The sequence below is a fragment of the Diadema setosum genome, chromosome 1, assembly GCF_964275005.1.
Source record: "Diadema setosum chromosome 1, eeDiaSeto1, whole genome shotgun sequence".
Classification (NCBI taxonomy): domain Eukaryota; kingdom Metazoa; phylum Echinodermata; class Echinoidea; order Diadematoida; family Diadematidae; genus Diadema; species Diadema setosum.
In genome coordinates, this window is record NC_092685.1 from 7686430 (window position 1) to 7827768 (window position 141339).

Below are 141339 nucleotides of genomic sequence, written 5' to 3' on the forward strand. Positions count from 1 at the left end.
AGGCAGACTTAATCAGAAGAAGAAGAAGAAGAAGAAGAAGATCTAAACTGCAACCAGCCTAGCTGCTAGCCCCGGCCTAACCCCGGGACGCTCCGTGTTCACAGTTACACACTGTGGGAGCGTCCTGAGTCAATAGAGTGCTATATCGGTAAGCTTGAAAAACATACACAGTCTGTCACAGATTTTCGCGCCTCCGTAAGTTTCGAATTTTACTAGAAAAAAAACTTACTTTTATAGTATACATAAGATTCTTATCTAATTCCTACCATACGTTCACCTTGTTCTTGTTCACACTGGTCCAATGATCTTGAAAAAACGTTTTTTTTTACAGGTCCATCTCCTAGCTCCCCATCCCATTCACCATTTTCGAAATCAGTATGCAGTACACTGCGCACGTAAATATTCATGTGCTGGGCGGAGTCGCAATGCTTTTTAGCCCTCTGACAAGGCCTGCGCGCGCGTACCCACCCAGAAAGCAACGCAATATACAGCGAGAGGGTTTGCCACAACAGTATGATACGGCCTTGCCATAAAGCTACAGCTGTACAGATGAATTGACGGCCAGCGCATGCGCACAAGTTTCAAATCCATTGACTGTATAAGATATCGTTCTCCCAAGTTCCTTTCGACCGAGTCGTATTTAACTCATCAATTCGAGCAGAAATGGAATATTGGCAGGACCAAAAGTTGAACGCAGTCAGTCTTCAACATTATAACTTCACCTGTAAGTCTTCATATTACAGAATTTTTGCTCTTTCATACTGATATTTAGGCGCTATACTTCGCCTGTCATGATCATATCTGCTACAATGCGCAGCCCCAACGCTGAGTGTTGGGGCTGGTCGCAGTTACTGAGTTAGCCCCGGCCCAGCCCCAACGCGTACAAGGACTGAAGGAGCGCCCTGGGATTAGCCCAGATCTAGATCTAGACTCTAGATAAGATGAAATCAAGGAGGGTGCGTAATCAAATCGACAAAGAATCTTGTTAGAAAGTGTTGTTACAGTGGACTGATTACATCCCCTATTAACAACGTTTAGATCTAGGTTCCTAGACTAGTTACCTACTCAGGCTCGTACTCTCATCGACAGAACACATTTCTCCACATAAAAATACACGCATGGGACCAAACAAATGCAAATAACGGACACAACATTGAAACAAAACTTAAGATAACGCAGATATGTGTATCTGCAATTTGATGACATTATGCTCACTTACAAGTACGGGAATAGAAGCACTTGTAACAGATTTTCCTCGGAATATCCTAATCAAGAAAATAACCAGTGGCAGTGCATCACTGGCCATCACCTTCACGTCCGACTTCTCGCACAACTCGCGCTCTCTGTGCACCTGCTGTGTACGCACGATCTCTCCGTCGTGGATCATACATCCCAATATCCCAATCCATATTAGCGTTGCGTAATTTTGCACTCACGACGCGCTCTGCGGAGTACATACAGTACAAGAGAATTGAGAGGGAATCGGGCTAGCTCCATCAATGATGCTGGCTCTCATCAGGGAGGTGGTCTCTTTCCACCTTCCTGCTCTCATCACCTACTCTCCCATCCAGCTCATGCACTCCACCGGGCCGGGATCCATCCCATCCATCCTGCAACTTCCCCGAGAAAAGTCCCTTATATACTAATATGTTAATTAAAACACTATTTCTATGATACTATATTCCACAAACGTTTATTACCAAAATACAGGAATCTGTTCCCAAGCGCGCCGGAACACTTGTTTTTGTTTTTGTTTGTTTGTTTTTTGTTTGTTTTGTTTTTGTTTTGTTTTTTGTTTGTTTGTTTGTTTGTTTGTTTGTGTTTTTTTTTTTTTTTTTTTTTTTTTGGGGGGGGGAGGCAAAATCTCGACGGGGGCACGGTTATGTGACGATGGGGGGATGGTGTGGAAGGGGGTACCCCCTTCCCACGGTAGGGACTTTTTGTAAAAACAGAGTACAAAAGTTGCGTTCATAGAGTATTTAAAAGCAAATTCATAGGGAATCAACATATGTAAAAAAATCAGTTGGAAGGACTATATGGTCATAACATACGGAGGGTACATTATGTGACGGTGGAGATCTTCGGCGACGGAGCGAAGCGACCGAGAGGGGGAGGGTGTGGGAGGGGGATACCCCCCTCCCACGGTAGGGACTTTTTGTAAAAACAGATTATAAAAGTCGCGTTTATAGAGCATTTAAAAAGCAAATTTCTGAGGAATTAAACATAATGAAAAAAAATCAATACGGAGGACTATGATTATTACATACGGGGGTATATTGATGTGACGGATACGGGGGTAATTGATGTGACGATGTGAGATCCGCTGCGAGGGAGCGAAGCGACCGAGCGCGGGGAGGGTTTTGGAGGGGGATACCCCTTACCACGGTAGGGACTTTTTGTAAAAACAGATTATAAAAGTCGCGTTTAGAGAGCATTTAAAAGCACATTTCTAGGGAATTATAGGGGGAAAAAAATCAGTGCAAAGGACTATTATTATAACATATACGGGCGTACATTATGTAACCGTGTGAGATCCTCTGCGAGGGAGGGTGTTGAGGGGATGCCCCTCTCCCACGATAGGGAATTTTTTGTAAAAACAGAGTATAAAAGTCGCGTTTACAGAGCATTTTTAATTATTTTTTAGGGAATTAAACATAATAAAAGAAATCATTGCGATGGACCATGATCATAACTTATGAAAACTATTCATTTTACTTTAAGTACGGGCAGAGCGAGCGAGCCACTTTCACTTTGCCATTCGTCTGAAATGTATTCATTAAAAGCTTTTAAAACGTGATCGCGTTGTTCGAGCAATAAAAGATATTCTTACACTTTTAGAAAGCAGAGAAGAAAAGGAAAAATGTAAGGTTTACTGAAGGTATGTTTCATCGGGCACACTCGAGGACGCGAAGGCAGCCCCTGCTATAAGTGGGATGTCCTGAACTAACGATGCAATGAGTGAATTTTTATGTTGAACCATGGTTAGATTTCACTTTTGTGTTCTTTTTTTTTAGGCTCCTAAGGAAGCAGTCAAATGCTTGGACAAGGATAGCATACAAGACACTTTATTGTCTGTTAAAACGAATACAGAAATTCGCACTCCACTGTCATATAACAAAAAACAACAACATACATTGTTCAGTGAATAGCATATATTATATTACAGACTAACAAAAGGATTGCACAGACGGTGTCTTAATTGATCAGTGTAAATGGAAAATACATAATTCATATAAAATATCTACACACACTACACACACACGCACGCTGCGCACACTGCAACACGCACACACGCACTCTCTCTCTCTCTCTCTCACGGAAGCTGTTTAAAAAGCCTTGCGGATATCTCCTCTCCAAAATTCATCTATTTAACCTCGTCCCCCCCCCCCCCCTCCGTCTGGGCCCTGTATAAGTTATGATGAGAAGTAGATGATCAGAAAGGGATAAAAGTGGAGATAGCAAGAGAGGAGTTGGATAGAGAAAGAACGATTGAAAACATTGACTGTGGTGATGGGGGGGGGGGGGGCACAAAAAAAAGCATCTGACCACTTAAAAAAAAGATAATACACAGACATTTATCAAAAATTTAACAATATTGACTTATGACTAATACCTCAAAAAGACCTTTGTACAACACCCATGTTGAAGCATATAATAACAAACAACATCGATAAAAACATGAAAATAAAAAACATATAGAAAACAACCACATGGAAAGTATATTGTTTGGTTGGTTTTTTTAAGTCCCCCTCTCGAAAGGATTAGCAACACTCGGGATAGACTTCTCTCCAAGGAGCAAACCACTTTGATTAGATTACTTTGCTAAAGTGGGAGTCTAATTATTTCATCACTTTTCATTGTTAATTGCACATGGTCTTCATAAAATCTTCCTCACTAGAATATTCGTTTTTGGGTGAAAAGCATCAAATGTGTTATTTTGTATTTCTCAGTATTTCATTTGCATTCCAATATATTCAAACATTATCAAGTTTGGAATAATTATCAACTCATTGCCTGTTTCAAAGACAGTATCAACATTCGATCCCTGCTGTTATCATGATCATTATTATTTACTAAATGTACTATTACTGTTATTTTTTATTTCTTTATTACTTTTTATTATTATTTTCTTTATTATTATTTTTCTTTTTGCGGGGATCCTCACAAAACCGATGATGCGACACGATCGCATGATGGGTGATCAATGCCCCCCCCCCCCCCTACCATACCCGTACCTGCACTACCAGTATACCGCGATATGCACTGTACCAGCAGGGAGGCGGAAAGAGACCCTCCCTGGTACTGCAGTCAGTACCGGCGACAGGCGGAGCATACTAGTACTACACGTAGGGGGTGTTGCAAGAAAGTTGCAATTAATTGCAACTCCCCAAAATCTATTGCAAATCCTGAAATCCATTGCAAATTTGCAATCAATTGCAAGTTGCAATCAATTCTGTTGCAAGAAAGATGCAATTGATTGCAAATCGATTGCATCTCTGCAATCAATTGCTAATCAATTGCAACTTTGCAATAGATTCAGGGGTAGTTGCAAATTTTGCAATCGATTTGCAATAGATTACAAATGTCATAATTGCGGCTGCTTATATAGATGCTGGGGGACAAATCTCCAAACTTGATCATTTCTTTTAAGAAAAAAGAAGAAATTATTCCGTATAAATGACATTTTTATGTAATGTATGATTGTGTAAGATACTTTTTTTTAACATACACAAAGTGTATAAGGGGTTACTCAGTATACTAGTATATGAATCAGCATGTGGTCGGTAGGGCAGTCCGTTGCAAATCTTGCGTCACGAACTCCTTCTACAGTTTTGAAGCAATTTTGATGAAACTTGGGTTACATGATGACATCGAAGTAAAAATGTGCAAGACGTTTTTTTGTCTTTATCGGAGAAAGCGTTGCCATGGTAACCACAATTTCCCAAAAACCTTGTGGAGTAAACTACTGCCACAGTATTTGAGTAATTCATTTCAAATTTCATGTGTATAATGATCTTTAGGTGTAGTTATGTAAGAAACACTTTGTGTTTGTACCCGACAAGGCGTTGCCATGGTAACGGCATATTTTCTTGAAAATCTTGTGGAGTGAACTCCTTCCACAATTTTGAGGCACTTGAACTCAAATTTGGTGTACATAATGACATTGAGGTGTAGATGTGCAAGACACGTTTTTTGTGTTTGTCGGAGAAAGCGTTGCCATGGTAACCACAAATTTCCCAAAACGTTGTGGAGTGAACTACTTTCACAGTATTTAAGCAATTTGTTTCAAATTTGGTATGTATAATGATCTATAAGTGTAGTTATGCAGGACACACTTTGTGTTTGTTCCTGACTGGGCGTTGCGTTGAGAAAGCGTTGCCATGGTAACCACAAATTTCCCAAAACGTTGTGGAGTGAACTACTTTCACAGTATTTAAGCAATTTGTTTCAAATTTGGTATGTATAATGATCTATAAGTGAAGTTATGCAGGACACACTTTGTGTTTGTACCTGACTGGGCGTTGCCATGGTAACGGCAATTTTTTCTTTGAAAATCATGTGGGGTGAAACTATTTCGAGTTTTAAGGCAATGGAACTCAAATTTGGTGTACATGATGTCATTGAGGTGTAGACGTGTAAGACATGTCTTTTGTGTTTGTCAGAGAAAGCGTTGCCATGGTAACCGCAATTTTCCAAAAACCTTGTGAACTACTTTCATAGTATTTAAGCAATTCGTTTCAAATTTGGTATGTATAATGATCTATAGGTGCAATTATGCAAGACACACTTAATTGTGTTTGTACCCGACAAGGCGTTGCCATGGTAACGGCATATTTTCTTGAAAATCTTAAGATTTGAACTTCTTTCACTATTTTGAAGCAACTGAACTCAAATTTGGTGTACATAATGACATTGAGGTGTAGATATGCAACACATGTTTTTGTGTGTCTGTCGGGGAAAGCGTTGCCATGGTAACTACCCAAAACATTGCTGAACGAACTATTAGTTTATTTATTTCAAATTCAGTATGTAGGGCGTGAAATGATCCAAAGGTGTAGTAATATGCAAGACACTCTTTGTGTTTGTATGTGACGTGTTGCCATGGTTACTGCATATTTTCTTCAAATCTTTTTCAGTGAACTACTTCCACAATTGTGAAGTACCTGTAGTCAAATTCACCAGGTACTCACGAGGTACTACACATATGTACACACACACACAGACAGACACACACACAAACACACATAGCAAGGTCAGTGCAAATTTGTGATGGACACATTTAACAAGAGTATAATTGAAATTCTGTTGTCATGGAAACAGTGCATTTTGACCCTAAACACAAGTTTAAAAATGCAGATTTAAATTCACCTGCAGTTTTCAGGAAATTCAGAAGAAATTTTGGCGCATGTCAGGATGGTACTTTAAAGGTGCACTTCAAGTATTTATGAAAGCAGCTGTAAGCACTAGAATGACATTTTTTTAATGACGTAAAGTATGAATATGATGCATTACATGATATACACCATACCACACTAAAATTAACCTACTGTATATGCTCAATATTCTGCAAGGTATATATCTTCATGAATTTCCCAAGACAGCTGCTACATGTATCCATGAATTTGAAGACACACAAAAATATCAACTCTGACACTGACATTAGGGTCCATCTGCAAACATATATTTCTACATTCAGTACTTTGTACCCCACAATCATGAATTGAACTACTTGCACAATTTGTCTCAGTCTTGATAAATACTTGTTAAATATATGGCGCGTACGGTATCGCAAATTAAGCTTGCTCCTCATCCACCCCCCCCCCCCCCCCCCCCATTTGCCCCATATCAGATGATGCTGGGCAATTGATGACAAGACATGATGGAGACAAAAGACACACTGTCTCTCTGAACAAGACAGCATGCACTTTCACAGATATGTAGGACCCCTACATTGTACCTCTTTTTTTGTTGCTCTCATATTGAAAGAAATGTTCATATAATGACTGATAGTACAAAGAAATGTGCAAAAGAAAAGCATACTATTGTACAAGTATGAAAAGGCAGTTAATGAGAATGCACACATTGCTGAGTACAGAAGAGCCAATTACACGTGTACTTAGTATACACTCCTCATTATGAAACACTAGTTACACCCACAAAATGAGAAGGGTTGAGTAAATCAAAGTGTTACATATTATTATGATATATGTAACATTAAACTACTGGAATAATTACTAGGTTCAATAATTCATTACTGCTGATTGTTTGTTTCTTGTATGTTGCTCCATACATAGCTCCCTATTCACTGTGTGATTGACTCCATTAAAACAGTGAACAAAGAGTAATGTTTTCAATAATCCCTTGCTTGTGATTTTTCTATTTGTTTTTATGTTTTTTAAATCAATAATCAGATTCATTTATACCTAAAACTGATAAATTGAATGAACATTCTCTGTAACATGCTTAATTGCAAACTGGTTGACAGTCTGCTGGAAACCCTTCAGTCAACTACCTGTAGCTATCCTCATAAGTAGGATTACTTCACATGCTCTCTTCCGAGGACATGTAGGCCTATCGCTAAATGTGTCAAAGCCTCCACATTGAAATCTGTATTCTATACCTTATGTCTTCTCTGCAGTTCAGCACGACTGAACACATACATATGTAGTGTATGACATGAACATCTTCATGATAACATCATGCACTCACATCTGAATTACACCAAGTTTCTCTTCCCATTGCATAAACCCTATCTATCCCAGATCATACCATCAACTGAACTCAAAATTAACCCACATCTATGGCTGAATACTCATGTGTGTGTTCCCCACTGTCATGCACTCATGCATATCTTTTAAGCATGCATGGTCATAGAGGTACTAATACAGTACTGAATATCAAGACAACCATGCATAAAGTTAGCTTATCTACATGTAACTTATCTGCATTTGTTGAGTTTGAGTTTGAGTTTGAGTTTGAGTTTATTTTATTTCACCACGGGTCACTCACTTCAGCCAATGGCTGTTCTTCTGTGAGTCCGTGAAGTTAAAAATCATACAATTACAAAATACAACATTTTATACATAGTATAGGAAACTAAAAAAAAAAAAAATTGTATACTTGTGCTGTGATCTACTCATACAAACATGTCTTTATTAAGTTTAAGGTAACCAAATGTTACAGCGAAAAATACTTCTGACATGCAGAACTGTTAATTTTTTGCCCAAAAATGTATGCAAATGCCCTAGAAATGTGTTCAATTATGCTACAATATCACGATGTCAATTGGGAAACAACATATTAACCAAAAAAGATCCACCATTGTGTTCACTGTATACTGTACATGTAACTTTGTACAACTGACTAGTACTGTAATCTGCAAATTGGCCCATAGCAGTATCTACTGATCTTTTGTGCTAGTGTGAAACAGATACAGCTTGTTGGAAAATATGGTTTACTACATATCTCGTAACTACCTTCTAGCCTTCTAGTGGGAACTATCCCAGGACCCATGAATGCAATACAAATAAGTGGTTCAATTGCTGAGAAATCAAATTCAGTGCCATCTTGCCACAGCACTGTTCATCTGCCCCCAGGTGGTGCTACACAACTGTAAACAAGATCAAGATCATCATAATTTCAAGCAGTACTTATTAAAGAACTTTTTTTTTTACCACCAAGAAACATGAAATGTCTCACAATATACCTTGGCAGTTTTGAGTTCGATGATGTCCTTTAATACAACTGTTTGTTATTTTGAATGTTCCTTATTCTAAAGGTTTGATAGCCTGAAATGGAATATGGCTGAGACTTACAAGCCTTCAGAGTAACAAACCATATTTTGTGGTATGAATAACAAAACAAGGACCAGTGAACTGTTACCTTGGAGATTATGAATACAGTAGTAGCTGTATTTACGGTGTATAATGGACCAGGGTAAGGAAAAAAATATAATAAAACATGTCCATAGACATGATGTTCATGGCCAGATTACTCTTGTATATTTAAGTTATAATTGTCCTACAGCTCTCTAGAAACTCAAACTGTGGTGCTTTACAGTGTACATACATATACCAGGGAGGTGAGTCACCTCCCTGCATTATATACATACTCACATCATGGACTGAACATTTCTTCCCATGAAAAAGAACAAAACAGGGCTCTGCAATATGTTTTCTGCCAATCTCTACGTGGAGGGTTTTGGATGTTACACGTAACTTCTTGAACACTGGTTCAGTAAAAGGTTGATTATCCCATTATCAGTGCTAATACTGCAGAATAAATGACTCACACAGAATAAGTGACAGGGGCAAAATATCCAAAGGACTCTTCAATATCTTTGAAAAGCACAACGTGCTATTATTGTAGCTAGCACACTTGGATGCATGTGATGCAGCCGAGATTATTACTACCCATGCACTTGTTGCAGCTCTGAAACACTGCTTGCTTCGTGTGTCCCTTGTTTTCTAAGAGTGATGACCTCAGCCTGATGAAATGTGTTTAAAAAATCACTGCCTTGTTTTATTCACACTTTTCCTCATTGTTGACAGCGAGCTGCTCATCCTTTGCAGTGTATACCGTCTCTTGACATCAAGTTTGGCCTGTCTGCCCTCAGCTGCCATTCCCCTTGATTCACAGAAGTTATACCTATACATGATACAAGAAATATTGAAGACATAAGAAATGGGAAATAAAAATGGAAACATTGCACTCACAAAGTCAATTTGTGGACATCCAAAAGGCGTTTTGTGTAAAGGTATGATGGTACCAACATTTTAATTTGAAAATGAGGGAAATTTCAAACAATCAGTAATATACTGAAGAATTCGTATTACATGCAACTTCATGCGCCAAAATAATACAATGTACCTGAATCATGAAGGCCTGAATACTACTGTCAGGATATGTAGAGCATTTTCAGTTTTCAGGGGGCTTGATAAAGAGATTTGAATGTCTTAACTCTTTATTAAACATAATATAAGCCATTGCAGTACAAAACATTCCTTTCATTATGGGTAACTTTGTGTTATGTAAATTTCAATGCATCATTTTTGCTTATAATTTTGTATGAACTGCTGCGAAGTCTTCTTTACTCATTACTATGCCATGCTGTACATTTTCTTGTTCAGTATGATGAAGTCATTGTACAAGTATCCTCAAATGAGACATCACATCAGAATTTATCCTAAAACAATAATGACAGATTCCAACAAATCAATATATTCACAATTCAAGCTGAGAGGTTCTACACATTTCATTCTCTCTCTTAACTGGAAATTATCGTACAATGTACAATGTTCACTTACTGTCTGTGTGCACTGGCTGGAATTCTCATGCTGGTGTGAGTCTCGGTCTTGAAGAAACATGTTTTTTCTCCTCTTTTTCTTCCTTTCCCTGCTGATAGAACAGATAAAATTGTCTCATTGTGCAGAAGTACAAAGGAGCAATGAGAATTTGCAAAATTACAACCAAACAGTGTAGGAACAAAATGGACATTGATGTTTAGAAGCAGGCACTTTTTTCTTGATATTACAATAATGTTGGAACACTCTTTGAACTGCTTTCATATCCTCCCCTCTGTAACAAATTAACCCTCTATACAGTCATTCACCTTGCATATTAAAGTCAAATAATCACCAACGTCTGCAGTCTTTTCACATCCTCTTCTCTTTATATTCTATTAATTTTAATCTTCATAAGCCAAAATTTCTTGAAGCAGAATCTATTTCTTTAGTCCAAATCAAATCGACTTAGGCACGGTTGACTGTTGACTGCCCATCAATCCATCACCCCCACTCATATTCATATGCAGACATGTACAATATTTTTAGTGCTGTACCGTATATATTATACAATGTACATTGCAAATCACACATCCATTAGGCTCTCATGTGTCCTGCCTATTGCAAGCACTCTCAACTATGTTTCCTCATCTCCCAAATCCGGAGGTCACTGTGACGTGGTGCTTGGGTAGGCCTATGGGGTTACATACAACTACACTATAGGGTGGCACACACCTTGTATTAGAGTATGGTACTATGCAAATTCTGGTATCTAATTGGTAAGTGTCCATAAATACCATTTGTTTAAATGCATTCTAACAAGGCCTATTTGTTCTTTCCACAAACAAAAAGAGCATAAAGAATTGTTGTACTCATAGTTATGACTCCATCAAGTAAATCACTTGAATTCCAGGCCTGGGTAGCTTTCATAAGTGTACCCCTTCAACCACTGGCACTTGTTTTCAACAAAAGCACTGACACATGTAAATATTTCTGCTTGGATATCCTACAGTCAGTTTGCTCATCTTATCCGTACGCTTCTTGTCTGAAATGTCAGCCTTGGTGACTATAGACCTATATTTACACACTGTATTACAAAACTTAAAGTTTTACTGGCACTGTTTGATACACTACACTACAGTACTATCATTGCAACTCTGATTATTTGTAGGTACTTGCTATAGAAATGGTTCAATTTCTCCCCCCCCCCCCTCCCCCCAAACAGTAGCCCAACCAGATGCAGTGCGAAGTACAGCGACTGGGACCCTGGGATGCACTTGGCCCTTGTTCGTTTTAAATCCTAGCTTTTTATTGATCCAGCTAGTCAACACTAAATTGCAAGATTTCAATTGATCCGTCCAAATTCTAGAACAGAACAACCTAAAAAAGCAAGGTCTATTCCACCCAAAGAGGTTCTCCAACCTCTTTGATCCCACCTCCCTGCTCAAAGAAGGTTTAAGACTAACCCCGGGGCGCTGTAGGCTCACACCAATATCAATAACGACACGTCTGTGTAGGGGTCACTGATACAGTTGATACGGTTGATTACTGTAGTTCTAACCGTTGGACTAATGTTAAAATAGTGAAATCGTGGAGCACGTACCCTTGGGCCAACTCTTAACTTTCTTTTAAGACCTGCAAAAGTAGAACTTCTACTAGGCCTAGAACCTCTAGGCCCTACCTAGATGTAAACCCCTAGCTAGGTCTAGAAACTAGCCCAAATTACAAATAGGCCTATAGACTATTTTATATACTAATATAGGCCTAACACAGGCCTAGACCACAGAGTCTAATCGAGTGATTAGGCCTATCAAAAATAAATTTACACATCAATTAAAAAATTCAGCAAGCTTTCACGTCACATGGACAGTATCACTGCAAAATAACTAGCCCACATGTACAGGAGGGGAATGAGGCCAAGGGGGTAGGCCTAGGGCTATGTAAAATCTAGATGGTTCTGCTAGACTAGAGTATAGACTGTAGGCTACGTAGGGTGCCTACATTGTGTAAGGCGTAGCGTAAGCCTAGCACCTATTCATCGCCATAGCACTCACCAGCATACACTACTGTAGATAGGTCTCTACCGATAGCTTCTTATCCTGCTTGAAAGTAGCGGATTTGGATAATGAATCGATAATGAATAGCGTCTAGAGTACTTTCAGAAAGTCTAGTTGACATTGATTTTTTTTTTTTTAAGCTAGCCTATAGACATAAGAGCCCTGCCTCTGGCAGCAGAAAAAAAAAAGAAAAGAAAAGAAAAGGAGCTTGCCAATGCAAGAAAAAATGCTAACACAAAAAGCTATGTGTGGGACTATGATTGATGTACTGTGTGCCCAATGAGTGGTCGAGACGGCCACAACTCTGTCAGTTATAGGAAACACATTTTCCCATTTTTCAAGAAAATTCTTATAAGAAGTAAGTCTAAGGAACTAGCTCTTTTAAATACAAGAGACAATGAGTAAATAATGGGATCAAAATCGACAATTTTTGTAACTTATTCTGTTTCGAATCCCCAACGATCGCACAGCAAACCTCCACCACAGGAGAGACACAACACATTGAGGTATATGGAGTATCTCTCATGCATGCAAAATGCATTGAAAAATGGACAAATTGGCTAGGCTTGTCTTGCCAGTCGCTTTTATAAATACAAAATACAGCAAGGGAGCTTGCAATTAATTGCATCTTGCAATTAATTGCAAGCTCCTTTCTTGCAACAGCAACTTGCAATTGATTGCAAGTTGCAATAGATCTATCTATTACAAAGTTGCAATAGATATTTGCAATTAATCGCAACTCGACTTTCTTGCAACACCCCCGTAGTAGTGTGTGTTCATAGCGCGAGCTATAGCGGCGGACAGCGTGCTGAGCATGCGCATTAGTTGTCACAGCAACCCTACAACAATACCTGTTCGGGACTGTAGGAAGACTGATAAAAGGTAATTATTTTGCTATATTAAAAGATCAATGTTGTACCGTATTCACATAGACTCCTTCAAAAAATAGTAGTGTAGGTTTCTATCTCAGAAAGTTGAAGATTCAATGTTGATAAACTGAATATTATGTGGAATGAAGATAGGTTTGTCACCTGCTTCCCACGTCCCCCGAGCGCGAGCTCAAACTCGTCGTACGCGTACCGACACAGGTGCCCGAAGTCCCCCGAGCTTCTGCCCGACAAATGAGCTCCATATCTCGGCAGCGGGGCAGGCGAAGACTCAGCGTCTCAGGCAATATTCTGTTTCTAGCTGTTACTGATACTGTTACGTCAATATCGTGTCAGAATACCGACGACAGTGAAGCATTATTGTGGTTTATGTCTCCTCTCCATTCACTGCCGTTCAATTTGTCACTGAACGACAGTCAGTGCCACTGCACTGGCAGTGCATGCAGGGAGGCTATTTTAAGGGCGGAGCGGAGGTCACCTCCCTACTAACTGGTGCATGCAGTGTGCAAGGGTGGCCGGTGGTAGATCCAATTACCGGACCTTTTTTTCGTGGCTTTGAATTCCGTACTCAGAGGATGAAATTTCGACTAAAAATAACATCACTTATTCACAGACTCCTGGAAATTACAAATTCAGCCAACTTATGTCAATTGTTCGCTCCAGTTTTTAGAAAATATGCTTCAAACATACCCCTCTAAAAAAAGTTGTCTTTTTGCGCGGTGCAAAATCGCATTGTATTACCGGACACGATTTTCGCAATGAAATAATCGACATCTTTCGCACCTCGTCCTTGCACCAGAATCACAATTTATCCCACAAATCGCCGTACACATTTTCACCGAGGGGATGACAAAGAAAAAATGGGCAAATGAGGCTTAAATTTAGTATTTTACAGTAAAATGTCTGTCTTGAACATTTCGAACAGTTCACGCAATTAAAACCTTGTGAGAAATCGACAACTGGTTAGACTCTACTTCTAGTTTACATGCTTTGTCTATGGGAGCTGCACGTGCGGGAGATGAGTTGCGGGCCCCTCAGCGCACAACTTTTCCTCATCGTTTGCGTTTGAGGACAATAGCTACAAATTTCTGATATCGATCAGTGAACTTTTTGGTTCTATTGGAATCTTCAGCATTTTTCCTGTATGTGAGTGAGATTTCATAGAATTTCAGTCGTGAAATGTGATTCAAATATTAACTATGACGAGGTGCGGGTCACTCAACTAGATAAATTTGAGGTAAAATGTCAGTTTCTTCGTGTTTTTACATTTTTATGTCACATTTTTTTGCGATTTCGGTCCACACAAAGTTCTGTGAGGCTAATCTACAAAGTCTCGCGCGTACAGGTACGCAAAAATGTGCGTGTCCGGTGATACTATGGTGTCCGGTAACACCATGCTTGGCCCTACTGAAAGGGTTCAGAATCCACACAGAAAATAACTAGATTTCAAACAGGATATAAATGGGCAACATCCCACAAACAATCCATAAAAACCATCCTTTTCTGGTAACATCTGATCCTGCCGACTACGCCACGTGAAAGGGTTCAGAATCCACACAGAAAATAACTAGATAATTTCAAACAGGATATAAATGGGCAACATCTCACAAATGCAACCTTTATTCAGGGCTCCGATATCAAAACCACAGCTTAAATGCCCAGCCATTCGTGAGACAGTCCTATTCACCTGTGTTGTTTCCTTCCGTACATCAGCCTTCATACATGGGCAGCATACAAACGTGATAGCATAGAGTGATAACAAAGTACCGTACATATTACAAGGTATAGCACTACTGCATATTGTAACCTACATTGTACTACCGTCCTGTCTATACAAGCAAGCCCTTACACTACGCCTTACGTGCTTGGGGACATCCGCATCCCTAGCTCTGCAGACCATAATTCTCTATATTACGCAGTAGAAATACACTCGAACAAAGTAGGTGACACATTTTGTGGCTAAAAATAACGAATGTTAACGAAAGGCAGATAGTGAGCCTACTTAAATTACCAATCAATTCCACAGCGAGGCAAGGTTAACCTAATTTCAAAGTTTGAATTAATATATGAACCATTTATTAGTATCTACAGTACCTAGATTCTAGTAACTTACAGTAGTAGTAAGTTTAGTAAACAAACAATCTAGTAGTACTAGTAGAAAGGTTCTACCAGTACAAGTAGTAATTGTAGTTGTAGCAAGTTGTAGTCTGTAATATGCAAATGTACCTAAATAAAAGCTTATGCAAGAAAGGCAGTCCTTGTTGAAATGTGATTTAGCTATAGATAAATTGCTTTTTGCAAAGCATTATTTCTTTTGGAGCCATATAGATTTATGCTATTAGGAATATAAATGATACTTATGTTGTCTAGTGATACACGTGTATAGTTACCAGTATTTTCCTCTTTTTTTTTTCACAAGCTCTTTGAAGAACTCAAAAGGACTCACAGATGGCTACTACTACGGAACCTCCACTCTCGGAGCAAAATGGTCCTGCCTCAGCAGGTGGAACCAAGGGAGAAACCAACAGTAACAACAATGCAGTCCCAACCAGCGCTAGTAACAACAATGCCAACAGCGCCAAGAGAGGTGGTAGAAGTGCCAAGCGTTCTATCCCGTCTCCCATCACCAGTGCAAAGAGCAATCCAGCAGCCGACAACAGAAATATGAGGCGGATTATAGCAGAGGACCCTGACTGGTCACTAGCCACAGTGCCCCTTCTGACAGAACTTTGTGTCAATCACATTGTCAGCAATTTTGCAGGTGAACATTCATGTTTATAAGTTGTTTTTTTTTTTTTTTTTTTTCAGGAATTGCCTTTATTAGCTGTTCCCAAAATATTCCTTTGAACTCATACATTACTATACTTGTTACCAGTAGTGAAACAGACATTAAAGCTGCTTAAAGATGAAAGCAAAACTGTTTTCATTGTTTCACTTTGTATTTGGTACACAGCTGTTGAGCATATCACTTTGTGACATATTGGAATAGTTATGTACAGATTTCTTCAATGCTTGAAGGTGTGTTTCTGAATGAATAAAATAAATGAATATTCTGGGAGACTTGTGTGTACCACGATAAAAATGAAAACTATTCAGAAATATTCATAAAGTAGTAGTCATAGGTATCTTAATTTAATGAAAGCCAGATTACATGAGATGATGAGCAAACAAGTTGAATCAGCATTGAGTAACCAAATATGTGCATATATTTCATTTCCACAGAACATCCAAAGCTGGACGAATTACTTCCTAAGTACAAAGCTAAGGTCCTTGAAAAGATCTCTGTGGACCTGCCTCTGAAGGTCGTGGCACACTTGGTTTCAGATGAAGGCTACTGGGAGAGGCGTTGCAAGGCAGGGAAGGAGGTGTGTGACGTCTCCAAGTTTGGCAATAGTTGGAAGCGAATGTTCTTTGAAACGCATCTGGAGAATATCATTGAGCACTTTGTGCCCGAGACCTCAGACATGGCAGTACTTGAGAACACTTTGCCATTGTGTGCACCCTATGTGAAGCGACTAATCATCAAGCAGTTGCTACCTCCTGTCAAAGAGGAGCCAACAAAGATCATGGATGATGTTTCTGATGCTGGTAGTGATGCCGGTTTGGATGGACCCATCATGGACCACTTTGAGTTCTCTACCACCCTTGACAAACTGCCCCACTTGGAGGAATTCAGCGTCACGTATGGGGTTCGAGATTGCGGCATGAACTTTGAGTGGAACCTTTTCCAGTTCACTGCCAGGGACTGCATGCTACTGTCCAAGTGTATCAAGAGATGCAGCCACCTGAAGAAATTCCAGCTCCACAGGAGCAAGGTGGACGATGACAAGGCCCGTGTTCTCATCGCCCACATCCTGGATCACCCTGGTCTTGAGGAACTGGACCTTTCACATAACATCATTGGTGACCATGGGGCAAGGGCAATTGGGAAGTTCCTGAATGGACACTGCAAGCTCACACGGTTAGATCTGTCCAATAACCGTGTAAGGTCTGCAGGAGCAGCAGCAATTGGGCATGCCCTAGGGAAGAACAAGACCCTGAAGGAATTGGACTTGAGACTCAACAGGATGGGAGATGAAGGTATGACACAGCGCTTTCTCACAGAGTATGTTATAGGTTATTGAAGCTGCCAAGTTGTTATGCAAGTGAAACTTAGTGAAACACATACACGTGAGAGATACAAATGACTTTCACTCCACTTTGTTGCCTTTCCACTTTTTGTCTTCTTTTTCTTTTTGCTAAAAAGTCAAATAACATACACGTGGATGGGGAATATTGATAGCATCTTGATTTGTCAAACTTATTATGTATTTCAAAGAATTCTCTTGTGGCATGGTATGCCTGTTAAATACCATATTCTGGATCGAATGCTTCTTGGATCATCCTAAAGGGATCAATGTTCTTTTTTTTTCTAAAGTACAATCATTATTCTGTGATATTTTCCTATTCTATACAAATTGCATGTTCCATTATGTGTAAGTCAATGATTCACTTTGGTGTAGGCATTTATGGATACCATGTTTACTTGCAAAATTGGATGAAATCTGTAATCTGAAAGCAGATGTGCCAGTAAAACTAATAGCATCAACTGGTATTTCAAAGATACCAAGTAAATGATCAGTACATGGTTCTTCCTGTGAAGTGCACAACATACAGGAGTATGAATTTTGTGGGGTTTTTTGTTTGTTTGTTTTTTATCCATGTTGTTCCAAAATATGTATCTCAACTCTGAACCATATAAAACGACATCACACAGAAGTAAGATTTATGAATCTCAGGAACTAATCAAAGTGAGAAAGGCACCACTGATAGTACTCAGGATTTTATGTCAATGGTCTTGTTTTAATACTCTGTTCTGCCATCAGGTGGACAGGCACTGTGCAGAGCCCTGATGAAGAATGCGACACTGGAGACCATCAACATGGGAAGTAACGAACTGAGTGAGCCCACAGCAGCTGCACTAGCCCAGGTTCTAATTCACAACAGTACCTTGGTCAACATCAACGTGTCCTGCAATAGACTAGGCCAGGTAGGTTTCACAATAGCAATATCTTTAAGACAGTTACGAAATCACTCATTAAATCAGCTGCCTGTTGACTTAGTTTAAAGGCGATTTTCCTCAAGTTGGGGAACTGAAGAGATTGCTAGAATGATGTACTGTGTATGTCTAAAAGAGTCAGAATGATTGCTTTCCAGTCAACAGTAACCCTTTGTAACATTCCAAGTCTTTTGCAAGTAGATATATGCAAACAGGATGGAAAGTGATGAAGTATAACTGGACATTGTGGTAAATTTTAATCTTGGGCTATTTTTTTTTTTTTTTTTGGTTTGTTTGTTTGCAATTGAATCACAAATGCAAAGGGTTAAACTAGAAATATTTGATACAAAGAAAGAACCAGAAAATATGATTCTTGAATATTTATAGAGGAACTAACAGATTTACAGAGTAAAACAAACTCTCCTAATGCATGTTACACAGTTCTGCAGAAAATATCCAAATAGAGAATGTGGCATTGATAAATTTTCACGAACAAAGCAAGTATCTGGCTTACATCCTCTCATTCAAATGGGACCAGATAAGCAATGTGTAAGAGCTACATCTACTAGGAATTCATTAACCAGATACATCTGAACATAGTGTAGCCTTACTCAGAGAACATGAATATGTCAGTGGGTGTAAACTCTATACAAAGGGTGAAGTCATGCATAGGCTCTGCTGCCATGCTGACAGGATGCTAATTTGTAGTCAAATGACTGTATCAGTTCCAAACACATTTCTGCAGAAGCCCAGACATAGGATATGTGAATTGTGGCATGATGCTTCTTCATTCACTCATTCCTCATTGAAAAAAAAAAAAATGATAATAAAAAATGCACTGTCTAACTCATTTTTAACAGGATGGAGGGAAACAGGTCCAAGAGGGGATGGAGGAGAACCCCATGGTGCGGGAGCTGGACCTTCGGCTGACAGAGGTGGGTCAGGAGAGTGAGTACTGCATCAACCAGATCCTCAAGAAGAACCAAGAGTCCCATCGCACCCAGCAGTTAAAAGAGAAGGAAAAGGAGAAGTCCTCTCTGGACAGATAGAGAGTGCAGCCACCATCTGGTGTGATGATGACCCCCAGATCGACCCTTTTGTGATGTTGATGCTAACCATCTCTGGCTGGAACATTTGATAATGTACCACATGGTTTTCTGGCAAAATGCTTGAAAAAATGCATGTGGTAACCAAACAGTTAACCGATATTTTGATCATCCGTGGGATTTAAAAAGAAAGAAACAACACAGCAGACAGAGAGTGAAATGAAGCAAGAGAACAATAGTTAATTATCGCTGCTCTGTATGCTGCCATGGATTGTGAAGTATATGCTGAAACATAATGTATGACTGATTTTTTTTTCTTCCAATTATGCAAACTTACTCATTCATTTTGTTCTTACTTTTATTGCATCAGAGAAAATGTATTCAAGTTTCAAACATTACAAAAACGGGAATTCCCTTCTGTTTTTAAGGCAAATGGGTTCTTTAATGTTATTTGTACACTGAAGATTAGCGTGAAGGCGCAGATATATACCCGGTAGTACAAAGATGTTTGTGTACTAAATGTCAACCCTAACAATTTGCTCCGTCCTAAACCTATCTGACACATTCTTTCAAGCCCAGTGCCTTGTCGATACTCCTTATTTGTCTATTATGTAAAGAGATATACAGTATAATAAATACTTTGACATACTTGCGAAAAATAGGTCATTTGTTATTGTCTTTCTTTCAGATGAGTGCAATATATCTATGCCAAGAGTTTTCTATGCCAGGCAGTATGAACTAATTATGCTTTTGGTATTGGTAGCAGCCTATAATCTAGGCGGAGGATGCAGCTACTGTCTTTGCCGTTACGCTGAACGTCTGATGCAGCCGGAATATTGTTTTGGCTAAGCGATATACATTGTATATGTTTGATGTGGTGAGACTACAAACATTGGAAGCATCCACTGCCAATATCCACTCATCGCACTTTAGTCATTTTCTTATATCAGAGGCAACGAATAAAGCAAGACGAGTGGATATAGGCGCATCAGGCGTTTAGTGCGACAGTAAAGACCATAACTGCATCTTCTTCCTAGATTACAGGCTACATTGGTACAGTGGACTCCCGTTAAAGCAAAGTCCCTGTGACCAGCAGTTTTCTTTCGTTTTATGGAAATTTTGCTATAACTGAACAAATAAACAATAAAAATACATAGAGTGGATAATGTTGCGGCCTGAATTTTTACTTCGTTGTAACTGGAATTTCGTTAAAACTGTGTTCATTATAACGGGAGTGCACTGTAGCAGTATTTACCCGGTAATCATTTTAACATGGCAAACAGTTTGTGATACTTTCAAGCTGTTTCTATTGGAGCTAATATCTGATTAATCACAACATTCATTGCCAATGTTTCGCTTGTCTCTCTCGCAACACAGGAACTAATGATACACGCAAATCAGTGGCACATTGTACATGTTTAAGCATGATATCAGTTTATTTAAAGAAATGCTGCATGCTTTGGTTTGATGCACAATCCCATTTTAATGGCATATGTAATACTACACATCAATGGAACAAAATTCATTTATGCAACCCTAACTGTTTGAATGTGGCTTTTCACATTTAGTGAATTTAGCCTTGAAGAATACAAACTGTGCATGATCAAACTGACAGCATACTGCGAGTCTTTAACCATTATACTTTTCTGTAAGGCTACACACTACTTAAGGAGTATGCATGTTTGTCTACCAACTTTGTTGCATTATGCTCATTTACTGTTTGAAATACTGAACTTGAGAAAACAGTATCCATCCTTTTAACTCTGCTACAATATATTTTCATTGGACAAATCTAGCGGGTCATATTATTTGATATACACATGAACAAAAGGTGCAGTATTCTGGTCCATCATATTCTTGTTTTTTTGTTTGTTTTTCACATGTACACTTTTGTAAGGGGATAATAGACCCACAAGTAAAATGATGTAGTCCAACACAATTACAGGGCACATAATCAAGCTAGGCAGTAGTGTACATGTACATGGGTGCTTGTGCAATTACCGGGTAACTGCATTCTCTACAATTCTACCATCTTGTACACACTGTTATGTCACATACTTCTCATATTACCGGTAGGCCCCTACCCTATTTACATTGCAAAGACACACATCCAAATGCTCACCAACTATGCCTGGTTTGATACTCACACAGCAGGCCAATATTTAGTCTATATCCTGGTCCCATGGAACCATTGAATTCGGGGGGGGGGGGGGGGGGGGTCACTGTAAAATCTTGGCATTCTTTTGTACTACACTTTAATATGCCTCATGTAATTGCTATTCTTTTGTACTTTCTTTTTCTGGTTGACTCTTTTTTTTTCCTTTTTCTTTTCTTTAATAATTTGCTACCTAGCGCACACATGCCAGAATATAAAATGCCCTAGTGCAAGCATGTGTGTGTGCACAAGATGAAATTTCAAAATGTTTGGCCTTATATAGAATCAAGCCTAACCCTATCCTTTCTACAATGTATTTTTTTCTCTCTGTCTCTACTATAATTCATAATTTGGTTCAACAGCAGCTATCAATGTCTTCAAAGCCACATAACTGCATCACGCAACAAAGTTTGTGAATGATACAAATGCATTTCATACAGGGAGCATCTTATAGGTGTGTCCATGGTGGTAACAGAAGTACCAATACACATGGCATTTTGAAATAACACCAAACCGTAGACACAGTAAATCACCGGCAACACTTTGCACAGTATATTCCATCTTCACCTACTTTGCCATATAACATAGGTTGCTTACCTTACGATTGTTCTTGTTCACAACACAGTTATTACCAAAGAGATTTTTCTCCTCCCCACCACTAGAGGGCAAACTATACAATGGTGTCAGTGATTTCATGGGGGCTGCCATTACCCACTTAGTAATGGCTGACTTTGCGTACTGAAGTAACATTTTTACAGCACGTATTACGTGAACTTTTGAAATTTTATGCAAGTACGCACTTCTAGATTTGGCTGCTCCTTGGTTTCTCGTTTTGAATTTGTTAGCACGATGGGTGAGCCTACTGCCTCGTTGTATTCAAGTGCTCTCCGCGCGCTCACAAAACAATAGTACAGGGCATATGAAGAGTCCGCACTCTAGCAGTTACTGGGGAAAAGCTCTTTGGTTATTACTATTAAATTCTCTGAGAGGAAGGGCAAAAGAAGGGACTGGCTGAGGAAACACTCATTCATCCAAGATATGACTGATCAAAGTGCTCGGCAGAGATGTGAAACTGATTGTCATAAATGATTCTGACTCTGTGGCAAATTTGTGCAGCAGACAGATTCTGCACTCACAACAAAATATTGCTCCCTGGCAAACTGAGGATTGAGGGTTATGAGTATGCTGAGCCGTTTGACAAAAAAAGTTGGCATATCCTTCCAAGTATACAATACCACTCTACATCAACATACAACTTTCTTCTGATGGCTTACCTAAAAGTGAAATAACAGACTTATATTTCTGTGATGAATCTAAGTGACATCACATCAAACCTCATAATTCAAGCTAGCCAGGACCAGTTTGTACAAGTAGCAATTAATTTACAGAGTACTAAAAATTTGGCAACAACATGATAGTCACTGGTTTGATTGTTACTGATTCCTAATTACAACATGAGTACAATAATGTCTTCTTGCCATATAACTTACCAAATTACCCTTTCTAACATCAAATTGCATTGTTTCCCGATGTTGCTTATCATGATTATGTAAGTTACAATGACACATGTCATCAGAATTTTTCTTTAAATTGCAAAATGGGCATATATAGAGCATAAATGTGTAATAAGGATTGCAAAATATACATGCATATCCACTGACCAAAACTGCAGTACAATACTATGATACATATATATGAACAGATACTTAATCAAAATATAAAAGGCAGTACTTTTTTTTTTTTTTGTTGCTAATATACCAAGTCAACCCATATCAACATGTTTGTGAAGTGCAAATGAGATGTATATTTGAGCTTGATACACAAAGCACCAGCTGTTTGCATGCAATGGTAATCGCCAGGATGTTCCTATCATGAAAAGCTTTAATAAACTGTTACATTGACTGAGGATGCAAACTTAAATTTGACTGAAGTGTCTTTTCTTTCAGCATTTGCAGCTTCTAGCTCACTCAGCCTAAAATTCCCAAGTGAACATGGAACTGCTTAATAAAGTCAAATGCCAGTTATCAGAGCAAGCAATGAGCAGGTTCAAAGCACTCTATCTGAAATTTGCATATATGAGGTAAAGGAAGAGTGAAGAATAGTACCTGGAGTAGACAACATTTATGAAGGCAGTGAAATAATTTCACCTGTAAACAAAAGCACTCAACAAACAAACAAACCAGAAAATAAATGATCTTAATACTTACAACATGTCACATATATGTCTTGCACTTATTACACTGAATAATATTCTCACTGGATCACAGTGATAAATTGAAAAAAAGGAAGAGTGCAATATTTATGACAAGACAGCTTTCCTCAATGTTCTTGTAAAACAATCCCTGCAAGTTAGAAATAATCACAAAGACAAAATTCATAAATATATCCTATATGTGTCAAATTGGCAAATTTGTTCCTTCATTTCTTTAAACTGGCCATACACAATTCATACCCCTCATCAACTTTCTCACTCACAAATTTATGTACCGGTTTGTTCTACTCTGTGTAAAAACAAAAATGCTGATAAGACATGTCACAAGGACAGAAATATAATATATTCATGTTAGAAATAAATAAACTTTCATTGATATCTACCTCTCTCTCTCTTTCTCTCTCCCTATCTCACTCTTGGTATTTTCTTTAGCACATCTCAAAACCTTGTCCAAGATGAAAGTTCCGTTATCAACACAAAAACAATAATTTTGCCAGAGATCTCATTACCTCTGTAATGCTGCACACACCCACCCACACCTGCCCCTGATTACTCACAGTTCCTTGTGCCAGGTGCTACACATAAACATAAAACATACAGTAGACTGCTTCCTGCATCAAATGGGACTACCCGAGGCAAAACATTGCCAAGTTTAAAGGTGCACAGACAAAAGTCTGCATACACCCATATCACCTTTCAGTAACAGAAATATGACGTGCTGAATATACAATAACACTATCACTATCAAGCCTAGGACTATTCCTCCTTTAACATGCATTATACATGATAGCACCACTCACAGCCCTTTGATCTCAAGAGGGCAAACATAAGATAAATAAAAGAAATATGCTGATGATGACAGGTAAGAGATCTTTACAGCCATCTATGTAGAGCACAAATTCCACTGAAGAAAGCAATTCACTTGAGATGATTTTTTTTTTCATTGCACTGCTGAATCATGTTATAATGATGGTACAGTCATTAAGCAGGACATCTACCCAAGGAGGTATTAGGCGAGCTCACCTAGTACCTCCTTGATCTACAGGCATGTCACATTTTTTTCAGTTGCGCATTTGCAGTGTCACATTTCAGGGGGCTACAAAATATGGAGAGCATTTACAACATTTATAAGGGAACTTGCCATAGCTGCTCACTCTTACAGAACCATGTCTTTCAGAAAATGATGCATTGTCATTCCACAGAAAAAATAAATAAAACACAAAAGCACTTGATCAAATCACTGCTAAGAACCTCCAACTACCATTTCTTTCTTCAGCTAACACCCTTAATTGAATGCAATCTTTGGCAGCAGTCTACGTGTATGAGACATTTGATTAATGAAGTTTACCTTCCAAATCCACCTCACATCGGGCATATTATTGCCTTTCTTATAATGAATCACATAATTCAATGACAACACACAACTGCATACATTTTATTCTATCGAACAAATGTACTATCAATGTGCTCTGCATATAACTTTAGGCTGAAAGCATTGTACTACATAAAGTGTCATGCATGTTTGATAAGCCACACACAATTGACAATATTGTGAAGTGTTGCAAAGTTTGCAATTGTGTCAGCATAGTGAGTCAAAACAAACATTCACAAGGCGATACAAACCCTAAAATGCTTTATCCAAATCATCTACTTTTTGGCCACATTTCTAATGCCACAGTTCTGACATGCATGCTTGACATAACAGGGTACCTGGTACTCAAGTAGGGACATGATCATGCATCAGCTGATACTGGCTCAAAACACTTCACAATTGACGAAGAGTCTATTCTGCATCAGATGGACACTGATATTTCAAATGGAAGTCGCATAGTACATGATGTAACATTCAGCTTTCCCTTAGCAGGGAATAAGACAAACTACTGATGAAAATACACTGTAGTTGCACAGGACCGTTAGGCTAAAGTGAGATGGACTGGTATTTGGTAGACAGGAGGGATGAGGGGTGTGGGGATGAAGATTAAGCTTGGTTCTGCTGCTCTGCATCATCTTCCACTAGCTCTTTGCGATCTTCGGGATCTCGTGTCGTCTTGCAAGTCTTCGAGATATAGAGGAATCCACTCAGAAACAGCATGATCCCTGCAAAGAAAGCAAATAAAATAGCACAGAACATTTACCCTTACCTGAGATAATGTCGTGTCAAGCATTTTCTGGACATATTTTGAGGAGCAGAGTTTCATCAGGTCTACTATGAGATGACAGATTTTAACACTTGACTATCAAACCTCTTTAAAAAAAAAAGAAGTATGTTTGTTTGTTTGTTTGTTTTTTTTGGGGGGTTTTTTTAGTGTGTGCATGTGTTGGCATGCATGCATGTGTTGGTGGTATCTTAGTGGTGGAAAATACTCAAAAAGAATTCATTTTAAATGACACTCTCATTTTGCTGATGCTCGGTCAGTTTGTACAGTAAATGCTCAAATTTGTTAAAGCACTTTGCCCTTTGATCGGAATTTCCTTCTCCCTTTGACTATGGCTGGCACTGCCAAAACATACTTTGATTGCATTCTGAAGTAAAATTCTGATCTACATTACAGGTGGCACATATGAATAGAAGTGAACAGAAGATTTGCAGAAGTTTCATTTAAATACAGATGTAAAGTGAAGAAAGATAGGGAATTCTTCAGTTCCATCAGTATTATTTATCTACAGTCACATATTATACAAATTAAAAGATGTGACAATGTTATAGCCATGAAGAATCTGTCATTAACCTCTACATAAACCTTCATCAAAATCCCACAAGAAAAATGATGTTCCATGACAAAAAGAATAAACATATAAATTAAAAAAGAATTAAAGAGTTTGTTAAAAAAAAAAAAAATTGAGGGAGAGGGTGATTGTGTTGGTAATTCATTCATACATATGTTTGTTGTAAACATTTTTCATAGTCATGCAAACCAAGGGAAGATTTGTGAAGGAAATATATTGTAGACTCATCTTTGTAATTTGCATAGGTGATTGTGATCAACACACTATTTACTGAAAGTATGTTGAAGTTTAAAATAACATAACTCCTATTTGTTTTGCTTGACTTTGATGAATTTTCCCTGTTGTTTGACCTTTATTCTATCTAGTCTTATGGAGTGAATATGGAGTGTCTGAAAGCTGCTTTCTAGCCGCCTTCCAGGTGGAATGGCTTCTTTATTCTTACATGGACATCATGCAATGTCGATCACATGACTCATGTCTTTCCCTACATTACAAAATCCTTGCCTTGAAGATTAGTAATTGTGTCACAATTGGCTGTATACAATTGATGACTATGGAGATCAGCTCATTACACAGCAAAGACTGAACCACTTCTTTTCTACTGCTGTACAGTAGCCTGCATACCTGCACATTTCCCAATGAAATTTAATACAATTCCTGAAGAAACTATACCTACCACTAGTTAGACACAATATCCTGCCTGCTACAATTTCCATGGAGCATTCTACTACACACAAACAGCTAACAGAGATGCTGGTACAAGAAACTACCGTGTGGTATTTTAACTGTCATCATGTTCTTATCAAGGGGGTCGGCTAACTGTGTGGTAGCACGAATGCATTGATTTACTCAGACTGTATGTTCGGACAGCCCCCTACTAAAGGTTAGAAAAGCATGGTGGTTGCCATTATGCATACATGGCCCTAAGCACATTTGACAGACAGACAAACAGGCATAGTATGCCAGTTTCCTGGCACGTTGTCCTTGTAACATGATATCAGAGCTAAGTTTATCACAAGTTCACATGATGTCATATACATTGTATTCCACTGTTTCCACTAAGATCTGGCTCTCCTTTCACTGGCCACACACACTCTCAGAGCTTCAATATTCCCAACGTATACCCTACATACAATCATATTGTGCATGCAGGTTATTGTACAGTTGTACTACAATATGTCTCTGTGATGTCACAACATTCTGTGCTGTGAGATGAGAAAGGATGTGGAATTAACATAATTAACTCTTTCTAAAATGATTGCTAATTACTTTGATAATTTTGCAATTCACACACTGCCACTGGAAAAAAACAATGAACTATTTTTATATTGAGGCAGCAGTCGGTACGTGATATAATGAAATCGCTGAAGAGCTTTAAATTTGCAAAGAGAAAGCATAGGCATACACCACATGGAACACAGTTGGAACTAATGACATATATCATCACTATGTAGGTCTTCCATTTTACTATAAAGGCTGTTCAAAAACAAATTTACCACTTGCCTAGTTACATCAGCAAGAAATACAATCAAACCTGCCTTAGTGGCCACCTGTCTACAGCAGCCACTGAAAAATCCCCCCCCCCCCTCCAGAGAGAGAAATGCCATGTTAATGACCATGTATATAGTGGCCACCTCTTTAAAGGGAAGATAAACCCCAAGAACAATGTGGATTGAGTGAAAGCAGCAACATTAGTAGAACACATCAGTGAAAGTTTGAAGAAAATCGGACAATCGATGCAAAAGTTATGAATTTTTAAAGTTTTGATGTTGGAACGGCTGGATGAGGAGACTACTAGTGGTTATGACGTATGAGTGGACAACAATACCAAGAAAATATAAAGAAAATTCTGCAAAAATCCATTTTTCATGAAAATTACAAATTCCATCAACTTGATATTGATATATGTTAAGGGTAGCAATTATTCCCCCTGCTTTCTGAAAGCGGTTGGTCCATTGTTTTTTCATAATTCTAGAAAAGTGAATTTTTGTTGAATTTCCTTTATATTTTCTTTGTATTGTTGTCCACTCATACGTCATATCCTCTAGTAGTCTCCTCATCCAGCGGTTCCAACACCAAAACTTTAAAAATTCATAACTTTTGCATCGATTGTCCAATTTTCCTCAAACTTTCACTGATGCGTTCTACTAATGTTGCCGCTTTCACTCAACCCACATTGTTCTTTGGGTTTACCTTCCCTTTAATGTGGCCACAAATTTTGTCTGCCAAGTCACAGAAGACACGATAATTCAGCATGTTTTTCTGCTTGCAGCCACGCTGGTCATGCATGGCAAACAATTCAGTGATTGCTAGTGCAGCATTCACCTGCTATTCAGGCACTGTAATGACTCATGAAAAACTTGCTTGCTGTATGCACACCAGTGTGCAATAACTCAGTCAATAATGCCATTGTTCAATGCAAGGAACACATGCAAGTGTACATGAATGATACTTCTATACAACAATGATACATGTGCATGCATGTGATACACACAAAATATCAGATAACCTGCAACTCTTTTCGTCTACCTTGGGTGGCCACTATGGACAGGTTTGACTGTATATTGGTTGTGAGAAGTGGACTGTCGCCATGGTAATTGTAATTGTCCAAACATATGACATAATCACATTGCACGACACTGTGTCCACATGTAAAGCATTGGGAAGACTATTTTAAAGAATCAAGTAGTAATATAATCAAAGTCTCTTGAAACACTTTCTTTTGGCCATTAAAACCATACTAGAGCACCAAAACAAATAATTCTGCTCAAGAGCGATGGGGGGGGGGGGGGTAACAGAATATAGATGTAACACAGGAAACGATTCAAAGATGAATGGACAGAGGTAAGGGCATGACTAAGGTTCACATGATGTCTGACTGACTTTCACTCTCTGGAATAAAAGAAAGATTTAAGTGCAACTGTATGTAAGCAATACTACAAATGGGCATATCATTTGCGACCAAATTTTGCACATTTCTGCATCAAGATAAGAAATGTAGATCATATCTTATTTACTGCATGTTGTCCCACTTATGTTTCATTTTATGATAGTCATTACGAACAAACATGTCTACAAGTATTTACAATTAAAAACACATAAATTCATCTGACTTGGCAGAGCAGACAAAAGTAATCACTCCAAAATTTCAACCAATAAAGTTTATTGAAAGAAAAACTTTTGTCTACTTACCACATAGTATACGAAGGTCCACACCAAACGGGATGAAGCAGATAATTCCCATGATGATGTACACCAGTCCCCTCTTCCATGTGTCAATGAACCACATTGCCTTGATAGCCTTTGTGCAGCTTTGTCTGAAACAATAAGAACAAAAATGGATTCAAACACGGCTGAAAATGGCAGCGGCATAGATTTTGACAGCATGTCTGTTCATATGGGACATAAATTTTAGAAATGAATGAGAAATTGACAAGAAAATTGAAGTGGCTTTGTGTGTGATTTTTCCTTTCATCAATAGGCCCACTGATAGCAATTTTGTGCTGAAAAAAAAATTGTATCTTTTTCTGCAGGTATTGCAGTGATTTCAAATACGGCAGCATTTTTTTTAAAGGGAAATGAGTAGATGGGAAAACTAATTAAAAGATTTTTGGCGAGGTGCTCCATCTGAGTCCTAATTAACATCCATACAATTAGAAATACATTGTACAAGCACTTTGTATTGTGTTTGCCCCTGACTACACAAACATAAAGTTGTGACATACAATACACTTCACCTGTAATGCAGATAGTAAAGTCATTACAGTTATGACAGAGAAAGCCCCTACAACATACATGGGTTACATCAAACACTAGGCAGCAATTGGATAAACATGTTCACATACATGTACATGTATCAGTGGATCAGTTGTTACATTCTCCCATGGGAAGATCACCCTAGGATGACATCCTATTAAAACACTTTCATGTAAAAAAAAAAATGGCAAATGGTAGAAAAAAGACATTTTCACAGCAATTGACAAATCTACAATACAATTTGCTAATTTTGCAGTTTTAATTATGGATTCACATGTGATTTGTGATGCCTACAAAAATGTTATCTTAGGGTGACGATGTATAATAAACTTGGATACACACTGTTGCAAGAGATGCAAAAGCTGTGATGCATACTGAGGTACTGGCAATGATGCTGCAAAAAAAAAAGTTACCACAATAAACTGAAGTTGAAGGTATGCCTTCTCATACAGTTCTTTGACTATTAAAACCCCAAGTGGAGGAAGACTTTCATTGACCGAAACATGCAGATACAGGTTGTATATTGTCTGGAATACGTAGAATTATCAAACTTCGGGGTTTGATATATGCTATTCTGGAAAGGCTACAAGTCCCTGGGCTTCATCTGCAAATTTAGAACATCCCTCCGGAACATTTACGACTTCTACAATTGTTAACAGGAATAAAACTTAAAACAAGAAGAATATATATTTACCTGCACCAAGCTGTGTATGTGAAGAGTGTCAATATTTCAAGAAGCAGCACAATGCTTCCAGCAACGCTAAATAGTAGAGTGAAATAACAAGAGGGGAAGCAATGATCAATATAAATCTCATTGTGAGAAGGAAGAAGCATGCAGAGGTTTCCAAATAACACATTGTACACTGGATATCATCAAATTGAGATCTAAACACACTGTGCTCCACTATAACAATTCATATTTAGTCTTATATTTGATTGGTATATGATGCATCCAATACATGTTTTGTACTACAGTCTTGTACCCAGTAACAAAACTGACTACACACTATTTCCTATTCCATGCACACTTTAAATAAATAAATAAAATGACTTCAAATTCATGATTTTCTTCCGTCAAGATGTTTTCATTGCAACTGATTGACAAATTGCCCTACATCGACGTAAATAAGCACTGAATTGATCAGCGTTTTAGTAGAAGCCATGATAAAAAAAATTCTGCTAGACTCGAGTATTGTACGCCCATGATTTTTTTTATCATGGCTACTACTAAAACGCTGATCAATTCAGTGCTTATTTACGTCGATGTAGGGCAATTTGTCAATCAGTTGCAAATAAAATGAATGGAAAAAAAAAACACAACTTTTTCTTTACATCAATCATTTGTTTCATTCTTGCCGTATTTCCCACATGATAAAGTATGTGAATCTTCAAATGAAATACAGATATGATCTACTCCAAAAGAGCAGTCCAGGGTTGGCTGGCAATAAGCCTTTTATAGTTATATAATAATATTTTTAACCAAGAATTCCATCAATCATGATCTCATGACATATTGGAAAGCACATTCATTGTTATACAAGTTTCTGAATCGTTCATGTAAAGATAAATTTAGCAATAAATACAAACAAGTTCAGTTGTAGCTGAACTTCTTTGCTGACATAAAACCTTACACACACATGAAAAACAAAACAATAGCTATTGTAAGTTCTTATATTGTTTATGTTCAGTCAAATCTATGGTATCTTGACCCATCAAGATACTCCAAGGGGGGGGGGGGAAGGAAGTATTTACAGCAAAAGAATGCTAGGACTATTTGAAGCCATACTTTAACAAAAAATCTTTTCTGACAGTTAAGAAATATCTGACACTTGCTAACAACTGCAATATCACTCTCCTGATTCAGGAAAATCACACCATCTTTTACAAGAAATTCAATATCATCAGCAACACTGAGTTTGAGCTTTGTAAATTACAAAGTTTCTTCACTCTTTGGGCAAAATCTGGATTTTAATTCACTAAATGTCTTTCAAACAAAATCATACAAAATCATACAAAGATTATCTGCTTATTGCATAGGAACAAGGCCAGCTCCATTGAAGCAACAATGTTGACATAAGTACCATGTGCCATACAATCGTAGTTTTGTTTCTTTTACAGTAAGTAATTCATCATATGCAGCACAGATCAACATATATAATTGTTGATACATGTAGTTAATACAAATGTAGCTACTTACAAGAGATAAACCCAAATCCAGAATTTTGCAGCACTGTCCATCACAAAGTAAACACCAACTCCAATCAAACCTTAAATGAAAATCAAAAGTAAATAATCATATATGAAATGTGGAATTACAAAGAGAGACTGTCATGTATACATACATGTAGCCCGACCTTGTGTACAGCGACAGGGCTGTGTATATTTAACATACATGTACAGTATATACAAGGTTCCACATTTCAAAATGTACATATGATGGCGGAATACTGTTTGTGGAAGAGAGTCACTGATAGATGTGCCGATGGTTATCGAAAGTAACAGGGTGAATTTTCAAACAGTCTTATAAGCATAATTAAAATGCAGTAGATATGTCACAGCAGTATATTCTCAGAAGTGGACCACATGATACCCTAAAATAAACCTTTTTTTTCTTCTTTTTTTCACCCGAGGCCCACTTTGGCTCCTACAATCTTTTTTTTTTTTTGTTTTTGTTTATTTTTTTAAAGACCCAGTTACAATGTAGATGGAATATTATTATTTGTGTTGCTTTGTTTTGTTTTGGTCAAAATTGCACTGCTGCCCATCCATGACCGATTTGCGACCCATCGGCTGAGAAGAACAGCTCTAAAAAACTGTGATTAACAGCCTGCTAAAGAAACATGGATAACAAACTCAAACGACATAGCGATGATTAATACTTGAGACTCCAATGCTCGATCTCTTATTCACAGTGCAGGAATATTCAATCATCAGAGGTTGATATTCTATATTTCATTATCACAATTCTTCTTACTGATGTGTTGAGGATTGCTTTTCTTTCTTTTTATTTTTCTTTTGACATTGAAGTTTGTAGTCCAAAACACACTCAAAACTACACAATAATGATAAAAAAAGCACTTGACAAAAAGTATACAAAAAAAAATAAAACATAAATGCTACATCAGTTCTGATACCTGGCATCAATGACAGAGCTTACAGTGTTCACATTACAATGTAAAATTCAACTCATCAACCTTTAAATACACAATACCATGAACACTACAAATTCTAAAGCATGAAAGAACAGATTAACAATAGAGTTAATGAAACCGAAATCCAACGTGACAAAAAGTGTTTACTTCTTCTTCAGAGCCTCTGTCAGCACTTACCGGGTAATTTTCATAATTAGCATTTCTGAATTCTAAGTCAGAATTTTACGGAGAATAATTAACGTTTAGGCCTACACTACTTGGTATCTCAAACGATATGAGAGGAAAAGCACAAATCCCAGTCAATTAGTATGTGAAAAAGAAAATACTAATAATATTACTATACTCCTCCAACTAGCTAACACTAGCGGTTCTCTGAGATCAAATAGAAATACTAAATAGAAGAGCTACAGTGAAAAAGTATAGATTGTGTACCCCGTACCAGACGCACTGCCACTAGACACCAAAGCCACTATCAACAGAAAAAAAAGGAGGAGGTCCATTGCTATGTCATGAAAAAGTAAATCTATTATGAGACCAAAACACTTACAAATAGATGTCAATAACGCCCAAACATTTGAAGCGCATGATGGATGACATCCAAACAGTTGAGACCGAACCGATCGGCTGGTTCTGACAGTAACTCTATGATCATCCGCCATGTTTTCTCCGAGGTGAATTAGCAACGTCAGACACTCCTAGTCTCTGAGTCAGCGATCGGTTGCAAGTGCGGGTTTCAGCCTGACTGCTGCCGCAGAACTCCGGGGTCACGGTACGAACGAAGAAAGCTTTCAGCAGCGACTGCAAGATGCGTTCAATTTGTACAGCGAGGAATAATGTTTTGAACAACGAGGTAAAATGGCTAATGGCTATACAATCAGGTGATTACAGGATGCTTTTAACGGTTCATACAATCCGATATTGTGGCCTCCGTCCGTCCTTCCTCGGAAACTTGGCGTTGGCACTTGACAATAATGTGACTCAGACGTCACTGTGAACTCACATGTATGTCACGGCCATTCAAATCGGCCAACGCGCTGTTATGTACACATACAGAGGTGCTGTACAGTGAGTGGGTTAAGGGGTACATCGCCACTGTTATGTTTTGGATGGATGATTCGCGTGATTAATTCCACCAAACCAAACAAAAGCTGCAGCTGTGCTATGGATGGTAATGTTATGGTCTACTAGGCATGGGAGCCCACTCGTCTATCGCTGCGTTGCGACGTTACCGACGAAAAAACACTAGAATTCTAGAAATGTTTTTTTTTTGTTATTTTGGTTTTTTTAAAAAGAAATTCAGCAGAGAAAGTAACTACAATTTCACATCAAAACAGATTCTTTGCAAACAAAGCATTTACTTTTTGTAAAAGTTTTGCTGACATTTGTGGATTTTTTTTTCTACAATAATGCAATATATATGATAAAGGTTGAAAGAGAACTTATAACAAAAATAGAATTATGTCTCACAAAAGAGCAAACAAAAATCTATACTATTCTTTTTTTTTACTCATTATGTCAGATTTCTGATAGTTACTGCAATTTTCACCGGCATTTATTGCAAAGTTGACTGCAGTAGACTTTCAGATTTCCCTGTACAGCATGCAGTCTACATGAACATTGCAGGTTTTTTTTTTTTTTTTTTTTTTTTTTTTCCAAGTGAAATAAATCCTCTTCTACCAGAGGACTGAACCCCTGGTCCACTAACTTCAACTTCTCTTTCCCCATCTCAATGTTTCTCTTTCCCTCTCTCTGTTTCTTCAGTTTTTCTTATCAATATCACTTGGGTTCCTCCACCCTGCCCTCGTATCAGGTCAGTTGTTACTGATAATCATATACAACAAACTATTCAACTAACAAAATAACAAACTAACCAACCAAATTTACATTATATATATATATATATATATATATATATATATATATATATATATATATATATATGTATATATGATACACATATATACCATATACATGTGTATATAGATATGTAGATATATATATATATATATATATATTCCTATATACATATGGGCTATATACAGTATGTCCCCCCTAAAAAAAAATGATCGTACAGTGTATTTCGAATTGATAACTTTAAAAATCATCGAACAATCTCTATTTCAGGGTATGAAATTGTAACTTCTTTCCTACCTCTTGCAGAAGACCCCATTCAATTTGGTTTAGTGGTTACAGGGAAGTTTGAATTGTTGTAAAGCATGTAATGGGTCTTGATATATGGATATATATGGATATATATATATATATATATATATATATATATATATATATATATATATGTATATATATGTTGATTAGGTTGTCCACGTGTTGGCAAGATAAAAAGATAAGTAACAAAACTAGAACAAAGCGCATCCTTGGTAACACGGTTGCAATATATTGTTATGGCTTAATTTTGTTATTGTTCTCTCAGCATCAACACTTGAGAAAGGGCAGCGAGACACTCGAAAATTTGTGTGCAGAAATAAACCGTTGGTGAATACAGCATGAACTTTGTTCCAGTTTTGTTTATATATATAATGTTCATCTTGGAATTTTCCACCTGTTGGACTTTGAATGTTATTACATTGTATTAAAGAAGGAGTCTAGAATACGCCATCTGTAGTTCCAACAAGGTTTTTATTCACAGATGGCGTATTCGAGACTCCTTTTATATATATATATATATATATATATATATATATATATATATATATATATATATATATATATATATATATATATATATATATATGCTTCAGTGAGGACCTTTGAAGACTTTGCTAATAACAATAACAACAAAGTAGGAGCAGGTGTACGTTGCGATAGATGCAGCTGATATAGACGGAGTTGACATGACAAACACATAATTGCTCAGAGCTGATTGGTTATGGCTTCTACCATATTAACTGCAGTTCTTGGTACTGTATATGCAATGATATTTCAAAATTCCATATAAACATGTGCCCTACATCCTGGTTAATTACTGTACATGAAGTGAAATGCAGCATCCTCATGATGTAAAAACAGTTTTTCAGTAAATGTGCATTTCATTTAATTTTCTGTTCTTGTTTTGTTTTCTTTAGGACCTGTAGATGAACATCACATAATTTGAGAGTAGAAAGTTTCTTGTTTCGATGTAGATTGGTAATTATTATTGTACATGCCCCCCCCCCCCCCACAAAACAAAACAAATAAAACAAAACTGTAGCACACAACAAAACACTTGTTCACTAGGGCTCTCCAAATACTTTGATTTTAATCAAACACTAGTACATGTACTTGTTTCAGTGATATAATGCATATCTGATCAAGGTGATTGCAAATTTGAACAGTCACAAAAATTTTTCTCCCTACATGCTGGACATTCCACAGTACTTCTCTAACAGACATCAATAAATATTGCACAAAAATGAAAACATACAAGGAACAAATGACACCTAGATGAAGAGATAGCTGATGTTCTTATATCAATTCATCTGTGTGACACCTTATTTCATTATGACAAAATATATCTGGTATAAAATTTGGAGCTGTCAACATCTGGACCAAGTTATAAGGAAAATTCATCAATGCAGAGCACATTGCGGATATCATTTTACAGATCTATCAAACTGGTTTAAAAAAAAATGGAGCATGACTCAGTTGGGCATAACAGAATGGACCATTGGTACATTTCACTCCACTGTGAATATTCAATTAAAAAAAAATTGTCATACCAAAAAGAATTGTACATCAAAAGAATTTAAAAAAAAAAAAAATGAGTTAATCTGGAACATTAACCTGATCCTTTGGGCAGCTGGTTTTGGTAGAAGCATTACAATGAATATGAATTTATGGAAGTGGGGCTAAAGAAAAACATCTTAAAATGAAAACAATAAATGTAAATACCTAATTTTAATAATCTAAGTCACAGAGCCGAGTTCATTTCAAATGGTGCCTCCTGGTTAAACAACAAATTCTTCCAGTAGAACCATCTACACTGTACTAGATTTAAAGTTGTTTATGAAATCATTAACATGATAAATCACTTCATAGAATTAAGCACTGACTTGGTGAAAACAGGTTTGACAGTTCAAAAGCTGGAAATGATATAATTTGTTTGACAGCATATGAGAGGAGTATTTTGAAATGAGGGTGAATCTATTGTCTGTCTTTACCTTTGTGACTCAATATATGCCAAAGAGAGTTTCCAAGAAAATTGTTATCAATGAAATGCAGCTAACTTTAATTTGGTCATTACTGTTACGGGGCATCTTGTTATAAGGAGGCTTGAGGAAATAGTAAGTTTTCTTTCTCACAAACTGTTCCTCACTATAAACAAATACCATTTTCATGTCAGCTTATCAATACACAGGACTACATAGCACTGAAGAAACATGATCCTCACAAAAAATGACAAAGAAATTAAAAAGAAAAAGCTCAAATGCGAAGTGCCTCACAAGGGTGTGCTTATCACATGTCAGCAAGCTGTATTTCGATGCCAGTACCAAACTGAACAGTTCAAAGAAAATAATCTTTGAGAAACCAGCACATGACAGTATGACCACAGGCAAGTAAGGGCAGTCTCACGCCCTGCAAATGCTTGCTCTCCACAACTACACTTGTACAATGTATTACTTAAACATTTGGTATAGTCAATGGGTACAGCTCACAAACCACAATGAAATCCACCCTCAGCCCTCTGACACAAGTGGACTCTCAGAGAAAAGTTCCTATTAGATTATCTAATACCATTTGATATTTTTTTCTACATGTTGTATGTAAGTCAAAATTCTGCATTCCAGATAAAGGGCATGGGATTGCCAATGACAGTGAAAACTCTGTTAAAGAAAACAACCCAAGTCAGATATTCCACAATATCCATCTGGCTGTGTAAGTTTAATTACATTCCAAACCATCATTGTTGTGGAAAACACTACATCTCTGAGCACACTGACACAGACAAGTTCTCAGATAGTCAAGGTGTTGCTGCATGACATTTTGCTGGAATTTAGCTCTCAGTTCTCCTTTCAGCTACAACAATTTTTTCAACCCCTCACATGTGTATCTCTTACTAAGTTACTGCTGTTCTGGTGCCCCCTCCCCCCAATTATTTCTAGACCATGACATTCTTTCAAGCACATTCCACATTCCACTGGAGGGCAAAGGGCACCATAGTAAGCATGGTCTGCTCCAAAGCCTGTCTGTCATGCAAACTCACTTTCAAGGACAGTCTCCCACGCAGTGTCCACTCTCAGAGATTGGACAGGTGTTCCATGCACTGTCTACTCTCAGAGTCTTCATTGGAGCACTGTCCACTTTCAATGACAGTCTCTTGAGTACTGTCCATCCTCGAGTCAAGTCTTACAAACACTGCTCATTTCACAGACATGGATTGTAGACCCTTAAAATAATTCACTCTTCCAAGCTGGAGTCATGCTCCTGCAAATCATCTCAAGGTAGTCCACTGAATACCATTCTCTTCCCAGCACTTGTTTTAAGTTTCACGGGGAGCAGTTTCCCCTAAACTTTTGCTAGATTCCAGCTAGGTCAGTTCTTGGAATGAGTCCAGCAAGTCGTAGGCGACCTCTGACATGTCAAAAGGGGTGTGGTCTCCACCGGGAGACAAGAAGGCAGCCAGGATCCCCTTCTCCTTGTTGGCCTGCAGAAACTCTGAGATTACCTGCCATCTCTCCTGCAGGAGGTATACATACAGAGAGCAACAAAAAGTTAAGTGAGGGAGTCATCCCTCCATCCTTTACTTGTAAGAAATCTGCTCAAAACTAAAAATTTCCCAGGGGTATGAATAATTTTGTTGTTAACTGTATATTCTTTTCATCCAGTCTCCAGTTCTAGAATGCTACAGACTACTGCAAACACACTGATAAACTTGCAAAATTAAAATGCATGCGAACATCCTCATTTTACAGTATTCAAATCAAACAGGCTATACACATTACTCTCATGTCAAATGTTTGCAGGCAATGGATACAGCAAAAGAAGTGCAATCTTTGAAAAATGCATTATGGGATTGATACTTTCTAAGCACCTCACTTGCTTTTGATTCTAATTTGGTGGATATTCCTTTGAAGTAATCAGTAGATGTTGGGTTTTATCTGCCATGATTTATACTCACACTATCTCTGTCTTCATCTGCCCACTTGTAGGGCGGCAGAGACGGTAATTTCAGGATGGGATAGACGGACTCCATGAATACTGATGTGAAGAGAGCTTTCATCTGCTCTGGATCTTTCTGTAATGGTTGACAGTACATCACATTACGGAAGGAAAGACTTTACAATTTAGCACTCAGAATCATTTATCCGCATAAGCATACTTAGAAATTTGTGTTTTCTATTTTTATTGTACGTATGTTTACACAATCTGCTACAAACTGGCACAACTGGTATTTCAAACATTAATACAACTTTCCCTGAAAAGAATGTAGTAGTGATAAAGGGAATGAAATTCAAAAGAGTATGTTTTGAATGAAATTCAAAAGAGTATGTTCGTGGGGCGCTGTGGCATAGTGGATAAGACTCCCGACTCCTAATCGGAGGACCCGAGTTCGATTCCCGCCCAGTGCTTACGTCCTTGGACAAGATGCTTTTACCCACAATGTCCCTCTTGACCCAGGTGTATAAATGGGTACCTGGCAACGCTGGGGTAATAATAATGGCAGGGCCCTCTGGTAGAGCAGTGGCAACACTGAAGAGGCTACCCTGGATAAATAAGACCTTATTATTATTATTATTATTATATTATAAGATATCAGCTTTATTCACTTTCCGTATGTGTAGGAAATGTATGATAGTGAAGAAATTACCTTTTCAAGCTTCTTGACTTTGGCCTTCTTGTCTGCCCAGGAACTCTGAAATAATTGCAAAAACATTTCCCACAATCAAACGTTCATCAAATCAAGATACACATTCGTAGATCTTGCATGGCAAACAAACCCATTCTTCTTGAAGAAAATTCCTCTGTCAAAATCTGATAATCTCAAACCCTCATATCTCTGAAACTTTCTCAATATCTACAGCTTGTTTGTATGCCTTTTCTTTTGTCTTCTATTTTGACACTACAGTCAAATTAGAAAGAAAGAGTAAACTTCACGTGGCATGCAGCATGCAGACAAACACATATAATTCATTCAATTCAATTTATGTACACATATTCACCAACACAGATATACAGAGAGACAAACTGCAAGCCACTCACTTTAATACACTTACATACAACACCAAACTTCCCACCAAATTATGCATAGACACAAGTGGAAAAAAAAAAAAATCTTGCTGTGGGTTCCTCACCCTCAGCGCATCCATCAGGTCGGGGTACTTGGTAGCTTCTGGGAACGTGGCAAGAAGTGGGCAGTGAATCAGGTCTGTATCAAATACAAGACAAATGTCAAAGAATATTTAAGCACATGTAATTTTGTCACAGAACGCAATACTGATGAAATTACACAAACATATGGAATCGACTATGCTAGTCGGAAAAGCAAATAAATTCTCCAAACATCCATGATAATCTATACAAAAAGAAATTGTCTCCTGAACAAATCAAAGCTTGAATGAAAGTGACTCACTCACTTTTATAGATACCAATCTGATAAACTTCATTTGGAATATTTCACGTTAATTCTTTTCAATTCATTAAGTTTTACAATGGGACAGAATGGTTCTGATGTGTAGAAGCACTGGAAAAAGGCTCTGTTCCCACCTCAGCTGCGTATTTTGCTGTTAATTTACTTACACCAACATACCGGGTACTCTAGCATTCAAGTCACAAGACAGTCAGAAAAGATTAATCATTGGTCAAATCCATTCTGAATCTTCTGCCACTGTGTAATTGATGATACACTGCATACATTGTAGCTGTCATGTATACCACAGAGTCTATAATAAAAAATAAACAAACATACATACAAAGACACAGATATGCAACTTAGTGAGATATTTCCATAACGTGGGCACAACTTTGCCAACCTGCATTCTGAAGGTCGATGCGGTCTCTGAGGACTTCATCAGCCTGCAGCTTGCGGAAGAAAGTGAGGAACGGGAGGTAGACGAGGCAGCTGACCAGTGTCTCTGGTAGCAAACTGGTAGTAAGACAAACAATACAGACAGGTGAGATGAAGGAGACATGAGCTGCAATATAACATCAAATCAATTACCCACAGATTGGTTTCTTTAATGAGTACATGTGCAGTTTGGAACAAATTTTCTTGAGGCAGCAGATCACTTCACTGACAATTCTATGAATACATGATAGGTCTGTGAAAACAATACCTCTGCTGAATTGAAACAACCACGCTGTCAGAATGTTAATTTATCATCAAGATTCAACAAAGTTTCACAGGACACAACATACCACAGTCACACTTACGTTATATAAAGCCCATGCCCTCACCAGCGCAAGAGTCAGGGTAAATATAACTTGTAATCTAGTTTAATATTACCCTCATAAGTAACTATTACCTTTGCTGTAAATTTACAATTGTAACAGTTGCCATAGCAGAGGTCATAGATGTATTTATGAAGAATTGTCATATCTTCCACAATCACAACTGATAGAAGAATCATCAACACAATCATCAGCAGAATGTCTGCTAGCACCAGAAATGTGATTTATTACTACCAACAAGCAATAAACTTCCACTGCCACTTCATAACATACCTGGTCATGACACTTGGTAAATCCCTCATACTAGCTTCACTAATGATCAAGATCATAATCATCATTAAAATCATCATCATCATCATCATGCTCATCATGTTATTCATTGCCATCTCACTATCACTGACAAAGTGCAGGTGAACTCACTCGAGCAATGGCTTCTGCTCCTTGGTGGGTGTGAGAAACTTGAGTTGGAGGCGAGGCTGCTTGTTTGCAGACATCATGGCTCGGAACTTACTTGAGCTACCTGGATGTTGACAAACATTTGGAACAGAACAGGTCAAACATCCATGCATTCACTGTCTCTCCAACACAGGCATAAAAATTCAAAGATAAGTGTCCTGAAGGCAGTAGCTCAACACACTCTGGAAGCACAAGCTGAGTGTCTTCTATGGTAGGTCAGTGTTGAATCGACAAATGACATTCCTGCATTTGTAGTTAGATTGAAAACAATCCTATAAACTCAGGAACAAGATGTGTTATCAATGGACTCCTGTTCACACAACTAAGTAGAGTGAGTAAAGATGTATGTGTGGAGCAAAAGATTTCTGCTTTTATGACAAGAAATGGTGAGAATATTCTATTCATACCTGCAGCAAATATCTATAGATCAGTTTCACAACACAAATTAATACTATTTGACTTCATTGTTTAAAATGACCTGCCAACTTCACAAATTTTCATGCAGCTCCAGCCATCACAGATTATTTTTATTATGCATTGACAAAATTATAAACACTGCTTAACACTGTCGCAGCTCAATTTTAAATTTGTTGAACATTGCTGACTGAGCCATATGATGATGTTCAAAATGGATGAATACCACTCAGTCATACAAAAGTTGAAAGATGAGTATTGTGAATCCCATTCCTAACAAAATGTCCCTTTTGGAAGCATTTAAAGGAATCTTTGAAAAGCAAATAACACATAGCATCATTAACACATGATAACAGAGACTATGGTAGCATGTAGGACCATGCAGCTCAGCATCCTTAGTGCTGGACACATTGTCAAACAAAAACTTCAGATAAAAAAGAAACATGAACATTTTAGACAGCACATATCACAGAACAAGACGAGTGCAGGCATTAACTCCATACTGTGTGATGACAACATTATACTTTATCTACATCTCTTAAACCATTTTCCCAAAATGTCATTGCTCCCCTAAGTGCTAAAATACCAGGAGTACCAACAAAAGTTTAGATGTGCAAATAATTAACTTTCATGTTGGAGTTTGCTGAAACGAATGACGACGACATAACTGTACCATAGAGTAAGAAGTAAACTTATCCTGTCAAGAAAAAAAAAATGGTAAGGTGTATATGAATGTACTTTGGAAGAATGAGTGTACATGCAATGGGTAAAAATGACAATTTTGAATTCCATTGTGAAATTAAGATATACTGTTCCGTACCGAGTATGGTGCACATTTCTGATCATCAAATTTATGGCATGAATCAAATGGCATGAGACACGGCAAGACTGAATTCTGTGCAACAAGCTCATAAAGCATGTGCAGCCCCTTCCATGGATACAACAAACACCCTGCACAGATGACACTAACTTGGATGATTAGAAGAACATGTTCATGATCATATAGATCATATTATGTATCTTGTTTGTAAATATTAATTGAAGTTTATTTCATATCAAAGGGAATGGGAAATTTATTAAAAAAAAAGGAAACAATTGTTACTTGTTGTTTGCTTAGGTGCTAAAAAGGTAGAACAAGTGGTAACTGAATATGTTATTGAATCATGAGGTAAAGTAATTTTTTGGTATAACTTATTTTAATTTGTGTTTTTTGTTGTTTTAAATACACTTATGGATATGGTATGTCTTTCAAATCGTATCTGTACACATACTACAATCTCTTCTTTCACCTGATATTGGAATGAAAAAAAAAAAAAAGGAAGAGTATTAGTTATGTTTTGCTTTAGATTTGTAGTTGACGGTTTGCCAAACTTGTCCTCCTGCACCAACACATCAACATTCACTTGTTGGTATTATATGTGTGCCATCATATTTTGTATTATTTCATGGGATAGGTCAAGCGTTTTTCTATGCCATGATCAAATACTTAACCATGATGCTGCATTGCATAAGTGTGCAAGTGTGTGTGTGTGTGTGTGTGTGTGTGTGTGTGTGTGTGGAGGGTGGGGTGGGGGAGGGTAGGGGGATGGAGGATGGGGCCAGAGATTGGGATGGGCGGGCTAGCTGGGGCTGGGTGTTAGGGTTACAGGGTTGTCATGAATACATTTAAGGGTTGAAAGCTCGACAGACAACAGAAGAATGAGTCCAATGGCTTCAGCTTGTCAAAGACAAAGAGTGAACAAATTTGCACTGAACTTACCATCCATTTCTAAATAGTGCATTGCCCAAGAAAAAAAACATAAATACTGGTGTCATATGTGATTAAATGATTCTTTATTGAGTTGTGTTCTAAGAAAAGTGAAGTGGTGCCTCATTAAAACAAGTGAGTAATTATATAGTGATGGCGAAGTGATGATTAGCTTGGGATGTCACAGTCATTGCTTGCAGAAATGAGGGGTGGCAGAGTACATGTACTTGTTAAAAAAAAAAAAAAAAGTCTGAAAAAAAAATCAAACTTATGAAAGAAATGTCTGATGAGCAGTGAACTGAAAATTTCAATGCATTTGAAGTGCCAAAAACTCTATAAAGTAGGTTTTGGGCAGAGAAGAAAAAAAATCTTACATCAGATTAAACTCACATGCGCAAATCAGTGCGCGTTCATAATTCGACATCTGTTGCCGTATATGATCTGTCACACAATTTATACAGTTTGCATAATCCACTGGCTGAATTAAACTGTCTTTTTGAATGCGGGCAATTTAATCCAATGAATATCACATACTTTCACACTTGCAAAAACCAACTAGAAATGTCGCTATGGCGACTGATGCCTCCGCCATAATGCATGATTCTCCCAATAGTTGTATAGTACAATGTCTTCACAATGTGTAATGACAGTTTCACATAACTGGCAAAATATTGATATGACAGGTTTGTCAGAAATGTCTTGAATGTTCACTTTCCTCAAACTGGGTCTGCTATAATTGTCTAAGAGTGCAGGTACACATATTTGGGGAATTGAGGATTTTTACTTGACTTCTGACCGACCCTGTTATATGTTTATGCATTGATTAATTTTCAAGGTATGAAGAAAGAGTGTAATTACAGTACAAAATAGATTTTATTTTTCATTTAAACCTGACCTTTGACCCTTAACCTTTGACCTTTGACCTTCTGGCTGGAAATTTCCCAGAGAATCTCCGTTAGGTAATACATGTATATATTAAGTTTTAAAACTAATAATGCAAGCACTGCATATACTACGGTAGTCTATGAGGGAAACAGTATATTTTTGAGGAGTTGACCTTGACCTTTGACCCCTGACTATTGACCCATGACCCCTAAATTCCCTAGATAATCCCTGCCAGTCAGTACATGCATATGTACCAAGTTCCATGATGGATACATTGAACCATTTGCGAGAAAAGTGAAATTGTTTACATTTTCACCTAACGTTTGACCTTTTGACCTTTGACCTTATGACATGAAACTCTCTCTGGAGAATCTTTACGCAGTAGTACATGTCTACACTAAGTTTCAGTAAAATACCTTTGGGCATTGCATAGATATGGGGGAAATAGCAACATTTTTAGCATTTGACCTTGACCTTTTGACCTTTGACCTCTTGCCAATGTCACTAAAATCTCCTCAACTAATTGCCCCATCATACATCATACTTGGACCAAGTTTGGTGAAAGCTGCTTCATCCAGTTTTGAGTTATCACATAAACAGATAAATTTTAGGATTTGACCTTGATCTTTGACCTTTGACCTCTGTCCGATTTCACTAAAAAACTAATCGTGTAATTGTCCCATCATACATCACCCTCAGACAAAGTTTGGTGAAATTTACTTGATCCAGTCTTGAGTTATCGCGTAAACGGATACAATTTCATGATTTGACCTTGACCTTTGACCTTTGGCCGATTTCACCCAAAATCTAATCAAATAATTGCCCCATCATACTTTATACTTGGACCAAGTTTGGTGAAATTCCAGTCAATACTTCTCAAGTTATCGCGTAAACGAATGCGTACGGACGTACGGACGGACGGACGGACAACCCGAAAACATAATGCCTCCGGCACCACTTCGTGGCGGAGGCATAAAAACAAACTAGAAGGTGATTAATACCCCCACCCCTAGTGTTGCTTTATAGTATGTGATGTCATGAGGGCAATGACGTTAATACCAAGTTTGTGCACTTGTCGAATTGGAAACAGAATAATTTTAGTTTACTGTACAATTACAGAGTTGACACTGAGTATAAAACTTACAGCAAATGGAAACATGCTTTCCTCCAGCATCACTACACTTAAAGACCATCATACACACCAAATTTGACCTTCATAGCTTGAATGGTTTATTTTGATACAAAAATGAGTGGTTACCATGGCAAGACATTTTCCTTAAACTAACATATTGGTGTCTTGCAAAACTATACTTCTAGATCATGATACATACTAAATTTGACTTTAATTGCTTGAATGATGGAAAAGTTATTCGACATGCAAGGTTTTGGTAAAATTGTGGTTATCATGGCAATGGTTTGTGTGACAAACACAAAAATTATGTGTTCCACATCTGTACCTCAGGGCCATAATGCCCACCAAATTTGGTTTCAATTGCTTGAAAACTGTGGAAGAAGTTCACTCTACAGGATTTTTAAAAAAATGTGGTTATCATGGCAACGCTTGTCCGATACAAATACAAAGGACGTTTTGCAAAACTAAACTTAAGAGCATCATTCATACCAAATTTCACCTTCATAGATTAAATGGTTCAATTTGATACAAAAATGAGTGGTTACCATGGCAACGCATTTTTCTTATATTAACACATTGGTGTCTTGCAGAACTACACCTATAGATCATCATAGATACCAGTTTTGAAATTGATTGCTTAAATACTATGGAAGTTATTTAATCCACAAGGTTTTGGTAAAATTATGGTTACCATGGCAACGCATTGTCCGACAAACACAAAAAACATGTCTTGCACATCTATACCTCAATATCATCACTTACCCTAAGTTTCATATAAATTGCTTCAAAACTGTAGGAGGAGTTCGCGACGCAAGATTTTGCAACAGACTGACCGATCGCCCGACCGCCCGACCGCCCGACCAACATCGCGGTGACACACTACGTGTGGCGGGGGTATAAAAAACAAGGTGGCTAAACATACTCTCAGTTTTTAGATATTAGCAATTCTTTCTCTTTGGCTGATTTGATCGCTTGGAGCCATTACTGCAACATATCTTAAACACTTCATAATTTGCATAACAATTGCCACACCCCTACTACACAAGACAGCAACCTACAGACTGCCAACAAAGACAATTACGTGCCAATCTACACATATCACAACCAGTCATGACACAGACTGCCAAGTTTCAGGGTTTATTAGTATTCAATAGCTGCTGAAAATAGGCAGTTGTGTTTGATTTCACATCTAAGTATGTTGACTACATACATGTATATTACAATGCCTGATGCATGATTATGCAGTTTCAGACAGTGTGAACTCTATAATATATCATATTGTGATGTCTGGACTGTAGGAAACTTTTATAATCAAGTGCATGACTAATGGATCCTAGTGGTGTGGCAACCTGGACCAAACCAAGGACACACTGGTATTACTCACTTCTCCTGCTGATGGAAGGGTCAACTTCCACGTCTTGCTCAAAGGGGGTTCCACCGTTGACTGTCAGATCATAGATCCTGGCACAGATGTGATAAATTACAGACAATGTGAAATAAGGCACGGAAGCAGCTCTTGCAGAGTAATAAACAAAATCCATTTAAGAGTACCTAATTCATGCAAAGTACCTCTGTGACCACAATCATGACAATCTGGGTTAGAAACTGATTGATGATCATGGATCAATAGAACATCTACCAGAAAGGGCATTAAAGTCAGCTAAAGCGCATGTATACATTCACAAACCCTCCTCTACCCCTTCCTCTGCCCCTCTCCCCTCACCCCTCCCCTGCCTCCCCCCTCAAAAAAAAAGGAAAGAAAACCAAACAAAAACTAGCTACCACCATAGTGAATTCCTACACAGCCAGTATCTCAGAAATCAAGGACATCCAATTCAGCATATCCTTAATCAAAAACCAATTGTGAGAATGTTACTAGGATTACGAAATTAAAAGGTGAAATATGCATACATGTCATATTCACATTCTTTAGCATCACATTCATTTACAACCAGCACGATCTTCACTTCAACCATTCTCTCCAGTAGCATGGTAACACTTCTTTACCTGAGCCAATTTCAAAAGAAGAGAAAGATTGCTGAACAAATAAACACACATGAATCACGTAATGGCATAGAATGGAGAGCTTATGGCAAAATTTGATGCCATAGTAGGAATTGCTCCAATTCTTGCAGTGTTTTTCCTCATGCTTTAACACTTTACTAGTCCAAAATTAGTGAGAATTATAGACATAAGATCACATCACTGTCAATATGATTAGGGTTTGCTCACTTGTTCATGATGGGGGCACCTGTGGCTGTGTCATAAAGAGGCTGGTACACCCAGCCACAGCTCAGCTCTCCTTTCTCACCAGTTTTCTGTGGAAGACAAATTTGAAGTGTAATACTCACTTACTGGAATAAAACATATTTGGTAAATATATCTACTGCAAGTAAAACATTCAATTGACTATGAATTTGATTTCCCTTCACTCTGAAAGTAAACATATTTACATTAAGAGTGAATTGGGACAGAAAAATAAAATTCTACAATACATGCACATGTACAAAGTAGTTTACATCCCTATTTTAATGATTCTGCTTTATGACAATAAATTACACTGCTGTTGTAAAATCAAATACTGTATACGCTGAATATTTCGCGAGGTTTTTATTTTCGCGAATTTCGCGAGTCAGCTGCTATTCGGGAAATTAAAAACACACAAAAATATTGACTCTAATACCGATATGAATGTGACATACGCGTATACATTTCTCCGTTCAGTACATGACTCCACGATCGCGAATTTAACCACTCGCGAAATTGTCGTGAAGTCCCGATTCGTGAAAATTTAGACTCGCGAAATATATGGCGTATACAGTATATAAAAATTTCACTTACTGGTCTAACATAGGAAAGACACAGCTCATACAGTAATCCTGCAGAAAGTAAAGAGAAAATAAGAGCAAAAGAACAACTGATTTAAGAAAATCAGAGTTACAACAAAGTACAACTGAATGCTGTAATTTACACAAACTGAAATATACTAAAAGCAAAAATATATGTGGCTTTGCCAAATAACTTATCAAGGCGTTTTACTGCACATGCCGTTTCATCAATGAAAAGTGATTACTGGTATGTCAATTTTGCAGTAATGATTGTCTATCCATAAGAAAATAGCAATTTGCATATTTTCAACCCCAATTATTGTAATAAAAAGGTGTTTCAAGTTTCTTTGTCAAAATGACTGTATGTAATGTGCAAGCATTTTAAGAAGACATCCAGCAATAATAGTCACTGTAGACAATTAAGAAATCCTCTAAACATTCACAGGAATAGATGAAAATAACCCAGAGGCTATAAACCACATTTCTACACATCTAAAGTACTGCTTTTTCTTGGGATCTTACAGCCACTTCTAGTCCACTCAAAGGTGGCCAAATAATCCCACTATGTCCCACTATGTTAGACGACTCCATCAAATGATATTCATTTACCTGTGTTTTCCTCTGTATGAGAGGTTCGAATGAATGCATCTCCATCAAGAATACTGGGCAGAAGAGCTGTCACCTACAGAAAGAGGGGGAAAAAATTTCATAGGCTGTCAAAATTGAACGTGATTACATAGAGTATTTGGCATGGCTTAAGTTGGGAATAATGTCCTCATTGTTCATATATCTCAGGGTTTTGCTTTCTACCCCCAGGGGGGTGTTTCATAAAGCTGTTCTTAAAGTTACGAACAACTTAAGAACAACTGGAATACGTTCTGATGTGCTATACTTATCAGAATTTCAGTAATTCAGCACAAGAACTGATCACCAGTCGTTCTTAAAGTCGTTCTTAGCCAAAGAACAGCTTTAAGAAACACCCCCAGGTACATGAATATCTCCTTAGTTCTAGCTAAACAAAGTGATATGGACTCACTTCCGTTTTGATACAGTTTTCCTCAATTCATACCAGCAAATTTTGAGTTGCTCACCAAATGCAAGGGAAGATGAGAATGATGGACATTCTTAATGGAGGACAATCACTTTACTAAAACCAGATACTGCTTATAGGTGGACACAGTGCATTGCTCATATATTGTGCAGAAATATATTCTACTACATGTTTATATGCACTAAAATACTTATATCAGTTACAACTTTAAAATATTCACTACTGGACTACCTGGAAGGTGACAAAAAAGTAGCATCTCAACACACAGACATACATAAATATGTATTACATCATGTACATATTCAGTTGTGAGAGTTGTGAATTTATATGTTCCTCATACAAAGCATAACACTTGTCAGAACACTCTAAATGTGATTCACTTCCAATGCTCTCTGAGCAGTGGCGTATCTAGGGGGGGGGGGCAAGGGGGGCACGTGCCCCGGGCGCCACTCCTTGGGGGCGCAAAAAAACGAAAAAATAAACGAAGAAGAAGAAGAAAAAAAAAAGGAAAAAAAAAAACGAAGAAGAAGAAGAAGAAGAAGAAAAAAAAAAAATCAACTCGCCCGGAAGGGGGGGGGGGGGGGGGGGGTGGGGAGGGTGAATGGTGGGGGGGGCAGAAAACCAAATCAAACAAGATAAAAACAAAACATGATGATGACGCGGACAAAATGACAATGTTTATTGTGTTCACACAAAAATTCCATGTTCTGTGAGCTGAAAAACAAAAATTTTCGGCTCACTCGCTGCGCTCGCTCGCCAAAATTTATATAAGAAAGAAGGCAAGAACAAAACGTGATGATGACAAAATGACAGTGTCTATTGTGTTCACACATGTCATTTTATATTTAGCAGGAAAAATGTTACACGGAGCAGCGACTGCAATTTCATTCGTTCTGAAGGGATCGCCGATTGGATCAAAAGAGGACACCAACGGTTTCGAACATACGGGGGAGGGGGCGCAAAAAAAATCAAAAAAGATAAGAAAAAAACGTAATGATGACACAGAAATATACAAATTTCGGCTCACTCGCTCGTACTAATTTTGAGTATTTTTTCAAGTACTCAGTTTGTTGGTATAAATCGTTATCTATAAGGTCGTCACTATAATTGTGAGATTTAATAAGCAAAAAATGACAAGAATTCCATGTTTTGTAAGCTGAAATACAAAAATTTTCGGCTCGCTCGCTGCGCTCGCTCGTCAAAATTTGTATAAAAAAAGATAAGAACAATACGTGATGATGACGAGGACATATACAAATTTCAGCTCACTCGCGCGCACTAATTTAGAGTATTTTTTAAAGTCCTCAGTTTTTTGGTATAAATCGTTATCTATAAGGTCGTCACTATAATTGTGAGATTTAATAAGCAAAAAATGACAAGAATTCCATGTTTTGTAAGCTGAAATACAAAAATTTTCGGCTCGCTCGCTGCGCTCGCTCGTCAAAATTTGTATAAAAAAAGATAAGAACAATACGTGATGATGACGAGGACATATACAAATTTCAGCTCACTCGCGCGCACTAATTTAGAGTATTTTTTAAAGTCCTCAGTTTTTTTGGTATAAATCGTTATCTATAAGATCGTCACTATAATTGTGAGATTTAATACGCAAAAAATGACAAGAATTCCATGTTTTGTAAGCTGAAATACAAAAATTTTCGGCTCGCTCGCTGCGCTCGCTCGTCAAAATTTGTGTAAAAAAAGATAAGAACAATACGTGATGATGACGAGGACATATACAAATTTCAGCTCACTCGCTCGCACTAATTTAGAATATTTTTTAAAGTCCTCAGTTTTTTGGTATAAATCGTTATCTATAAGGCCGTCACTATATCTTGATTAGAATTGTAAGATTTGGTAAGCAAAAAATGACAAGACTTCCATGTTTTGTAAGCTGAAATACAAAAATTTTCGGCTCGCTCGCTGCGCTCGCTCGTCAAAATTTGTATAAAAAAAGATAAGAACAATACGTGATGATGACGAGGACATATACAAATTTCAGCTCACTCGCGCGCACTAATTTAGAGTATTTTTTAAAGTCCTCAGTTTTTTGGTATAAATCGTTATCTATAAGGTCGTCACTATAATTGTGAGATTTAATAAGCAAAAAATGACAAGAATTCCATGTTTTGTAAGCTGAAATACAAAAATTTTCGGCTCGCTCGCTGCGCTCGCTCGTCAAAATTTGTATAAAAAAAGATAAGAACAATACGTGATGATGACGAGGACATATACAAATTTCAGCTCACTCGCGCGCACTAATTTAGAGTATTTTTTAAAGTCCTCAGTTTTTTTGGTATAAATCGTTATCTATAAGATCGTCACTATAATTGTGAGATTTAATACGCAAAAAATGACAAGAATTCCATGTTTTGTAAGCTGAAATACAAAAATTTTCGGCTCGCTCGCTGCGCTCGCTCGTCAAAATTTGTGTAAAAAAAGATAAGAACAATACGTGATGATGACGAGGACATATACAAATTTCAGCTCACTCGCTCGCACTAATTTAGAATATTTTTTAAAGTCCTCAGTTTTTTGGTATAAATCGTTATCTATAAGGCCGTCACTATATCTTGATTAGAATTGTAAGATTTGGTAAGCAAAAAATGACAAGACTTCCATGTTTTGTAAGCTGAAACACAAAAATTTTCGGCTCGCTCGCTGCGCTCGCTCGCCAAAATCTATCAAAATTCATTACATTTAAATCACCCTCAAAAGATCCCTTTTAAGTGATTGAAAAGCATCATGTGGACTTTGTTTAAAGTCCCTACCGGGATGGGGTTGGGGTTGAACACTTTTTCAGAAATTAGGGGCGCAATTTTCGTGCTTGCCCCGGGCGCCGTTTTCCCTAGATACGCCACTGTCTCTGAGGGTAGAAGAGACAAAGCTACATATATTCTCTCACCTTTGGAGAAAATCTCCATGTCTTGGGGTCATTTTTATTCCATGTTGCCTGCACTGTATGGATGTTACTCAGAATCTTGTGATGGTGAAAAATGTTAGAAGGTCACAGAATTTATCTTTATGATCAAACACAAAGCCATACACAGAGCATACTTCAAATATATCAAAGCATGTCTGACAGTAGTACATTCATTTTTTCCCAAAAAAATATCAATGTACTAGCTTGAATTTTTCAACACAACTTGTAGCACATACAAACTCATTACACTTTAAAAGAAAATACCCCATATGGTCTAGACTATTCTCATCTAAATACAGGTAGAGAAGCAAAATTGAGAAAAATTGAAATGTTTTACAATGATCAACTTCATGATGTACAACAGAGATAGTCTTTCATTCTAACATAAAAAAAAAAGAATCAAAAGTTTTGTTAACACATGTGGCATTCAACGTGGCATATTAATTGCTCTTCGATTGGATTTGTGCTATTTTGAAGTCAATTACTATATGCTGATGCAAACTTGTCACATCTTTATGAGCTATCACCTTTGTAACGAATGAGTCAGATGACAAACAGAGAGCTGCCTTGGCATCCAAATCATACCATAACACACATAATCCCTAAGTTAACGCACGGTGAATTCAAAAGCAGAGAAAAACAGAGAAGAACTGACACTACAAAGGCCACAAAGATATCAATTACCTTGTCTCCGTCGAAGAAACAGATGCGAACATGCCGACTCCTTATCTCTATACCTGTAAGAAGCAAAACCACATTATACAAAACACTACATTTACAAAACTATAAAATGCTATACTTACACTCCATACCTGAAGATCAAGAATGAGCTAAACTTTGATGAATAAAAACCCTAAATATTTGTGCCATATGTCGATCAATACATGGGGCAAAAACTTAAATTGAATTTTTTCATTCCTCTGCTCAATATTATAAAACAGGAACTATCCCTGCAGCATGCCAAAGAAGAAGTCCTTGATAATAACACCATTTCAAATTCACCCATCATGTACATTTATGTTTATTCATTGAGAAAGCTGCATCTATTCAAGGAATAAGATAGGTGCCCACATCATAACAAAAATAAATAAATAAAGCTATATGGCTTACCAACTCCACACGGTGGGACGTTACGGACCATCAGCAGAGTAAGCAGCTTCTGCATCCTGACGGTCTTTGCTCGAATCTGTACAACAAATATGTTAGCCACATAGCACAGTCATCTATCTCAAACGTACTCTTGAAAGAAGAGTGAAAAAGGGAACGAGTTGTCACAGATTCTTCTCCTTTTCTCCTTTCATTCTTCTTCTTCTTAGTGCTACCTCTACAATTACTACTACGACTAGCATCATTGCAACTCTTTGATCATAGCCATCAGCTTTTAACCCCGTCAGTCATTATTCTTGAGTAAATCGTGACCTACTCTCGCTGTCACTGAATAAGGTACTCAGTTACATGCTTCCAAATGTTGAAAGAAACACACCAAAATTGGCCCATAAGACACAAAATCGGATAAAAAAATGAGTAAAATAGATAGAAGTCACGAATGAGTAGGTAGTTTCAAATTCCGTGGAAAAGTTCTCCTACCATGGACACCATGATCTGACTTACTTGGTTTTCATGTGGTGACCAGTTGAGATCCTTAAACCCCAGACAGGACTCCGCAAAGCGAGGCTTGAGGAAATTGCTCAGAGTATAGGCATCTAGAAAGTGAATTCAGGTACACACAAGAACGAGACATGTATTTGTGGAATGAGTTGGATTTAGCATGCTTCCTCCAAGGGAAGGTAAGTTAAAACAATTTGAACAAGTGTTGTTTGTCAGCATACACACACTTATTTAAGTCATGTGGTACATGCTTCAAATTACTTTAAAGGACACCATCAGGAAAAGCCAATACCATGTGACATAAAGGCACTGTGACAATCGACATCTCCATGTCAACTGATATTGATTGAAGTTCAAGAAAATCTCGTCATATATCTCTAACATTACTGTGCATATAATTAAATTGCCATCTTTATCATTAAACACTGGACATTCTCAGTGATATAGTGCATAATAAGGCCTGATGAATTCACAATGGTTTAAAATGTTTATGAAGATTTCTATCCTCATATTTCTGATTTTGATTCAACTCTGCCATAACCCCGTCCTTGTCTCTGCCTTTAAAATATGATGTGAATATCAAACATGTCTGCTATATGAGGCTGCCTGTTGATTACCGGTAACCCCTTAAAGAGAAGGCACTCTGGAGGGGAGGTCAGACTGGTAAAAGATCAAGAAGTTTAAGATCGTGAAGTCTTCGCAATCTTTTGTCGTGCGGTCACACTGGCAGCCAAACTTGGATCAAGAAGTTTGAGTCATTGGTACGCGCATACAAGAAAGAAGAAAGAGCGTGCCGTTTGACGGCTAGTGATTGTGATGTTAACAATGCACTTCTGTACATGACAATGGCCTCGCACATCGGAGACATCGCCTGCAAACAGATCGAGAAGATTGTTGGGGGTTAGGAAAATATCCCTAGTTGGAGAGGGAAGTTTCACGAGAAGTTTGCAGTCACACTGACAAAACTTCGAGATCTTAAAGATCACAAACTTAATCTTCTTGATCTTTTGCCAGTCTGATCACACCTATTGTCACTTTTTGAGGGAGACTCTTTCATTACATCAATGAGTGTTAATTGGCAACCAAATTTACACAATTAGATAGATGAAAAAGAAAATCAGGGACTGAATCTCACCAGACTTCAAGTGGCGGGCAGTTGTGGACGGCCTGAAGCCAGAGGGAATGGCACCCATGGCTGAAAGGACATCGGTCACTCCAGTCTACAAGGCAACAAAAAACATTGTAAAAACATACAAAGATAGAAGAGTCCTGTACAATACAAGAATAGTTGTCATTGTGTGTCATTTTGAGTTGCTCAGTACCATCAAGAGCACTATGTTATGTTGTCTGCAGGTGATAACTTGCACATAAAAAAAAAAGAAGCTCCACAAAGTGAAATGTGACTCCATTTTCAAGTTAACTTTGAAACATGAATCCAACTGTCCCATAGTTTGCATTTTTAAATTCAATTCATGTTTTTGGTTGATATTTCAGCAACTACAGCCTTACCTTCCTTAAAATTCAAGATACTTTATCACCATAATCCCAACTTAAGTGTGATGAGAAGGATAATATCATAATTCATTTTTTCTTATATATTCAATTTTAAACAAAATTGGAAATTTAGTGCTACGATGACTCGTGCACATGTCAATGGGAGCCTTGCAAGGCAGTGATACCATTACTTTACCTAGTCAGCCCTTGTATGGGAAACCATGTGAATATTATACCCTGACACTGTCAAGATACACTTGTATACAGTCAATGGCATCAATGTCATATTAAACCTTTAACAGGCAGACATGCCAAACCACCAAACCATCTCTTGTCTGAACCCTCAAGAGCAAAACATAAATGATTAATCAAGTCTTTAATTCATAGCGAGCCTGACACATCGTCATTAAAATATTCACTCTGCTACTAAACTTCACTTACCTCAGTCACAGCTTTCTTTAGACCTCTCCACAATTCTTTGCTGTGTTAAGAAATATAACGGGAAGGAAATCAGGAGTCAAATCACACTTTCTACACTAACCTAAGTTGATGTCATAATGTCAGATACATGTAGTTAACAGGAAATTATTGTACAATGATGAACCAGTTTCCTAGAACCCTTTGTCAGTGACATTCAACATACTTTACCTCTATTTTTTACTTGCTCTGTCATATATAGGATTTATCACCTTGACATCAAGACACATGGACACATTTCAAAGAACTGAACACTTCCATATTATATATAATATCCTAGTCCATCTTTGAAACAGGTAGCATACACTGTAAGATGTTCCTTTTGTTTATGTGTCATGTCCAAACAAAGAAAGTTCTCCACTTCAAACAAGAAAACATATGACAAAAGCATTTCACTCACACAGCTATAACCATTCGAGATGTTAGTATGAAGCACACAAATGTAATAATTCAAAAAACAATCAAACAAACAAATAAACAAACAGTGATTCATGAATTAGTCGCACAGCAAACATGACATCCAGATGATCTTGTGTAGAAGTGAGGATGTGGTAAAATGTATGTCAAATTATTGGGCAACATCATTACCTCATTCACTTCATTCATATAGTCTTATATAGCATTCATGGTCTTGTCTCTGATATAGCACTCCTTAGATAATCCCAATTAAATTTCCCTTCTAAATATAATTTCTTCAAATATCTCCAATGAATATATCTTCTTGAATTGTATAATCATATTTGTTCACATATTTCTTCATATTGTAGGATACACAGTACTTTGTCAAACATTTTCTCCAAAATTTTATCACAATCATTCCCCTTTACATTATCCAACATCATGATTTTAGAGAATTTACTCCCTCACAGAGTGTTATTAACACTGCAGTGCAGACACACAAATGAGTGAAGTTAAATTTGTTTTTGTCATAATGATAACATTACCTGTTTCTGATTAGCATTGATGGCAAAAAAGAGAATCATAACATGATCATTGAGACACACTGGCACATATAAAACAAGTAGTTTTTACCCAACTAGAGCTGCTCAATGGAAGAACCTCACACACACACACACACACACACACACACACACACACACATACACACACACACACACACAACCCCTCCCCCTCAAAAAAACCCCAATAACAACAACCAAGAAAGATTTCAAATGGGCTAGACTTGACATTGAAGCTCCCATTTCACCCTGGAAGTAACTGACTGATAGCAAATGTTGATCAGACAGTGTCTGTAAACAGTTTAGTAGCACATACGGTAAAAGCAGTAATTTTCACATGGTTGATTTTTCACACTGGGCCATTTCCAGGATACAATGCTTGCTAATAATTTTGATGGTAGAAATAATGATTTTTTGACAGTGTTTCTGCATGTGTTATAATAGCTTTAAAAGATACACAAACTGTGCTCTTATTTTTGCACCATTTTAGTGGAGTGTGAAATAATCCACACTGCTAAAATATTCCACATTTACAGTAGGTGGGCTAATTTTAGTCAGAGTTACACCTCTGCACAGAAGAGGGACCAGCATATTTAGATTACTATATAAGTATCAATATGACATTTGGACTAAATTGAGATTACAAATCTTGACTCAAATCATGGACACTACTAAGTATATCTTAAAAGGTGTTTGAGTGAAAGGATTTTATCAATTTAAGGCGAACAGGTTTTCCATGGATGCCACAGTACATGCAGACTGCGTACAAGCTTTACATGCATTCTGGTGCAATTTTTCTAGCCACAAAAAATAGATAATGATAATACTATCTATAAAACTGAATTCTCCACCTGCGCCCCTGTAGAGTGTCATGATGAATTGTGTATCAAAATTTTGTACACATGAGCCACGCCCATACAAGACAATTCAATGACTTTTTAGCACTGCAAGACCAAGAGCTAAAAAAAAAAAAAGGGGGGGGGGTTTGGTACACTATACCTAAAAGCTTGACTCTACCAAAAATATAAATGCATTCCAAAGGGATCATAAACCGGTATTCCTACGATCTGAGGGGTGTGGGGAGGAATCCATACATGACATTTATGCACCTTAGTGGTAGCTACACAGAAGAAAATGTATTATCTCTCTTCTGTCTTTCTAATGTCACTAGCAATAACTATTCATGAGCCAAAAGGCATTTGATAACCCCACAAGTAATCAGCATCACCTGAATGGATTTCACGAAAGCAATAGTAACAGAATGGGTTAGAACTTATTTGTAGGACATTTATTTTGTCTTGCCATACATGAAGTGGGCAGGGCAAGTCAAAGAAGGATGGACTGATGGAGGGATAGATGGATCGAAGGAGGGAGGAGGGGAAGGGAATGGACATTGGACAATTTAAACAGAATTCAGGGAATCATGTTTGGTTTTCTCAAAGCATTTTGCAAATCTTCAGCAAGCACAATGCACAATGGTCATGCACATGATGCAATGGACATGTAGAAGATGCTGAAAAAACATTGCTGATAAAAATCATAATACCTTTCACCCAATTCATCTTGAGGGCAGTCTTCTGAGAGAGGAGGCGGAGGATAAATACGTAACTCGGTAAGCATATTTTAATTCGTGTACACAGCATCAACCCAGCTCCATGCAGTCTTTCTTGCTTCTGTTTGCTAAAACCTCTTGATTGCTTTCTTGCATCGTTTCTTCCTTCCATTTCATCTTCACATAAAATGAAGAGAATCTATGCCTGTGTGAATGTACAAGGCTTTTCACAGTTTTCACGAAGCACCTGAATGGTATGCTGCACAAATTGTTTTGTTTATTTCTGGTTGGACCAGTTTACAACTGGTTATTTGATCTATTTTGATATGTTTATTTTGATTGGGGTTCTGCCTCCTCTATGTAGTGTTAATTGTTTGGTCAAATTTGATAATTATGTTGAAAATTTCTTAATTAGATCTCACAGATGCAAGATAGACTGCTTGAGAAATAAAAAGAAAAAAAAAATACTTTAATTGTTTTACATTGTTATGGACAAAGGAGACATGATGAGTAAAGTCATCACACCTAGTCTGACAAAGGAGGAAAGAAAACAAGGAGTGTTAATGCAATTATCAACACAACCACGGCAAAATGTACCTTCGGGGTGACAGTGTTGTAGCAGGCTCTGTAAGACCAAGAATAAAGTCCATGTTACATCTGATGACATTAATTTCATAAAATCATCTCATCCAACAGTTTGCGTGACACACTCTGTCGTAAAATCTTGTTAAATCTGCAAGAATATTTGCATTATCATAATTCCTTGATGATGTGAGTGGTCAATATTAGCTGCATAATGTATAATCCCCTACAAAATTCTCTAATATATTGGTACAAGAGCTCGACAGTGCAATGTACATCCATGATACAAAAACATCTACAACATGCAATGACAAGAAATATTACATTGCACAAAATCAATTGATACAACATTACATACAATTGTCTCTGACCCACATATTTCTTGGTGTATAACATATTGACAATCACCACACAAGGTATCCATTCCAAAGTCAGATCACTTTCAAGATGAACTGTTCTGATTTACTTCAGGGATTTTCAGGGCAATCGCTTCAAAAGACAGAGCAAAACAATAACAGACTGTTCAAAAGTGGAAAAACAAAACAAAATGGAAAAAGTCTACATGTTAAGAAGGCTGTATCAAATTTTACAAAACTTTTTTTTTTAAATTTAAAAACAATATTTTTTGTTATTATGGATAAAGGACAGTTCTGCAACTGCATCCTTGTCACTTTGACAGCAAAGTTTCCTTTTGACAATTGCCTTAAAAATCATTTCCCCCTAAATCTAATCAGTAAATTGCCCTACTATGCTACATATAATGCATTAATTTTATTTCACATACCTTCAGCCTCTGGTGACTGTACATCTCTGTAGTCATTGTGTTCTTTCTTGAGCTACAATCATGTATAACATGAAATATGAACAATTGTGATCAAATGCTTCATGTCGACACAGATTACATCAATTCAAGATACTTCATTACGCTCGTCAGGTGACATTTAAGTCCCTGATTTAATTCCAGCTCTCACAAAGACTTACAGCAAGTAAAAGCAAAACAATGCACTCTGAGGGTAGGAACTTTGAGAATCAAACAAGGAACAAGGACCGCATTTCCGTAACACATGAATTTTGTGATGGTATCAGAAAACTATATGTCACAATCCTACATGTGTATAAGATTTCACTGCATAATGTGAAACAGTCAACATTTATAAGCATTTATCAACTATAAATTTGTATCCATAACATCATATCCAATGACACAACGTACAAATTTGTAGAGAATCATTGTCAGTCTAAATCTCACTATTCAGTAAAATTATGGAGCAATACACAAGTGGACTGATAATAGTACTACCTTCCCCTGACTATATTTTTCACACGAAGAATTACATTCTTCTCACATAGCACATAAAAGCAAAGCACATGCACGGGGGCACAAACTAAATTATTTGATTGAAAAGCTCATATTTTCCTGTCTTCTTTTTCGTAGGTGGCATCACATGCTGTGTCAATATCATTTGTTATATACCTCATAAGTGAGATTCTTATCACTGATTGGTCAAAAGTATATCATGTGAAAAGGTGTAGTCCTGTCTATCTTGCCTTAGGGTTTTCAGGTAAATGATAGAAAGGCAAAACCCTCGTGACAGAAAGGCAAAACCCTCGTGATAGAATTCGTAAACCCTCCGCGACTTTCGCACACATAACAAGTACACGTAGACTTCGCGCGCTGTGTCTGCAAACCTACCACTCCAAAGACGTTGCGTTCACTGCTATACGCGCATCGTAACACATGCACAACCAGCTAGTTTAGCGCACAGCGCAGCAGGCATGTTTCAACACGGCATAGCGATCCGCCGAGTGCTCCTCCGTGATTTGAAGTGAGCTGACTCAAAAATCGTACACTTTGTGTTTGGGATTTCTTGACTTAGGATCCCGAAGCAGAGACAAATTTCAACAAGTTGGAAAACATGTTAAAACACGAGCGACGGGAACGTGGATAATAACATACTGTAATCTTCTGCCAAGATTGTATGCAGGAGCTCGCAGAATTAGCAGGCCACGTGAGTACTGGATAGTCTACAAAACATGCAAGCGAGCGTTGTGCCTAACGTTAGAATCTACTTTTGACTAGGTCTAGCCCTAGATCTTGACATTGCTAGTTACTAGTTAGACCTAGTCTTAAACAATGAGGTATATAAAACAAATATCAACTGCTCTTTATTCGGATGGTGGTGGAAATTATCACTCCCTCGGTGCTTTTCATACCGACCCTTCTATCACCCCTCGGCTAACGCCTCGGGGTGATAGAAGGGTCGGTATGAAAAGCACCTTGGGAATGATAATTTCCACCATCATCCTCATGAGCAGTCAATATTTGTATACTAGTCACCTAGGGTGGACCACAAGAAGTCAGCATCTTCCATTCATTTTCCTACGTGTATATGCAGTAGACAACTTTAACCGAGTCTGCACCCTGCTCTTTACAAGGAACATTTTAGGTACATGAGTTGTGAGTCTCTCACACAGGTGACCTCCATCTTGTGTCCTATCCAAGGAATTAAGTGTTTTTCCTGTTACTACAGAGGACGGTATGTCAATGGTATCAACGATAGCTCTTGAATTTGCCATGTTTTTGCTGATGTCTACCTCTTAAACTGAAGGATAAAGTGAATTACAGGATCAAACCTTTTGTAAAGGGAAGCTAAATAGATGTTACTTGTCCCTACGCAAACTTACTATGCAATGGAGCAAGACAAAGCAATGTATTTGATACACCAGCACTGAGAGCAACATGCACACCAGTGAATAAACATGGGTCGTACCTTGAGGTATGTGCTTGGAACAAGTCCCTTGTTTCCTTCCTCATCTTCAGCCATCCACCAGCCGTCTTCCCTGAGGAAAGACAAAAATAACAAGAGCGTTACAATTTTAGCTTGCACTTGAAGAAAATGATGAAAAGGAAATTCAGGGTTTACTCACTGAGACCAGCATAGCCACCCCTGAAGCTGGAATAAGCAACTTTTATCTTTCCGTTCAACACAAGCAGATATCTACACAATACCTCTAAAGTGTACTGCTGAATCTTGAGAAGGTGTTTACAGTATTGGTACTTTGGCCCTTCAGAGTCCAAGTCCATGACTCAAGTGAGTTGAATATGGGACTGGTTACATGAAATGATTTCTGAGTAGAGGGCAATGTCCCATTATCAGGTAATCTTGATGAAATCACACTACATTATATAGTTTAAGTTGTGTGTTAATTTTTTCAAAAGCTGTGAAGAAAAGTGCACTTGAGAAGTCAAACTGCATGCTGCTGGAACTTATCATTTAAATAAATTTACATGTGAAATATATATACAACAAAAAGATGTGATCACTTCTTGAATTGAAACTAAGGCATTTCCTGGAATTGAACCAAAGACATTTATTTGAATTGAATCCAAGTCAATGGATGAAATAAGATGGTTTGTAGGCAAGCCTTGTAGGGATTTTTTTCAATGACAGACCCTTCCCATTATATTTTGCAACAAAGGCCTAATTTCAATAGTGCTTTTGGCTTACACTTTCATAATATCATAAGAAGGATTGCATCTGCTGACGGATGAGATGCTTAACTTTTATTGCTTTCTCTATGGACAACATGAGACATCTGCATATGAAAGAAAGCATTTCTATGCTCCTAGGACCAATCCAAAAGTTTCCAGCTACGGACAGAAGTACCATTAATTCCATCTCACCACCACCACCACCACCACCACCACCACCACCACCACCACCACCACTACTACTACTTCCCCATCGAAACAAGGATCAGTTTGCATGTACATGCTATCCATGCAGCAGAGAGGCACAAGCTTCGGCTGCAATACCAATGCTGTTATGGCTGGAGTTGGATATTCTTGTTTTTGTGCTAGTTATTTTCAAGAGGCTTTGTCGCCTTTTGAACCAAAAGACAGGTGGTGAACTTCATCTCTAGAATTCTCCAGGTTGAATCACTGGTAGGCTAATGGACAAGCCAACTGACCAGATACTAACCTCTCACTGAGGATTGTCAATACAGCTCCCCGACGGAAGCTGAGGTCATCCTCTTCTTCCCCATCAAAGTCACAGACTGCTTCAAACAAGTTTTCCTTTGGAGTGATAAAATATTAAAAATTGATGATGTGATAAATCTACCTCAGTTACTTGGGAATACATACACTTATATAATATTGACTGGCCTTGAGGGAGATACCAGAAAATATTGCCCAAACTGAAAGAATATTTATCTGGTATCTCCCTCAAGGCCAGTCAATATCATAATTATTACCTATCCCCTAGGTAAATTAAGAAAATATGTGAATACGGCTATACACTATAGATCAAGCCACATTTGACTACTTGTAGATCATCAACATGTCGAATAATTGAAAATTGCTCGTCAATGTATATCATTCAACTACATATGTATTTGTAACAGGCGAACTTCAAACATCTGAACGCTTTTACACTTAATTTTTACTTCTGTTTAAATTTGGAGAGTTGTAAAACTAATGGTCACTCTGTAATTATTGAGCACAAGTGGACGCGTAGTGCTGCTGTAAGTGGTCGACCTTGTATGAGTTGATTTATCAGCGTTCTTCTGCGGTGCGTGTAACCGACACCCAGCGACGTCCTGGAATGTTTTCTTTTCGTGGTCAATCGGAATGTTTACAGAGAGATCCCACTCTTTCTCTTCCCACCTCCCTATGTAAAGTGAATGGCGAAAACCGGAAGATTGCACTGTTTGCACACATTGTTTTGTGTACGGTACGGTGTGTGTAACCGACACGCAGCAACGTGGCGAAAACCGGCAGAGGCGAACGAATATTGCCTGCTGACCTTTAACCCTGCAAAATAACAACTGCTGACCTTTAACCCTGCAAAATATCAACTGCAATTGCCTCGCAAAACTACCTCGTATAGGTAATAATCATCTATATTGGCAATACATGTCAATGGACTTTTTTCTTTCCTCAAGACAAAATAACATCTCATTCAGAGGAAGCTTCTACTAAACAATACAGTTAAGTTCTGGTTGCTGTACACAAATTGTTGACCCATTCATTGACATGCAGCATTATCAGGAAAAGTAAGAGGGGCATATGACATCCTGACAGTTAAGCAAACATATCAAGTTCTCCACTCCTGACACATGCATTTACTCTACACTGCTTCATTGCATGTACAATTTGTATAGTGAATACTTTTTCTATTACAGTGAATCAATCCTGTCTAATAAAACTAGTATTGAAACCAAGACAAGGGAGAAAAGGATGAAAAACAGGGAGAAAAACAATGACATGCTAATAGCCATGCTACAAACCCCTTCATTTGGTGGATTGAGAGTTTCAGATTCTTCAGACTCTGCCTCAAATTCTTCCTCTTCCAGCTCCTCCTCCTCCTCCTCCTCTTCCTCCTCCTCATCTTCTTCCTCATCCTCTTCCTCATCTTCATCTTCTTCATCATCCTCATCATCTTCTTCACTCTCTTCTTTATGTGACATCGGCTTCCTCTTTGCCACTGGTACTTCTTCTTCAGACTCTTCCCTAGAATGACAGTAAATGAAATCACATCTAAAATTCTCCATTTTACAATAAGATAGTAATCATCTAATGATAATGCAGCTATCAAAAGTCAAGAAGCCTTCTGTGGTGGACAAATACAAGTGTCTTGTGAAGCATATGTCTAACTCATAATGGGTTACTATTACTGATTGCACAAATGTATTTGGGTGTTCAAGCCCAAAACGTTTTCTCTCACCATGGAGCAATGAACCAAGCACTAGGGTAATACAAACATTAAAAATTTATCAATGTTGTGGATTCATGTTTTTGCATGAAAATGGAGGGGACCTACATTTGTATAGCAATAAGATGTGGTATGAGCATCAGGAGAAATTTCTCTATTGTTTTAACTACCAGGTATTGACAAGCTTTATGAGGTATCATAATTTGATAACAGTGACAGGTTACTGCTGCATATGGCATGTATGTATATTTTGTGAATGTAATACTTCACAAATTGGGGCTGGTATCAGCCCTACTATTTTGCAAGTGATTATTTTGCGAGTGGAAACCACTGTGATGGAGTAGAACATAAGTGTCATTTGTTTTGAGGAAACAGCTGTGTTATGGGAGGCAATTAATTTGCAAGTCGACTGATATTCATAGAAATTAATAATTCACAAAAATTAGTGTTTTCCCGGGTTCCTAATTTTTATGAATATCAGTTGACTAGCATATTCCCCCCCCCAAAAAAAAAAAAAAAAAAACCAAGAACGAAATATACTGTATAAGCTGTTATTTTCATGAGGGTTTAATTTTCGTGAATTTCGCGAATGTCAGTTGGACTGCAAATTTAACAACATGCGAGTATGTCACCATACGCTAAGGTACTTGTAGTGGTGCGCTTATGTAGGCCTCTGTGTCAATTCGCGAAAACAACATCTTGCGAAAATGTCCGTGATCTCCTCATTCGCGAAAATATCTGTACGCGAAAATAACAGCGTATACAGTATGTCTACAGTATTTGTGAGTGGCAAAAGCAACAATGAAAAATGCCAATGAACCAAGGTGTACATACTCTTCATCATCTTCATCTTCCTCCTCTTCTCCTTCCTCATCCTCCTCCTCTTCTTCCTCTTCCTCTTCTTCTTCCTCCTCCTCCTCCTCCATTTCTTCTTCTTCTTTCACTTGTTTCTTTTTAGTGTCTGTGACAAAAAAACAAAAAACAAAATGCAATTAGTATTCACTTGTAACATGCGATGACAACCCTTAAGCGAGAATTATATGCAAATGCAAAATGATATCTGCTCTCATTGACCAGAAAAAGGAATGCAGGCTACACTGATACAATTTAGCATAACACTAGAGTCTGACTTCTTTTCCGTCAATCAAACACAATCCTACAATCTACTTCATTGTAATGTTGCCACAAGCAACACAATATACGTACTTCGCATCACAGCAATAAAATTATGTCATTAGATGTGTCAAACATTTTAAATAGCAGGTTGTTTACCCAGCGTGGTGTAACCTCCTGTACATGATGAATCAAAAATTGTAATCTAAGCTAGGTGGTACAAGTAATTTGACAAAGTAAATGATGTGGCTAACAAACATAAAATGCAGATACCATAGTATTGCAATATCAGGAAATTGTGCTGGGGCACTTGTAGCTGCAAAGTAAATCACAAATTTTAATGTGCACTGGGAAGGAACCCCCACATTGTAATCTATGATGTAAAGTAAAGATTGCAGCTCTGTCACAGAGGGTAAATTGTTCAGTATAGGATTATGTTCTAGCTACTGTTTCTTACCTTTGCTTTTCTTCGCATCTGTTTCATTTTCCTTTTTGAATTGTCTGCAACATGAGTAAGATTATGAATGAATTACACCTTATTTCAAGCTGCCCTCATAAAATGCATTTCTTCAAAAAGTCTTATGCAAAATATTCAAACAATTGGCACTCAATATATCAAATTATCAAAACTATGCATTTTCTTATAACATTATGTAATTCTTGTTGAGATACCAAAGAAGGGATGCTTAGTTATCTGAGCAACATAACAGCTACTTTTCTGATTTTTCTCTTTACTTGAGCTAAGCATTATTAGCATTTATATCACTCATCTTTTATTTCCTTTGCAATGTTCATGATCAAATTGAAAAATTGGTGATGGTTTGGATAAAGATTTCCTCACAAAATTCAGATTACATATTCTTCATACTTTATGCTTACCTAGTTTTAGCTTCAGAGCAATTGACTGTGTGATTAATTGTAGGTGAATGTTGTCAATTTAATTTCAACTAGATTTAGTACTGTACTAATTCATAGCTGTATAAAATGTATGAACATACTATTCCATCTCAATAACTAAAGTCATTAAACCTTTATTCACACAATCTCTTTAGTATACTCTAGTATGAGCTTAGAATTGAAATTGTGAGAAAAAAAAATCAAACTGAAAGTTAGATAGGTGAAACATTAGCATACACACATTCATTATAGTAATTGAAAATGAATGACTGAAAAGAAAAAAAAGAAAGAGATTAGCATTTTATTATGAGCTATCAGCACACATAATCACATAAATTATGATTGAAAGTCAACAAACACATAGATTCAAGGAGAGAGCAAGATATTAAATCACAGCTTTGAAATGTCAATACACAGCAACTGTTAAACTGTACACAAGTATCAAAAAGACATATGAAGTTTGCTCAAGATAGCACAGATACTAGCACAGATAATCATGTCTAAAGAGCATAGATTTTTGAAGGAGGAATTGCCTGTAGAAGAAGACTTGCTTGAAGCAGGAAGTTGTAAATTGCCAAGTTTGTACTGTCTGGTGGTATTTAATTATGAAGTAGAGGAGTCATAAAATCTATCCAAATGTCATACATCTGTTCAGCCCCAAACCCTCTTTATCTGTTTTCTGAGCTTTTCTTAACACACATTTTAAACAGTACTTTCTGATATCTTGAAAATTTTGTCATACGTTTTAAAGGGACTGGGGCCAACTCCCTCATATCTTGATCCAAAAGGTTTATGAAAAGATTTCCTGCTACCAAGTTATTTGTCTTACAAACTTTTTTTTTCTGTGACATTTCTATTTCCTCACCCGATTCCCCTCAAATAATTCATCAACCGAAAAATTAACCTATCAAATATCACTTTTCTTTGTTTAAAATAATTGGGATTGTGCCCAACTGCTAAATTCAATCATATTAAATGGTTTCGGGAAGGTCCTCTGCAAAACTGCAAGTTCTGCTGTTCATATGATCACACTCTACATTAATTCTTTTCATTCATAAATTTTGACCAATAGTTTACCTTTTTCCAGAAATTTTCACTGGTCTAAATTATGTATACATCAAATGAATAGTCATAAAAATGCATTCATGTTTACACTATGCTGTAAAAAGGGGCAATAAAGTGGAAAAGGCCTTTCTTGTCTACCTATAAAACTTAAAATAGTGGTGGTTGCTTCCAGTCATTCCTTTGACAAATATCACAGACACTCAAGAGAGGAAGATGGCTGCTCTCTTCCACAAATGCACACCCATCCAGGGGTCCATTTTACACATAGGTTTGCAATTATTGTAAGTTGTGATATAAGTACCATCCAGAGAGAACCAAACAGATACGAACTTTGAAGTCGTTGCTGTGGCAACCAACCAACTGTTGACACTTACAATGATTGCAAACATCTTTATTACATGGGCCCCCTGGAAATAGAGGTGCAAGCACAGCAGGGAAATAGACTAGCATAAAAAAGAAATAAGAATTTGAAAAAAAAAACCAACAACAACAATATACTTCATCAGCACTAGAAGTAACAAGAAAAAAAGCAGAGTGACAGTTATTTTTAGTAGCAGCGCTGGTCTGAGATGTGTTTAGATGAGAGAGGGTTGACTGACTTTATAGTGCAATAGCAGACATCACACCACAGCAACAACAGTACAGTGTAAGTTGTAACATATGACAAAAAAACATATCAGAAAATATACCGACACACACAAGAGTACAGCACAGAGGAGGCACAAGCATTAATTTCCCTTTTCACTTGGAGGTATAAACTCTGGACTGTGAGCAAAACTTACGCAACAGATCTCTTTGTGTGACCACATGAGAAAAGCAGAATATTGTGAAGCGTTTGCATAACCTCTCATAAAAAGTTTCTATTCATATGTAAGCTATTTTGTGCATCACTACAACACAAAACATAATATGATGATGGGAAGAAATGATAGTACACGCTCTTCAAACTCTTGTTGAAAAGTAGCATTCAAGGGTGTTTATTGATTAAAGAGAAGGATAGATTTTATAAGTGAAACTAAAAATTGATTTTTCTATCATATAGTTCTTGATACGTCAATACAAAATCAAGAGAGAGAGCTATATAAACTCATTGAATGCAGAAGAAGCAATTTATTCAATGATCACGACAATCATCTACATGATTTGATAAAAGTAAAGATAAAGGCTTTCTATCCATGAACAGTTATAATCGATGATCAATCAGGTACATATTTTGAATGAAAGCCTTTTTGAAGTAGAAGTGATGAAAAGTGTAAGTCATAAGGCCCTGCATAAAGCACATATCAACTGCTGCAATCTTATGAAGCATTACACCGTGATAGACTATGCAAGTCTATGTATGAAATGTTGCGCAAGCAACAAGCTGCATTATAAGATATGTGCATTTTTTTGGATTTTGAGCTCAAACCTGTCGACCTCCTTATCACTTTCGTTGAAAGATGCCAAAACCAGACATGTTGCATCGTGTTAGTGGAAGAAACAAGAAACATGACACAAATGTACAAATATGACATGACAGACAGTTAACAATGTACACATCCAATGCATCTGCAAACAACATTTTGAACATCAATAATGCAGTGCTTCAAAAGATACACATGCTTGATTTTTTTTTTTTTTTTGCATATTCTTCCCTGTTTTTAGGGGCATGAATAATCTTTTGAGTTAAGTTTCATGCACATCAATATTAGGCAAATTTCCTTAGAATTTTGCAGTTAGACAATGTGCACTTTCCTGTTAATATGTTTAAAAATTTGATTGATTTCAGCAAGTTAGAACTAAGCCAAAGAGATTGAAATACAACACATATATTACTAAAGGTCTGGAACCACCATCACATAATTGTGCCAAAGACCCTTTTGCAACCCCACTAAAAAGCCCGCTTGAAATACAGTATCTGCTATCTGTTGCTTACTAAGCCAAACAGGCAAGTGAAATAGGCATGTTCCATGTCTTTAGAATTTTAAGGACATACAGACATAAAATTGCACACAAACACACAAACATGTATTAGTGTAGTTTGTGTTAACAATACATGACATTACCATACTCAATTAATGACACATTTGTGATATTGTGAGACTGCACTCTGTAAAATGGACAGAAAGAATACCATTCACCATTCACATATAGATTAAACATGTATGTATTGCATAAAACATCTTGACAAGTGTGAATAACACGGACCACAGGCACAGGGCTAAGGGAGACTTGTTTATAAATCTGTGGTTTAAAAAAAAAAAAAACACATTATAATGAAATATCTACAGCATGTCCCTTGATTTTTGCGAAGAAAAGAATTAAGAATATAATATATGGCATTTGCAGGCTTTATTGAATCTGTCTATCATCTGTTTGTGTGTACAATACCTACAAATACTTATTCATCATAAATTTTTGGGACCACTGTAAAGAGAATAGTAAATCATTGGTCATACACATGAACAAGTAGTAAGTATAAACTAGATAAATTATCATGAACACATGCATGGTGGTTGTGACTGGGTGCATGAGCCAGCGATTTATCACCCTACGTTATACATCAATTGTATCGAGTGGTGTATCATCACAGAGCATCAACCTCTAGCAAAAGATTACACAATGCTGTCCTTTTGTGGAGTCAGTAAGAATTTTTCAGATGAAAATGGTGATAAATGTTTGTGCTCCCAACATTACACTGAACCAGTCTAAAACCAAACTTAAAAATGATCATGACGATCAAATCTTCTCTTTTAACTATATATATAACAAAAATGAAATCTATGAACGATTTTTCAAGACTGGTTTTTAAACTCCCGCTGAATCATGGGAAGAAGCAACATAACTGTGTGTGCATGAGGCAGATCTCTCACATGAGCTCTTACAGAGACTAACATTTAATATGCAATATTAAACCACGACTACTGAAAAACCTGAAATTGTTGTTGTGACAGCCAAGATTCATGAAATTAAAATGAACACAAAAGTTTTTGCCTGCACTATCTGCATTGAATGCCAGTGGAAATCAGCGACAAAGGCCCCCTGCTCCAATTCGCACAAATTTCATGCCGCGAAAATGTCTTGCTTTACAGTAATGGAATTTGTTTTATGTTGCTTTCTTCAGCAGTTTTCATACGAAATATGCAAAACATTTGGAGACATCATTTCCTCACATCTGCTACAACACATAAACAACACAGTGCATTGATTGCTTGAAAGAACAATACAAAGTGAATGCATTGCCAGTTGTAGACATATTTATACCACATCACATCACATAAATGTGAATTGTCACTCATATTGCCACACCAGGAGCAATTAGATAAAAACAACAACACACTAAAAACAAACAAGTTTCAAGATGACATCTCATAAGAAAATGGTTAATTCAAGAGAAGATATGATAGTCAGTAGATTGTGAAGGGTAGAATGGGTGCTGAGTCACATGTCATTGCTATTTGCAGGAGATGAGATGCATACAGTGGTTGTACAAGAAGTCATGGTATTAGAGACAGTATAGTAAACCAGACGACACCATTACCAGATGACAAGGTATTTCAAGAGAACAAAAGAATCACCTTTGAGGCGACTTCTCCCTCCGAAAGAGACTCCATTTTCTTTTCTTGTCCGCTTTCTCTTCTTTTACAACTGAAGCAGCTGCTGTCCGTTTAGCTTCTTTTTCATCATTTTCTTCATCTTCCTCCTCCTCTTCTTCCTCCTCCTCTTCCTCTTCATCATCTTCTTCTTCTCCTTCTTCCTCTTCTTCATCTTCGTCTTCTTCTTGTTCTTCTTCATCTTCATCCTCCTCCTCTTCGTCATCTTCCTCCTGGGGACTGTCACTGGCATTCTTTTTCTTAGCTGACTTATCCTTACTCTTCTCATCTGTTTTTGGTTTCTTGGAGTCACGACTGAAGAGTTTAGCCCCAAAGCCTCTCTTGCTGGGTGACTCGGGCCGCTGCTCCTCCTCATCTTCTTTCTTGTCCTTTTTGTCTTCTCCATCCGCATTCTTCTTGCCCTTTCCACTCTTTGCAGCTTTCTCCAGGGCTTCTTTTTCTTTTTTCTTCCTTTTCTCTTCTTTCTCCTTTTCCTTCTGCTCCTTCTTCTCCTTTTCCTTCCTCTCCTTCTCAAGTTTTTCCTTCTCCTTCTTTTCTTTCTTCTCCTGCTCCTTTCTCTCTTTCTCTTTCTCCTTATCAGTCTTTTCCTTCTCCTTATCAGTCTTTTCTTTTTCCTTATCATTCTTGTCCTTCCCCTTGTTCTTCTTTCCTTTGTCAGTATCCTCTTCTGACTTCTCAGATTTTCCTGCCGCTTTTGTTGGACTCTTAGATCGACGAAAGAGCCCCATGCGACCAAATTTTGATTTTGTTTGAGGACTTTTGTCTCCGTTTTCATCCTCATCTTCCTCTTCATCGTCTTCACTTGCATTCTGTGCACTGTCATCAGCTTCTCCTCCATTATCATCACCTTGCTTGCCATCTTCATGGTCTTCATCATCATCATCATCGGAGTCGTCATCTTCGTCATCATCATCATCATCATCAAACTCTTCCACTACAGTTTTACTGGCCTGCTGCTTGCTAGGAAGGCCATCACTGGCAAATTTCCTATTTTTGGTAAAATTGCAATGTTCATCGTTGGTTAAATTCTTCAAAAAAAAGTTCCACATTTTATGAGATTTTTTTTTTCTTTCCGCTTGGCTCAGGGCAGAAAATATTTCACTTGCCCACTACATACGCACAGAGCTTGTTCATCTGTGAGTAATGTTCTGTATATAGCTCATTACTTACGAGTGACATGCTTCTATCAATTTAAGCTATACATTTGTTTAAAGAGACTGTACAGTACTGGTTGAGGTGGGGATTCAGGTTTATAACATTCCTAAGTGAGATGATGAGAAACCTCTTATGAAATATGAAAGAGCATGTAATTTTAAGAAGGATTCAACGTTTATTTGATGAAAATTGGTTTTCATATGGCTGAATATCCAAAAAAGTGATAATAATAGAAGGCAACGGGCCACGCCTTTTATTAGGATCTCTTTGTTTCACCTTGTTTTTGGATATCTCAGCCATTTAAAAATCGATTTTCATCAAATAAACTTTTGATACCCCTTAGAATTGCATGCTCTTTGACATCTCATAGAGTGGTTTCTGAATATCTCACAAAACATTAAAAGCTAAATCCTCACCTCAACCAGAACTGTACACACCCTTTAAAGCATCAATGATTGATTGCCATTTGGCATGGATCACCTACATGGGGAGAATGTCCTGAAAATAGTGCAGCTGTAAAGCAAACACTTGTCAAACTCTGAAAAGTTTTCTACAGCATTACAGGATGCTGACAGCATATTTTCAATACTAACAGGATAGGTCAAAATTCTCTTTCTCTCTCTTGCATTTTCAGTGAGTGCAATGAGGGAACAAAAAAAAAAAAAAAGTTCATATCATATGGAACACAGAACAGGAGTGTTCTTGGCCAGAGACAATGCAAGCATACATCTTTGTTTGCTGTTCCTCAACAAATTTCAAAATTGATAACTAGGTATCTTACTGTCATTTTGTAGCCGGCCTACATGTTCAAGCATTTGCACAAACCACATCATCATTGCAGTATCTAAAACATGCATTACAATGGCAGTAACGCTCTATTGTTAGGTGCATACCATGCAAACAATGTACGTTAAATGCAGTGAAACTTGAATTTCCATGCTATGTTGGCACTCTGTATACAAGTTGTGAAACAAATCAGGAAACTCAATGATACAAAATTAATTCCATAAAAAAGTATACAAGAACCCACTCTCCTTTGACACAGGATGTATGAACATACAGTTTATCCTACTTTGTTATAAATGTTACATTTATTCTACTTTGCTACATCAAATTTCTGGTCAGATGAAACTTTGGGAAAAATTTCCACAGGATAAATATTCACATCCAAATTGTAAATTGTAAGTGTAAATTGTCTTAAAGTGTCTCTGACTCATTTGTCTATTATTCTTTACACAACATAAAACTATTTAAATCATAGAACATTTCATTTCAATCGTGCTTAAATGTAACACACCTTTCTTGAAAAAAAAAAGAAGTAAAGTACACAATTTGGTCAAATAGCTCTGCTAACAAAGTATACTTGTATGAACGAAAAAAGACAATAACATTTTGTGGTATTTATTTTAACAGGTGGACTACACAAACTTCTAGCTATTATCAACTCTTTGTGTGCCAATTTTGCATGTCCAACTCATTCGATGGCTTGCCAACTACACATATTTTTACTCAAATTTGAATACTGGTCATGTCACAAAATAAATTTTTTAAAAGCTATATCTTTGTCATAAGATTTACATTACAGCACGGCTTGCAATTTTCTCTAAAATTTTCTTGAACTGAATTTCTAGCGTAAACTATTCTTTAAAAAGTTATATGGCTTTGAAAAACAGAATGTTTTCCAAATGTGCTCATGCATTGAAGTCTCAGAATAATGTGGTACACAGGGGGTTTACACCATGGCACACAAAGAGTTAAGACATAATTTGCTTCGAACTTTGCAGTACCATCAGTGCAATACTAAAAGTGACAGTGAGAGCTTTAAAAAAAGGGAAAAAAGTGGATGAAATATGCTCACCTAAAGTATGACTCCTCAACTTCATCTGGTTCCAGCTTGTCACCCATTTTTTCTAGTCGTACCTGCAGTGGATGCCAAGATATTTTTCATCTACATCTAAAGACAATTGTACATACGGTATAATTTGCTCATTTGCATTCATGAATACTTCTTTGATTGTGCAAGAAAGTTCCTGATTTACAAGGGCCATGACAATGTCCAACCAACAAAATGGTATGGGTTAAAATCAGTTTACAAAGTTTGTCTCCATTTTTTCAAAAACAATTCTGGTCAGCTTTCATATCATAATTGCATGTAATCTTGTTTATACTAAAAGATATGCAAGACTAATTCCACATTGTATGTGTGTGTCCAGCACCATGTAGCACTCCTACAATATCTAAATTGCTGTGAATTTCAGCTTGAACTTGCAAAAAAAAAATCTTACAAAGCAATTCTAATCATAGTCAATTAATGAAATCTCCTACCTTAAGATGGCATTGAAAACTAACGAGAGCAATATGTCTGCCACATGCAGCCAAGTGGAATGCCTTACAACCTTCTCAAGCTATACTGCTGCAATGTGGCTCTTCATTTACATACTAGGTACATGATCTTGGCTTTCACCCTATCATGTCACAAAGACCATTGCCTATTCATTTCTATTGTTCCTACTACATTATATCACCACTGGACATTCCTAACTGAAGTTATGATTGCAAAAAAGAACACATGTATAAAGTTTAGTGGTCTTTGACCTTTGACCTTCAGTGATGTTCTCCAAAGTCTGATCAGCATATATATGTACTCCCCTTGTACCCTCGTAGACCAGGCATCAAAAAGATCCATGGGTATGGGTATTTTAAAGGTCCAGTTTACCTTTGGGAGCAGTGATTTCAAAAATGTTCAAGATATTACATTTGATGCATATGTGTAGGTCTGTTGTATCATAAAACATCCTACCATATGAAATATTTGCCATAAAACCTAAAATATAAGGAGATATCAGGGTTTTTCTCAATAAACCGTAACTGTACACGGTTTAGTCTGGAAACAGTTTTATTATAACTATTGTTCACATTTTGTGTATTTAACAACACTTAACATCGATTATACGGATTCAAATTTCGACAGTGGCTGTTTCTATCCCTAACTCACATTTTAGAACTATTTTAAAGCACTAATGCTTTCATCTGCAAATGGTAAATTATGCCTTTAAATTGTGCTTACATTGAGTTAACTTACAACATCAGAGATGTACAAACTGACAAATCATCTGCATTCTCATGCCTCTGGCATGCTTCTGTGGCAGAGGATTTGAAATACATACTTACAGTCACTCCACAAGCATCAGATTATTTCTTTCATATCTAAAATAATGACAGGCCCAGTGTCTTCATATATGAATTGTGGTAGATGGGCTACACGTAAAAAAGATCACAAAGTAGGAGTACTAAGATTGGAGCATGCTCATAGTTCAAAGCAAATGCCATGGTGCTATCCATCAGTTAATCTCCATGAACAGGAAACAGAAAAAAATTGCAGACATAAGTAAAATTTAATGTTTGCCCTACTGAGCAACTACTGTAAAAGTGGATATTTTCGCGCGACTAATTTTTCGCGCTTGGCCAGGTTAGAAGAGTTTCGCGTGTTTTTAATCAAGACATCAACTACTGGAACATATGGCACACAAAAATATTCACGTGCTTTTATTTTTGTGCTAGCTTTTGGTTGCGCGAAAATTTCAACAACGCGAAAATTTCCACTTTTACAGTATCCCCTAAGTTACACTAAAGAGGTTCTGTGTTTTTACTGTAGAAAATTAAAATCGGGCAGCCAGAACATTGCCACAAAGCAAATAATGAGGTGGAATTGTGCAGTGAGAGTAACCGATTAGGATTTCAGTGACTGCAATATGTTTGTTGATGTTCTTTGTATAATTTGTTTTGTTTTGCTCTGCCAGGAGACCTTTCTATATAGGCATGTGCTTGTATTTATCCACCAGCCTGACTAAGCATGTATGTAAGAAAAGCACATTTTTGTCACATCTGTAACAACATAGCAGCATCAGCAGTTGTCTTACCGCAAGAGTCTGCATTCGCTCAATCTCCCTCTCTTTGATCTCATCAAAATTAGGAATGACTGTTGGCTCCTCGCCCTTTCAAAGACAATGTAAATACATGAGAAAGAGAAAGACAGTTTATTAACAGAGATCAGAAAATATCTCGGGTGATAGGGGCAAATATAGGATGGCAGGACAGACATTAAGAATCAACACAAAATGATTTCTGACACATTTTACATTCTTTGCCAATGATGTCAATAAAAGCATTCCAACACTGCTATAAATAACTATACCATATTCATGAGAGAGGAAGATTCAATTTACCTCTGCTTTCTGCTATAGAATGCAGAACTCCAGTGAGTAAAAATGTGCCATGCAATGAACAAATTATGTGTGGTGCACATTTTTTTTTTTTTTTGCTTTGATATCAATGCTCTTATTTCTTTTAGGAATACTTAGCCCCTTCCCCCCCCCCCCAAAAAAAAAAAAAAGTTTAATGATGGAAGTAGCCATACTGAAGCAGTAAAGCAGTATGAATATAATCAAACAAACATGAAACTGGTAGGCCTTTGAGTACCAGTATTGCATCTACAGCCTTACAAACATCCGCAATGAGACATCACTTTGCCTCTTGCATAGCTCTTCTCACTTCCTACGTAGAATTACCAGAATATGGTTTGTCTTGAACTTGCAGAGTAATATTGGGTGATTTTCATTATTCTGAGGGTTTATCAATCTGAAAATGAAATAAGGTTTATTCCCAAACATGCAAATTTCCTATATGTAGAGGTTTTTTAATCTGAAAATTAGGTGAGATTCGTTATTCCTAAGGTATCATTTATCCAAAAATAAAATAAGGTTTGTTAATAAGAAAATATAAAGATGGTGCATACTAGCAAACCTTCAGAATAGCGGACCTTTTTCATTCTAAGATTAACAAACCTTTTGGAATAACAAACCTCATTTCATTTTCAATTAAACAAACCTTCAGAATAACAAACCTTATTACATTTTCAAACTAACAAGTTTTTGGAGTAAAGAACCTTATTTTACTTTTGGATTAAAAAACCTTCAGAAAACCGAACTGATACCATGATATTGACTTCCTCTTTGGCAGACGTTCAATCATATCTTGTCCTATCAGTATACAGACTTTGAGTGCACTCAATACAACAATGTTTTTGTTTTTTTTAACATAAATGAAATTGCTCTGATGTTTTAACAAGTCATATGACAGTTGAATCTATTTTGTTACCGCAATAGAATGTCATATACGGTGTACATTTCATTACTAAGATGTGAATGGCCATACCATTCTCACCATCTGTTTGACTTTGTTTGAATTTCCATACAGCTTTCACTTTTATTTCACTGCTTCCTTTCAAACGACTTCTCCCTTGCGGTAAGATTTGCTCTCATATCTTATCAGGCAAAAACAAACGAGAACATTGAATGAAAAACATTGCATTTTTATATAATACTTGCAACCCTCTAAAAACAAAACAAGAAAAAATTCTTATTATGCATTTTGAACAGAAGAATATACAAAACCTGATTCATTTAACAAAAATGTATTCCATACTCTAAATCTAAAATCAAAAGCATAACAAAAAAGCAAAACATCACTGTACATATGAGAGATTACAGAGATAAAGAACATTCCAATTATTTACCTTTGAAACTTTCTGTATTTTCTTTTCCAGTGTTTTGCATTTCTGCCTGAGCTGTTTACTCCTAAAGATGAAAAATTCACAAGTTAAACAATATGTAATGTGAAGCATTGATTAAAGCCAAAACACAGCTTTTGTATATTTGCAGAACATATGATTTTACCTCTGGCTGTACACTTCTGCATGAAAAAATGTGCGAAAAACGCCATGATAACACAATTACTGCTGGGTATATTGATGAAATTGCAAAATATTAACCAAAAAGTTTCACCCAAAGTACTTAAGTTTCAGGACTTACCCAATCATGGTTGCTACTGAATGATTTACATACTTTGATTTAAATCGCTTACAATATATCAGACCATAATGGTATCCATCACTCTCGTGAGTGAATTGCATGCAGTTTGTTCTTCATACAATTTAATACGAACACTATCTGGACATGATCTGATTATCACATACTTGCAGTGTTCCACACACCCACTACTAAACAGGTGAGAGTGCTTCCAGAATAAAAGTCGGTATACTGACTTTTAAATTTCAAACTTTTTCATCTCGAAATACTACAAACCAACAAGATATCTGACAAACTGTGCCAGCCACACAAGATTCTTGGTAGATCTTTCTGATATAGGAAGCAAATTGCTTGTGGTGTATAGATGAATGTTAAAGGGGATGGCTAGGAACTGATAAGTGGGAATCAGTGGGAATGCTGGGGGATGATTGTTTCAATCCGTGTGGGATTTATTTAAAAGGACATTATATATCTATTGTTGTGTGAAAATTATTTGCTTCAGAATGGTCTCATATTCAAGTAATGTGCAATTCAATGTTTCAAGGTTAGCATGCCTGTACAGTGACGGGGCAATCGTTCTAACAGGCCGTTAACGATCGCCCCGTCACTGTACAGGAATGTTTTAGCTTTAAAGAGCGTGGATATGGCGGGCAGTTTACTATTGATTCCAATTAATCACAAAGTACACACAAAAGTGTAACATTACAACAAACAGAAATAACCAACACTAAATGACAAGAGCTTAATCTACTCACACTCTTACATGCAAACAAGTATAAATTACGAGGCAGTGTGCAAACTTATTATGAATCACTAAGAAATGTTATAAAACAAGGTTATAGTTACATATACTTGACTTCTGAGATAAAACATGTCAATATCATATGTCATTGAATGTCTTTTCTTCAATTCAAGCAGCAGAGAGACTTCAGAGATGATTGAATCCATTTCACCGTCATTTTTTTAAAAACCAAAATCTGCCGTTCCAGTTTATCACATCAAACCATCAAGTGAATAGCCAAAAAGTGTGCACAAACACTTTATTGCCACTCTTTGTTACCAAAATAACAATTACGCTCTTTGTCCTAATATTTTATAGCAGCTGCCATGCATGAAAAAAAAAAAATTGACAGTTTGCCAAAACTTACATTGTTTATTTAAATTTATCTTCAAGTAGTTCAGTCATGATTTCGTGACAAAAAACAGAGCATCTATTGATCTTTAATAAATGTATGTGGATGTTATTTGAGTGAGATTACTTCTGAACAAGCTAACATCAGGGCAAAATTAGTTAGACTCCATATATTTTATGGAAAAAAAAGTGGGGGAGGGGCAGCCTCCCCCTCCCCCCCCCCCCCCCATGGCAACCCCATGGCAACACAGGGAATACAGACAACAAATAAACTTCATTATTTTCAAGGATGTGTTGAAATCTGCATACACAGAATGTGATAACATGGTTGCAATCTTTCCTCTCCATAAATAATCAAAACTTCAGATGAAATCCAGTTATGTTTGTATTGTCAGCGAACAGAAATAAACACCTGCACAAACACACGCACACACACAAATACACAAAAATATCTGCAATAACTGATCACATTATCCCTATGATAATACCTTTCATACAGCTTCTTCATGCGTGAGGTCCTGTCTTTGAGAGTGGAATCATCCAAAACTAGCCCACATTCTTCCATGTAAGCATCAATCTGATAGTTTGAAAGGTTTATATGAAAAAGAAAATAGAAAGAGCATTGCAAAATAAAGTCAAGGTACAATCTGGCCATAAATACACATTGTAAGCAGAAACATGCTGACAATATACATTCATGAACTTTAGCACTATAGCAAAACTAATTCACAATGTATGTTATGACATATGAATATGAATGCATTGGAACTTACTTTTATAAACTTAAAACACTAGCAAATTAAATTCTCCGGTCTTTCATATCAATTCATTATTACAACAGCAAATGTTGACAGACACAGGTGGTATAACATGTAAAGCTTTTATAAAGGTATGTCCAATGCTGACCTTTTTAAACTGCATGTACGTAGAAAACAGTTATCAATGCTATAAGAGCACAGCAAAACAGTGTGCATAACTGAACTTATATCACATTAAGTAGAATTGTTCATATCATCATATTATCTAGGGTCAAGGATAAAAAAACAAGGAAAAGTAGAAATTACGCGGTGCGTAATATATGTCCCCGCCGGAAGTAGCATTTTGTAGCAAAATGTGCAATACAGGTCAAAAATCAAGGTCAAAGGTCAAAGATGTCAAAGGTCAAAATTCTGTGTAGAAGTTTTGAAGCCCTCACCTAGTGCCATCACATAAAGCAAACGGAATCGAAATCGGGTTAGAAATGGCGAAGGAGTAGCATTTTGTAGCAAAATGTACAATACAGGTCAAAAATCAAGGTCAAAGGTCAAAGAAGTCAAAGGTCAAAATTCTATGACGAAGTTTTGAAGCCCTTACGTATCGCCATCACATAAAGCAAACAGAATCAAAATCGGGTTAGAAATGGTGAAGGAGTAGCATTTTGTAGCCAATGTACAATATAGGTCAAAAATCAAGGTCAAAGGTCAAAGAAGTCAAAGGTCAAAATTCTGTGTAGAAGTTTTGAAGCCCTCACCTAGTGCCATCACATAAAGCGAGCAGAATCGAAATCGGGTTAGAAATGGCGAAGGAGTAGCATTTTGTAGCAAAATGTACAATACAGGTCAAAAAAATCAAGGTCAAAGGTCAAAGAAGTCAAAGGTCAAAATTCTGTGTAGAAGTTTTGAAGCCCTCAACTAGTGCCATCACATAAAGCAAACGGAATCGAAATCGGGTTAGAAATGGCGAAGGAGTAGCATTTTGTAGCAAAATGTACAATATAGGTCAAAGGTCAAGGTCAAAGGTCACAACTGAAATTCTGTGTAGAAGTTTCAAAGCTCCCACATAGTGCTATCATATAAAGCAAACAGAATCAAAATTGGCTCATAAATGACAGAGAAGTAGCAAATTGAAGATTTTGATCACACACGGACGCACACACGGACACACGGACGCACGGACACACGGACGGACACACGGACGGACACACGGACACACACACGTACGGAGCCCGTTTCATAGTCCCCTGCTCGAACTCGTTCGGCGGGGACAATAACTGATACCTAAACCATATGGTAGCACAAAAGACCTACATAATGAATAGAATTTAGAAGCAGTCACCTGACACAACACTGAAATGAACATATTTGAACTGAATCTGGTAGAAAAGGAGAATCAATAGAATGTCAGCAGAGTTTGTGTATCTCAAGAAGTACAAACATAAATTAATTCCCCAGAATGTGGCAAAGTCTAAAGTTATCTAAATCCAAGTGTACTACTAGAGAACCTCGCATGCGTTGGATGGTATGACCTTGCGATCTCGACTGACATGATTTACACTGTCTGTTGAGCACTCTCTTTATGCTTTGCCAAAGCCTTTGGTGATTTTCTACTTTTTTTTTTCTCAAGGAGCAAGCAAAGCAATATTTGTTGAATTCAGGAAATCGCAAAAGTGCAGTATAGCCTTTTGACAAGGCCTTCTCGCTGTTGACAAGGCCCTCCCTCGCTGTATTGTGTTGCTTTCTGGGCAAGTGAAGAAGTGATCCCAGCCAAGCGCGTCAGCGCGAGAGCGAAAGGGCTTTGTCCAAAGGCGTAACACATTGCGCCTTTCATGCATATTCATATCACCAATGCGCAATGTGCCATGCAAAGGTTGTTTCGAAAAACAAAGGAAGGAACGGGGAGAGTGGAGATGGACTTGTAGAAAAATGTTTTTTCAAGACAATGGGACCAGTTAACCCCACGGCGCTCCTTGGAACACATCGGTAAGTATTCAAATTGATGCATTTTGTAGTACGATTGTATTTAAGTTGATATTTAATCATGATATTAGGCCTTTCCAGATCCAAAATCGTTTTTGACCAGGCACTCTTGCTGCGCGACATCGTGTGGCGCCCGACTGCTCTCTGCTGGTGTGGGCGCGTTTCACTCAAACCTTTTCGCTCGCCACAACACGGCGCTCAGCGAAAGGGCCTTGTGCAAAGGTAAAAATCATCGCGACTCTCATGGCGTAAATATTCTAAACGCCACTAAACACATAACAACGACAACAACTCATGCGTATTCATATCGCCAATGCGCAAAGTGCCACGCAAAGGTTGCATCGAAAGCCAAAGAATGAACGGGAGGGATGGATATGAACTCGTATAAAAACGTCTTTTCAAGACTACATAGGATTAATGTGGAAATTCACAAGTGAACGTATCATATCAATAAGGTAAGAAATGTATGTATATTATAAAAGTATACCTTTTGCTGGTAAAATACGAAACTTATAGTGGCGCAAAAATTTGTGTTTCTTTTACAACATACAGAGATAGCAGTAACATTAGCACTCTTTTGTTTTGAGTTGACTCAGCAGGGCGCTATTGCGGTCCGGGGAAACCCGCTCGTGAGGCCTGCTCCCCGCACGAGCACCCCTCCGCCTCATGAGGCCTGCGGAGAGCCTGATGAGGCCCCTGGGGAGAGAGACTCATGAAGCTCCCTGTTCACTTTTCATTCACCTCACATCTGACATAAAAATTGTCGCAACTTTGCACGATGATTTTTTGTTACACACACAATGTCCACTATCCATGATGAAAAGAAGAAAAAATTGTGTCTGTTCTTCTTTACAAAATCGAGTTTTAATCAACCGATGCACAGCGACCCATCGAAACACGGGCGCCAGTGGGTTCGCTCAATGCAAGGCTGCCGCGCCTAGCGGCCTGATCCAGCTAGATATTTTCAGTGCTTTTTTCTGCGGCTCTCACCTCTCCATGCACGAATCAGTCCCATGAAGCTGAAGTCTGACATAATTTTACAAAGATTTGTAATGAGAAAAATAAAATCAGAACTAACCTAATCTTGTGCATATATTCCAAATTACTATTCCACACCGATAGAGAAGGTGGGTACTCAAATTTGTCAGCAAACTGATCACTTTGTAGGTATTACGGGTTCACTTTCTTCGTGAATTCCGATGTCCACAGACTTTTGGCACTTTGCCTGCAAATGTCCCACCACATCCAGCGCAGAGAGGGCGCAAGCTGCAAGATTTTCAGAGCGACCTTATGCATGCAAGGGAGCATGATATAGTTTGTATGCAAAACAATGCAGCTTGACCATGCATGTGTAATGTACTCGCCTACTGCTACTGGTTTTTATGGTAAGTTTTACAACAAGGAAAAAAAAGGAAGAAAATGTGCCCATTTTTTTCTTAAACAAGGCACATATCAAAACAGAAAGATCTTTGTTATCTCTAAGATATCATTTTCAGTCAGAGAATATTCACATTATTGCTTTGATGAAATGGGGTACGAATACAACTTCCACCAGGAAAAGATGAAAGAGTCTAATCTGCGCAATTTCTCACCAGAACACATTCCATGGCTTGCATTTATTAATGTCATCAAAATATCTCTCAATCGGACATTTCTCGCAAACCGCTTTGATAAGAATTCATATCGGTTATGACTACATTGTCCACAACGGAAATAGGAAAGATTTCTGTCTACACATTTTTTCGCCAGAACACATTCCATGGCTTGGATTTATTATCAAAATATCTCTCAATCAGACATTTCTCGCAAACCCCTGATAGGAATTCTTAGTCTATCACTAATCTACATCAGTCATAAAAATTGTGTGGTCAACATGGTCAACCTACTTTTTGACGGCTGTTCCGTTCCCAGGCTTTTCGGAGGCCCCACACGACGGGGAAAGAAATTCATCTCTAACCTAAGGGAGAGCCGCCTGAGGCAGGGCCTTCGCCATTTCTCTAAGCTAAGGGACAGCCGAAGGCCCCGTCTCCGGCGGCTCTACTTTAGTCTTTACGCACAATAAACTGTAATTTCCCCCAACTGTGTACAAGGTAAGGAGCGCTCCCGGCCCGGGTTACTGCATGCTGCTGCTACAATACTAACTCTTGCTAACTGTAGTGTATTGTTAGTGCTTGAATTCCCGGGAGTACCTGTTAACTAGTGTTAGAACTCTACAACTCTAGATCTATAGATCTAGTGCAGTGCTATATGAGTATGACTTCTATGTTCTGTGACCATTACTGTGATGGTGCAGTTCCAGCAACGCAAAATGGCATGAATGGGGCTACAGAACGCATCCTGCATTTCCTGGTTCACACAGTCACAGTCACAGATAAGATGCAGTATTAGTTACCTCTTTCTTGAGGGTATCCCCTTCCCTCTGAACTGCTTTGAGAGGACTCTTTTCTTTGGGCATTTTCAAAACTTGCTATTGCAATAGAAGACGAAAAATGTAGTCACACCATATCATTCGTTTCTCGCGGTTGTGTACGACGCTACCGGTACTTTTTTTTTCTCCCGAAATGAAGCGCTCCTTGTTTGTATTGTAGCCCTCAATACAAACGTAATCTACAGTACCCCAAGCGCTAGCTCGCACGAACATACTAGTAAATGCGGACTGAGCTGCGAATCTATAGCGAATTCTAGGGTATTTCAGTTGTGATCAAATTCGTAAACAAATTATTGCAATCAAATTCACAAACAGTTTTCATTGTCGTAAACATTTTTTCTTGGTTATGCATGCCAAAAGATCTTTTGCAGAATTGCAGAAACGATTGTAACAACATACTGCATCGTTTTGGAAACTCACTGCCTCGCCACCATCCACCCCATACCGATGAAGAGAGAGAGAGGAAAAAAAAAAACCCAACAACAACAACAACAAGGAATTATGTAGTATGCGGATAAGGTAAATTATAATGGACCAAATGACAACAATATAGTAGAATAGAATTAGGTGAACAAATACTTGAATAGACAGAAACTCCAAAATCAAACAAAATCCCAGACACTGTTATAGAATATAGGAAAATATACTCCAAAATCAATAAAGTAGATGAAAATGGATGACATGATATGATTGACTTATTTATGTGCAGGTTGATATGGGCCTACAGGAGTTAAAACTGAATTACTTTCAACATGTGATCCTGGAAAAAAAAAAGGGGGGGGGGGGCAATTTTCATCTCATTCCCAGGATCACAAACATTAGGCCTAATGTCAAAGAAAGAGAGACATACAGACCAGAAATAAGAAAGACGATACGATGCAGGTACTGTGTCGATGGTGGTGGTATAGGCGCCCTATACACTTGGCAAGACGTGCTAAAACGCGGCCCATAAAGAGCATGACCCATAAAGCTCGCCCATTCATTTGGCTTGCAGAAAAGACACAAATGTTTCTTGCAAAATTTACTCTCTAAAAAAAATCGAGTGAATACAAAAAAGAGTGAATTTAGAGTGAAATTGGAGTGAATATTGAGTGAAAATGTTCATTTTCATTTGCTGAGATATATGTATAAAGTCAAAACACCCAAAATAAAGCAAAACAAAGTGTGATGGTCATAATAAAAGGTGGTGATACCTTTATATTTTGTTTAACTTTATTTTAATGGATATCTCAGCCATTTCAAACCGATTCTGCAGAGAAAGATTTTAGCCATGGGGTCAAAGGTCAAGGGAGTGTTCAAATCTCACAATTTTTCCTATATTTTGCAAAAGAAAAAAAAACAATAACAAAAAAATTCAAAGAATTGTCATGAAAGTGGATGTTATAGTTGGTAATTTGTTAGAAGAATGGTGGGCCATATCGGTGTCAAAGGGCAAGATCAAAAGTTCAGTCCAGTAGCTGTCCAGTAGCTGTCTGCATGAGTGCATTTTCTCCATTTCTGTTATTTCTGTGTTTTGTGTTGTTATTGTTGTTGTTGTTGTCGTTATGTTTTGTGTGGCCGATTGTATATCTCCCTTTCTGGTCAATTTTCCTGGCATCAGTTTTATACCTGGCCTTATAGTGTCTGTGCCATGAATGTGATATGTTATCATTATAGTTTATATGTTTGCATTCTAAAGTCATATTAAGTATCGTTTATAGTATCAGCATATTATATCAATGAGTAAATGTACAATAAGTATGAGCAATGAGAATTGATTAAACAAGCACACTCACACATCCACACATTTTTTCCTTGATATTTATAGATTTCATTTAAATCATTCATAAATCAAACCATTCTGGGTGTATAAAACATGAACAAAAACGGTACTAAATGTAATTCAAAAAACAAAACAAATCCATTTGTCAATTCATACTGCAAATAATCTCTCTTCAACATAGATAACTCGATTATGGATTAACCCTAACAATTTCTTCACGAGAAAGTTTTGACATGTAGGTGCCTACCAAACCTATAATCCCTTGAAAATAACTCCTTCTCACTTACATGTGCATATACATAAAAAACACACAAATACATCATACAAATCTAGAATAAAATCATTCATAAAAAAAAAACCCGACCAACCCTTCCCCTCCCAACCGAAAACAAATCTTCATCTGTCCTAAATATTAAATCCTAGATATGTCATACCATTTATAACTATCCTTCCTCAAATCAAATCCCCATCCCACCAACCCCATTAACCAAAACGGAACCTAAACCACCCCACACCCACATTCACCAACCCACACACACACACACATACATACACTTTTTTGTTTTATAATATTCTTTATTTAAGTTTCATTCAATATCAAATCCATATTGACAATGAAATTAATCTTACCAACAACAAAAAAAGCAGCTGTATTCTTCTTTCTTGTGCTGCTGAATCATTTTTCAAGCATACAGTACAATATATATTTGGTGTTTTTTTTCCAAATCATACCATGTTTTTATAAGAAAAATGCGACACACACACACACACACACACACACACACACGAACTGATACCACCTTCCTTCCTGATGAAACGACTTCCCAATGTTGATACGTAAACTTATGCATAAAAGCAGATAGCATCTGCTCGCACGCAAGCACCGCTCCGAATTCAAATACAAATCCGTCAAACAAACTCATCAAACTCAACGCTGCTGATAAAATCAATATTAATACGCCAGCAACAGCTTACCCCTCCCCGCGCGCAGCCAATAACACATAATATTGCCTTCACCATGCAATGATAAATACTACTCAGAAAGAAAAAAAATACTTGGGCCCTTGTTTCAGAAACATTTTACCATTTCAGCAAATGTAATCCCAACTTATTTCTTTTTACAGCAATTTATTTTTCTTCATCCCGAAATCTTATTATTCTCTAATAGATTTCCTCAAAAGTAGGAATTTCTCCCTCCGACCTAGATCTAAAAATAATATATTTCAAAATGAAAATTATTGTATTATAAAGTTTTATTTTTGAATCCCTTCCCATGACACCAAAATGAACATCTTTCCACTCTATATTTCGAAGATCTGTCCCCAGTCTCAAACCTATATATCACTTTCTGCCACAAATTTTTATCATGCCCACAATCCAAAAATAAATGTTTATATGTTTCTACCGATTGCTCACAAAAAGAACATCGGTTATTTTCAACGAAGCCAAACTCAAAAAGATTTTCCTTTGTATAAACAGCTCCATGTAATAATCTATACTGTCATTCTCGGTCTTAGAAATATATGTGTAATTTCCTTTTTCGAAAACAAAAAATAATTTTGGCCATCTTTAACACGTAAAGTATACATTGCTGTAAATTTGTAACTAAGAGTTCATACACCTTTCTAAATGAGACATCTTTCAATAAAATTACATTTTCAAAAATTTTCAAAGAAATATATTCCTCTTTATCAACAGAATAAAAATCATACATATTTCTCTCAAATTTCTGACTTTTTCTTTAAAATTCTGACTCTGACTAACACACACACATCCACACACAACACACACACACACACACACACACACACACACACACACCCAGTGCAGACATGTAAATAGGCCTATATAAATAGGTCCCACAAAAAAAAAAAAACACACACACACACTATACATGTATATCTACACAGGTCTATTCTTATTGATGAGCTGATGGAACATGATATCCTAAGTGCATGATTATTGTGTTATTGATAAAAAAAAATAATAAGAATGATCCTTCTCCTCCCGTATGCACCCTTTCTCCTCTTCTACGCGTATCATCCGACTATTCAGCTTTCGGAATAACAAATCTGTTTCTAGTTCATTTTCGGATTAACGAAACTTCGAAATAACGAACCTTATTTCATTTTCGGATCTACAAACCTTCGGAATAACGCCACAAACGTTCAGATTTTAAAACATTTATAGGAGTACATAGGCATTTTGGAGTCTTTTTGGGAATTTGTGATCTTCGGAATAACGGACCTTATTTCATTTTCGGATTATAGGCCTACGCATGTTACTGTTGAAGCCGGGTGTTGAATGTTGAAAACAAATGACAATGATACTTTTCGAGAAATGATGCTGGTTAATTTTTCGATCGCACTGAGTTTATCTTTTTTTATGTTTTATCTTTGAGATAATTTTGCAAGCCTAATACTGTATATTTGAGCTTTGACACAGCATTTTCTCAGTCACCATGCTCACATGAACCCTGGACCGACGCTGTCCCTACAACGTCTAAATATAGCGGCTATAGATGATGTAATTTATCACGTGACATGAATCGCCAATCAAATTTCAAAAGCAACGCTTATCCGGTGTAATGGCAACCTTCATCGACCTGAGGTGAGCGAGTATTTTCATTGCCGAAAATGCATGTATGTCTGATATTGTTTAGAGTATAAGGGGATGTATTATTTAAGCAGCTTCCCAATATGCTTATATAGAACATGTTTTGAAGGTCTCAGATAAGATGCCGTAAATTTGTGTGCTAGCGTCTTTAGTAGTGCAGAACGGGACTCGATTACGAACCGGGTAGATCTGACGCTGAAGCCGACCGTGCGTAGTGCCTGTTGTTGGGTAGACGGTATCGCCGTACGGTAGTGTTTCGCTAATCCGCTCCTGAAATGGGTACGGTAGATCCGTAGACTCTCGTTCTGGTGCTACCATTAATTGGCATGGATGGCATTATTTCTTGATGTCTGGTTGACGCGCTAAACTCATCTGTCTCTCTCACACACACACTTTTGCATTGTGGTGAAGACTACTCCTAATAGTCCTAGTCCTACTGCTGTTGGTCACAATACTTGTTCATTCACTAGATCTAACTAGTAATACTGTATTTGATGAAAGTGTGCATGTGATGCAGGGAGTGGAAAGTGAAGTGCCCAAATTTGGTGTGCTATAAAATTCACCAGAGAAGTCAGTCGATGATACTGACATGGCCATGGGCAGCATGTGAGCTTGTTTACTAATGTAACATTAATAGAGATCTAGTAATTAAGTAAGGTTGTGTTGGGTGTCCTATGGACGTCGACACCCTAAAAAGTACACTAGCGCCAATAAGTGTGTAGGGTATAAAGGGCACCAGTATTCGGTCAGCCCCTGGTATTCGGTCACTCATCACTTGTCACCAGCCAGTAAGTTCAACTGTCACAACACACGCAAATCACATTAATTCACATACTTGCACACTCATTCACAACAGGAAACTCCCTTAGCTCCCTCCAAAAATCCATCCAAAATCCCAGATTTTACCGTCAAAAGTGCAGAATTAGCGCTACTTTCCAAAAGTGCGCGCGGATAAGGCCCAGTTTAAGAGTACGGGTCGCCGAAAAAGCGCTAAAAATTGAGAAATACACAGTTCTCTCGCGGGATTTTTCGCTTATCGCAAGCTTGGAGTTTAATGATATCCTCAAAAACGCAAAAGAAAAACAAAATTTCCGTACGTGCCGATACAGTGTCCCAATGTACAAGGGTTGAATGCAAGTGCTGAGGCCCCAGTATTCGGTCACCAACGGTCGCCGCAACGTGCCCGATGCAATTTTGCGCCAACAAGGTAGCGCGCGTGCGCATTTTTCAGCTGCCTTGAACACGCATTGACTTTGAATGCGCACATCGCGTGACCGAATACTGGTGCCGGTGACCGTATACTGGGGAATTTTCAAGGTGAAATATTTCGGGATTTTGTGCAATTCTGTTAGATATTAAATGAAAGTTGAGATTCAAGAAATTTGATATATTTCACATACATTGCTGTAGATATTATGTATGTACGTATTATTTTAGTTTGAAAAATATTGCAAAAAAGCTTAAGTGACCTAATACTGGGGATGTTACCCTAGTGAAAATGTGATTTGAGGTACGTGCTCTTTTAATTAAGATAACTGCTTCAAACAAGTGGGGAGTTATTTTCCCACACTCTTTTGTGGCGTACTTTGAAACACCCTACCCTCTATTGCCAATAAGTGTGAAGTGCTTGTAATGCTTTTCCAGCATGTATTTATAATCTATCATTGTTTCACTGTTGTTATTTATTTTCAGGGTTTTTTTTTTCAGTAGTATTTGGATAAACCCTTCTATTTTTCATATCCCCAGTGAAGTATAAACCACTAGCACTGCACATAATCTCATGTGCATTTTTGTTCTTTCCACTAGGCCCTAATGCTAAAAATAGAGGGATGTCAGTGTCAATGTAATAAGGTTGGACCTACTTACTATTCATCTACTGCATTTTCATTAGATACCTTGTATCTTAGAAAATATCCCTCAGTTTCACCTTGCCATTTCATATCACTACATGACAGAAAATACTGCAGATTCATATCCCGGGCTCAGATTGTTGACTCTTGGTCATACCATATGTGCGGAATTCTTGCCGACAAACGCAAGTGATATTTTTTACTTTGCACTGTTGCAAGCTCATCACAGGCACATATCTAGTACAGGAAAATTCACTGGTAATGTGATGTGACCAGGACCCCGTTTTATGAAAAGATAAAATCAATTTAAATTTCCTTGCCACACAGGCTGCCATACACTTACAGTTGAAATCAACTTTAATCAGTTTTAACTCTTCATAAAACAGGGCCCAGCATGGAAAAAGGATATCAATCCACCCTTGTCTTAGCTTGCCGTGCATGCAAATTAATAGACATGCACGCGATCTCCAGATATTGCTGCTGACTATGACAAGTGTAGGCTGAAAAATCTGTCTGTCTGGAAGAGTTTCATAATATTTATTGACTTTGATTATTCTCCTCCAAGACAGACAGAAGCCTCTCATAGGCACCGCTGTGGGGGATGCTTTACCACTGTCCCTGTAGACATCTCGGGTGAGGTACCTCACTCACCTCGATTATGTCTAATTCATAGTCCTAGATCAACAAATTTAACTTAAATAGTAAAATTAATATCGCATACATACAGTGTGCTCACCAGCTGTTTTTAAAAATAGCTAAGATTTGGGTGGAATTTTCATTGAAAAGACACAGCTACACCAGCTTGTTTGCATGCTTATTACATGCTAACAAATGGTGATAACCAAAGAGTGTAAAAGCACCCGTATTGCATTGGCCAAAGTGCATTGTCCTTTTTTTCCCCGCAAAGTGCCATGTAATGCCATTTCAGTATTTATTTATGTTGGACACATGGAACAAAAAGTATGCCTTGATCATGAATTTTGAAAAAGCAATGAATGGCATTCATTTGACAAGCATTTGTCTCACAATGCTGTCAGTTGGTACTAACCTTTATGAATACTTTGCATGCTTCATGGCGATTGAAATAGTCAGTTGGTGCAGCGAAGCGTTAGAAGACTCAAAGAAAAAAAAAAGACCACACACACACACACACACACACACACACACACAAGCCAGTTAACTTTTCTACTGCTTGAATAGAATACGGTACTGTAAAACCAGAATTTTTTGTGAATTATCCATGGGAGCCAAGATTCGCAAAATTAACATGCACATGAAAATCCTATACTGTCTATTCTGTGTAGATGCAGTTATGAAGCACTGAATGCCAGTAAAAATTCATGAAAGTTTCATGCTGCAAAAAAAGCGTTGGGCTCCAATATGCGGAAATTTCATGCTGCTATAAATATTTCTGGTTTTAAAGTAACCAAAAAATATGGCGTACATGATACAAAATGTACAGGCATTTAGACAGAAAATCATTTCTTCAAGTGAGGCTGCTCTTTATGTTTCAATTGGGAGTAGTGAATAGTTGCAACCCAGCACTTTATGGAGCAATGTTGATGTGCGGTCAACATGTAGTAAAACAGTAAGTTTCAGTAAAATTGGTCTAGAGAATGTTTAAATATCAAGTTGTACGTGTATGAACAAAACAGTGATATCAAACATTTTTATTTAAAAACATGAAAATTTAGTTGTGATATTAATTCTCGCACAAATTTCAATAAAACTTTCAGTGTTAGATATATTTGATTAATTCTTCTTTGTATTGTCAGGAAAGGGTGGTCTCTTTGGAATGGGGGAATTAGAAATATGTATGCAGCATTCACAGAATGATCAAAATGTGATTTCTAGTTCATTTTTATCAATCTGATGAGTTCCTCACCCCCCCCCCCCCTCCCCCAAAAAAGAAGATCTTCCTCTTGTTGGACAAAATCTATCAGTGCTAAATTACAACATGGCTCCAATCTGCAATATAAATTTCTACGAACAGTAATCGTGAAGTTTTGCAACATCCTGACATGAAAGTAGTATGTGCTGCCACAAATGTTTTTATTTGCGGATCGGGGGGGGGGGGGGTGGTGTACAGCGTTTAAACCTTCCCTCCACCTTGGGCTGCCAAGTAAAAATGTGATGTGCATAGAAAAAGATCATCATGTACACTGTAGTTCAGACCCAAACAGTATGTTCTTAGCACTCAATGTCAGGCTCAACCCAACATTGCCAGCCAGAGTTGGCATAATTATGCTTTCTGCCATAATTTTTGATGCTTCAGCATGTAGCATTATGCTAATGTAGGCATAATTTGGCCTATTTTTAAGCATAATTACCATTTTTTGTTGTTTGCTTGACAGTCGATTTGTCGACAGAATTGATGTTCAGAAATTTCAAGGAATGTCTTTTTGTTGTTGTTACTTGTCAGCTGATTTGTCGCTAGCATTTTTTTTTTTTAAATTCCTTATCAGCCACATTGGTAAAAGAATTGTCATTGGGTCAACCCCCATGAGCAAAAAGCTAGATCTGCCTGTGATTTTCAGCTGCATCTGATTAGGGTATGTGACACAAAGGTAACACATACATATGTACATCTATGTACAACTGTATACAACCTGTAGGTACATGTACATATATGAAGCTCATTGTTTGTCATCAATATATTGGTAACCGCCCCTTGTGAAGTGCTTCCAGTCAGATGATAATATCACGGTGTAGGAGTGATTGCGCATGTACAGGCATGTATTTAGACACTTGCTGTACCACACAGGATGTAAGAAATTTTCAGTAATTTTTGCATTATATTGAATTTGTGAATGAGAAGGAACTGGGAAATTTGCAAAAGTGAACTCTTTGCCAAAATGACAGCTTATTATTAAGTCATTATTTTAGACAATTACTTCTCCCCCCCCCCCCAAAAAAAAAGAAAAAGGGGGGAGCAATCATGTCTTTACTCATAAAAGGTAATCTCTTGTCATATTACGTGTGATGATTTACTCAGAAAATGAAAAAATCCTAGCAATTGAGAAGTATTTGTTAATATTTGTTGGAAAGTGAGTTTTTGGACTGATTTTTTGTTTTCTTTATTGTGTTCAGGAAAAGAAATATTTGTTTTTAATGGCAGCAGCCATCAAGCTGTTGGGTTCTAGTTCAGAATTGACTTCACTGTCATTTTAAGTTTACAACTCATCTTATGAGATACTTCAGTATGATGCATGATTCCAGTGCGTCATGAAGCTGATGTTTAATTTTGTAGATCTTTACCTGAATCACAATTTAAAAATATCATAAGCATGCAATCAAAAAATGAATAGGATACTTTTCATTTGTCACAGCTAAACAAAATGGTAGTTTTCATTGTAAGTGGAAATATGCTATTCCAACATTAAATGCCATTTTTTAGTAGAACTTTAGGTTTGTTCAGAGGCATGGTACATCTAAGGACTGATCAAATACTACGTAATGGCTACAACAGTTGCAATGTATTCAGTAATGAATTCATCATACACTGCTGTAGCTGTTCAGGAGAAATAAAGGGTATGGAACTGCAGTACCTCAGATGCATTTGTCTTGAAAGCTATTGAGTAAAGGAGTATTTCCTCTGTATGTTAGAGATCAATCACCAGTAGTCAACATGTGCAGAAGGAAACGATGGATGGCCCAGGATTTCTGCAAGGTTCAATTGAATGGGGAGGAACCCAAACTACTTAGCTCACAGGATCATGTGTAATTGGACGTGTACGGGTGTGGCGAGATCTGGAGTATGCGTTTTGTTTTTAAGATAAAGTACGCATGGCAGTCTAAGCTCAGTTCAGATGTAGGTGTGGCATGCATGCAGGAGATTAACCATGGATATGTTCATTTTGCCATCTCTGTGATACAGAGCTGATATGATGGCTGGATGGCAGTTCTCTTGTGTCTATATCACAGGGGACATAGACGTCTGGTATCCTGGCATGCTTGCATGGAATTACGCTTGTGGCATAGTTTGGAATTAAAGTATTTAGGTAGAATCCTCTATGCAGTACATAAATCTCTGCCTTGTGTTATGTATTGTGCAAAAACCCAGGAAGCTATACCAATTATTCCTAATGATCATAATCTTATATACCCTATCTCTCTTTTTTGAACTACTTAGGTATTGCGTAGCTACAATGGTGGGCTGAACTGCAAGTGATCTCATCACTGTATTGTTGTGAGTCGTGCGTCGTGTGGGCTAAGCTGCTACGTGCCTTGTGGAATGAGTAATGGATATATGTCAGAAGTACAGCCCTATGATGACCACAGGAAATGCATCCCAGTGATGACTACTACAGAAACACCAGGATATGTGCAACAGATGTAGAACTGTCCTTTTCTCTAATAGAGTAACTGCCATCATTATTACACTTAAGAAGGAAATTTTGTACAACGGTTGGAACCACAAGCATTGAGTTTCAATCATGGGGGCTTTTTTGGAGAAACCAAATACAGAAAAGGAAAACGAACATGGCTCTGGTAACGGACTCCGCTATGGTCTCAGCAGTATGCAGGGTTGGCGAGTGGAAATGGAAGATGCGCACTCGGCAGTCATAGGCCTGCCTCAGACTGGTCTGAAAGACTGGTCTTTCTTTGCTGTGTTTGATGGGCATGCAGGCTCCAAGGTGGCAAAACACTGTGCAGTCCACTTGCTACCTGAAATTTCTTCCAGTCCAGATTTCCTCAATAGCTGTAAATCAAATGGAAGGGATGCATCTGAATGTATAAAAGAGAGCATAAGGACTGGATTCCTATCAATAGACTCAAAGATGAGAACTGATTTTGCACGGACAGATGGATCAGATAAAAGTGGTTCCACCGCTGTGGCAGTTCTCATTTCCCCAACCCAGATGTTCTTTGCCAACTGTGGAGATTCACGAGCTGTGCTATCGAGGAGTGGCCGAGAGAAGCCAGCCTTTAGTACAGAGGATCACAAGCCAGGAAAGCCAAATGAGATGAAGAGGATAGAAGGAGCAGGAGGGAGCGTCATGATCGAGCGTGTAAACGGTTCACTAGCTGTGTCAAGAGCACTTGGGGATTACGATTACAAGAACAATCGCGACAAGCTCCCAACAGAGCAGCTTGTGTCACCAGAGCCCGAGGTGACAATCATAGATAGAACAGATGAAGATGAGTTCATTATATTGGCCTGCGATGGAGTATGGGATGTCATGACAAACGAGGAACTTTGCCAGTTTGTTCGCTCTCGATTAGCTCTCACTGATAATCTGGAGGAGATCTGCAATCAGGTTGTGGAAACCTGCCTTCAAAAGGTAAGTAACGTTCATATATAAATTGATTTTTTCATTTATTCTGGTTTCTTTCAGTGAGGTAGCCCTTCCAGCTCACTTGGAACTGCTCTACCAAGGGGCCCTGCATTACATACAAAATACAATTTGAGTAAAAAACACAAACGTACTGACATGGTAACAAAGAGGAGACACAAACACAAAATTATACAATACGAAAACTGTACATGAGAATTAAACTTTTTTTTAAATTTCTTTTCAGCGTACATGAGAAAAAAAGTGTTTTTGCAGTATAGGTTTGTACAAGATTTTCCTTAAACTTTTAGAGATATTTGCTTTACCAAGACTGCGTAAACTACAGTGTAAGTGAACATGAAAATGAATTGGTCTCATTCAGAAACTGGCACAGATACAGTAGGTTACAGGTGTATAAAAGATTTTGTAGTTCTCCAAGGACATTTCCTAGTATACTGACTGAGCAAAATACCTGTAACTTTCTGTGACTGTACGTCATCGTTTAAGTGTTAACTGATTTTTTTTTGTGTGTGTTTTTTATAGTGAGTGTAACTGGAGACTGAAGATGAGGATGTTATCTGCTTAAAACCAGGCAAATCTACACTTGCTTGTCAAGAGATTATACAATAAGCACATATGTACATGTGTATCATGCAAAATGACTTTTGGAGTAGAAATATTGATGTTCGTTTGTCATAGCAGCTTCCTATTATGTCATGGCACTTGAAAAATGCTTGCCAACATATCATTAGCCAGCTACTGAAGTATTTGCTTTTGTTACTTTTTTTAAATTTGTTTATTTCTTAATCCCAAATCTGTGTGCTGAACCAGTTGTTGGCCTTCTATTTATAATCCATTGTATGTTGATTACTTGCCAGGCAGACTTCATGCTTGCTTTCATGATGCCATGATGAAAGTGCCACAGGAGCTACAATTGTAATTTTGTTTTACCCTTTGAGGTAATTTTCAGTTGTGAAACAGACGGGAAAGTTACTTTAAGAAGTGAGCTTAAGTGAAAGTCTACTTATGAACAATGACAATATGAAAGAAAATGATGTGTTTCCATTGTGACATACATACATTGTACTGTATGTTTAATACGCCCCTACATTGTACAGGTTGAGCAGAATGTAATTCAACTTGTGCAACACAGTGGGACTTTGCTACGCTGCTATACAGTACATTTCCTTTTAGGTATACATGCTTGTCCAGACTCCAATATCACCTAATCACAGTTTTTCCAGACATCCTGTGACTAATAGGCAGTACAGTCACACCTGCATATAACACAATGTATTCTCTTCCGTAAAAATCCTGAACAAACACTATAACATAACATTACCAATATGGTGCAGAGACAAGATTTTTTACTATTCCTTGTGTGTGCAAACAAATTTATACAATGTAAGGGTCATTAGCTTAATAGATTTCCACTGGTATGATACACGTATAACACCCCCCCCCCCCAGCTAAAAAGAAAAAGATAAATTGTTGCTACCAAATCTCAAATGGTAAAATTCAATTGTACGTTTTGTAGACCTGTCAGCTGTTGCCATTGATACAGTGTACACGCACAATTAGAATTTCATACACATTCATGAGATTTTTAAACTGTTGGTTTGCGTGTACATTGTACATGTACAGTAAGTAGGATGTTGAACTTGAGATATTTTTACACAAGCAGAGTAAAAGATTTACACAGCTGAGGTAACAAACTAACCATTCATCTTTTGATGATCTTACTTCTTGTTCCTTTGTATTAGCCATTGTTGGAAACCTAATATTGAGTGATTATCTGCCATTTACAGTTTTTCACCCTTCAAGGTACATGTCTCTTCCCTCTATGTTTTTTGTGACATCATATTTACAACTCTTTACGCTTTCTGTGGAGTGATTACATGCCTATTCTTACATGAATTTCGTGTTATTGTGAAGGTTGCTTTCAAATTCATTGTGCTTTTTTTTTTTTCAAGTTCTATACTTAAAGAAGCATTTATGTAATCATTTATATAATCATCACAAACATACACTTTGTAGTGTACGTGTAGCACAAGGACAAGCTTTGATATGGACATTGCATGCATAATGTATTGTTATACATGTAGTTGTGTGGAAGATCTGGTGCTGCCATTATCCCACACAAAATGTGCAGTGAAACATCAAATTAACTCTATGAAATAGAAACACTGGTAAAGCAGGTCATTGTTATTTAAGAAAGAAAAAAAATCTTAATACTAACACAGTATTTAGTTTTGGAAATTTATATGGATACTAGATTGTACCAGAAGTTAAACAGTGGAAGGAAGTCGACTTACACGTGTAGGGGGGAAAAAAAAAAAAAAAAAAAAAAAAAATTAACATTTTTTCTATCTGAACTGGCAGAAATTGTAGGTCCAAGTAGACCATTTGGTCAATCAAACTTCATTTCCCACGACAAGAAAATAGAACACTGGCATGTCACACAGACCAGAATGAGTGCATTAAAGGGGAGAAGCATCCTACTTCAGCAAATTTCACTTCAATATTTAGTAAATTTATTAACACAATGATGATAGCTCTTGCTACTTTTCCATAGAACATTATGTTACAACATACTGTTTGTAACTACTATACGTAATTGGCATTCCCACTATCTAAATTTAGCTCATACATTCATGTGATCTTGACAGGAAACAGTTGTATAAAAGTAGCAGGTGGGTGAAAGTCTCAACAGAAATATAGACAAGTGATATCAAGCCTACAATTGTAAGTCAGTAAATCATGTGACCCTTTAAAGCCAAATCAAAGAGCTGTCTTGGTCACATGACTGTTGACAACCTGTTAGTTGTACTTTTAATTTACTTTATAGAAAAAGAGACCAGAATTTTGATGTTGCTCTTACTTTCCACTAATAGTACAGTAGTACAATTTGTACTTTCAAGTTCCTGTGAATGTATGACAAACTATGCAGTACATGTGTCTACATTGTAGAACAGTCACAGAGAAAGTGCTCTGCAAAGGAAAAGTAAAATACATACATTGTACCAATGGAGTTACTTGTAAGATTTCAAATTTATATTTCAAAAAAAAGGTATTCTTTGTCTTTAAGAGCTGATATTATAATTTCGCTGTGATCATGCCCTTTTTTTCCCCCTGCAAATTTGCCTTGAAAATAACAATGCATGAAAATAGGATTTCTGGAAGAAAAACAAAATCATACCATATCACACTGGATCATGTGCAACTACACGTACAGTGCACAGTACAGCACTGTTCAAACGATGTAGTTTTGTAACTACTGTAGCTCTACAGCTGTACAGCATTCTGCATGGGCCATGAGATGTGTCTGGGGCATATACAATGTAACAACATGCTAGTACAGTACCGTAAATGCAGACCACACTGCACTATTGTTTATGTTCATGGAATCGAAGAGAAAAAGAAAAGTCAGCACCAGTATTGTTGCGTGTTATTCTTTTTTTCTTTGTGAAGGATATCCTTATTTTTGAGCTTGATGCTGTCATGTCATATTCTTAAGCAACCGCCCCCCCCCCCCAAAAAAAAAATGCTTACTCTTCAGATTTTATATACAGTATGTACACTGTAGCTTCAATTTTACAATGAGCATCAACACATTTTACTGGTACAGTTGTATGAAGTAGCAATACTGTATTTTACTACTGCTCAATTCCAGTCATCAACCAGAAGAGTACAGTCTTGAGACAGAACCAAGTCTTCATTCTGACTGTGTGTGTGTGTGTTTGTGTGTAAAATCAGAGTTCATTATATCCACTTGTGACATAGATGTCGTGACACATTACAAGATGTACATGTGTACATTGTACCTTCGAACGGAATTTGTTTCAAGGGCTTTCACACATTCTGATATATATTGCATGCAGTGTAGGGTAAGGGAGGTGGGAAAGGGAGAAAAAGAGAGATACAATGCATTGATAGACAGACACACAGGGAAAGAAAATCTACATACTGTACCTTGTACATTTCAAAAAGGAAATTGTAGGGACTGAAGTGATGGCTATATTGCATCATAAACAGCTTAAGGTTAATGGAACATACAATGACTGTTAGTATTCTGCACGATATATGCTGAGATTCATCATGGGTTTGATCATTAGGCATGCAACTAACAAAAGAAAATTTCTGCAAACTTATCAATACTGAAACTGATGATTTACCTTTTGTTAATCCTTGTAAAGTGTCACGATACAGGATTCCCACCCTTACAGTGTAGTAGAGTACTACAAACTTGCCTGGTTGCTTGCCTTCGTACATAGGGCAACTTATACTCAATTTTGGGCAAGTGAATGTACATGTAATTGCAACTTTTCTGTCAAGTGCTGTATGAAGTCAGTGCCTAAATGGTATGATAATCTTACTGACAATTTTAGCAAGATTAGGGAATGCAGACCACTTTGTATTAAATTTCAATTGCAGCATCATAAAAAATGTTCCAGCAAATATTTATAGCACTTTGACCCATAATTTTTTTTTAACTAGACCCCCAAAGCATTGTTACAGTATATATTGCAGTAATGCTACAGTGTATAATGTTATGTTGTGGTATGGTAACACTGCATTTATCCCGAGTACGATGTATACATCCTCAGGTCATTTCGCCCCTTTATAATTGATTAGACATCACATGACCCCCAGAATGCTTAGTTGTATTTATTCTTTCTCCTTTTACAAGCAAAATTTGTTGGGAAGAATATTAAAGGAACCCACTATAATATGCATTAAAGTGAATTTACTGTATACACCGAATATTTCACGAGGTTTTTATTTTCGCGAATTTCGCGAGTGAGGTGCTATTCGTGAAATCAAAGACACATGGAAATAATAACTGATCTCGATATGAATGTGGCACACATGTATTCCTCCGTTCAGTGCAGTACTCCACGATCGTGAATCTAACCACTCGCGAAATCATCAGGAAGTCCCGATTCGCAAAAATTTAGACTCGCTAAATATATGGCGTATACAATAATTGTCTCCAGTGCCACATGTACATGTACGTATACAATTGTACAATGTGCAAATTATATTTTGTACAAGTGTATGGTGTTTTGAGATCTCACAGAAATCAATGAAAAGGGGGAAAAAATGTACTAAATTTGAAAGACCTTCAGGGCAATTCCGCAGTTAGGTGGACATGACATGGATAAAAGAAATGTGCCTCTTTATCTTACCCTTTGATCTAGGTATCAACTAATGCCATGGATGTTCACCAATCATTAGGGTCTTTCAAATTCAGTAGATTTTATTTTTCGTATTTATTGATTTTGCGAGATCTAAAACCATCATTTAAAATGTACATGTGGGACTGGGGACGCTGAAATTCACTTAAATGCAAATTACAGTGGGTTCCTTTGAAATTTTTTCCTCAAAGTTTTGCTAAAGGGTAAAAGATGAATACATTTAAATACTCCTGAAGTCATGTGTCATTTTGTCAATTACAAAAGGGTGAAATGACCTGCGGAATTACTTCGGACAAATGTAACGTTACTAACCGTAACGTTACTAACCATGCTTTTGGGGGTCTAGCTAAAAAATTATCGGTCGAACTGCTAAAAAAATTTGCATGAACATTTGTCATGATGCAATAATTGAAATTAATGCAACACTTTGTTTGAAGTAACTTGAATTTTTGCACACTTTTTGTTACAAGACATTGATTTTTTTGTCATGTCCTTTTTTCGTAACGTTACTAACCAGCCCTTTAAGTTGCTATAGCAATTCTAATATTTCTTGGATTGTGTTCATTCTTTTCTGTATCATAAACCTGGGAAGGATGAACATGTTTTTGACATAATTTTGACTTGAAATGAATAAATGGTAATTTAGTGGTAAAAACAAATATCTCAATTTGTTCAAATGTAACGTTACTAACCGCGGAATTGCCCTTCATGATTTTTGAACATCCATGGCATTTTGGTGATTCCTTAATCAAAGATAAACATAAAAAAGAACATTTGTATTATTGATGTCATACACATCTACACAATGGACAGGTCCGTTTTTCTGAAGCCATGCCTGAGAGAGAGAGGGTGTGTACAGTCTAAATGTGTGCATTGCTCATATTTGGTGGGTCTTGCTCAAGAGTGTGCATGGTGATTTGTCAACATTTGCTGCTTATAGCCATAGCACTATAGGTATCATATTGGAATTTCCCTAAGTAATATTAAGTTGCTCCACTAAGTGTCACAGAGACACTTTGCTGGATCAAGGAGGCCTCTATGCGCCTTTAGTGATGTGCCCGAGTTGCTGACATCCCTGCACCTTGGCCAAGGCTTATGCTGCTGAAGTGTGGCTTGACTTGGCTCGTTTCTCCTACCCAGTTCTCCTGCTTTCCCTCCCTCCCTGTCTCACAGGCTCAGCCGGCAGATGGCTATGTGAGCATATTAAAACCGATTGGCATAATGGTTAGGGTGAGTCATGGTTTATAAATAGGACAGTGGGCTGTCAAGCAAACACTGGCCTCAACATCTCCTTGGAGAGAGGCAAAACATGGGCTATCATGTACAGGGTCCTCACATTAACCTTTGGGGAATTTGTGGTGTTAAAGGCCTACACTGTACGTTAAACTTTTTATTTGGTCACTGTTTACAACCCAACAAATGGATGATATCAGTTACATGTATATCTAGTACACTTCATTTGTCACATTCAGAATGTTCTCCCCACTGATTCAGTAACAATTTGTTTTTCTTGTTATGATAATAGTATGATTAGGAGATGTACTTTCAATCATTTGTACACTTCACAGTGATTTGAAGTAATTGTTGATGAGCCAACTTAACTTTTGTTTGCATGTAAAAAATTTGGGCATTTGAGCATTAGGCCTACACATCAATTTTCATGCCTCCTTCCTTAAGAGTGCCTGAGGCATTATATAATAGTTCACCACGTTTGGTCAGTGTATGTTTACAAGTGAAATAGTACATTTATTACCATCCAAGCTATCAAAGGAAGCAACTACAAACCTGTACAGCTGTAAAAGCCAGGAATATTTACAAAAACATTGGGTAATTTCAAGTTCGGTGCTAGTGCTAGTGCTAGTGCTAGCCCCCAAATAACAGCGTTAAATCGACCTCCAACACCGACGGTCAGATTAACGAGGCGATACCGATCAAAATTATCGATCACCAGCACTAGGTGTTGGATTCACAGCACCGCGAGCTCCGCGGGAATTGCGCGACGAAAAAAGTGATGGCGCGTGATTACAGTCAAATATTAAAAGATGTAGCCAAAACTGCTTACTTTAAGACATACATGTATAGTGAGGAAGACAGATTAAAATGCCACAAATTTCAACCATTCCCCAAAATACAACTATCTTAATTTTGCTCCCAGGCGCAGATTTATATAGCCATATCTGGAGTGTTCGTGTACGTTACGTGGGCAACCACTGCATTAGCATAGACTTTGCATGTAAAACGTGCATCTATTATGGAAGTGAATATGGGTCTCGCACAGCAACACTAACACCAGCACCGAACTTGAAATCAAGTACAGTAAATGATAATCCCTAGGGGCTACACCAGTGTTAGTCAATGGAGAAAAAGCACGTAAATTGCTAACACAATCGACAGAGCTCGGTTCAGCAGACAACATTCAACACCGAGCCCATCACCAGCAACCGGAAATACGTCATGATTTTTGAGGTCAACTCCCAACACCGATGTGATTTCAAGTTCAGTTTTATCGCCGGTGCTAGTGCTGAGATAGCACTAGCACTAGCACTAGCACCGAACTTGAAATCACCCATTGTGTGTGCAAATGAGGCGTATGTAGTATGAGTGTAGCTATGTACATGTATGTGTAGATATGCCAGTCAATAGTTTAAGTAGCAATTGAAGACTCTAAAATTGCCTTCTGCTATCAAGCCATGCTAATTTGTTTGTGATATTACAGTATACTACAAAGAGAAGAGATAATTCTCCAGGTGTATGTTCCAGTCTCATATGGATGTCTGGATGTCAATTGACAGCATTTTTTGAAATATTTTTTCCCCTCATAGAATTCCATGAACTAGGGCTGCTTTGAACAAGCCTTGTGCCAAGCTCTACTGTACATGTGGTGACTGATTGTACCCTCTGGCCAATCTAATGCAATGCACTCTGCAATCCTGAATGTGGCTGTACACACATCATGTACAATTTGTACACGTACTAGGAAGCCTACTGTGTTTATGTGTTGCAGTGTAACTTGTGTGTGTGGGTGCATTTGTGTGTGTGAGAATATATGCTTGGCTGTTGATACACAATGCTAGAATTGTAAACTGTGTATTAAAATGAATGAAATGTATACAAAATAAAATTTGTATGTTTTTACATTTTTACAGTGATCAGTACGACCTATCTTATGGTGCAAAAGGAATTCATTTTTTTCTTTTTTTAGTGATATTCCTCATCAGGCTTAGCATCTAAAAGTGCAACATTAAAATCTTCAGAAGGCCAAGCTATATGTACAGCTGTAGATCTAATGGACCCTATCGCTTGTAAATGTATACATTTCATCACTAGCGATTAGGTCCGTGCATTGGTCGTACAGACTGTACGCTTCGTGCAAATGAATGAAGTGATCTTACGCACCCACGTGCAACACGAGGAGGTCAAACAGGGTCACATTTTCAGCATGTTACTTGTGCACTTCCAGTAATTTGGAGTTACACAGTGCAGCAGACATTACCGGTATATGCAAAACATACATACTGTATACAAGCCTGTATATAGACACATGCATGATAAATGTAGTGATTAGTTTTTCCCTAATCATACTCTGTCTTCGACTTTTTTACCAAATTTCATCATGACTCTGGTTTCAGTAAATTATAATTTAGCTACAAATGAAGATATCATGGTCAAAAGTCTAAACCTTCAAACTCCTGAGGTTCAAGCAGCTGCAATGTATGACGTTATGATAGAGTCATGCAACTACAGTGTATGCTGAGCAGAGTCTCTCCAAAAAAAGGGCGTCAAGTAATTGCATCTAGTTTTTCTCTTTTGTTATACGTAATTAAATTTCAATTTTAATTCATTCTTAAACTTTTGTGTGTGAATTTGGAAATTCCTTTTTTTTTAAGTCTTTACACATAAAACATTACACAAAAATATTGCAAATCACAAGACATTCATCATGAATACAATTTTGACGTACAACATACAACAGACTTGATAAAAATCCAGCATCTACAGTAACCAACAATCTGACATTTCATTAAACTAATGATTTGAATATTGCACTTTCCGGACCAATTGAGATAAATATAATCTGTCAATATTATAAAGCCTAGCCTATAGGCCAAGCACAAGAAATCAACAAAATCCAAAATATCCAAGTGTTATCTGTTAGAATGTACATGAACTGGCGAGACATGTACTTGTATGATTACAATCGCATACTTCATATTCAATTTATGCAAACATACTGTAAACATTATGTAACATTAACTGTCAGCTACCTTTACCATGTCAAAGGCTGAACATTGATGGCAGAATCACTAAAGAATTACAGGAATTCAGATTTAATTATGATGATGATAAACTTCTGTCAAAAAAAAAAAAATAATCATCACCTCACAATAGCAGAGATTACAGTCAATATTTCTTTTCCCAACACATCACAAATGCTGAGAAAATCTACAAAACATGGTATTTTGAAGATCAAGATGCGCATAGTGCTTGATGTATTCATGTACATCTACAGATGACTGTATATAAAGCACATGCTGTGTGCCAGCACAGTGTTGTCAACACGTTATCATGGAAATTAAGTAGCGCTGCGGCTGTTGGAGTGTTTGCATTGATATACGATAGGGAGAATTCCTGCACGATCCAGAATTGTGCAATTTGTTCTTCATGTGCAATTACGTTTTGAATACATACAAGTTTTTATTTAACCCTGTGTTCATTGAAGGGGGAAAGAGGAATTTAGATGGCATTCCAGCTTTTACCAGATCCACATTTTTGATTTAAATGCAAATAAATAGTTTTATGAAAAGCACGGCACAGGCTGTAAAGTAATTTCCTCAATCCTATCCATTCTTTAAAGGTCATATCCCTTTTGCAAATGTCACAAAGTTTTGCATGGTTGAAGAATAATGTCTCACAACATCATGTTTAAAATCCTGTGACAGTGCACCTCAAAGTTTGTTTTGTTTTGTTTTTAATATGAAATTTAAAACACGCCCCATGTCACTCAAGAATATGCACCCATTTATACCGAGAAAAGCAGTGTTGGAAGTCTTTTTGGGTTGGAATAAATTAAATAGAAATCTAAAGTACTGTACAATGTATAAGCAAGATATTTTCACAACATAAATATTTGCGAATGGGACCTGACAGTCTTTTTGGCAGCTTGAAATTTTTGTGAATTGCCACTGGCATTCAATGCACAATTATAGTGTACAAAGAACTTTGGCATGCATTTTATTTGGGCGAATCTTGGTGCTTGCAAAATTCAGATTAAATACACTCATTTTTTTTTCTTTTACACTTTTGTTCTCCTCTCCATCAGAAATAATGTTCCAGTTTCATTCTGAGGTCTGAATTATGTGTAACCTCAATATGCAGATTGTACTGGCTTATGAAAGGATCTTAGTTTAAAGGGACTGTACAGTACTGGTTGAGGTGGGGATTCATGTTTTGAGCATTCCTAAGTGAGATAATGAGAAACCTCTTGTGAAATATTTAAGAGCATGTAATTTTATGAAGGATTCATAGTTTATTTGATGAAAATTGGTTTTCAAATGACTGAGATATCAAAAAAAGTGATGATATTAAAAAGGCGACAGGCCACACCTTTTATTAGGATCTCTTTGTTTTGCCTTGTTTTTGGATATCTCAGCCATTTCAAAACTGATTTTCATCAAATAAACTTTTTATACCGGTACCCCTTAAAATTGCATGCGCTTTGACATCTTATTGAGTGGTTTCTGAATATCTTGCAAAACGATCAAAGCTAAATCCTCACCTCAACCAGAACTGTACACACCCTTTAAGGGTTGCAAAAAGGCACACAAACTAAAGTTTAGTATGCAACAAGCCAATAACCTATGGGTATCAGCAGTTTTCTCTCCCTTTCAAACAGTGCAATACTGTAAAACGCAATATAATTATATTCACAGCATTGAATTTTGCGAATTGGAGCCAATGGCCTTTTTCGCAGTATGAAATTTTTGCAAATTGCCACTGGCATTCAGTGCATACTTTTGTATGGTGTAGACAAGAACTCTTGCGTGCATTTTAATTTTTCGAATCTTGGATCTCAAGAAATTTGCGACATTAAAATGCACACAAACATTCCTCTTTTTACAGTTGGTAATAGTAAAAAAGAAAGGCAGTATTGAGCCTTCTTTGAAAGGTTCTTGCTTCTGTGAAAGGTACTGTAGTCATTTGAACACTGTTCAGTGTGTTGCTACAATGTATGTACATGAAACATAATATGTACATAATAAATATGTATTTTGTAAACATGTTGCTTTTTTGATTTCATGAATTTCTTTGTAATTGCAACCTCCATGACTGTTTGTATGTCACATTTTTCTTTCTCATGTACTCAGGGAAGCCGTGATAACATGAGCATCGTGATAGTCACCTTTCAGAATGCACCCGAGATATCGCAGGACGCTCTCACTAAAGAGAAGGAATTGGACATTCTCCTGGAGGAGAAGATAAAAGGTACTCTGCACATTCACGCCACCAGAGCACACCCTCTCCAGTGCTCAGAAACATGGTTTGAAGTGCTTTAGTTTTGATGCAATGCTTAGAAACTACCATATGTGCACAGTGAGTACATGTAGGACTATGTGTAGAGTTGTTGGACAAGCAGATCTGTGTGCCAGTGGACATAGCCAAATGAGTGAAGAGCAAACTTAGCTCGTCAGTAATGTGAGGTTAGCTTTGACTCCCTGCCTCTAATGCACTGCCCACTTTCTGTCGTACTGCTAAGTCCTAGAACATCTGTGTATAAGATTGAGGTAGCTTTGTCCAAACAGTTTTGGTTTCAAAGAGAAGTTGAGTGCATCCAGATGTGCGCTAAGTGTTGCATGTGCATTCCAAGCATGTAAATTTGTATTGTATATAATTATCAATGAATGTCCTGTCATGTGTTTGTTTGGGTATGCACCTTTATAGCACAAGGCATGCACATTGTGATTGGATTATCATCACATCTTTACCATCTTTTTTTTTTTCTTGCACAAGGTGAAAACCTTTTATATCTCTCTATGAATTCATTTGCCCTTTGATGTGACATTATACTTAAATGATATTGCACAAAAATGTCTACACACTGTGTGTTGTTTTTCACTTAACTATTCCATGCAGTTATTTCTCTATTTTATTGACAGAACAAGAAGCATTATCTTTTTCACACATTTCAATTTTAACAAGGCAATAAGAAACCAGAATGATTTTGTCTTTTCACACAATCATGACATTTGTCATTCTTTTCAAAGCAAAATGCAAATGCCTATATACTGTTTTATGCAGGAAAGGGGGGCTTGTGGCAACCAAGTGTCCTTGACTGTGTTTTAATGTCTATTGAGGTAACATCTGCAGCCCAAGTACAGTTGCCACTGCTTGACCAGGATTGCCCAGGAGTATGATCTGTATCCCATTTGAGGGATGACCCCAACTGGAAGAAGTTATGATAGAAATGTAATATTATAAATGCACTACACATAATTCTAAACATCAGCCTACTTATACATCACACTAAAACATGCACACATTTGAATATTGCAAATAAATTTAGACATATACTTGTATGCATTCCTCTATAGTACCAAAGTGAAGGTTTTGCATCTATTTTGACAGCAAAGTTTGGGTTTACAATAAATTATAACGCGATTACATGTACCTTTTGCAAATGCGAATAACATCATACTAGTATTTCATTAACTATAGTTAGGACTAGGCTTAGGTCAGCGTGACAGTGGAGTTTGTGATGCATTGTTAGGCAATAAATCCCAAGCAGCTCAATTATCCTTCATACACATTTAGCTTCTCTGACTGGTAGATTTGTCTTTTTATACCCATGGCCACATATTAACATGCAGTTAATGAATGTTCTTCATGAAATAGGAACGCTGCTTTTTGACAATACTTTATTTTATTGAATTTTCTTCCGTATTGAGTAAGAACACTTCATACAAAGTTTTTATTTTCTCAGATACCTGATGAGAATAAAAAAAAAAAAAACCTGTTTCGTGATGTCCTGTCCCATTTAAAATGCAGTCCAAACAAAGAGCTTCAGAAATATTGCTGTGATACCCCTTTAAATCAGTATTCCTGTTTATATGAGTTTTAATTAAATGGTGGCGACTGTATCTCTCAATCAAATGAGAGACCTTTTAGTGGCAGGGAAATGCTAGCAGCCAGAGTGCAATACATACACATTGTAAATCAGAACTGTTCTATTCAATTTTATTGACAGTTCTCCTACCAATCATGCTGATGAGAATATTCATGATAGTTATGAAAAAGTACATTGTTCTAAGTCTTTCAAAATGTTAACAGCCTCATCTTTAAACCAGTTTGAGAGGTTTAGCAAATGCATGTATATGTACATGTACTAAGATTTATGCTGTTCTTCATCTTGAATGCCATTATGAGCCTTTCTGGCATTTCGATGCGGATTAATAAACTTTTTTGATTGTACAATATACAATCACAGTTGTCAGTGTAAAGTGCAGCTGTACTCCCTAAATCCCTACAGTACTCTGAAAAAGGGGCACCTTAACTTTGCAGATAAGCAAAAATAAGTAAGGCTATTTAATTTTTTGAGCCAGAAAATCAAAATAGCAGAACAGTTGTATTATTCATGAAGAGATTTTGTGATGGTGTAAGGTCTTTTTTGATGTGTAAAACGAATCTTTTTAAAGTACTATAAGAAAACTACGACAATTAATAATAGATCATGACAGAAATATAAGGTGATCAAGAGTTCTATGAGTTTGATGGATGATTCGGTCATTGGTCAGAACTCATGATCAAATGTCCAGATAATATATATCAATATGATGGTTGAAGTTGTTTTTTAAAGGTTTATCAGAGAAGAAAGGAGACAGATTCGGAGTAATTTATTGATTTGATTTGAGGCTTGATCCCAAACACACCAGGGAGAAGAATTTAAGGTTGAGCATTAATTTGGCAGAAACTCACTGCCAAGTTAAGAATATTGAACACATACAAGTCGGAATGAGCTAATTGTAATATAGAGGGACAGATGGAAACGTCATTTTGTTATTGATAAATGAGTGGGCTTGAACATGGGGGCGGAAAGCATGGGATGGCATGGTAGGGTGCCATTGTACAAGGCAAACAATTTATCTCTGGATTTTTTTTAATACAAATGTTGCAGGATAAAAGCATCTGGATCTCCTTAGTAACTTGCCTTTATGATTTGTTTATATTCTCACTTTTTTTCTCCCCGTCATGTCTGCATATATGTTTCACTTGGCTGTTGGCATCAGTTGTCCATTATGTGTGCTCACAAGCAATAGCATTGTCATTACTGTACCCACCTATTGTCAGGCAGGTATATGTTAGACAGTAAAAAAAATCCCTCTCCTAGCCATTTTCAACAATTTAGTGCAAAAGCATATTTGCATTCACACTTTCCAGCATTCTACATGGTGCTGTGTCCATGTTTCTTGCATTCTCTCATACATTCTTCCTCTCTATACACATGTTTAAACTCCAATTTTTTGTGGCCCAAATCTCTCTGTGTGTGGAGTGTGTTCATCATGTACTTCATATCTCTCAACAGATTTGTGTGCAGTGATTGTTTGTCTTCTTTTTTTTTTTTCTTTCATTTCTCTTCTATTTCACCCTTGTGTGAACTCTGTCTGTTCATTTGCATCGTCATGATAATGCAAACCTCATTCCCTGGGTCTCTTTCTGCAGAGGTAATGGAAAACTTTGGTGACCAGACCCAGCTGGATCTAGTGATGCATGTCCTTAGAATGGCAGATATACCAGGTCTTCCTCCCGGAGGAGGCATCTCAGCCAAGTGAGTTCAGGTTCAGGGTCGAATCCTCCATTATACAGCCCCACCTGCAATGTACCTCAGGCTGTAGACCTATTCCAGGCCCAACCAACCCAATGCAAGGCCTGCCCCTCTGTCCTTCCCCCATCCTGCCCCCCCCCCCCCAATCCCCCATCCAGTCCAAGCCCTGACCCATTTATTTGGCAAATTAGGGGGAAGATAAACATTGCGGGAGAAATATGACTGGAGTGAAGAAAAACATGGAAACACATGCCCTCATTTTCTCATGCACAAACATATTCACTGAACAATTCTATTCCAGAGGACACGTGCATTCTCTCATACACATGAATATTTACATCATTGCTTTTTTTTTTTTTTTTTTTGAGGATAATCATTGTTCATTGACCTCAGATGTCTCCTTATTGAAGGGGGGGGGGGGGGAACCTCCTGGGAGTCCCAAGATAACAGACAAAAATCATTCATTCCAGCGTCAGTTGTCCTCAGACTTTAATATCAGTCCGCTTGAAAATTTGCTCATGAACAGATACTTTTTGCGTAAGCCGTTCCCCTTCAAACAAACAAAAAATCCAAACAAACAAACAAAAGCAGGATGATGCACCCTGATTGTGAATGTACAAGAAAAGTGAAAGGATGGAAGAGAAGATTCAACCTTCAGAGATGTAAACAGAATGTCATAATGGCAAGAGGATATTAACGACTCTGATATTAAAGATCAATTCTCATGTGAACACCTGGGCCTTGCTGATTTCTCACTCTTGTTTTTATTTTGAAATGTTTTTTATGGTCCACCATCAGACACCAGTGTCTTCGGTGCCAAAGGGTGTCATCTGTTAATGTCTCCTTGTGTCAGTTGCCTCTGATCTGCCGTTTTTATTTCTTGTTTAGTTCTGTTTGTCTATTGTTTTGGCCTCACATTATCTCTCTTTACTATCTATGTGCTGTTGTAGAGTCCACACCCGATACCTGCCTCCCCAAACTCCCCCTCTTTGATTGTCATTGCTGCTCGTTCTTGTCAGAGACTCACAAATGTAACTTAGCTTTCACTGCCTAATCTTAATGATGTTTCAGTAGTGTTTTTATTTACCCCTACATATAATTATTGTTTTTTTTTCCCCTGTCTGTCAGCACTGCAGTCAAATTACAAGTATCCTTCGTGTGATATAACACTCACTAATCTGATAGCTGCTAGGCTTGCATTAGTCACTGCCTCTGCAGCTAAAATGTACATGTAGCTGCGGATTTTCCAGCTGTGAAGCGGTATCTAGGGAGAGGTTGTCCTAGGTATGATGTAGGACAAGTGACTTGGCATTGACAACAACTTGTGGTGAAATGACTCATTAGGCAGCAGACACTGTAGTGAAAGTGAGTAAACAAACAGTCGAGATGATACACTGCACAACTTTGGATGTAAATAATGCAGACATACCTCTGTATTCTGCAGTGTCATACCTAAATGTGTGGAAAAACTGTTGTTTTGTTGTTGTGGTGGTTTTTTCTGGGGGGGGGGGTTGTGGTAGGGATCGGAGTGTCTAGGCATAGTCTTTCTATGTTATGTACTTCCATTAGTCCCAAAATACAAGAAAAAAATACTGTTCTAAAGGGAACAAGTTAAGACAGCTCTTCATTCAACAGGTCACTGTCAGCAATCTATTTATTCATCATATCTTTAATGCAAACTGCATATCATATGAATTATAAGGTTGTGCCATCTAGTACCAGATCTCAAGCAAACATCACTTCATACAGTCATGTATCGGGCAGTTTGGTTCAGTAGCCTCTCTGTTGTCTCGAATCTTTATCAAGTCCAACCTAATCCATACTTCATTATTTTATGTCTTTCCCTGAGCACTGTATCATTCAAATCAACTGTACATGATATCTGAAATTCATGTGTTTACACACCATCCGCAAATCATTTGCAGTAGGATTTTACAAATTGGCAATGAGCATGAATGCATTAAACACGAAGCATGAAAGTTGCAAGCAGACAACCACAGTAAATAGCATTATTTGGGGAAATGGAACATTCCCGTGAAACTCTGTGCAGCATGCCCATCTAAGTCAATGACTTTTTAAAATTAACAATTTGATAGTCTGTAGCTCTTTTTATGATCTTTACAAGAGGTATGGTCATATGACTTCATCAAGTCTTTGATCGTACTTGTAACTGATACTTTCGTGAGTGTGTGAACATAGAAAAGAAGAAGAATCTATTCTGCCCTGTATTTTTGCAGCTAATTGCATGTTCTTTTCTACTCTTTCAGTGTTCCTGGTGATGTTCATCTATGAGCAAAGTTAGAAGTTGTTGACTGACAAGATATCACTCACTGCCAGAAAATGAGCATGCATATGAAGCCTTTTAGTACTAATTTATTAACTTCTTATTTTCTAGCTAATGAATTTGGATGGTTTAATTCTTGTGTCATAGTCCCTTGTGGATATATTCTGTATGCAGTGCAATGTATAAAGTCATCATTTGTTTTTGTCTTTTTGTTTTAACAATTGCACCTCACAGGAAAGGAACCATTGAAGAAATTCTGAATAGACTCAATCCGAACAGACCGAAGGACAAGGTAAAGCATGAAGAGGATTCGCAAAGCCAGAGCAGTAGTAATACTGTGTACCATAGTAATGCATTTGATTGCCTCTCAGATGAAGCAGAAAGGATGTGAATACACATAACATTCTTAAAGCTCATACACTATATCTTGTGTGTGTTTTGGTTATGAGAAATATTTGTGTTATAGTGCTGCTAGTCTCATGTAGTCTAACTTGCATTCAATGAAATCTGTTTACCGGTAGAACAAAGAAAAAGTAGTTTTTATTTGCGTTGTTGTATTCATTTGAGCATCATTGAAGACCACAGTTTGGAATTCATAAGCCTAACTTAGCCAAGTAGCCAAAAATGAAATGATGTTGATATCTTGGCCAAATTTGTGGCTTTTTCAAAGTTGACTTCATTGGTCACAGTCTCCATTGCTTGAGGAATATGATACAGGGGCCACAGAATCCCCCCCCCCCCCCCCACACACACACACACACACTTTTAATCTTCAAAAACAAAATGTCAACTTGTAATTACAAATTTTGAACAAAACCCATAAAATTCTGGTGGTTTTACCAGAGATTCTGCCTTTCCCTTCCCCACTGAAATATGTTCTATGGCTCCTGTAAATGTATTTTATGACTACATGAAAAAATGCATTATTTTCATATTCTCCTAAATGGTATGCACTCAGACATAGAGAAAGGTATTCAAGGAGAACAATTTTACTGGTATGGAAAATTGTAGCCTAAGGTGTAGGCAAAATGCAGTGTATTGGATGTTATTCAAACCTTTTTAAAATCATGTCATGTTCTCACTGAAAGAAATGGTCGGGAAAGAGGTGACTACACAATTTCAAGATTTTTATCTGTAGATATCAAGTGTATGGCCCCCTCCATTCACGTTTCTGCTCTTAATGTGCCAAAAGATTTTTTGTGTGTGTTTTGGTTTTTTTTTTCTCAGTAGGGGATTGTGCTAGGAACTGTAAATTTAAAAGTGTGTAGAAGATGCAGTCATACTGTGGGCAGTCCCAGCAATTGTCCTCTGATTCAAATTGTAGATTTCCTAGAACCCAACTTCACTTGGAAGGGAATGAAAGCTGGGTAACGCATAGAAATCAGATGTGAGATATTTCTCACAAATGTTATCAGAAATGTATACACTGTGGGGAAGGATTGCAAATCAAAACTACCAGATACAGAAAATGATGAGTAAATGATCGTATCAGAAAACATGACATGACATGAAGTGATAGTTGTTCACAAGAGTAGCTTCTCTTCCTTCAAGTTATTACAGATTTAGATAGAAAAATTCAATAAGCCAGTTCACAGTTAGCTCATGGGCACATTGGTACAAATTACCTTTCTTTTTTCTCAATTGGTTAGGCACTTCACTCATTTTCAAAGCAGCATGATGCATAAGCATGCCCACAATTTATGGATTTCACGTTCAAACAAAGAATGAACTTATGCAGAGCAGCTAGCAGGTGACAAGAATGGTCTGTCCATTGACTTTTCGGCAGGCATTCATTTTATTGTTTTGTGTTGAATGCAAAAACAAACTTCTTCTACCAACATTGCTAAATACCAGGCTTTCTACATGCTTGCTGTCAGGTGGATGTGCTATTAGTAAGCACCATTTATAAGGGTTACATGAATGATCATATCATTAGGGATGCTTAAATCTAAGTGAATTAAAAAACCAACATGCCTGATCGTACGAATGAACTTTTTCTGCTCATGCGCAAAGTGGAACTGTAAACTGGCTTATTGGTATGCTAAATAGATGTCTGCTGATTCTCTTTGACCTAACAAGTGGATACACCTATACAGATTGGCCATGTTATTCCATATTGAATGTATCGGGCATTGTGAAAACTAGACATTTGAAAGGCTTGCAAAATAAGATTTAACCTGGTACAATTTTGGAAAGGACAGAAATCATAGGTTCTGTGAATATCCAGTACTCGTTGCATTCACAATAGTCTACATGTTGGGTTTATGTGCAGAAATTCATCACAAAAAATACCGGAATGTTTTGCAAGTAATTTCAAAGCAGTGCTTTGCTTGTAGGTGTATGCACTAGGACTTGGAAGTTTGTGTTTTCTTTCACTTAATGCAGAGTTATCTTTATGCATAGTACCTGTGGTAATTTCACAAGTGCTGGAATAGAAGTGATCTCTCTTAATCATGAATTTTGCTGCTTGTGTATTTTCTGTTATCTGTACTGTAGGCATGAGTAAATGTGAGTTGGCATTATTGTGTAGATTAGTACAAGTAAATGGGATCATGCAAAATTAAATCAGTCACTGTGAGTAACATCCATGCATTTTTCCATTTTGTTTTCTCCCCCCTTCCTCTGACATGTGTGGTAATTGTTACTAATCCATGCAGTAGTCACATTGTCTGTTGATGGTATTCGTCTCGACTATCCTGTCATGACCATGACTGAGCCCCTGGTGCTGTGCATGGTCGATGTCTGTGTTGAATTCTTTCATACATCCGTGTCCCTCTCTATCTCTGCACTACCCTTCTCTTCTTTTGCACTGTCCCACTAGGACTCGGAAGACGACAAGTGGTAGCTGCTGACAGGGCACCGGTGTTGTTGGCATGTGTTCCTCCTTCGTTAGACGACTTTTGTTGCAGTGCTGTGGTAGATAGTACTGCTACATGTGGCAGTGCTTTGCAGGTATCATGCGTTAACGTGAATAGGTGTAAAGGAGAATTGACGAATCAGCAACCATTGTGTTTTTATGCTGGTCATGAAAAAAAAAAAATATAGTGACTGATAGGAACATATTTATGTAGTCTTTGGAAAGAGGAGAGCTGAATGAGCATTATTCAGACATACAGGAAAAAGAAAAGTGGACAATTTGACAATGCAAGACAAGATGGCATCAAATGCAGCGGTTTGTGGTGAGATTTAGCAATGAAAACACCAGACTGTTAGTGTGACTCGATTTGCATGGGATGCCAAGCAGTGCCAGTGTAAAGCCATTTCAAGTAGGCTAGCACGTCCGGACCTTGCCTGCTACCGGCATGCAGCAATATCGAAGCATATGTGGCGTACCTAGATGGACAGATGGCTCCCAGAATCCAGGGAGGAATGATGGACCACACCGGCACGCTGAAACGAAGCCACCTGTGATGACATTCCGTGATGTATGCACTGAGATAAGATTGGCATGTTGTTAGAGGTCAGTTGTGCCAGTGGGGAGCCCCGCGGAGAATGTGCTGGATGAGACTTGAGAGCCACCCCCATGAGAAGATAGCTGTTGATTGATGCAGGATAGTTGTAGTGAGTGAAAGTTTGTTGTGTGACCTGTAATGCAGTCTCCAATCTGTGCTTCTTTCCAAAGAGATTCGATTGCAACACTCTTCGCCATCTCTGATTGAAATGGGGTTTTAAATTTGCTGAAATTTGGTATACATCTTTAAATGCCAAGAGCATCTTGACCATTATAATGATGTGATGGATTACATAGCAATGCATTATATATTATGTATAAATATATATTCAGTAATTTGAGTATATAAATGTTTGTGTACAGTCAACATGCTACTAATTGCATTGTAATGTATGGGGATGATATGTCCATACACTTGTGTGTTTCTTGAATACTAAGCAATACATTGAGCATTGGACTGTCTGTTGAGGGTAATGGCTTTTAAAGTACCGGTACATTTTTGAACAGAAGTATATTCATGTATGTGCTGCTGTCAAGGCTTGGAATGTATTGACCACATGGCAGTGGAGACTGTAATCTCGCACCATTGGCCTAACTTATTGCCAATTTAGAGGAGTGGAGTACATAATTATGGAGTAGTATATGCATATTGACGTCAGCAAATGCATGGGAGGTGTGATAGATCATTCTTTTTTCCTGTATTGTCAAAGGGTAATACGAGGTAAATGATATGAAGTATCTTTGATGCATTAGTCTATTAAGATTAAAGTTATAGGTGTTATCTTATCTTGAAGATGTAATGTGAAATCTAACATTTTTTATGTAGTGAAAGTTTGAAATATAAATGAAGATAAGTTGTGTCAGTGTGTAATATATGTATTTAAGAACAGTGCATGACTTTATAGGACAAGACCTGTCATTTCACTGCTATGCTTCCCCATCTTTTGTGAGGAAAAATGTGAAAGCCCTGTAGAAAGTTTTTTTTAGAGCATTATATCTTATAGTTAAACATGTGAGTCATGGTAGCTTTCAGCTATGTTTTAAGGAAGCAATCTTAATGTTAGGGGGCTCATGGATAGCTTAGTCTCATTCATTTGAAATCACCTGTTCAAAATTGTTTTCATTTCCAAGGTAACATTTTCTGTATGGAGTTAAGCAGTTGTGCTGTTTTCCCTATTGTTGTATAACTTTGTGGTGTAGGAAGAAATATGACCCAATCCATTTATCAAAGAGTTGTCTTGGGAGGGTATGGTTTCAAGAAATTCTGTAAATGCTTCTCAAATATGGCATTTACTTTCATCACTGTAACCACCTTAATATCATGAATGTTTTGAAGTTTAGTGAAATAAAAGTAAAATTCAAATTTCGGGAAAATTATGTGGTATAGGGGCATTGATACATGTGTATCTGTAGCTCTGCACTTAACCATACATCACTATAGAGTAAGAGAAAACTTGCAAAATGAACACAACAAGCTTTTTGGACTCACCTATGAGTGTAGTTGTGCGACTGGTTGTATCGATCTTAACTAATAGAAGTATGGATCACATAACCAAGATGAAATAGACTCAGATAACTATACATCACGGATTGATTTGAAATTTTGTTTGTGTATTTTGTGTGTAAATGGAAGAGAAAATATGTGGAATTGGAATGTATCCCCATGATCCACAAATCCTACAAAGTATGTGTTATCAGTTTGCACCTAAGACTGTAGGACTTGGGACTCACTTTCAGATGTGTACAAATGTACATGTATGCTTCTTTGCAGTGAGAGCATATTGATAATTTGTGTTATGCAAGTGATTGCATATTATTTGTCCATGTAGAACTATAACCATTTTAAATGATTGTATGGTTTATGAACTCCACCAGATCACCTTTATCGAGGTGTGTTTAGACGTAGTTGATGCCATTATCAATAGATTCATAAGACTTTTGCAGGATTTACTCTCAATGTCTGTTACTACAGTTGTATATTCTAAGTGTCGAGGTAGAACTTGATAATATTTGTTGGATCATATACATGGTATTTAACATGTATGCATGCAATTATTTATTTCAGAAATGTAAAGACTCAGGCATTTTATGTGTAGTATATGGTATCATTTCTCCCACAATTGTCTCCATATTTAATTTTAATTTCTAATTGAACTCGTACCCAGAACCCGAAGTGATGAATTTCTAATATGACTGTAATTTTGATGACATTATTGTACATAATTTTGAGAGTGTTAAGCTTTAACATTATGCCATACTTCATTGAAGATGAACTAGTCTAGGCTTTATCGTTTATGATGTATATTGATGAATGACATATTTTGAATCTGAGTCTGATGAATGTATGGTGTATTCTAGCTGGTTACATTAGGTAATCCATTAGTGAGATTTTTTGTAACTTTTTTTTTTTCCTCTTGGTTTACCCTTATGAATAAAATGTACAAAGTTAGTGTATAGCTGTGAATGTATTTTGTTTCAGTGTTTTGTGTCTCACGTTCACGGAAAGTTATTTTTATACAGTGTCTACAAAGCAACGTCTCACAGAGGATGTATTATTGAATTTAAATACTCTGCCTCATGCATAATGACATGTGTATTCATGATATTTCGCTCTGTACAAGACAGCTGTGTTTATGGTTGAAACAGAAATGGAATGCATGCTATGAAATATCCTTCAGTGATTGCTCTGCTGTGAAATTTATCCTTGATGGTTCATTGTATTGCAATCAAGTTTCTCTTATACTCCCCCAAGTATGAAACAAAACCAAAAACAAGGTTTGGTAATATATAGAGTGGATCGTGAATGATTCCTTATTCCTCTTAAGTCTTGCCTGAACTCATTTCTTCTTTCTAGTGCTGAATCCTCTCTTGAGTGGCATACTACTGTAAAAGTGGAAATTTTCGCGGTGTTGAAATTTTCGCGCATTTCGCGCAACCAGAAACTAGCGCGAAAATAAAAGCACGCAAGTATTTTTGCTTGCCATACGTTCCTGTGCGTGATGTCTTGATTCCACGGAATTAAAAACACGCGAAACTCTCCTGACCCAGCCAAGTGCGAAAAATCAGTCGTGCAAAAATATCCACTTTTACAGTATCTGAAATGAAGGGTGTGATTTTTTGGCCAGAAAATGAATTAAGAAACTAATGAGTTTATGTATACCATATGCTGTGGTTGGTTATAAGTAGTGGGGGAAGAGGGAACATTGACACAGCACAAGACTCCGAGCAGGTTACCCACCAGTAAAATTTTGTAACTTTCCTCACTGTGTATGTGATGCAAAACACGTTCACCAGACCAGCCACTGTGACCGGCTTCTGCCTTTGTAAATGTAACTTTTGCATCATTATACTTCCTTTCCAGTCAGGCAACTTGTGCACTGTTTTGCAGTGGTTTCAAAAGGCAGTTGAGACATTAAAAGTGGAAATGATGATGAGACAGATGACTCTTTGTAGACAGATGATTCTTAACCCTATTCTAACTGGGCTATTCGAGACCAAGTTTTTACTGAGGGGGGGTCAATTTGACCCCCCCTTCAGATCTCGGCCGCCGATCGTATGATCACCGCGAAATTTTGCCTGAAGATAGAGCTGGATGTCAACTACAAGATTACATCGTCATACAATAGAAAAATATTGCCTTTCTATTTTTAATAAATTAATTATGCAAATTTGTGCATGAAATCATATTTTCACCTATAACTCCATTAAAAAGACTGGAGGATTGCTAAATTTTTGTGTCAGAATTCTTCAAGACACATCAAACTATTTTTGTGTAAAAAAATAGCTCAATTGAAATTAATTTCTTTTGTTTTTTATTGTTTTGTTAATTTCTTATGTATTTTATTGTTTTTTTCAACCTTTTGTTTTCTATTGTTTTTTGCCAAAACTTGTTGCAGGCACTTTTTCAGGCTTATCTACACTAGAATTGATTAATTTCAATGCTTAAAAGTTGAAATAATCTAATTTATATCAATTTAACCAAAAAACACAATTTCCATTGGATTTGCACACGATATCATGAATTTGAGCTGTTTTTTGGTTGACATGCATATGCAAAACATTACGTAATTTCAAAACGGTGTACCCGGACGTCGCAAATTTGGTCTCAAAATATGCGGGAGACTTCAATGAAAAAAGTCGTGAAACGACGCGGCAAAAGCTTTGCGCGTTGCGAAATCGTGGCGCGAAACGTCGAGGGGGGGGGGTCAATTTGAACCCCCCCCCCAGTTAGAATAGGGTTAAAGGGATTTAAAAAAAAATGTATGCTGTTTGTCCCTGCAATACTAATGGTGTAAGTTCACTGTGTTTACTGTGGAGTGTTGCGAGAGTCAGCAGATAATGTCTATTGCCTGTCTGTACACTGTTAGGGTTTTTGTTTTGTCAACTGGTTCACATATCTCAATGTCTGGGCATTGCATGCTGATCAGGTATGTAGGCAGCAGCGTCAAACTTCTTGTAAAAGGCACAGGAAATAACATCAATGCGTTGTATTACAAAATACAAGTTAAAACTCACTGAAGATTAGTTTTCTTTTTCTATAATGAGATTGTAGATTGCTGTTTTAATGGGTGTACATCAAGAGCAGTGCAATGAAGAAAAAAAACACTTATATACTTGTAATTGGATTAGGTGTAGTGTCAGTATATGCACTAGAAGAAAAGCTTTTACAAACCTTAGGAGATCATTCTATTTATTGTGTGATACTTGGGAGAAGAGTTATTATTGCATGGGTTTTTGACAGGATTTAGGTTGAATAAACCCAATCCACTTTCATAGGAAATGCCTCATCAGCAGATTAGCAAGTACAGTGTACTTCTATGAAAAGAGTTACTTATGACATAATATTAAATAAAACATGTCCACTCTGTTCATTCCATAACCTTGATATACCATCTTCATTTATATAACATTTGCATTTTTTAGTCCAGCCTGCTGCTAAATGTGGGACCACCTACGTGGGTATTTCTACTATTCAATAATGAAACTGAAAGTCTGATGTGTCAAAGTACACTTCCTGTCACTGGCTGTGATATATTTCTGTTAAACACGAAGAGTACAACCTTGTAAAGAGCAGAATGGCAAGTAGACAAAGGGGGAAAAAAATGTGTGAGTTCTGCTGTTGGGGACTAAGTAAGTTGAGGTTTTGTGAAGAGTGTTCTGGGCTTCCAGTCTACCCATAGTTGACACTTGCAAGTAATATTGGCAGAAGAAAGATGATGTGATCTGAGTGAGAGTCTTGATTGTGACATAAACTGGTGTGCTGTTCATTTGGTAGTCTTTCAGTGTGTGAGCTCAAATGTCATCTCTTTGTTATTTCTTTTTTTTTTTTTTTATAAGTAGGTATACAACCTTCAGCTATGAATTTGTTAGCATAAGCATCTTTCAACCCAGACTGACTGAAGCCTTATTTTCTTTCTTCATGTAGATCCTTGCATACATCTGGTCCAGGAGGATATCTCAAGTTTGGTTGTTGTTTTTTGTGTCTTTGTGTCCCCCTTAGCTTTTGCCTCACATCTCAAAGAATGAGATCACCTGTCAGAGCTATGAGGGATAGTAACATTTGAAGCCCGACAACCGCACCGCATCATCCACACTTTAGCATATTTGACGTTCTGTCTTCTGGAATCTTTGTATTTCTTACTACCAACCACCTTGAAGGCAGTAACCCTGTATCACTTGTGCAATGTCATGTGTGGAAGTAACTTTGGAATCAAACTACCCTGCCAATATGAAGCTCAAATTGCTCTTTGGTATTTTGATGTCATACTGAGGTATCAAAGCATTTCCTCCTATTTCAAATTCCTATTTATTTTGATAATCCTCTGGACATTTTCCTACTGTTCATATCTAAGAGTTCACATTAGAGAGTGAGAGACAGAAAAGCCAGATTGCATTTCTAAAATGAAGGTTTCACTTCGTGAACCTTATGAACATAAATTCATATGATTGGATTGGTGGGATATGATCTAAGGAATACACTTATGTATCTCAAGCTGCAGTCATTTGATTTTGGTTTATAAATACTGGTAACCCCATCCCCCCATTCCCCCCATCCCCATTGATAAATACTTCCATTAAATGTATTTTCTAAAAATATTAGCATTCACATACAGATGAAAGCAAAGACCTGATGCTTTAGAAAATACTTGTACATATACATGATAAAGATATTAGATTCTGCCAGCATATGTCCATCTAGAGCATTAGAGTGGCCACTAAATACATGTACATGACTGCGCTGTGGGCGCTGAAAATTATCTAAATTCAAATGAAACTTGATGCACTCCTAGGGCGCATTTATGCTCATTTTGTGAAGGCAGCATCAGCATTTTGAAATACCGATCCAAAATGCCATTCAAAAGGGAAAAGTTTCGTTGTGGGTTTTTTTTTTTTTCAATCTCAAGATACAGCCAATTTTGCAAACAAGCATTGCGCATTGTTGAAAAACTAGAAACCTTTACTGCAGTGAGCTGTTCAACATACATGTATGTGATACTGTGTTTATGCATCCCCGTTAAATGTCTTTAGAGAAAATTGCTGATGGTAAATGTGATTAGAGAGAATTGTTGATAATAGATGCACCTCTGTGCATTTTGAGTGGGCATTTATATCAAAGTGAGATGGGACACAACCATGTTTTGACTAATCATGTTTCAAAATGCCTATTGTAAAAAGTTGAGCGTAAACGCACCCTTACTGTGACATGCCAAACATGATGAGACTTACTGGAGCATCATGCAGAAAAAGTTTTTTTTTTGTGGAATTGTTAAGAATAGCTTTATCCTCCAATGCACAAGAGGAATGTATGCCAAATTACTCTAGATTTCCAAACAGTCCACAAGGCTATGTTTGATCACTGATGTTGTTGTAAAAGTGATAGGATCATTCTACTTTTCAGTACCTGTAAAGAGAATGAAACAAAAGGTTCTCAAAAGTTGTGTCTTTATGCAGAGGTGAACAGAACATGTGAAAAGGTTTAATTTAATTCTTGTTAGTGCTAGATGATTGGTAACATCCAATTTGACAAGAGTCTGCAAACAAGGGGGCATTCCTGGGTGTGAAGTATATGTAGCGCGTGGTGGGCAGATGCATTTACTGTCGTAACTGTGTGGCTGATTTATGCACCACGCCCCTGCTGCATATCTTGTGTGTGTGTGTGTGTGTGTGTAGTGTCTGTGTGTGTGTGTGGTCCAGAAGTATGACAAAGTTCTAATTGTTTCAGATCTCTGTGATGTGTTTTGACCCCAGGTGTACCACCTAAACTCCCATATGGTTTTCTGGAATTTGCTGTACACCATATTTATGGTTTTCTCTCTCATTTTTCATCTAAAAATGGGGGGTTTTCTGTTTGAAAAATACATTTTATACTCTAAAGAATGTTCAGGTTATCATAAAGCAGACAGGTGGTGTAACAAGCCGACAAAGTGACAATACATTATAATGTAAAATGCAATCAAAATACGTACGCGAGCAAAGTTACTGTAATTTTTTTTTTTTTTTCCTGGAGGAAGAAGGATGCAAAATTTGTCTCTTCAATTTCATCTTATGGTGCTTCTAGTGTGAGTTTTAGAGTGTCAGTGTTGGAATTGTATGATTGAGACTATGAAATACGACTGGAACACAATAGTCGAAAATGTGTATGAAAAATGCGCTCTGTATTAGCTGTACCCAATAGACATGATGCACGTGAAACATCAATTAGGATTTTGCCATTTGTGGTACAATGTGGGAAATTTGGAAATCCAAGACATATGTAATAGCAAGCTCCATTTCAGTTTTATTTTTGTGGTGGGCATTCACAATGGATGGTCCTTTATACAGCTGTATAAAGTATTTTGTTTTTTACTGTGTCTATATAGAAGACCAACATTTGTTTTTAGTTTAATAATTATAAATGTTTTGGGCTTTCTAGATTCTAGCAACAGTTCATAACAAAGACACACACAGCCCCCTTTAGAAATTTTCCAAATGAATATCCCAACAAAGCAATGAATAGTACAGCTAGCTTTTTGATTGATGATGGTTCATTTCTGTTGTAAAAGTCATCCTGGTAAGAAGCTATTCTGTGAAATGTACATGTAAAGGAAGCACTTTGTTTTGTTTGTGGATAACCAAGACAAACAAGATCCAATACTAGTGAGTGACAGTAAAGTGGTTTCTTTGACCCCTTCTCACACTTGTAGCTAAGAAATCTGCATAGATAATTTGGGTATTATCTGTTTTTTCTTCAGTCCTTGAAACACTCATCTCTATGTGGCAAATACATGTAATTAAAAAGTGTGAAGTCTAAAATGGCCAATCATTTGCTTGCCAGTATTTTCTTTTTGCAAGAGTGTTTGTGGATGGACAGGATTTTGAGACATTTCAGTGTATGCATTCAACGATCCCTGTGTTTATGAGCATTTTTTTTTTTTTTTTTTTTTTTTTTTAATGCTTGTCCTTTGGCTTTCCTCTGACATTTGTAAAGCATCAAAGATGAAGTGGTCACTTTACTCCGCATTTGTGCCTTTCATAGTACACGTTGGGCTTCTCTGCAAGCAAGATAATTTGAGTTGCTGTGGTATTTAGATATATAACCCATGAAGCATGATGTATGCAATGTGTGATTCAAATGTACTTAACAGTTTGGGGGGTTGTTTTGTTTTGTTTTTTCTTTATTTTATTTGGGAGGGGGATCTTTTCAATCACAGTGTACCCCAGGTGTTGGGTACATTGCTGTGGCATGTGTTTAATTAAGCTGAGTGAGGGGCATTGTATATATAGATTTGTTAATGTATAATCTGAATAAAGTTTGCATGGTGTAAAGTATGATTGGATGCTATCAGAATTGAAGATGTTACAAAAAAAAAAATAGGATGATGTATCTGTTATGGTATTGGAGTCAATTTAGAAGTCTGAGTGTGTATAATTGACATTTGTATAAAATCCTAGCATAAATTAAAAAAAAAAGGAGAAAAAAAGACCTTTAATAGATTACAGCTGTTTGTCAAAAATCGACAACAAAAGACGCCAATATATTTGCAAAGTTAAAGGTGATGGAAGGAAATATGAGCTCGTTAAGTAATGTGATGAAAGTATTCATGGTTCATGTCTTACTGTTTGCTGATGTAGACCCTCTCCTGATGTATAAAGGATTACAAGATATCCCAAGCAAACCACATATGCTTAGTGAAAATATGAAAAGTTATACATACATGCATTCTTTTGATATTTTCTGCAAACTAATATCCAGTTAATTGTGCAGAATTGGCATATTCTAGTGTGTATGTTTCCGTGAATGATTGTAATAGCTTATGAATAAAGACACATGAAGACTTCTGTGGATTCAATGACTTTCTTGTCTTTTGTTCATTTTTCTATTTTGTACTGACTTGGTGAAATATTGTAAAATGTTACGTGATAAGGTCATAATAACACTAAAAACAATCAATAATGCTGCTTTCTCCAGATAACTTATGGGTACCGGTATTTGCCCCAGAAATCAGCTGCCAACCTCAGAAGACTTTCATTAGTCTGAAGTGCAAAAAAAGTTCCAATTGAAACATCTGCCAGAAATGATGGAATTTGAATCACAGTGAGTCGCACACCTAACAGTTACAGAGGATATACAGTGCGATCCCGTTATAAGAAACACCATAATAATGGAACTCTACTTACAACAAAGTAAAAATCCAGGTCCCCCAATTTTTACTGTATCTACAAGTTCTACTGTATCTACATACGTGTAGCTTCACATGTACATGTTCAGCCATGACAGCCTTTGGATAAAAAGAAAACTGCCAGTTCTAAGCATTTTGTTATAACAGGAGTCACCTTTATACCTAATACATGACATGGTCACTTCATTGTCACAAGGCAATGAACAGAAATAGAAGACCAAATTTTGCTATCACAATGAGACACACATTTAATGCAGCAGAATCAAACTTCAGTGACAAAATATTGTATGATGATAGAAAAACACAATCAGTTTGAGGGCAGCATCCTAAGAATGTGCTCTACAGGGAAGAAGATGAATGGTCATGTCATAAGAAAAACAAAAATCCTTCGGACAAGTTCAGGGCACAGAGCATACACAGTCATTACTATTGGCACATAAGTGACCATGTCAAAGACATTAAAGGCATAATGCCAAATAAGGGACTGCTGTCGTTTCCTCTTAGCTCACTTTGACAAAGAAAAAAAGCAAAGATGATCTCTCACAACGCTGAACACTGGCACTGGTTCAAGACCAGTGAAAATCACTATTGGCCAGTAACTTTTTTGGAAATGGAGAAGTACAAAATGGGTACCAACTGGTCCAACAGGCAGATCTGACCAGTAGGAAAAATAGGTTAGTGTGCAGCCCTGTATTTTTACATTGTACATAGCCCTCGATTCAAAGCAATCTGTTTCTGTATCATAAGTCAACAATTTGATATACATGTACATGGTATTCTGATTTTAATTAACTTTTATGACACTGACTACGGGTTCATTCAGCAAAAGTATGTCGACATGATATTAGTGCAGTGTAGCAAAGAAGCTTTATCTAGTTTCTAAAATCATCTCAATTGCACTTTACTGTTTTCACACAAAGGTAGACATTTCAGTTTATTCGAGAGTTGGTCATGAGATCAATGCAAAAGGTTCAAATCAACTCTAGATGATCCTAACACACTAAGAGCCTCTTCCCTGAAAACTTAGCAGCAATGTATCTACAATATTGCAAGCCCAAAAGCGCTCAAAATTGTAAGAGAACAATCCAAGTTTGTAGTATCTGTGTCATTAATTTGCTGCAGGATGAATATTTAGCAAATAATCATCGACTGCGAGGGTGATGGTACAATCTAACATCGCCGAGGTGATCCGCGAGGTATCTATCAGGCTGAGCAGAAGGCGAGGGCTGATAGACACCTCAAGGATCACCGAGGCGAATCATGTTAGATTGTATCAATTGCCCGAGAAATAGGAGATGATTATTTGCTTTATATCCCACATTGATTGACAAACTTGAGATCTGATAAAAATGTATTCCATGAACAAAGCGGATTTGCGGCTGAATGTTATAACACAGATGGTTGTACTGTGCAACCACAGTCCGCTGCACAGTAGCAGTCAAATGAACAAGACTAACGTTAGATCCGAGACAGTAACAAGCGATACAAATGTATCGATAATTTTGCAATGTGCACGGATGTGTACCACTAGAACTTACTCGCTATTCACATGACTGATAGATGTGAGCAATACCTGTATCTATTCCAATCGAGGGTATGTAAAAGTGCTAACAAAAAAGACTATCACATATGTGATAGTACCTCAACATGGATGTTGGGAGAAAAACATCTAACAGTCATGTGTTCCAAATTCAAGTTATCCCATTGGTCAAAAATACAATGTACAGTTAAACTCGCATAAGTCGATCTTCTCGGGACTGAGCAAAACACATCAACTTAGGCGATTTTCGACTTGTGCGTAAGTCGAAAAAAATCGACTTACAGTTTCACCACAGGTACATACATGTATGTTTAATGTACATGTATGTTGTCTACTCTGGAGCCGAGAGCTGGAGCGGTGTGCCGCAGCACGGGTCGCCCAGCAGGGCCGCGGCTAACTTTGCATGGACAGTGCATTAGTATTGGCACAGGTCCGATTACTTTACACCCTTGTTAAACCTTGGGGAAGTGAATACGAACGATATTTGAGCAGTGATTGATTCCAGTTTACCATACCGTGGCTTGAAATGCGTGTAGAGGTGCAATTCTGATTTACCCGTGCCCGTAACTTTCCCCCTACTTTCCGCTTTGAAAGCTCAGCAGCTTCATCCATTACCACTCCACTGCACAGCGCTGCAAATGCCAAGCTACATGTACACTGCAAGCTCAATACTGTACATGTAAATGAACGCATGTGTACTGTACGAACGCTGTGCGTACGTAGCGCGACAGCTGACAGGGCTGTACCAGCGGATCTCCAAATACGAAGAGAGTTAAACGATCCCATGCGATCGCTTTGAATTTTGATTTTAGATCATTTTTTTTGTCACCTCAAACTCATCTGACAAACAAAATAATGATGAGTAATAAATAATGAATAATAAATGACAGTGATTTATTACACAATAAAATCTTATTCGACTTAGGCACAGTGAATTCAATGGTTTTTCCGTGAAAGTGTTCTTGGAATTTCATCGACTTAGGCGAGTATTCGACTTACAAAATTCCACTTGTGAGTGAATTAATACATACGTCAATGGGGAAAAATCGGGACTTTTTAAAATCATTGACTTATGCGATTATTTGACATATGCGACGTCGACTTAGGCGAGTTTAACTGTACTTATGTAGGATATAATCCTTCATATCACTAACATCACTGTTCACTCCAGAAACATTGTACAGTGTATCACTGATTGTGATGAGTAGAGCTCCAAAAGAATTATTCTTTCGAACAGCTCTTAGTGACATGCATGTCCATCGGTACACAAATCACTGTACACTCTGTTAGAGCAAAACACACTTGCCAAGCACTAACAGAAAAGTAAGGACAAGCCTCAAGTCCTAAATCCTCCTTTACTGCTCAGCTATAACTAGGTAATCTGAAAATTACACAGGATTTGCTGATTAGAAAGTAAGCAGTCTGTACACCTATTGAGGGAGAAAATATTGGCCATGAAATTCTGAGTAGATACTCATGATGGCCTAAAAGAGTTGTGGTAAGACTGACATCAGCTGACACTATAAGGCCCTTTATGTACTCTTATCAGACAAAACATGGAATCAATTACAAATCTCCATATCATTCAGCCGTGATATTGGCATGTATTATGAAAAAGAAAATCTCACACCTTTGAGACAAGAGAGCCAGCATTGACTCATACAAAAAAAAAAAAAAAAAAAATTTGAATAAAAAAAAGATGCTTCTGTGATACAGTTTCAAACCGATTATTAAAGGCACATAGTCCCGGTAGTGTAGAGGACACTGTTGTTGATACTGCCGATCACCATTAGCATTGATACGAAGATTGCTGAAGTTGAGCTGTCATCAAGAGTAAAGCGCGTAGGTGTTGCTAAGTAACGCTGCCTTTATTGTCTTCTCTGCACATCACGCAGTCTGTATAATGTCAGGGTGCGTGTATACATATGTGCTTGTTATTATGACATCACAAATTAAGTTTGCTAAAGCTGTCATCCCCCTCGGCCGAATCATTAGCTGAACTGTGATCGGACCACTGACGATGTGGATCAGACTTCTTCGGACTGGGGGAAATGGGTCACAGCGTAAGCGCTAAAGAGGAGTCGATAGCGTAGGTCTCTACAAGAAACTTGCGTCGTGCGCCCGCGTACACATTTGACTAAACCACTGGGACCATGTGCCTTTAAAGCACTCGTTTGTGCTTTCACCCTTAATATGCTATTCAATCATTGATCCAGGAGGAGAACCAATGTTCCTTTTCTCATAGCTTTCTGCATAAAGAACAAATCTTTTCACACATTATTTGGTAAAAATCCTCCGTACAAGGTGAGCTTGCTGCACCTTCATTCCATTCTTAAAATATGGTTATGGATTGAGTGTCCAATCATGCATGACATGGATGGTGATTACTCGTCTTTTATCTTCTGACACAGGGACAGAAACTGTGCTGATTATCTTTCTCCAGTCAAGGCAGAGATACTGCCATCATCTCTTGTTCGCGTCTGGCAGTGTCCTTGACCCACATCCGTCATCTCTTCCCAAACTGTAACTTCATCTTGAGCGTCCTCGGAACAAATCTGATGGTGAGAGAGACGCGACAGGTTCTCGTCAGCTCTTCACCCATGCCATGCCTTGTCGCGCTCAGGTTGGCCACGCTGTCTGTTATGATGTCTGTTGCCCTCTCTGCGATGCCATGGAGATGGGAGGTGTACATGGATCCCTGGAGCACAAGGAGGCTCCTTGGCTCCAGCAGGAGCGACATGAATGGCTCTGTGTCTGGTGGAGGGTCACTGCCACTAGAGACATCCCTGTCTCCTTCCTGTAAAGATATGACATAGAGGGCAATAGCTTACACTTTAATCATCTTCAGTGAGCAACAGGAGTTTCAAAAGCCATTTCACAACACAAAGCATTTTTCAGCGGTTCGTGCCATTTGGCCTTTAAAAGAAGCTGTTGAAACTCAACACTACATTGTTTGAACCATTCGATCTTCTGTCCAAGCTGTTGGAAGTTTTTATTGATAAGAGATCCAATTAGGATAAAGGCAAACAAATATATACAGGATTATTCAGTCCTTGGAGTGAAGGGGGTTTATTTGGTGAAATTACAACTTTGTGTATGCATCATCATCACCATCACCATTATCACCATCATCACCACCATCATGATCATCGCATCTTGCAGAGCTACTAAGTCTCCCTGATTCTGATGGACACTTCCTGAAAACATAAATATCTTGTCATGTCCAGATCATAAAATATAAAAATCTTCCTGATTCAGGACTTATTTTAATCCATTGAGATGCAGGTAACACACACGTTTCTCCCTGATTGCTATTTGAAATCTCCCTCATTTTGATGGCTGAGTGTTGGCAGCCCCACATCTTGATTAATGTTAACTTGACTGTCTCCAGCAATCACTACTCATTAACAAAGCCCTGTCTTATGCATTATCTGCCTCTAAGAGATGGAGAAAACATGAAGACACATCATAAAGATGGGCAAATGATAGTTATCAAAAGGTAACATGGATCTGATTGAAATTATTGGCTGAGAGCTAACACATGACCAGTCTTTCACTTTGCCTAAAGACCCAAATTTACTTTGCACTGGGCATTAGTTTATTAATGACTAACTTGTGACTCTGTCTGGTAATTAGCAAAACATTGTAAAGCCCCATGTAAAATAATAATAATAATAAAGTATTGCATAATATGGACAACACAATGCCTGCAGCAAGGAAACTGGAATCAAGGTATTCACAGCTTACCTCACTGTGCTCATGGCTCTCATTTCTCCTGTGGTAGAAATCCAAGAAGGTGTGGGAACCGAGACTAATAGTTGTCACTGTTGGGTAGAACAGTGGCCCATCTTCATGAGGCTGTGAGTGAGTGAAGATGAAAGAAAGAGGGAGGGAGAGTGGGGGGGGGGGGGGGACAGTCGATTAAAGTGCAGCATAATTAGAGGCATGTACATCTTGTACTACAACATACACTATACATTTGAGGGTGGTTTTATTTTTATGAATTTCACAAGTCAACTGGAAATTACCTGGGTACCAAAATACTGCCCTCATAACACAAAAGAAATGCACTGCATATTGTCTCAAAGTTATGAGCCTGCCAACTTTACTTCATAAAAGGGATGACAATTATTTCTCATTATATCATTGTTGTGCTCAATCAGCAGTCTAACCACTTGCAACAAAATTTGTCAAGTCTCAATTTGTGCAATGCTATGCTGACAAAATATACGGTGTACACAGTATAGACACACACATGAGATCGAAACTAGAGATACACACAGACCTAAAAAAAAATAATAATGTGATCCAACTTTGAGTCTATTCTCTATCTGTTTGCCACTGGAGGGAGATACTATAAGTACTAAGAAAAGGGGTTGCTTGGACTTTGATAATCAATACAACCAGTACTAGATGGAACCGGCTTTACACACTTTGTACTAAACACGGCCACTGACCACTACATTGTATTAGTGATTGTAAAAAGACTGCAGGGTCCTCTCGAAATTCTCGTACTACCGAGATTCTTTACAAGGGTCATCTGCACCTGGAGTATCCTGACAACCACATGAGTTTATCAGCTACTGTATACGCCGAATATTTCGCAAGGTTTTTATTTTCGCGAATTTCGCGAATCAGGTGCTATTTGCGAAATTAAAGACACGCGAAAATATTGACTCTGATCCCAAAGTAAATGTGATGTACGAGTGTACACTTCTCCATTCAGTACAGGACTCCACGATCGCGAATTTAACCACTCATGAAATCGTTGGGAATTCCCGATTCGCGAAAATTTAGACTTGCGAAATATATGGCGTATACAGTATGTCTCACAGGTCTAGAGACTTTGTGGAGCAACCTTTGTGGAGCAACCTTCTTTCATGGCTACCTGTTTCTGTGATTGTAAATGCCAATCGATGAGCATGGAAGAGCTGGTACAGAGGAGAAAAATTTTAACTCTGATATAAATCATTTACTAGCATATTTCCATCAGGTATACCAGAATATGACATGTTGATCTCTCCATATTTAATGTCTGATCATGTTTAACAAATCTAAGCAACTAGAGTTACCAGGTACACATGGCATTTTCCCTCTTGTTTGATCAACACAGGATGTATTGTGGCTATTCAACTGCAATTATGACATCATCTTGGAAGTTGAGCTCCACATGGTGCTTCCTGAAAGGTTGAGCAGGAATTTCACTGGGTTAAACATTTTACCATGACCCCATCTGCTACTGCACCCCTTAGACCACGGGACTTCCCTTCAACTTCCACTTGTGTTCCACACTATCAATGCTAGGTGGCATTGTGCCACATTATTATGTCAATTGTGGGAGAAAGATTTAATAATAGTGATAAGCAGACTGTGAAAGGGATTTTCACAACAGACTGCCCTTATATGCACTCCATCCACAGCAGACCCTCTGAAGCAAATTTCAACGCATGCTTTAGCTTGTGTTCTCTTTTGTCATTAGGGCAAAAGAATTCAGAGACAGCTGCAGCAGCTGCAGCAGCTGCAGCAGCTGTGATATAAGCCAGTTCAGAGTTCTACTTTGCTCATGGGCAGAAAAATTCATACAGTATGTACCAACAGGCATGTTGGTTTTTAAATTCACTGAGATTAGCATCACAATGATTATGAATGAAACTACAAACTGGCTTATTGGTATCCACACAAAGTGTTGGGGAAGTGAGCAGAGGCAGATGGGTTATGATGCTCCTTCCAGATGTCTGAGAAATATGTTTCAAAACTTCGCTGCCCTACATCCTTATACAACGTACCAGGAAGGTGGGAAGAGATCTCTTCTTACCTCCTTGCTTATACCTAGGCTTTCAATTACAGTGTGTCTGTAGCTTAACAGAAAGAAAACATCGAGGAACAATGAGAAACCAACAGTTATTTTATCTATATCAAGTACTAGTACAGCATTGTTTTGTTGTTGTTGTTGTTGTTGTTGTTGTTTTAATCAACTGAGCAATGTAAGTGCTTTCTCTTCACATTACGATTCAGAGGTCCCAGAATATTTTCTTTTTGGTGTGTGTGGGCGGGATATGGGTGTGAGAGGGGTGTCTGCTGCCCCTGCACTTATTGAAAGCATGAAGACATATTTGCTCTAGTATGTCCACAAATTCTTTAAATTATGAGATTACACTTTAATATCTAACTTCACAAACAAAATGAAATACTCTCAATTTTAAAGCTTTCTAAGTGCAACATACCATGATCCCTTGTCCAGGCTGATACTCATTGACGAGAACATGATTGGGTACATGATCTTCAAATACCCCCAAACTGGCAACTTTCTGGGTGTACAGCTCAAGCCACTATCAAATGAGAAGTACGAAACACAGACAAATTGAATATACAACAGGTGTATTACCTTGTATTTTAATAAGTTCTTTAAGTTCAGTATGGACAGGCCAGGCACATGAATCATTCTAATGTTTCAGCTGTGCAATTTATCTGACCATTTCAATGATTGTAGAAAATGTAAGCAGACTTGGTTACTAGTACTTATGGTTGTCTGAAGTGTCACACACATCATACACACAATTTGCCATAGCTTCTAAGGCACTAAAATGATCAATTAATATAGGCGAGTCAAAAGGGGGAATGATTATTATTCATACTGAAAGATCAGCTTCTTAAAGCTGTCTGGTGCTGATGTATTTTCATATGCATGTCAATATCTCGAAACCTGCAAACCCAACTTGCACCAAAATCACAGGACATACTTACTAGCCTCACTTATGATACTTCAAAAAGCATGATACCAATACCCTTTGTAAGTCTATGACATTAAACTACACATGAGATCATCACACACCATACCTTTGGTAATCCTTCAGCAATCATCCCTTTTGGATGAGGTAGGCCTCCTGTAACATGAAATGAGAATTCATAACATTACAACAAATACTCATCCATACATAACAGTCAATTCCTCATTAGGTAGCATGGTATTGTCTGTCAGAAAACACGTAAAAATATAATTGTGTGTACCAGACAGCCTTCAGAGAAGGCATCTTTACACTTCCCATGTTCTTTTAAAGAAGAGATTGCATGCTACATGATGTAGACCATATGAACAAAAATCTCCTGTGGTTTAAGCTGTATAAGCAGGACAAGGAGTGAGAAAAATAAGTTAATCATTTTTTGGGGGGGTCAATTTTTTTCTTTTTTTAACTCAGGGTACAAGAACATAAGATTGATGCCCTTGAAATTTTGTTTCTTGGAATAAGAGATCAGTCTTAATTTAGATTTGTTTTTCTCTTGAAACATAATGAAACATACCCCAGTTCTGAAGGCGTCTGTGTGACAGCTGTTTCCATTTTGGTTTTGGTGCTGCATAAACCTTAGAAAAAATAAAAGAGAAGAAGGAAAGGAAAAATATATATATACACATAAAATGTCAACATATCCAACTACTGAAGTGCAATGCCATTTCATGGCTGAAGTTGACTTAAATAAACAATAAATCAAACAAACAGTATTATAGTATGTAACTGAAATAAAAAATGACAAGACAATGATACAACATCTAAAAGTTTTCACAATTTCATTGAACAGGAGATGAGGTGATGATGTCATTCCTAGACAAGTCTCCTATTAACCTGCATACATATCTTCAAGTAATAGTCCCAGAATGTCCCAATTACTGTTCTCACTCTGTATCACGGTATAGTCATAGATCAAGTGAGCCAATTATCACATGATTACAAATACTGAGATATGAGAATTGCAGGAATGGATCTTGAGGGAATAACAGTACATTTTGCATCAGCCATGAGGCCGACTAGACAGACATCACACATACAGAACAGGACAAAATATCCTTCAGATAACAACAAAGTGTGTCATAAAATAATCAGAAATAATTAGAGGGTAGTGTGGTGTTTGCATACCTGACTCAGGAGATATTTTTCTTCCTCTTCTGAAATGAAATTTGGAATGTAATATACAACATCTGGAACCTGCAGAGGAAAAAAAATGTAATTACAAAAAAACAATAATGATGTTACTTCGGTGGATCCATTTGATAGGCAGACTGGTATATTCTAGTGTAGCGAGATACTACTACCCTGTGGGCGAAATTATTTTTCCACGATGTTCAAACGTGCATGTTGCTTCTGGATCTTGAGATTGTGACCACAAAGATAAACTCTCTTATCTTTTGTCTTGAAAAAGCTTGGAACAGTTAAAAGCCATTCATAATTTTGATGACTTGAATCATGTCACCTCAATTGTCATAGTGCTTAAATTTTATCCAGTGGAAAAGGCTAGGCGCTCTATTAGGCTATCAACTATCATTATTATGAAAATATATATCTGCAAAGTTAACAGATAAAGCCATTTTGGGTATTCAAAATAACTTGAGACAAATGGAAAAGAGAGTGTCTCTCTCTAATTTACTTTGAGTTGTCAAAGGTCATCTCTTCACCGCTTAACTTTTGTATGATGGCATTGATGCTGCCATAAACCCGATTCATCATGTTCATAAACAGCCATCAAAGCAACAACAAAGTTTGATTGCAGTTAACCCCGGGACGCTCCGTGTACACAGTTATACTGTGGGAGCGTCCCGAGTCAATAGAGTGCTATATCGGTAAGCTTGAAAAACATACACAGTCTGTCACAGATTTTCGCGCCTCCGTAAGTTTCAAATTTCACTAGAAAAAAACTTACTTTTATAGTATACATAAGATTCTTATCTAATTCGTACCATGCGTTTACCTTGTTCTTGTTCACACTGTCCACTGATCTTGAAAAAACGTTTTTTTTACAGGTCCATCTCCTAGCTCCCCATCCCATTCACCATTTTCAAAATCAGTATGCAGTACACTGCGCACGTAAATATTCATGTACTGGCGGAGTCGCAATGCTTTTAGCCTTCTGTCAAGGCCTGCGCGCACGCACCCACCCAGAAAGCAACGCAATATACAGCGAGAGGGTTTGCCACAACAGTATGATACGGCCTTGCCATAAAGCTACAGCTGTACAGATGAATTGACGGCCAGCGCAATGCGCACAAATTTCAAATCCATTGACTGTATAAGATGTCGTTCTCCAAAGTTCCTCTCGACCGAGTCGTATTTACTCATCAATTCGAGCAGAAATGGAATATTGACAGAACCAAAAGTTGAACGCAGTCAGTCTTCAACATTATAACTTCACCTGTACGTCTTCATATTATGGAATTTTTGCGATTTCATATTGATATTTAGGTGCTACACTTCGCCTGTCATGATCATGTCTGCTACAATGCGCAGCCCCAACACTGCGTGTTGGGGCTGGTCGCAGTTAGATTGCAGTGTGCAGTGCCAGTGGTTGACTTTGAGTCTTAGTAATTCCACCTTTTTTGACTGACAAGAGCACTCCTTTCTCAAATCAAGTGTATCCCTGTAAGATTCAAATAAGGCTCATGATTTTGCCTCACCTCTGGTGCACAACAGCATTACCCAACACACAACATGCACAACATCGCTCAAAATTTAATGTGTAGGCCTACTGTAACCAGTAACTGTAACCCAGTGCTGTAACCCGTTAGTATGTGAGGAACACGAAAATATATGCATGGGACTTATACATACAAGGCTAAACTGGAAAGAAGAGGGGGTTATTTTTCAATCTTACGTTTTTAACTTGGAAGTCTGCAATACGAATGTCGTTATCACCCTGTGACTTAGTTCTATGTGACACTTGTTCCATCCTCTTCGACTTTTGACGCCACTGAAACACAGTCGGTCGAGTTTTAAGACGAGCCAGTACAGGAAAAACAAAATCTGTCTGCTAGCACGTCTCCGTGTCAGCGCAGCGCGAGCAGGCTAGGCCGCGCCGGTGTTGTGGTCCACTGTGGTCTCGTCGGAGAATTTTTTTTTTTTTTTTTTTTTTTTCCGTAACCCTAATGCGTCGAAATTGCCAATCACTTGAGCAAAGACTATCAGTGTATAAGTTGGTAGAAACTACTAACTCAAAGCATATGCGTGCTTTTGTTCAGTATGTCCAGACATGGGTCCATGGTCCAGAGGACAAAAAGATTTACTCAAACCATAGAACTCTATTATAAAATACAGCTCTATGGCTCAAACACATAATTTTACTAGATAAGTATATGTTTTTATTTAATTATTTTGTACATTGCACACAGCCCAGCCGATGTTTGCTTTATATCTTAGCGTTGTTTTGTTTTCTAATTTCATGTACATTTGTGATAAAATTCGCGTTAAATACTCCCGATTAATCACGAGCATCGATTGAGCCCCTCTCGTGTTTAGTGGCCTAGGCAGGTGGACAGCCAATCACGGCCCCTCCTTGGCGAGAAGTTTGCTCAAGGTACCGAGCCATGGCGCGTGTTAAACCTATGGGAAAAACGTTGGGTTAGGGTTTTTGGTAAGGGTTAGGGTTAGGGTTAGGGTTTGATGGTTAGGGTTAGGATTAGGATTAGGGCTAGGTTTAGGGATGGGGTCCCCAATAGATTTTTAGGGTCCCCAATCTGCAACGTCTAAAAAAAAAACGCGAGCCGGACTGGCCAGAAAATACGATCGTCGATTGGGCAACTCGAACCGAGGCCAGTGAGGGAGATTTATTTGATTTGATATGATATATTAATTCTGAATTATTTGCAATAAAATGAAAATAATATAGGGTAAAATTTGGAAATTTATAGAAATTTTATGAATATAGATTTGGAGTAAATATTCCTCGAGGAATGATAAACGCCAAATAAATTCAAATAACAACAACAACAACAACGGTTTTGTACGCATGTGCGTGGCAGTTAGGCATTGAGTTTGTACTGCTATACACAGTAGCATGGTCGTCTGCTAACCACAGAATCATTTAAATGAATGTGAGAATGGCACGCCGCCTTTCAAACATAAACATAACAACGGGTTTGTTTGTATATGTGTGTGTGTGTGTGTGTGTGTGTGTGTGTTTTCACTTCACATAATATATATATATATATATATATATATATATATATATATATATATATATATATATATTCGGTGCCATCGGCATCGCGTTCGGCTTTGCCTAGGTGGTATTTCTGTGGTTTTGTTCGCCGTCTGCTGACACTAGATTGTCTCGCAAGACTTGCGTTGCTAGTCAAATCAGGATGCAAACTCGAAGTTATCATCAATGTCTTGCAAAAGGTAAATTGGAGATATGATTGAAGCTTGGAATAAATTATAATCAAAGTATTATATATTCATGCCTACAGCTGAGTGCAACGATTGCTATTGTTATCATTGATCATGTTTATTAAGCCCCAGAAAATCAGATACGAATTTGCCATAAGTCTTTGGGTCTTGGGTAACATTGATACACTACTGGATTAATTTGGGTTAATCCTCCAACTTCACGATGATTGTGCTTAAAAATTTGTTCAGATAGGCGTATATTATAATAGGTTCCTTTTTAGTTCAGGTTGATGTGTATCAAGATAATTACTATATGATTTGATTCTCATGCAATAACATCAAAGATGAAGATGGGGGAGGGAAGAGAAGCTGGGGGACTGGGGGAGAGTAATCATCGATTTTGATCGATAAAATCTCTTTATTAATAGTTTAGTTTAATCAGCTTTAAAAAGGCATTTTGACTCAGCATTTTAAAGATCAAAAGATGTGCTATTTCCAACAAACAGCAAATTCAGTTTCCCAGTCCATGCATGTACAAAATATCTCTAGTATCACGGTTTGAATTGATCTATCAATAATTTTTTGATGTACACTTTATCATTGCCAACATAGTCCTCCTCATCACGTACCATCGTCACCTCTATCACCACGACCATCATTGAAGGAAACCAAAACCCAAAAAGAATGTGGATTGAGTGAAAGCAGCAACATTAGTAGAACACATCAGTGAATATCGGGCAATCGATGCAAAAGTTGTGAATTTTTAACGTTTTGATCCATGTTGGAACCTCTGGATAAGGGGATACTTGAGTTCATGACATCATGATGTGTGGGCAACAACATAAAGAAAATATAAAGAAAAAAAAAACATGTTTTCACTTTTATTGTAATGAAAGAGCATTTGACTAACCACTTTCAGAAAGTATAGGGGGAATGATTATTATACCCTTAACATGAATTATGTCAGTATCAATTAAGTTGATGGAATGTGTAGTTTTCATGAAAAATGTTTTGTGTGTGTGTGTGTGTGTACGTGTCGAATTGTCTTCATATTTTCTTTACATTGTTGTTGTTCACTAAAGACGTCATGGACTCTAGTAGTCTCCTTATCCAGTGATTACAACACCAAAACTATAAAAATGAATAACTTTTGCATCGATTGTCCGATTTTTCCTCTTCACTGATGTGTTATACTAATGTTGCTGCGTTCACTCAATCCATATTGCTC

At 37.5% G+C, this 141339-nt stretch overlaps 6 protein-coding genes across 6 annotated transcripts in view; 2 read left to right on the top strand and 4 right to left on the bottom strand.

Annotated features, from left to right (window-relative positions):
• LOC140234595 (RNA polymerase II-associated protein 1-like) overlaps positions 1-1297 on the bottom strand; it is a 24904-nt gene extending 23607 nt beyond the window's left edge. The window contains exon 1 of the mRNA XM_072314626.1: positions 1220-1297. The gene's annotated coding sequence lies outside the window, so the exon portion shown is untranslated. The remainder of the gene's footprint in view (positions 1-1219) is intronic.
• An 11839-nt stretch (positions 1298-13136) lies between these two features.
• LOC140226444 (dynein regulatory complex subunit 5-like) lies at positions 13137-19972 on the top strand. Its single transcript, XM_072306913.1, has 5 exons — positions 13137-13222; positions 15647-15988; positions 16450-17307; positions 18093-18256; positions 19126-19972. Exons 2-5 carry the CDS (start codon positions 15676-15678, stop codon positions 19312-19314), a joined length of 1524 nt encoding a protein of 507 aa, XP_072163014.1. The 5' UTR covers positions 13137-13222; positions 15647-15675; the 3' UTR covers positions 19315-19972.
• A 4501-nt stretch (positions 19973-24473) lies between these two features.
• LOC140233845 (uncharacterized) lies at positions 24474-34225 on the bottom strand. The gene is made up of 5 exons (XM_072313940.1): positions 33861-34225; positions 32359-32428; positions 30856-30921; positions 29598-29722; positions 24474-25775 (listed from the first exon to the last, which is right to left on the bottom strand). The coding sequence occupies exons 1-5, from the start codon at positions 33970-33972 to the stop codon at positions 25657-25659; spliced, it is 492 nt and encodes a 163-aa protein (XP_072170041.1). The 5' UTR covers positions 33973-34225; the 3' UTR covers positions 24474-25656.
• A 2311-nt stretch (positions 34226-36536) lies between these two features.
• On the bottom strand, positions 36537-85625 carry LOC140233855 (uncharacterized). The gene is made up of 29 exons (XM_072313950.1): positions 85473-85625; positions 80834-80922; positions 78922-78982; positions 77267-77341; positions 75205-75266; positions 72156-73178; positions 67094-67137; positions 66358-66484; positions 65099-65321; positions 63790-63884; positions 62578-62647; positions 60591-60642; positions 59822-59849; positions 56678-56717; positions 55878-55962; positions 54746-54837; positions 54245-54320; positions 53819-53871; positions 53117-53191; positions 49770-49842; positions 49174-49211; positions 48565-48650; positions 47717-47793; positions 42119-42218; positions 41281-41393; positions 40603-40676; positions 40119-40163; positions 39429-39545; positions 36537-38987 (listed from the first exon to the last, which is right to left on the bottom strand). The coding sequence occupies exons 1-29, from the start codon at positions 85533-85535 to the stop codon at positions 38838-38840; spliced, it is 3306 nt and encodes a 1101-aa protein (XP_072170051.1). The 5' UTR covers positions 85536-85625; the 3' UTR covers positions 36537-38837.
• A 4222-nt stretch (positions 85626-89847) lies between these two features.
• LOC140233865 (protein phosphatase 1B-like) lies at positions 89848-121227 on the top strand. Its single transcript, XM_072313958.1, has 6 exons — positions 89848-89880; positions 95869-97021; positions 108576-108693; positions 111925-112030; positions 114546-114603; positions 117133-121227. Exons 2-6 carry the CDS (start codon positions 96173-96175, stop codon positions 117154-117156), a joined length of 1155 nt encoding a protein of 384 aa, XP_072170059.1. The 5' UTR covers positions 89848-89880; positions 95869-96172; the 3' UTR covers positions 117157-121227.
• Positions 121228-131152: 9925 nt separating this feature from the next.
• On the bottom strand, positions 131153-138675 carry LOC140234624 (alpha-ketoglutarate-dependent dioxygenase alkB homolog 6-like). Its single transcript, XM_072314654.1, has 7 exons — positions 138601-138675; positions 136872-136940; positions 136261-136321; positions 135799-135845; positions 135186-135290; positions 132709-132819; positions 131153-131758 (listed from the first exon to the last, which is right to left on the bottom strand). Exons 1-7 carry the CDS (start codon positions 138673-138675, stop codon positions 131468-131470), a joined length of 759 nt encoding a protein of 252 aa, XP_072170755.1. The 3' UTR covers positions 131153-131467.
• Positions 138676-141339: the final 2664 nt, after the last annotated feature.

What these genes read in the sequence shown, in the direction of transcription:
- LOC140226444 (XM_072306913.1), top strand. Translation starts at nt 15,676, where the DNA reads ATGGCTACTACTACGGAACCTCCACTCTCGGAGCAAAATGGTCCTGCC. An exon ending in CAACAGGATGGGAGATGAAG is followed by an intron (nt 17,308 to 18,092) that starts GTATGACACAGC and finishes TTCTGCCATCAG; the next exon opens with GTGGACAGGCACTGTGCAGA. An exon ending in CCTGCAATAGACTAGGCCAG is followed by an intron (nt 18,257 to 19,125) that starts GTAGGTTTCACA and finishes CATTTTTAACAG; the next exon opens with GATGGAGGGAAACAGGTCCA.
- LOC140233845 (XM_072313940.1), bottom strand. Translation starts at nt 33,972, where the DNA reads ATGGCGGATGATCATAGAGTTACTGTCAGAACCAGCCGATCGGTTCGG. An exon ending in TGGATTTGGGTTTATCTCTT is followed by an intron (nt 30,922 to 32,358) that starts GTAAGTAGCTAC and finishes TCTACTATTTAG; the next exon opens with CGTTGCTGGAAGCATTGTGC. An exon ending in ACATACACAGCTTGGTGCAG is followed by an intron (nt 29,723 to 30,855) that starts GTAAATATATAT and finishes TTATTGTTTCAG; the next exon opens with ACAAAGCTGCACAAAGGCTA.
- LOC140233855 (XM_072313950.1), bottom strand. Translation starts at nt 85,535, where the DNA reads ATGCCCAAAGAAAAGAGTCCTCTCAAAGCAGTTCAGAGGGAAGGGGAT. An exon ending in CATGGAGATTTTCTCCAAAG is followed by an intron (nt 49,843 to 53,116) that starts GTGAGAGAATAT and finishes CTCTTTCTGTAG; the next exon opens with GTGACAGCTCTTCTGCCCAG. An exon ending in CATCGACCTTCAGAATGCAG is followed by an intron (nt 40,677 to 41,280) that starts GTTGGCAAAGTT and finishes TATTTGATACAG; the next exon opens with ACCTGATTCACTGCCCACTT.
- LOC140233865 (XM_072313958.1), top strand. Translation starts at nt 96,173, where the DNA reads ATGGGGGCTTTTTTGGAGAAACCAAATACAGAAAAGGAAAACGAACAT. An exon ending in TGGAAACCTGCCTTCAAAAG is followed by an intron (nt 97,022 to 108,575) that starts GTAAGTAACGTT and finishes TCATGTACTCAG; the next exon opens with GGAAGCCGTGATAACATGAG. An exon ending in CCTGGAGGAGAAGATAAAAG is followed by an intron (nt 108,694 to 111,924) that starts GTACTCTGCACA and finishes CTCTTTCTGCAG; the next exon opens with AGGTAATGGAAAACTTTGGT.
- LOC140234624 (XM_072314654.1), bottom strand. Translation starts at nt 138,675, where the DNA reads ATGGAACAAGTGTCACATAGAACTAAGTCACAGGGTGATAACGACATT. An exon ending in CAGACTTCCAAGTTAAAAAC is followed by an intron (nt 136,941 to 138,600) that starts GTAAGATTGAAA and finishes TTTCCTCTGCAG; the next exon opens with GTTCCAGATGTTGTATATTA. An exon ending in CAGACGCCTTCAGAACTGGG is followed by an intron (nt 135,846 to 136,260) that starts GTATGTTTCATT and finishes TTCATGTTACAG; the next exon opens with GAGGCCTACCTCATCCAAAA.